The 125,763-nt window shown below is 40.3% G+C and overlaps 1 protein-coding gene across 2 annotated transcripts; it reads left to right on the top strand.

Moving 5' to 3' along the window:
- The first annotated feature begins 21,193 nt into the window (after nt 1–21,193).
- Nucleotides 21,194–116,098, top strand: FHIP2B (FHF complex subunit HOOK interacting protein 2B). Of its 2 annotated transcripts, none has more exons than XM_053717954.1 (17): nt 21,194–21,468; nt 28,014–28,092; nt 28,601–28,806; nt 32,691–32,795; nt 38,331–38,453; nt 52,274–52,393; nt 86,527–86,723; nt 86,822–86,915; nt 88,255–88,331; nt 91,123–91,312; nt 100,318–100,478; nt 102,292–102,408; nt 102,591–102,669; nt 102,762–102,905; nt 103,192–103,332; nt 113,162–113,262; nt 114,536–116,098. In XM_053717954.1, exons 1-17 carry the CDS (start codon nt 21,424–21,426, stop codon nt 114,639–114,641), a joined length of 2,085 nt encoding a protein of 694 aa, XP_053573929.1. In that variant the 5' UTR covers nt 21,194–21,423; the 3' UTR covers nt 114,642–116,098. The 2 variants fall into 2 exon arrangements, with proteins under 2 accessions (XP_053573929.1, XP_053573930.1); XM_053717955.1 differs by having other exon boundaries at nt 28,601–28,800.
- Nucleotides 116,099–125,763: the final 9,665 nt, after the last annotated feature.

Below are 125,763 nucleotides of genomic sequence, written 5' to 3' on the forward strand. Positions count from 1 at the left end.
CTCTATCCTGTGGATGTAGGGCGCGCCATATGTCGTATAACTCAAATTGTGCTATTAGTGATTGAAAGGCTGTCGATAGTGAATGAGTTGCCCTGTCCTGGCTAGAAAGAGGAGGTCCCCTTCTGTCGACTCGTATGTCCCAAACTAAGTTAAAGTCACCCCCTAATATTAGGTCGCCTTGCATGATTGTTGCTACGGATTTGAGAAGGGTTCTAAGGAATTTAACTTGTTTTGTATTTGGGGCATATATGTTGACGAGGGTAACCAGGTGAGTGTTTACCTTGCATACAGCTATGATGAAGTGTGCTTGGATGTCATACTCAACATAAATCGGGTCATAATGGACATTTTTGCCTATATAAATAGCGGTTCCCCTGGATTTCGAAGGGAATGTGGCCTCAAGGAGTATGGGGTAGTGTTTGGAAGTGCGGCGAGTGTCCTGCGTTGGAGTCCAGTGGGTCTCCTGGGTGAAGGCTATGTCAATATGGTTTTTGCGTAGTAGATTTAATAAGTGACTGCGTTTGGTGGGAGAGTTTAGTCCCTGGACATTGAGGGTTAGGAGATGTAATCCCTTCATGGCCGGACTGGGGTGTATGCTAGGGGTGGGTAGGGGAGGTAGAGAGAGGGGAGAAGGATAAGAGAGAGAGAGAAAAAAAAAAGGGGGGGGAGAAGAGGTTGGTGTCAATAATATGTAATGGATGTTGATTAAAGACACATCTGATTAGTATATGTTTTGCTTTCTGAAGAATATTTTTCGGGGAGGGGGAAACAGCGGGCCAGAGCCGCTTGGATTAAAAGAATAAGAGGGGTGAGGATAGGAGAAAGGGAAGGAAGCAGGCGTGGGAATTGAATGTAAGGAGTAACAGTGAATGTAGGGGTAAGGGGAAGGGGGGTGGGGGAAAAGGGAGGGGAGGGCGGAGCCTTAAGTGTTAAGTCGATGAAAGTGAATAAATGGGAGGGTGTTGGAGCTAGTCAGGGATATGAAGGGAAAGGGTACCGATATGGTGCAGAGCTAGTGGTGATGGAGGAGAGAGGAAGGCGGGAGACAGAGAGAGAGGGGGGCTATGATTAGGTCAAGGTAGACGGTAGATGTATATATGTAGGGTTTGGAGAATGAAGGGGTGTAAATTTAGAGAAAGAAAGAGGTAGCGGGGGCAGCAGCGCCCCCCAGTTTGAGTTGGAAAGGCATATGAGGAGGGATAGGGATGTGTGGAAATATGTGGGGCACAAAGAGCTAAGTAAGTGGGTGGCCTGTGAGGGAAGGTGTTTATATGTAGACATCTAGTGGTGTTGTTAGCAAGGTGGGTGTAAAGTGTGGGTACATTTCTGACGAAACATTTAACATATCAGGCATATCAATAACAATAGTAGGTCTTGGTGTAGGGAACCTGGAATAAGAAGGTACATAGCATTGATGGCATATGGGGTAAACTGAGTGAGGTAATCTATATTGTTCAACAAAAATAAACTTTTTTTCTTCCAAAACATAGGGTGAACTCAAAGGCAGTAACAAATCTAGGCATTTAAGGATGAGGTTCCTTTAACATCATTGTACATAAAATATATTTGGTCTCAGAGGTAGAGCCTATTAGCTTAGGTAGTATTTCAAAGTAAAAAAGAACAGAACCTGTTAACTTAGGTAGCATTTCAAAGTAAAAAACAAAACCCTTCTACAGTATCTTGTAAACAACAAACATATTGAATATAAACAGTTAGAACAAAAGTTTGAGTTAAGGGAGAGCCATGAGCTGAGGTGGAGTAAGATAAGTACCCGTGTGTGAGCTCGAGGCTTACCTGTCCAGGTGATGTCCTTGTAGGAAGTCTTGCTGGGAGAGGCCGAGGATGGGAAAGTGAAAAAGGAGTAAGATGTGTACCCGTAAGTGCACTCCCATCCTCGGTATGGACTTTCACATGAAAAACAGGTATACTTCCCTGGGGGAAAGTGTCCCTGTTAGGCCAGAGGGCAAGCTTTGGGATAAACTAGGGATGCAGGAGGTGGCATCAGGATGGTTCTGGGTCTTGGTGTATAGAAGTGGGGTTGTGGAGTTGCCACTCTGGGGCTGAAACGTTGAGGTCGCCTGTTTTCCCTTTTTTCCTGGGGGGAGGGTCAGGGGGTCCAGCAAGATCTAAAGTGGCTAGGAGTCTCATGCCTTGGTCTAGAGATGAGACTGTGTAGGAGCGGTCTTGATGTTGTACATATAGCTTCACAGGGAATCCCCACCTGTATTTAATCTTATGCTGTCTCAGAGCTAGCGTGAACTGATGAAAGGTTCTCCTCTTTGCTAGCGTATGTGGGGACAGATCAGGGAAGATCTGTAAGTTATGGTAGGGTTCTTTAAGAGGCCTGTTAGTGAAGAAGGCTCTCATAATCCTTTCTTTGGTAGTGTAGTAGTGCAAACGTACAATGACGTCAGAGCATGCAATTTTAAGCAACTTTCTAATTTACTCCTATTATCAAATTTTCTTCGTTCTCTTACTATCTTTATTTGAAAAAGAAGGCATCTAAGCTTTTTTTTTTTATTCAGAACTCTGGAAAGCACTGTTTTATTGGTGGATGAATTTATCCACCAATCAGCAAGAACAACCCAGGTTGTTCATCAAAAATGGGCCGGCATCTAAACTTACATTCTTGCATTTCAAATAAAGATACCAAGAGAATGAAGACAATTTTATAATAAGAGTAAATTAGAAAGTTGATTAAAATTGTATGCTCTATCTGAATCACAAAATACATTTTTTGGGTTCAGTGTCCCTTTAATGCTAATACACCAAACTTTCTAAAAACATCAAGTTTTCTAAAAAAATTAATGTGAATGTATGGGTCTCTGAAAAGGGAGTTACTAAAGGTAATGGGAATCTACTCTTTTAACCAAAGGGTGAGTGATGCAGATATAATGGATCAAGAAAAGGCTATACGATGAAAGCCTGAATGTCCAAATCTATGTTCAGGCCCTTAGGACGTAGACTGTCTAATTCCTTAATCCAAAAAGTCTCTCTTTGTCTGAGACATAGCAACCTATTGGAATCCCATATATTAGGTGCCACCCATTCCACAATTTTAACTTCCATATCTGAAGGGTTACTATTATGTGCCTGCGCAAAGTGGTCAGAGATACTGTGTCCAATAAAGGACTCTTTAATATTCTTAAGATGTTCATATAGTCTGTATTTTATTTTCCTTTTTGTGCGCCCTATGTAGATCAATTCACAGCTACACTTAATTTGATATATTACATATGTGCTATTGCAAGAGCACCTGTCTCATATTAAAAAATCTTGTTCCATTGAAATTTGAAAATATTTGGTTTTCTTTCCTAATGAAAGGGCAGAGGCAACAATCTTTCTTTTTACACTGAAAAAGATCAGGGTTCCCTCCCAGCCACTTGGATATGGTAGTACCCTGTATTTAGTAGGTGCCAGTGGGGTTTTAAGATCTCGATTTTGAATTCTGGTCTGCCCCAATAGATTCTTTGAGAAATGGGTCTAATTTGAGCACTTTCCAATGCCTCTTAATATGCTCTTAATCTGATGATGTTTAGTATGGAATGTAGTGATACATTTAGGATTAAGGGCAAATCCTTTATTTTTATTCTCTTTTGGTTTCACCTTTAAAAGTTTTTTTCTATTGATTAGATCTACTTTCTGTAGCACATCTTTAAAATCTTTTCTCACAATAGCCCTTAGAAATAAATCTCGTTTTTAAAACTTATTTTTAATAATCTTCCTCCTTAGTGCAATTTCTTTTCAGACATTGAAAATGCTTTAGTGGGATATTTCTCTTTCAATTGTTTAAATGTCTGCTATCGGCCCTCAAAAAATTGTTCCTATCTGTATTTTTCCTATAATTTTTAAAACAAACCTTGTTAGTAGGTTCATCCACATACAAGACTAAATCTAAAAATGTGATGGCTGTAGAGGAGGATTGCATGGTGAAATTTAAATTAAAATTATTTTTATTTATATGATTAAAAAATTCCTTAGCTCCATTTTGATCCCCACGCCAGATGATATATCATCAATATACCTATGATATTTAATGATATAATTGTGATGGGGATTATTAGACCAAATGTATCTATTTTCAAAGCAAGCCATGTAGAGGTTGGCGTATGAGGGGGCGAAGGTGGTGCCCATCGCCGTACCTCTTATCTGTTTATAAAATTGTCCTTCAAATAAAAAGTAATTATGATCTAAGATGAATTGCATCCCCTGTAACAAAAACAATACTTGGTCCTCATTCAGTGTGGAGCTGTCTAAAATGTATCTAACAGCTGACAAACCTTCTTTATGAGGGATACTGGTATATAAAGCAGACACATCACATCACATCAAGTAATCCACATATCAGTTTTTGTTCAAGTTAAATAGACACTGTAATTCTGTTTTTAGATGTACATATAGTATCAATTGTTAGTCGAGTTGTTAAAACACTGTTTTTAAGGATTACAAGTCTATCCAGTTTTCTCTTGTAAGATGTATCGAGTCCACGGATTCATCCATACTTGTGGGATATTCTACTTCCCAACAGGAAGTGGCAGAGAGAGCACCCACAGCAGAGCTGTCTATATAGCTCCTCCCTTAGCTCCGCCCCCAGTCATTCTCTCTGCCTGCTTAACTGCTAGGAAGGGCAAAGTGAGTGTGGTGACAAAAATGTTAGTTTTTATTTTCTCAAGCAAAAGTTTGTTATTTTAAAATGGTACCGGTGTGTACTATTTACTCTCTGGCAGAAAAGGGATGAAGATTTCTGCAAGGAGGATGATGATCTTAGCATTTTGTAACTAAGATCCACTGCTGTTGTCACAAGGGCTGAAGAGTACAGGAAAACTTCAGTTGGGGGAACAGTTTGCAGGCTAAACTGCATTAAGGTATGTTCAGTCTATTTTTTTCTAGACAGACTGTGTTATTTCTAGAAAAGGCTGGCAATATCCCCATGAGGGAAAGGTAAGCTGTATTCAGTAAAAGAGGAATCCAAGCTTGCATAAAGGGCTCATAGTTACTGGTGACACTGATAGGAAAAAAAGTTTTGGTTTAATTACAAATATAACATTTTTTTGAGGGACTTTAAGGGGTCTTTGTTGCTTGTTTAAGGGTTATTAACCCACATGGCTAGTTTAAGATACACTCTGTGGAGTTTCTTTTAGGCCCCATAACATTGAGTGAGGTGGGAGGGGCCTAGTTAACTTTACCTCAGAAGCATCCAGCTACTTCTCCAGAGGTTCCTGCTGTATTTGAGGGCTGTAAAGAGGTTTTTTTCCCCACAAATCATTCCTAAAGGGCAGGTAGGCGCCACAGCAGAGCTGTGGCAAGGTGCTGAACGTTATTTTACCGGTTTTGAAGTTTTTTTCAATCCGGTTTTTACATTAAGGGGTTAATTGTTTAATTGCATAGTGGTGCAAAGTTACAAAGGCTTTATGACGCTACTGTAAAAATTTTGTTTTGTTTACTGCTTTTTTACACTGTTTTGCAGAGTTTGTGCAGCTTTTTTTCTCTTAAAGGCACAGTACCGTTTTTGTTTAAAGTTTTATTTACTTTGATTAAAGTGTTTTCCAAGCTTGCTTGTTACATTACTAGCCTGTTTAACATGTCTGACACCAAGGAATATCCTTGTTCTATGTGTTTAGAAGCCATTGTTAGAATGTGTCCCACTTGCACTAATATGTCTATAAATTATAAAGAGCATATTTTAGCACTTAAAAATACTGCAATAGATGATTCTCAGTTAGAAGGAAATGAGGGTTTAGCATCTAGCTCTCCCCAAGTGTCACAACCAGTAACGCCTGCACAAGTGACGCCAAGTACCTCTAGTGCGTCTAATTCATTTACTTTACAAGACATGGCCACAGTTATGAATAAAACCCTCACAGAGGTTTTCTCTAAACTGCCTGGTTTACAAGGAAAGCGTGACAGCTCTGGGTTAAGAACAAATGCTGAGCCGTCTGACGCTTTAGTAGCCGCATCCGATATACCCTCACAATGTTCTGAAGTAGGGGTAAGGGATTTGTTATCTGAGGGAGAGATTTCTGATTCAGGAAAGACGCTTCCTCAGACAGATTCTGATATGACGGCCTTTAAATTTAAGCTTGAACACCTCCGCTTATTGCTCAAGGAGGTATTAGATACTCTAGACAATTGTGACCCTATAGTGGCCCCCAGAGAAATTGTGTAAAATGGACAGATACTTAGAGGTTCCTGTTTACACTGATGTTTTTCCAGTCCCTAAGAGGATTGTGACTATTGTTACTAAGGAGTGGGATAGACCAGGTATTCCATTCGCTCCCCCTCCTGTTTTTAACAAAATGTTTCCCATATCTGACACCATACAGGACTCGTGGCAGACTGTTCTTAAGGTGGAAGGAGCTATTTCTACTCTTGCTAAGCGTACAACTATACCTATCGAAGACAGCTTTCAAAGATCCTATGGATAAAAAATTAGAGGGTCTCCTAAAGAAAATTTTTGTTCATCAAGGTTTTCTTCTCCAACCTTTTGCATGCATTGTTCCTGTAACTACTGCAGCTGCTTTCTGGTTTGAGGCTCTAGAAGAGGCTCTCCAGGTGGATTATTATTATTATTATCGGTTATTTGTAGAGCGCCAACAGATTCCGCAGCGCTATAAACAAAAGGGGAGTACAACAAAACAATTATAGGGTAGAGGGCCCTGCCAATAGTTGCACTGTTGTAGTCAGCTCTTAAGAAGGTGATCTACAAACAGCTGGACTATTAGGCTTACATGCTAAGAGGGTTCAGGGGATTGCAGTGGAGGAGAGGAACTGGTATTAGGAAAGGTTAGTGTAGGTTGTATGCGTCCCTGAACAGTAGAGTCTTTAGGGAGCACTTGAAGCTTTTAAAACTAGGAGAGAGTCTTGTGGAGCGAGGCAGAGAGTTCCATAAGATGGGAGCCAGTCTGGAGAAGTCCTGTAAACGGGAGTGTGATGAGGTGACAAGAGAGGAGGAGAGTAGGAGGTCATGAGCAGAGCGAAGGGGATGGGAGGGAGAGTATCTGGAGATAAGGTCTGAGATGTAGGGGGGAGCAGTGCAGTTGAGGGCTTTGTATGTCAGAGTGAGAGTTTTGTGTTTGATCCTAGAGGCAAGAGGAAGCCAGTGAAGGGATTGGCAGAGAGGCGCAGCAGATGAAGAGCGACGTGTAAGGAAGATGAGTCTGGCAGAGGCATCCAATATGGATTGTAAAGGAGCTAGGTGGCAGGTGGGGAGACCAGAGAGGACAGAGTTGCAGTAATCAAGGCGGGAAAGAATGAGAGAGTGGATTAAAATCTTAGTTGTGTCTTGTGTAAGGAAGTGTCTAATTTTAGAGATGTTTTTAAGGTGGAAGCGGCAGGCTTTAGCCAATGACTGAATGTGAGGAGTGAAGGAAAGATCTGAGTCGAATGTGACCCCGAGACATCGGGCGTGCGGGGTAGGGGTAATGATGGAGTTGTCGACAGTTATAGAGATATTGGGGGTGGAGATTTTGGAAGAAGGGGGGAAAATGAGGAGCTCAGTTTTGGAGAGATTTAGCTTGAGGTAGTGAGAGGACATCCAGGAAGAGATGTGAGAAAGACAGTTAGTGACACGGGTTAGCAAGGAAGGAGATAGTTCTGGTGCAGAGAAGTAGATTTGGGTGTCATCGGCATACAAATGATATTGGAAACCGTGGGACTTAATTAGGGAACTTAGTGATGATGTATAGATTGAGAAGAGAAGGGGACCGAGGACAGAGCCTTGCGGTACTCCGACAGAAAGTGGTGACGGGGCGGAGGAGGCCCCAGAGAAGGCTACACTGAAGGTACGGTTTGACAGATAGGAAGAGAGCCACGAAAGGGCTGTGTCACAGATGCCGAAGGATTGGAGGGTTTGGAGCAGAAGAGGGTGGTCGACAGTGTCAAAGGCTGCGGACAGATCAAGGAGGATAAGCAGAGAGAAGTGGCCTTTTGATTTAGCTGTAAGTAAGTCGTTGGTGACCTGAACAATAGCTGTCTCTGTGGAGTGATAGGGACGAAATCCAGATTGCAGCGGGTCAAGAAGGGAGTTTAACGTAAGGGAATGGGATAGGCGTGCATATACTAGTTTTTCGAGAAGCAAGAGGGAGGAGGGAAATTGGGCGGTAGTTGGATGGGGAGGTAGGATCAAGGGAAGGTTTTTTGAGGATAGGTGTGACCAGCGCATGTTTCATTGATGAGGGAAATGTACCAGTGCTGAGGGAGAGGTTGAAAGTGTGTGTTAGTATAGGGGTAAGGGTAGCAGAGAGAGAGGGGAGCAGCTGTGAGGGGATAGGGTCAAGGGGACAGGTAGTGAGGTGAGAGCGTAGTATAAGTGCTGAAACTTAGTGGAGACTCTATTAGAGGATATTATGGATAGAATTAAGGCCCTTAAGTTGGCTAATACTTTCATTACAGATGCCGCTTTCTAAATGGCTAAATTAGCGGCAAAGAATTCAGGTTTTGCAATTTTAGCACGCAGGGCGTTATGGCTTAAGTCCTGGTCTGCTGATGTGTCATCAAAATCTAAATTGTTGAACATCCCTTTCAAAGGATAGACCCTATTCGGGCCTGCACTGAAAGAAATTATTTCAGACATCTCTGGAGGGAAAGGCCATGCACTCCCTCAGGATAAAACAAATAAGATGAGGACCAAACAAAATAATTTTCGTTCCTTTCGGAACTTCAAGGGTGGTCCCGCTTCAGCTTCCCCTGCAGCATAGCAAGAGGGGAATTCTGTCCAATCCAAGTCAGTCTGGAGACCTAACCAGGCTTGGAACAAAGGTAAACAGGCCAAGAAGCCTGCTGCTGCCTCTAAGACAGCATTAAGGGGTAGCCCCCGATCCGGGACCGGATCTAGTAGGGGGCAGACTCTCTCTCTTCGCTCAGGCTTGGGCAAGAGATGTTCACGATTCCTGGGCTTTAGAAATTGTGTCCCAGGGATATCTTCTGGACTTCAAAGACTCCCCCCCTGACAAAGAGAGAGGCGTTCTGACGCTGCGTAGAAGACCTACATACCATGGGAGTGATCCGCCCAGTTCCAAGAGCGGAACAAGGGATAGGTTTTTACTCCAACCTGTTTGTGGTTACCAAAAAAGAGGGAACTTTCAGACCGATCTTGGATCTCAAAATTCTAAACAAATTCCTCAGAGTACCATCTTTCAAGATGGAGACTATTCGGACTATTCTTCCTCTGATCCAGGAGGGTCAATATATGACTACCGTGGATTTAAAGGATGCGTATCTACACATCCCTATTCACAGAGATCATCATCAATTCCTCAGATTCGCCTTTCTGGACAGGCATTACCAGTTTGTGGCCCTTCCTTTCGGGTTGGCCATGGCTCCCAGAATTTTCACAAAGGTGCTAGGGTCCCTTTTGGCGGTTCTAAGACCGCGGGGTATAGCAGTGGCGCCTTATCTAGACGACATCTTAATTCAGGCGTCGACTTTCCAGCTAGCCAAGTCTCACACGGACATCGTGTTGGCTTTTCTGAGATCTCACGGGTGGAAGGTAAACATAAAAATCCCTCTCACAAGAGTTTCCTTCCTAGGGACGCTGATAGACTCGGTAGAAATGAAAATATTTCTGACGGAGGTCAGAAAATCAAAACTTTTAATCACTTGCCGAGCTCTTCATTCCATTCCTCGGCCATCAGTGGTTTAGTGTATGGAGGTAATCGGACTCATGGTAGCGGCAATGGACATAGTTCCTTATGCCCGCCTACACCTCAGACCACTGCAACTATGCATGCTCAAACAGTGGAATGGGGATTATGCAGATTTATCTCCTCAACTGCATCTGGACCAAGAGACCAGAGATTCTCTTCTCTGGTGGTTGTCTCAGGACAACCTGTCTCAGGGAATGTGTTTCCATAAGCCAGAGTGGCTCATTGTAATGACAGATGCCAGCCTGCTAGGCTAGGGTGCAGTCTGGAAATCCCTGAAAGCACAGGGCTTATGGTCTCGGGAGGAATCTCTCCTCCCGATAAACATTCTAGAACTGAGAGCGATATTCAATGCGCTTCAAGCGTGGCCTCAGCTAGCTGTGGCCAAATTCATCAGATTTCAGTCGGACAACATCACGACTGTAGCCTATATCAATCATCAAGGAGGAACACAGAGTTCTCCAGCGATGTTGGAGGTAACCAAAATAATCCGATGGGTGGAGGATCACTCTTGCCATCTCTCAGCAATCCATATCCCAGGGGTAGAGAACTGGGAGGGGGATTTCCTAAGTCGTCAGACTTTTCATCCGGGGGAGTGGGAGCTCCATCCGGAGGTATTTGCCCAGCTGACTCAGCTATGGGGCACACCAGAATTAAATCTGATGGCGTCCCGACAGAACGCCAAACTTCCTCGTTACGGGTCCAGGTCCCGGGTCCCCAGGCGGTACTGATAGATGCTCTAGCAGTGCCCTGGTCCTTCAATCTGGCTTATGTATTTCCACCGTTTCCTCTCCTCCCACGTCTGGTGGCCAGAATCAAGCAGGAGAGAGCTTCGGTGATTCTGATAGCGCCTGCGTGGCCACGCAGGACTTGGTATGCAGACCTGGTGGACATGTCATCTGTTCCACCGTGGACTCTGCCAATGAGGCAGGACCTTCTAATCCAAGGTCCGTTCAAGCATCCAAATCTAATTTCTCTGCGTCTGACTGCTTGGAGATTGAACGCCTGATTCTATCAAAGCGTGGTTTCTCTGAGTCGGTCATTGATACCCTGATTCAGGCTAGAAAGCATGTCACCAGGAAAAGCTATCATAAGATTTGGCGCAAATATCTTTGTTGGTGTGAATCCAAGGGTTAGTCATGGAGTAAGATTAGGATTCCTAGAATTTTGTCCTTTCTCCAAGAAGGATTGGAGAAGGGATCAGCTAGTTGCTTAAAGGGAATCTGCTTTGTCTATTCTTTTACACAAACGTCTGGCAGATGTTCCAGACGTTCAAGCATTTAGTCAGGCCTTGGTCAGGATCAAGCCTGTATTTAAACCTGTTGCTCCGCCATGGAGCCTAAACTTGGTTCTTAAAGTTCTTCAAGGGGTTCCGTTTGAACCTATGCATTCCATAGATATTAAGCTTCTATCTTGGAAAGTTCTGTTTTTAGTAGCTATCTCTTCGGCTCAAAGAGTTTCTGAGTTATCTGCTTTACAGTGTGACTCCCCTTATCTTGTTTTCCATGCAGATAAGGTGGTTTTACATACCAAACCTGGATTCCTTCCTAAGGTTGTTTCTAATAGGAATATCAATCAGGAAATTGTTGTTCCTTCGCTGTGTCCTAATCCTTCTTCAAAGAAGGAACGTCTGTTGCACAATCTTGATGTGGTTCATGCTTTATAATTCTACTTACAAGCAACCAAAGATTTCCGTCAAACATCTTCATTGTTTGTTGTCTATTCTGGTAAGCGGAGAGGTCAAAAGGCTACGGCTACCTCTCTTTCTTTTTGGCTGAAAAGCATCATCGGTATGGCTTATGAGACTACTGGCCAGCAGCCTCCTGAAAGAATTACTGCTCATTCTACTAGAGCAGTGGCTTCCACATGGGCTTTTAAAAATGAGGCTTCTGTGGAACAGATTTGTAAGGCGGCGACTTGGTCTTCGCTTCATACTTTTTCCAAATTCTTGCTTCTTCGGAGGCTATTTTTGGGAGAAAGGTTCTACAAGCAGTGGTGCCTTCCGTTTAAGGTACCTGTCTTGTCCCTCCCTTCATCCGTGTCCTAAAGCTTTGGTATTGGTATCCCAGAAGTATGGATGAATCCGTGGACTCGATACATCTTAAAAGAGAAAACCGAATTTATGCTTACCTAATAAATTTATTTCTCTTGTGATGTATCAAGTCCACGGCCCACCCTGTCTGTTTAAGACAGGTAGTATATTTTTATTTTAAAAACTTCAGTCACCACTGCAGCCTATAGTTTCTCCTTTTTCTTCCTAGCCTTCGGTCGAATGACTGGGGGGGCGGAGCTAAGGAAGGAGCTATATAGACAGCTCTGCTGTAGGTGCTCTCTCTGCCACTTCCTGTTGGGAAGGAGAATATCCCACAAGTATGGATGAATCAGTGGACTCGATACATCACAAGAGAAAGAAATTTATCAGGTAAGCATAAATTCTGTTTTTTTACATTTACAGCCGCATTCTCAGACACATCACCGATGCTCACTTACTCATCTGGCAAGCTCTTTGTGGATACATTAAAACACAAACCAGACATTGATTATTATTAGTTGGTGTATATATAGGTGATGTCACAATTGGTACTCCATACCCTCTTGAAAAAGCTCTGCTGTGACGGATAGAAACATGTTGAGGATTGAGAACCTTTGACCACCACAGGCTTCCGTACCTGCTGTTGCCGAGCGAGCCTTTTGAATTGAGAATTGGACACTAAAAACCGTTTGGGCTTGTGTACGCCTCAGAAGTTTTAGTTGTTCTACTATCTGGACATCGATTGTATCAGGTGTTTCTTCCCAATGCTGACCGGAGACTTGCCATCGCTTACGGACCCATGATATTGGTGACATGCTTTATTTGCACTTTCATCTTGTGAGTGTCTGTCTGTCATAGGGGTGTTTTTAACCATTAAATGTTTTATGCCACACTTGAGTCGGAGGTGCGCCTTCTTTCTTCTCTTTTCAGTACATTCTTTGAGGACTTCGTATCCTATTGCAAGAAGAGCTGCCCAGCTGATATTGCAGGATATTGCCTGGAATCGATACACAAGTATCTACTTGATGAACTTTTGGTGACTATCTAGCAGCGTTTGTTTCAAACTGATTACACACTCTGTTTGTGGTTTGAGCTTAACCACTTTAACGCAACTGTTGACTCTGCTACAACTGTCATTTTTTAGTTGATTTTTTGATCTTTTCAAATTCTGTGTACCATTTATATAGTGTAATTTATTTATATTCATAGATAAATTTGTCGATATTGATTATATTTTATTTATTTATTTAGGTTACTTTGCGCAACTGTTTCACCTTGTGTGATCTGTTTTGTAAGTTGTGTATGGAGCCTGCTCCAGTTTTAATGCACCTTCAATAAAGTACATACTTTTCACTTTTTATTTCTCTGCATTTTAGATTCTGTTTTGTATTTCAATAAACCCATAAGGTAACCAGAAGAAATTGAGAAAGCTATACTTAAAGGGCCATAATACCCAAATGTTTAAACACTTGAAAGTGATGTAATATAGCTGTAAAAAGCCGACTAGAAAATATCACCTGAACATGTAAAAAAGAAAGATATTTTACCTCAAAAGTTTCTCAGTAGCCACATCCCATTATAAAGGACTTCTAAGCAGCAAATCAGTATGTCTGTCCCGGGACAGCGGAAGGAGCGAGCTTACGTGCACGCTCATCTTATTTCCCTATTCAGTGTAAGGAAGTTTACAATGAAATATCATGAGAGAAGTGAAATCTCATGAGATCACAGTAAAAGAGTTCATGACCTCTGCACTGCTGATACTGATTGGCTGCTTTTCATTTCTTCATTTTTTTTACCTTTAGCTGGGCTGCAGCTGAGTATAACATTTTACAAGAGCTTACTCTGGTGAGCTGAGGAAATTGTGAGGTAAAATATCTTCCTTTTTTTTTTTACATAGAGATGCTCAGGTGATATTTTCCTGTCAGCTTTTTACAGCTATACTGCATCAGTTTCAAGTGATTTAGCATACGAGTATTATGTCCCTTTAAATGTTTATATATTTTAGGCCAACAAGGAGAATTGAATAATAATAATAAAACCCTATAATTTGCAAGGTGAAAGTAGCAGAGGAACAGATAACATAAAGTAGAGTCAAAATTAAATGTCATGATTCATAGAGAGCATGCATGTTTAAACAACTTTCCATTGTACTTTTATCTAATTTGCTGTGTTCTCTTGGCATACTTTATTGATGCGTAAACCTAGGTGGGCTAATAGGAACTTAGGAGCATGCATGGCTCGTTAGCAATCTTTGGCAGCAGTATTTGTACTATATATAACATCACTATGAACATTATTGCAAACACTGCTGCCAGATAGCTAGACATGGCCACATTCCTGAGCTCACCTGGAATTACTCTTTAAGGATACCAAGATAGATAAGCAAAATTGATTATATAAGTAAATTGTAAAGGTGTTTGCAAGCCAATTTAAGTTTCATTTTGACAAGACTGTACCGTTATTCCTAGCCAGGGCTGTCTCCAAAAAAAAACTAAGAACTCTGCCCTTGACCTTTTGAGTCGTCAATGTTACGCCCCAAATGACACTCATCCTTTCTTTAACTTACCCCTACCATAACTTTTACCTTAAATAAAGACACAACACTTTTATTGGTATAAAATTGTCCGCAGCTCCTTTTATTTAAATATATATATTTATTAAATAAACTTTAAATAACCATATAAAATCTCCAATAATAATAATTAAAACGTCTTCTCCAGATCAACCTTCATAGACTTTATCCAAACTGCGGTGCTAGTTCCTCCCTTAATAATACTAATATGGCCGTGAGCCCTCTGGACACAACTTACTAGCTGTTGAGCCCGTCAATCCCATCTTTACAACACCTGGCTCTAAGGGACCCCTTGCCCCTAGAAGCCCTGCAATTGCTCTCTCACCCCGTGGAGAAGCAACCAACTTCCCCCTTTTCTACTTGACCATATTTACCGACCTGTGTAAAGAACTAGCACCCCAAAGACTGGACTGATACCATCAATCCAGTCCCGCCAACCTCCTCAGCGTTTCCTTAAAATCCAAAATGAATAGCTGCAAGCCAAACTCATTGAGATGCACCCCATCTCTCAAGTAAAATTCCCCTTGACCCACTTCTTCTAAGTCATGGTGATGAGACACCGCCCCCCCCCCCCCCCCAGTTTACGGACAAAGGATCCAACCAGTTTATTTATCTTCCTCCTACTCTTATCCAACCGAACTGGATCCCATGCGGCCCTCCACACCTGCCTGGGAACAATATCCGACCACACAATCCTCATTCAAGGATACAAGTCCTGCAATCTACCCAAATCCCTCTTGATTTTCCTGACTAGTTCTTGCTGTGACATGAAACCCAAGTCGTTTCCCCCAGCATGAACCAACCAAACATCCGGATGCAGAAATTGACGGCAATATTCCAGAACCATCAACAACACCCTTTCCCACCTGAGGCCCCTGACCCCAAACCATTTTACATCCCAGTCCGCTGCAGGGAAGGCTAACAATAAACCGTCCTTCATAGAAGCCGCTTTCCTTGCCCAATAGATGAAAGAATGTCCCACCAACCATATCCTTCTCAAACCTAGGACAATGAGACGAGACACATTAGTGAACTTAAAAACAAACTCTAAACTCTCAAATCAGGACGAATATACAAACGGTACTTATTTGATCCCCACCTCCCAATACTCTTCTCAGTCTTCTCACTCAAGCCTCCTAACGCAGCCTCAGTAGCTGCCCCAATCAGGAACGAGTGGGACCCAAACTCTGCGGGTATTAAACCCAAACACATCAAAGCTTTTACCAACACTGCCCTAAACTGAAATTTGGACAGGAAAAAAACATTCAAGTGCATAAACAAAGGCCTCTTTAAGGAAGGCCCTAACCTCATGACATCATCCAAACTCCTGCACGGGCACACTTCGCCACCATTAGCAAACAATACAATTGTGCTACCTTTACCATACTGATCTGTTTTACTTCTCAGCAAAATATCCACCCTTGAACGAGAGACAGAAACGTCTTCCATCAACAAACCCCCAGGAGACACTCTACTGCTGCTTACCAATTTCGATATCCTGAAAGCCCCAAAAAAGGCCAATACAAAAACTGCCCGAAAAAGGCTGATCTCAAAATGCGACACACACTTCGGGTAAAACCTGCCAAATACGGACCAGCATTGAAAAAGTTATGGGCCGCCTACCATCCGGTATCCCTACCTTCTTTTTCATACCTTTCAGAATCTGGCGAACACAAAAAAAAAATTGTCACATCCTGCAAACCTAATAACTTAAGTCTAAACACCAGAGCAGCCATTTTTTTCTCCACCGCTGATGCAGACAAACCTAAGGAGCTCAAATGCCACAACCATTCCAACAGAGGAGGACATAAATCATCAACCAATTCACACACCCCTTTACTCCGAAGCCAACCTTCCCAATCGCATAATACTTTAGCGTACAAAGCCCACGTACCTGGGGCCAAAGAGTCTTTTACCATTCCAGCCAGTCCTCCGTTCCAAGCCTCCAGAGGTGAACCGGACACTGAAGTCCCACTGCATCGGCCTCTGGCTCCAAGTCTAGAAACCGCTGCCACTGGAAACGAGACAGAGAATCACTATGGAATTACATACTCCAGGAATATGTTTGGCCCTAACAATCACATTTATGCGCAAACATTTCAGAACCAACAGCCTAAGCAATCTCAGGACAGGCAGAGGATGCTGACAGTCGATTTAAAGCCGCCACCACCCCCATGTTGACGGTACAGAACAGGACAGATTTGTTCACTAACTCCTTTTCCCAAAGAAACAATGCCACCACAATCAGGAATAATTCCAAGAATACTAGATTCCGGACAAGATCACTCCCCTCCCATGAGTCCGGCCATGCGGCCGAGCATCAATGGCATTGAAAATAAGCCCCAAACCCGCAAGAACCTGAGGCATCGGTGAACAAACCTATTTCCTCATTAGACAGCCTCGCCTCCTGGAACAAAGCAGCCCCGTTGAACTCCCTCAGAAACCTACCCCAAACTTTTAGATCATCCTTAAGCTCCCTAGTCAACCTCACGAAATGGTGGGGGCGCACCACCCCAGCGAAGGACAATCTCCTACAAAAACCCTCCCAATGGGAATAATCTTGCAAGCGAAGTTCAGTTTCCCAATTAGGGACTGTAATTCCCTCAACGTCACTTTCGTGGAAGTCAGGAAACATTCAATAATACTCAATATGCCGGCAATCTTATCGAGACGGAGCCTGCACTCCATTTTTTCTGAGTCAATGACAATACCCAAAAAACTGAGGGCCGTCACTGGCCCCTCAGACTTTTCCATCGCAATAGGTACCCCAAATTCGTCCGCCATATGATAAAAACTATCACGCAACCTCCTACATCTCTCGGACCCAGCTGGGCCTACGAATAAAAAATCGTTAAGGTAGTGCACTACTGAGTGGCAACCTGACAAAACTTGGACAACCCACTCTAAAAATGTGCTAAAGCACTCGAACAGGGAACATGCTATGGAACACCCCATAGGGAGGCAAAGATCAACATAATACGACCCTTCAAAGAAGCAACCCAACAGGTGATGGGACTTAAAGTTCACGGGCAAAAGGCGGAAGGCCGTCTCAATATCAATTTTTGCCAACAAGGCAAAAGCCCCCGCCTCCTTAACCAATCTAATGGCCTGATCGAAAGATGTGTACGATACAGACACCATTTCCTCCGGGATCCCATCATTTACTGAACGACCCTTAGGGAACGATAAATGATGGATCATCCTAAACTTGCCAGGATCCTTTTTGGGAACAACCCCTAAAGGAGAAAGCTTCAAGTTAGGAACAGGAGGGGCCCCAAAAGGACCAGCCATCCTGCCTAGGGCCACCTCCTTTTTTTATCTTTTCTCTCACCACCCCAGGAAATTGCTTAGCAGACTTCAAATTCCCCTTAAATTACTCAACCCCACCCTCAGAAGGAATCAAAAACCCGAACTCAAACCCATGCAAAAGCAGGATTGCCTTCTCTCTACAACCCCTTCTCCTAGCGTACTTGGCGAGCCACCGTTCCATCGCCCTTACTCTCACCGGGGACACCCCCTTTTACAAAGGAGGCAACATTAACACCTGTCTTGCCCCTACGAAAGCATTTAGCGTAAGGGTGGGAACCTCCACACCCAGAGCATTCATGCCGGAATTTACATGTGGCTTTATATGTGGCTCTCCACTTACACACCTTCTCGTTAAACAAAAACCTTTTTTACCCGACGCCCCACCAGAAGTTTGGCCGCCGGCGCTTGCTCGAAAGGGCTGGGAGGACCTAAGAGGAATCATCATCTTAAGCCATAATCCCATGTCCCGATTGTCCCACTTCATCTCAGGCTTAGCTGCTAACCTTTGACTGAACTGTTCATCATAAGCCCACCAGGCCATGCCCCCATATGTCCTCTGGGACGCCGCTATCTCATCCAGAGAGCAAAAAAGCGCAGCCCCTTGCTCAGGAAACTTCCCAGAAAACACACTGGCGTATATCACAAACGCTTGAAACCAATTTGTAAAAGTTTTCGGAAGTTTCCTGTAACGTTTCTTCCTCTCCTCCTCCTCCTTTTTCACAGAATCTTTTAGAATCCTCAGGAACTTCAAAAGATTGTTCCAAAGGAAGGAAAAAAGTTCTAAAAATTCCCGTTTGCAAATTTTTTGGACAAGTGCATGCCCAAAGGACCAATGGAGCAAAGGCACGATCTGGCCATGGCAGTGTCGGCCACTTTAATCTCCGGCCCAACGACAGTTTTCGCGGCGGTCTCCACCGCTGACACGACCACGCCAACCCCATGTTCACTCCCAGTTTGCCCAAGAGAAACAGCTAAGGGGGGACTCTTCTCTTGCGGTGAGGCTCCATTCGCCGTTCCACTATTTACAACCCCGCCACCTTGAACCTTAGCTACCGCCCCTGTAAGGGGGACAACAGACCTAGCATTGTCAAATTTATCTAGCAACTCCCGTAAGCTGTTAACTAAAATCTGAGACATAGGGTCCTCATTCACACCAGCACTACAAACAGCACTGACCCCACTTCCCACAATGTTAAAACAGTTCTTACCCGTCCATGAATCCACTGCCTGCTGACCCCGAGCCATGACCTCCATGTTCTCCGACTGGCTAGGATTCCTAAGCCTTCTGGTTCTGGAGCATCCAGCAGTCGACCAGCCACAACTCTTCCCGCCGATCCCAGCTGCTGTGGCTGCGGTGTAGAATTCTGCAAAACAGGGACACATGAACCCTTTCCCATCCCAGCAAAACCTTCCCTAAGATCCTCATTCAGGTTGGATACTCCAACCGTGGCAGAACCTCTACCTCTCTTAGGTACAGTAGCCCCAGCACCGCCCTGCCATACCCCCTCTGGCCCATTCCTCCTGCGAGATCTGTCCTTAGCAGGACCCACCGCTACTCGTGACCTACTGGGGTGTTCCCCAGAAAAATTAATATTCCCAGCCCCACCACCCCCTGTGTACCCCATGGCCAGTTCACCCCGGCAACAACCTAGGGCCGTACATACCCTTGCCCCCCAACTTCCAGTCCTTGAACGCTCCCTGTGGGAAGCGCCGTCATCCGGATCCAGACGTATGGACTCTGTCCAAGAGTCTTGCAGGCCAAAGAAGTCGCCTTCCCGACCGTCGATTTCTTCTTCTTGTACTTGGGGCCCCAGAGGTTCCTCAGGCCGTGACGCAGGGACCTTTAAATCTGAAAAAGATAAACCCACACGAGGGACCCCCAAAAGCCCACCCACCCCATGGGAGAAAAAAGGAGGCTTAAACTGAACTGCGGGGCCCAAATCTGAAACTGAGGAGAGGAAATCCCTAGACCCCCAGGACAAACCAATCTACAGGCAGGCCTGTCTTTTTTAGGGGTAGGGGGGATATATTCCTTGTCTGATGGGTCTAAATATAGGGACATATCCCCCAACTCATCCTCCCTGTACACCTCCTCAATCTCCCCTTCCTCAACCAAAACACATTCCAAATCACCATCAACCACCCCCAAAGATCCCCTGTGCTACCAGTTCCAATAATTACAGGCCCCTCTGGGCCGTGAAACTGTTCCAGAGACCTCTGCTGTATTACTCCACCCCTCTGACACTCTGGCCCAGCCGGACCGTGAATCAAGGCCTGCACCACAATCTTACCCCTCAGAGCTGGAACAGGTGCAGCCTCCACCTCCGGATCCCTGCTGTCTTCCTGAAAACTCTGCTCCACCTCAGCCACTTGACTAGAACCAGGCACCGGACAGCAGCTCCTCCTTCTGCCTGCACTCACACTCTTTCTCCTCTGCCCACCGGATCCTCCATTGGCCGCAGGACTCAAACGATGAGGCGGCCGGGATCTCCTCACAGGGCGACCTTTTGTAGGAGCCACCTCTACTTCCCCCCTTTTTCATCAAACAGGGAGCGGACCTTCTCCGCTATCCAGGAAGGGTCTCTACCGCCAGCTGCCTCCCGCAATTGCACCAGAAGTTCCTCAAAATCTGCCATAATGAGACTGTGCAGGAAGAAACACGCAGCTCCACCAGCAGAGGAGATTTCTGTAACAGTTACCTCACAAATTTCTGCCTGTTTCTTCCCGCTCAGCCTCCCTATATAGCGGCACCTTTGGCTCCTCCCTCTTCCACCGGAACAGCCAATCCAGGGGCTCTTTCCTCCCATAGGTCAAAAGCCCCTCCAGCACCGCTTCACGTGCTTCAAGGGCTGTCCCTTCCATTTACATGTAATTTACAAACTGTTTTTGCAGGGTCTTCCATAAATGACATTGCTACCCAAACAATAAGTAATTACAACATTAAAGGGATGATGTTTATGGACTGAAATAACGTGAACTCTATGGGTTTTATAGGTTCTTCAAGATTATACAGCAGATTCTGGGCTAAAAGAGAGTAGATGTCTCTATAAAAACACTAGACTCATTTACAATACACACTTCTTCAGTGATCATTTGTGAAAGTGCCAGAGGTATTACTGTACAGAGCTCTTTCTACTGCTCTTCAGAATGATATGTGGTTCTGTTAATTATTCTCATATTAGCTTTGATGAAACCACATGTATGCTCGCAGCCCATAGGGAACAATACACTAGTAATACAGTAAGAGCACATATTTTGGAAGGCTGTGGAAAGCTCAAGTGACAGAGGTGTCTTTGGTGCTTACAAAATGTCAACAACTAAAAGACTACCAGCCTAAGCACATTAGTGTTCAAACTAATAAATTGCTGCGATCATAGGGACTTTTGAGTCCCTAAAATAATAAGAATAAAAATACTACAAATAAAATATATAATCTAATCTTTGACAAGTTCACACTTTCTAAAAGACATTATAAATCAGTTATCAGTGGCAACCGTAATATCATTCATGTAAAATAACGTTTACAAAAATGTAAAATAATTAGAACTCCCTAATAGCCCCAAGCACCACCAGGTTGTCAGGGCGGCTTTGCTGGGTTATGTACAATGGGCGGAGCGGGAGAGGGCGGTCCGGGAAGAACACCCAGGAAACACCGAGGGCCCGATGAGGCCTCACAGTCCAGGTGGCAATAGCTTATTTGCAAAGAGAACGTACTTCAAGTATTGGGAAGCAGTGCCCTAAAGTACCTCAGACGGGCATACACGGAGGCACCCGGACACCTACCAGACCCGGCCGTAAGCGTTTAGTAGTCACCCTGTGAAACCGTACGGAGGCCGCCCGCAGGCGGGTCTGGCTTCTGCTATTCAGATATGTTGAGTCGCCTGGGAAGTTTCCTGCAGCAGGCCTTAGAGTCGGTGAGTGTCTTGGGCACGGAATCAGGCTAAGAGAGAAGAGCAGCCCCTGTCACTGCATGGTCTATTTGAACGCTTCATGTTATGTCTTAATTGGCAGCGGTATTACCAGTGCATGTGTATTTACAACGAGGGAAGTTTAACACACAAGTTAAAACTGAAATAAGGAGGTTTGACACATTTTATAGTTTAAGATAACAATATACTGAGCGGTAGAATTCATTTTCATCCCAAGTACAGTAGTTATGCAACACACAATATTTGCTTTTGATCCATCCATACTTCAGCAAATAAATATCAGTTATGTATTTTGCATAAAGTACTTGTTATGGTAGTGGTACTATATTTAGTGCCTCCTGAGTCCCCCTCTACTACTTATTCATTTTTTCCTTCTCAGAAGTATGTAGGGACAGTCATGGAATTGAATCTCACTAGGAGCTATATATATATATATATATATATATATATATATATATATATATATATATATATATATATATATATATATATATATAAATTCTTTCACATGCACCCTGATGAGCATACATTTATAAGCAGTGTGCAAATGGGTTCTTGCTCGGACAGAATGCCGAAGCACATTTGCCTGTCAGATATATGTCCGAGAGACTATGTTCCGAATTTAGCCGAGGGCAGATGCGCTCCATAGTGCTCTGTTCTAATCGGAGCTTCGGGCGCCACAACCGCCTCTGGGAACCTAACCATGGGCCCCACCCCGCAGATCTTGTGGTTCTCTGGGTACAACTGTATCTATCCATCTATCTATCTCGTAGCCGGACTGTTATCCTACGACCACTTGTCTGTCAGAATATTATCCGTCACACAAATGTCAGTCGGACAAATATCCATTGGATAACAGTCCGGCCACGGTGCAAATGCATATTGCATGTGTTGATATCAAAACTAGTGATTTACAAGCAAGATTTTGCAAAATAAGCAGAATTCAAAATATTTCACATTTATGTCCCTTTCAATGCACACTCCCAAAGATGTTTGTCTAGACTAGAGCGCTGGTTTTCAAACCTGTCCTCAGGCCTCGCCAACAGTCAAGGTTTTCAGGATTACTTTGGAAGAGAGCAGGCTAGTAACCATGTTTACTAATCAGTTGATTACTTCACCTGTGCACCTGTTCCACTATAATGAAAACCTGGCCTGTTGGGGGTACTTGAGGACCGCGCTCGAGAAACGCTGGTCTTCTAGAGAGACTGAAATGCACAGAGAGCTTGAATCATATATTGACAATTTATTATGCACACAGTTACCAAAGTGCATGAGGTATTTCTCAGAACTACTTAGAAGACTCTGAAATGTGTTGCATTGTTTTAAACAGTTTGGGCAGTACAGCCCCTTATGGGCTTAAAAGAACAGTTTACCCCAAAAACTTCCTGTCCTTTAATTTGTTCACAATTATAGATTTTTCCCCTTGGAGTGTATTAAATTGTTTACAAATAGCTCCTTAGCCTTTATATTGGCATTCTATACCTAGCTGTAGGCTATTGAGAAAATATGTAAACACAGCTAGCGGAAGACTTTACACCCACAGTGGGAGGTGTAAGAGATAAACTCTAAAATGTTAATTTTCAGTTGTTCTTTCTAAGTATTGTGCAGACAGAGATAAGAAAGGCACGCATCTGCCAGCAAACCAAGCCTATTTTGATGGGCCGTGGTTTCAAAGAGCAAATCCAGCTATTTCTTTTGCAAAAAGAAGCATCAATTAGCAATTTCTCATACATTTTATAGACTGCAGCTGGTATAACACGTCATGGGGTAAAACAATTTTACAGTGAACTGTCCCTTTAAGTGTTCCAGCCTTGTTTTCGCAAAAAATAAATAAATAATAGCTTAGGGGAGAAAAAGTAACTTAAAAAATGCATCATGCATAAAAAGATAACATCTTTACATAAACCAGAGATGTCATGGCAGTGGTGCTCTATTATTAATATATAACATCCATGAGCATTTAAGATTTTCAGATTTAAAGGGGACATAAAGTCAAAATTAAAGGGATATGAAACCCACATTTTTCCTTTCATGATTCAGATAGAGCAGACAACTTTCTAATTTACTCCTATTATCAAATTTTCTTGGCATCTTTATTTGAAAAGCAGGAATGTAAGCTTAGTTGCCAGCCCATTTTTTGTTTAGTACATGGGCAGCACTTGCTTATTGGTGGCTAAATGTAGACACCAATAAGCAAGCGTTACCCAGGTGCTGAGCCATCAGCAAGCGCTAAGCAGGTGCTGAACCGAAAATGGGCCGGCTCCTAAGCCTTATATTCCTGCTTTTTCAAATAAAGATACTAAGAGAACGAAGACAAACTGATAATAGGAGTAAATTAGAAAGTTGCTTAAAATTGCATGCTCTATCTGAATCATGAAAGAAAAAAAAAATTGGTTTCATACTCCTTGAAGCTTTCATGATTTAGTTAGATTATACAGTTTGAGACTTTCCAATTTACTTCTATTATCAAATTGTGCCCATTATTTTTATATACACACTTTCTGAGGCACCAGCTTCTACTGAGCATGTGCACAAGTTTACAGTGTATACTAGTATTTGATTGAGTGATGGCTGTCACATGATACAGGGGGATGGCAAATGGGGAAAAGATAAATTTGTCAGAAAAAAAATGACTGCTTATTTCAAATTCAGAGTGTTATTGCATTGTCTTTTCATTAGGCACTTGTTAATTATGCAATGCTACTGTATTTAGTAGTCCTTTAACAGAACAAAACGAACGTGGACATTTCTAACTAATTGATAGGTCAATTAGTGTTAATAGGTAGGATAACTTCCCAAAGTAGATTTTCATGTGGAGTAATCACGCATTACAAGTTTGATCAACTTCAAAATGAATCAAATTAAAGGGCCATAAGAGTAAAACAAATTACATGCTAAAATTTGTAATTTTATGACTATTGTCTTTACACTAAAATTGAAGTGCCACTCAACAGCAGTGCTCTGCGGCAAAAGTTTCACACCTGAGTCTTGCAACTAGCTCTGCAGATTGGATCAGCAGTGTTTAGGCCCAGCAGTGCTCCACTTGTCATGAGCAGCACTTCTACTGTGTGTTTAACCCCTTTGTGGGGGTTAAACACAAAGTAGTGTAGGGTTGATAGTCTTAAAGGGACAGTCTACTTGAAAATGTTTATTGTTTAAAAAGATAGGTAATCCCTTTATTACCCATTCCCTAGTTTTGCATAAGAAACACGGTTATATTAATACACTTTTTACCTCTGTAATTACCTTGTTTCCAAGCCTCTGCAGGCTGCCCCCTTATCTCAGTTATTTTTGACAGACTTGCATTTTAGCCAATCATTGCTGACTCATAAATAACTCCATGTAAGTGAGCACAATGCTATCTATATGACACACATGAACTAGCACTGTCTAGATGTGAAAAACTGTCAAAATGCATATTATTATTATTTTTTTTAACATAAAGAAAGTTAAAGTAAATAAAATGTGTGTGTATATATATATATATATATATATATATATATATATATATATATATATATATATATATATATTGCAGAAATGCTTCTAATCACATTTGAAATGCACTACTGTACACCAGGATTCCTGAACACTGTCAGACAGCTGTCAGTACATGACACAAAAGTAATAATATATAAATATGCACACAGCTGAATATTATGACTAACTATATACTTAAAGGGACAGTATAAACTAATTTTCATATAACTGCATGTAATAGACACTACTATAAAGAATAAGATGCACAGATACTGATATAAAAATCCAGTATAAAACTGTTTAAAAACGTACTTAGAAGCTCTCAGTTTAGCTTTGTTGAAAAGGTAGCTGGAAAGCCCCCTGCAAGTGGGAAATTCAACACCCCCCCCCCCTTCTTTTGCATATGAAAAGACCCTTTACACAAACAGGAGCAAGCTGGAGTAGGTAGCTGACGGTATGCTAATTCAATTTTGGGGCTTGGTTAGGAGTCTGAAAATCAGAGCAATATTATTTAAAAATAAGCAAATCTATACATTTTAAAAAAACAAAAAACTTTATGGGCTATATAAATAGATAATTTACCAAACATTTATGCAAAGAAAAAAATAGTGTATAATGTCCCTTTAAAGGGACATAAATGTTTAATAATAATGTTAGAGAATTTTATTAGTGCACTATTGCTTGCATATAACTGTGTTTAACCCCTGCTTAAAAGTCAGCTTTGGAACTGCAGTGCACTACTGGGAGCTAGCTGCTCACATATGTACATATTCTTTTCAACAAAGGATACCAAGAGAACAAAGTATTTTTGATGACAGAAGTTAATGTAAAAGTGTCTTAAAATTACATGCTCTGTTTGAATCATTCAAGTTTAATTTTAATTTTCATGTCCCTTTAACAGTGAAAATTCTTCCAAATCCATGCCAAATAAGAAAAAAGTAAACAATTTAAAATATTACGAAATATATATATAGTATATCACATAAATCTTTATGTAATGGCAGGTAGTAATTCAAAACTAACAATTAAATGTATAATATCAAGCAGATTGCACTGCTAATTAATTTAGTATAGTTATAAATGAGATCCCAATTATGGGCTAGATTACAAGTGGAACGCTAATTTATCGCACGCCCGCAAACCGCAAATTTGCCTGTTTCTGGGCGTGCGATAAATAACCAGCCATTACAAGGTTATTGCTACCGTGACTTCGAAGTAGCAATTTGCACTTATAAAATTAACCAGAGATCAGATCTCTGGTTAATTTTATAAATGTTCACCAAATTCCCCCCAAATCAATTGTGATATACATTATAAAAAAAATAAAGATAGTAGCATCTTTATTTTTTAATAAAATAACTGCAAACAGCAGTTTTTGGGGTCTAAAGGGAGCGGGTGTGGGGTGGTCTTTGGGAACTGTGTGTTCCCATTAAATATATATGTATATGTTTATATATATATATATGTGTGTGTATATACACATTGTAACACATACATATATATGTATATAATCATTTACATATATAGTTACAATTTGTTGCCATTGCTGTGCTTCTTACCCCCTTCGATGCACAAGGTTCTCAGCCGTCTCTGACGGCATGAGAACGAGGCTCCCTTTAGAGCCTGTGGAAGCAATTCTTTCTAGCAATGCGAACGTGAGCTTGCATTCTCTTTGCGCTTAAAGGGACATTAAACCCCAATTTTTTCTTTCATGATCCAGATAGAAAATACAATTTTAAACAACATTCCAATTTACTTCTATTATCTTATTTGCTTCATTCTTTAGATATCCTTTGTTGAAGAAATAGAAATGCACATGGGTGAGCCAATCACACGAGGCATCTATGTGCAGCCACCAATCAGCAGCTACTGAGCCTATCTAGATATGCTTTTCAGAAAAGTATATCAAGGGAATGAAGCAAATTAGATAATAGAAGTACATTGGAATGTTGTTTAAAATTATATTTTCTATCTGAATCATGAAAGAATTTTTTTTGGTTTAATGTCCCTTTAACTATTTAGATCATTCTACATTCCAAATGAACTGAAAGTTGTAGAGCACATTAACACATTACAAGGCATTGCAACTAATAAATGTATTTACGAGAACAGTAATGTGTATCATGTCAGAATGTTTTATGCTTTTGTTCTATTTAGGATACTATGATTAAAGGGACATGAAACCAAATTTTTGCAATTTTCGAATTTGCTTCATTCTCTTGTTATCCTTAGTTGAAAAGAATACCTAGGTACGCTCAGAAGCAGCAATGTATTACTGAGAGCTAGCTGATGATTTTTGGCTGCTCATAAAATTCCTCTTGTCATTGGTTCACTTTGGTGTTTTCAGCTAGCTCCCAGTTCTGCATGGCTGCTCCTTCAGTAAAGGATACCAAGAAAATGAAGCAAATTTGAAAATAGAGGTAAATTGGAAAGTTGTTTAAAATCACATGTTCTATCTATATCATGAAAGAAAAAAATGGTTTCATGTCCCTTTAACCCATTGAGTGCTAAGCATTTTCCCACCTGGGTGCAGCTGATTTAAGTTTTTTTTTTTTTTTTTTTTTTTGAAATATATATATTTTTAACTTTTTTTTTTTTTCAGATCCCCAAGACTTACACTGTTAGAAAGGATCTTGGGGGTCTGTAGATGCTTTGATGCCTGAGGTACAATCTTCTAAGCAGCATGTTCCCTTTCCCTATACTTGTCATTGTCATTTTTAAATAAAGTTGTGCGGTGACGTCATCACGTCATTCTGCGTGATGTCACCGTGCAAAACGTGAAGCCCTGGTGATGCCTGTCACTATACAGACCCGATCGCCGGGGTAGGAGTGGGTGGGAGCCCCCAGATCTCCCTCAAGGTGGGAGAGTGCTAGCGACGGCTCTGAGCCTGTCGTTAGCACCTGAGTGGGAAACTCTGTGACGGCTCAGAGCCGTCGTTAGCACTGAAAGGGTTAAGCAGTATATGCTGTGAGCACTTTTTTTTGTGATATAATGTGACAAATGTTGGATTCATTAGGATAATGTTACCGTTGTATGTTCCCATGCTTAGCGTGAGCCGACTCAGGACTTGTTGCAATCCTTCGTTCAGCACTGGAGAGGAGTCACTCAGTACTACCTTGAGAATACTGGTAAGAAATTTGATCTCTAACCTCTGAATTCTGTTAATTTACTTATGTCAATGAGAAAAAGATTTTGGAGTTGAGAATGGATATTTAAAGGGACAGTAAAGTCGAACTTAAACTTTTATGATTCCAATTATCTTCTTTTATCAAATTTTCTTCTTTCTGTTGGTATCTTTTATTGAAGAGTAAAACTAGGTAGGCTGATAAGCGCTCAGGAGTGTGCACTTGTCTTTAGTACTCTATGGCAGCAGTGTTTTGCAACATGATTTGTAGCTTTGCTATACCATGAGTACGAAGTAAATTGGAAAGTTGTTAAAAATTGCATTTTCTATCCGAATTATGAAAGTTTAATTTTGACTTTACTGTCCCTTTAATACAAATAATAATTAACAATGTGTGAAATAATAATTTAAAGATAGAAAAAGAAAAGGATACTCTCGGTTGAATAGTATTTTTTTATGCTAGCCATTAAAAGATCTGTGAAAACAATAATGACTATACTTGTCTTCTTCAGATGAGTCTCGACCTGCCCGTGATACAGAAATCCCATGGCGGCTACGTCAGTTAATTGATATACTCGCATTTGAAGAGAGGGAACCGGGGTCCAATGGGGACACAGGGAACTCAGGGACAGCAGGCCACACTGGGCCCTGTATGGAGTATTTACTGCAGCACAAGATACTGGAGACACTCTGTACACTGGCAAAAGCAGAGGTATCTGTATGTGTCACAGTATTACTATATGCTCTTTTAAAGGGACAGTAAATATTTTGAGCTTTTAATATAAAATATGTACTTTGTAATATACTTCATTTTGCCTCCTTTTCCTGTAATTTAAGTCGGAAAATTAAGAGGTTTAAAATTGTGACAACTTAAAGAGCATATGGCAGACATCACAAGCATAACCCAGCCACATATACATAACTAATTGGATACAGCAGAAATGATCAGATAAGGAATTGCAAAACAATGGCTATTTTGCTAACATAATGACCGTGGCTAGTTTTATTTTCTCCTGTAACAAGTCTAGATTGGCTCCTCCAAACAATGCCAATGGTGGGTGCAGTTTGCAGCTATAGAAAAACATTTGCAGCAAACATTATGTTCATTTATTGGAAAACTGCAGAAAAATCGTAATTTCATGGTGTTATTACTGTCCCTTTAAATAGGTTCTTTCTTGGCTTATTAAATGAAGCAATGGCTATTTCAAAATTCACTTTTTCCTTTTTTTTTTTTATTCTGTGGTTGTCGCTTCAAGCATTCGAGCAGTCAGACAACCTGATTATTAAAATGGCATGAAACCAAAATGTTTCTTTCATGATTCAGATAGAGCATGCAGTTTTAAACAACTTTCTAATTTACTTATCGTATCTAATTTTCTGTTCTCTTTGTATCTTTTGTTGATAAGCAAGGACGTCAGCTCAGGAGCATGCATGTGTTTGGAGAGCTACAAGGCAGCAGTTTTGCAATAATGTTACCACTTGCGAGAGCACTTGATGACAGCACTATTTCCTGCCGTGTAGTGGTCCATACACTACCTAGGTATCTCTGTAACACAGAATACCATAGGAAGGAAGCAAATTTGATAATAGAAGTACATTGGAAATTTTTTTTAAAATTGCATTCTCTGTCTGAATCACACAATCATTTTTGGGGGTTCATATAAAAGATGTTGTTTTTTTTTTTTTACTCTGCCACCTGTTCAACAGAGACAAGCACGGTTTCAGGCTGGAAACAAAATATTGTCAAGCTTAATGCAGCATAAAACTCAGTAAGAATGATCAAATATATGATTGGGTTTGCACAGGAATTTTTTTGAATAAGTAGTTCCCCAATATACTTTATTAAGAAATGTGGAACAGCATTAAAGGGACATTCCAGACAAAAATGGAATCCACATGGGTGCATTTCAGTTTTGAATAGAAGCATTTTTGTAATACAGCAATAGCTGTTTCAAATGTGTATTTAAAGGGACAGTAAACACCAGAATTTGTGTTGTTTAAAAAGATAGATAATCCCTTTATTACCCATTCCCCAGTTTTGCATAACCAACACAGTTATATTAATATTACAATAAATATACCAAATATCACAAAGAAAAAAAAAAAGTGAAATAAATGTGATAACAAAAATCATAAAAGGAAAACCAAATAAAGTTCTGAATAAAGGATATGTCTGTGTCCTCTGGATGAGTTTTTCAGCTTGTTAGCATTCCTCAGTGAGATCCCATAAAAAAGGAAACAGAAAATTGCAACATAGTGTGAATCTGTAATGGCACTTTGAGGAAGTAGTTGTTTTGTAACAAATGACTACTCACATTTGTTGGAGCTTTCCACTAAGCTCAAGGATATGCGCACTCCCACTTTATACTGATGGGAAAACAGTACACTAGGCAAAACTTGGATACAAATTTATTTTAAAATATATAAAAGCGTCACATAAGCCTTGATAACACCACAATGTAAGGGTACAAAAGCAGATATGCTGTAATAAATGCTTCAAATCGCCAAACTTGCAAAGAGGTAAATGGATCAGCAGGAGTGTGACCGCCGAAACCAAAACCTCTTTAGTAGCAAGACAGTAGCGCTAAGCCCCCAGGTGTCCTGGCTAGTGTAGAGACGTGATAAAACTCAATATAGAACAGTTCAGTTCCGACGTACGTTTCGCAGGTATGCTTTGTCAAGGAATCCTTGACAAAGCATACCTGCGAAACGTACGTCGGAACTGAACTGTTCTATATTGAGTTTTATCACGTCTCTACACTAGCCAGGACACCTGGGGGCTTAGCGCTACTGTCTTGCTACTAAAGAGGTTTTGGTTTCGGCGGTCACACTCCTGCTGATCCATTTACCTCTTTGCAAGTTTGGCGATTTGAAGCATTTATTACAGCATATCTGCTTTTGTACCCTTACATTGTGGTGTTATCAAGGCTTATGTGACGCTTTTATATATTTTAAAATAAATTTGTATCCAAGTTTTGCCTAGTGTACTGTTTTCCCATCAGTATAAAGTGGGAGTGCGCATATCCTTGAGCTTAGTGGAAAGCTCCAACAAATGTGAGTAGTCATTTGTTACAAAACAACTACTTCCTCAAAGTGCCATTACAGATTCACACTATGTTGCAATTTTCTGTTTCCTTTTTTATGGGATCTCACTGAGGAATGCTAACAAGCTGAAAAACTCATCCAGAGGACACAGACATATCCTTTATTCAGAACTTTATTTGGTTTTCCTTTTATGATTTTTGTTATCACATTTATTTCACAGTTATATTAATATACTTTTTACCTCTGTGATTACCTGGTATCTAAGCTTCTGCAAACTGCCCCCTTATTTCAGTTCTTTTGACAGACTTGCATTTTTAGCCAATCAGTGCTGACTCCTAGGAGCTTCACGTGCCTGAGCTCAATGTTATCTATATGAAACACATGAACTAACGCCCTCTTTAATGGTAAAAAACGGTCAAAATGCTTTTAGATTAGAGGCGCCCTTCAAGGTCTAAGAAATTAGCATATGAACCTCCTATGTTTAGCTTTCAACTAAGAATACCAAGAGAACAAAGCAAAATTGGTAATAAAAGTAAATTGGAAATTTGTGTAAAATAACATTCCCTATTTAAATCATGAAAGTTTTTTTTTACTTGACTGTCCCTTTTAAGTATGCACCGTGCACCAGCATTTTAAACACAGCACTTGCTCAGAGAGCCTAAGCTGCTTTTACCATCTGGTAATGACTCAATTTGTTAATTACTGACATGATACAAGCCCCACTGGTGCTCTGAGCAGCTGCAGTATTTAAAATGCTTGTGCACTGAGAATATCTAGCTGTGCTTCACATGCACGTGCAGAGAAAACTGTTAACACAAAACAGTGATAGCTTTTACCAGAAGCATTTTTGCCAATACATGTATATTGCAAATTTGTTTCTATTCAAAGATGTAATTCATCTAAGTGCATTTAAATTTTGACCAGAATATCCCTTTAACAATTTAAGCAAAGCATAATAAAGGGAAATAATTCCTTCTTAAAGGGACATGAAACCCAATTTTTTTTTCTTTCATGATTTAGAAAGAGCATGTCATTTTAAACAACTTTCTAATTTACTTCTATTATCTAATTTGCTTCATTCTCTTGATATCACTTGCTGAAAAGCATATCTAGATATGCTCAGTAGCTGCTGATTGGTTGCTGCACATAGAGGCCTTGTGTGATTGGCTCCCACATGTGCATTGCTATTTCTTCAACAAAGGATATCTAAAGAATTGAGCAAATGAGATAATAGAAGTAAATTGGAAAGTTGTTTAAAATTGCATGCCCTATCTGAATCATGAAAGTTTAATTTTGACTAGACTGTCCCTTTAAATAGTATGTCCATTATTATCCTGTATTGAAATGTAGTGGTGCAATGCCAACAGTATAGAGTGTGTGCAGCATTGTTTTTTGGATCCCTGCCCTTTTGTCAAGCTGTAGTGTCTCACTAGTGTATCAGTATATTGAATGGGCAGTGCTTTGTGTAGCATGTAAGCTTGAGTGTTTAGTGCTATCTGCATGCACTGTGTGCTATATTTCTCACAGAATTATTACATCTCTTCTCTTTGTACACAGTACCCCCCTGGTATGAGGCAGCAGGTGCTTCTATTCTACAGCCGTCTTTTATCCCAGGTGCAGCGCCCTTTGCTACATTACTTGAATGTACACCGGCCTGTACAAGTGAGTATTGGAGTCATTTGCACTGTTATGTTTGTGTGCCTATTACATTGCTTAGCGCTACTTGAATGCTAGCATCAGAGTCAGGAGGATATTATGTGTGTGTCTATACTGTAGTATATATCTGTAGTCATATATTTTATTAGAAATATACATTTGCCAAATACCTATGTTAGTGCACAGTTTTGGGTTCTTAAAGGGACATTATAGTGAAAAAACTATGTGCTCCAATTCAATAGAGCTTGTAATTTAGCACCAGCTACCCTGCAATGCTATGTGTTTAATTAACCCCCACAACAGGGTTAAATACATAGTTAACGTACCACATAGGAGCCACTGAGTACTGTTGGTCCTGAGCAAATGCAGCTGGTAAGCCAATCAGCCGCAGTAGTCATACAACCCAGCTGTGATTCAGCCCCTACTGATTTTCAGGGGTTAAACACAGTTTTACTGGGATGCTAGTGGCAAAATGATATGCTCTAACGCAGGGTTCTTCAAACTTTGTTCCCCAAGACCCAGTGCCATGATACCACATAACATCACGACCCTATTTTTATGCTTGGTCTGAAAATTTCTGAAGTAATATACAACAAGATTTGGCTAAATGTGTGCGTACTTTATTCCTGATTGTAGTCAAACTTAAAAGTATTGTAAAAAGGTAATAACACACACACTCGCATACAACACACACACACTGTCATACAACACACACACACACCACACATAATATCATACAAAACACACACACACACACCACACATATTATCATACAACCCACACACACACCACACACTCTCTCATACAACACACACACCACACACTCTCTCATACAACACACACACACCACACATACTATCATACAAAACACATACACACACACCACACATATTATCATACAACCCACACACACTATCATACAACACACACCACACACTCTCTCATACAACACACACACCACACACTCTCTCATACAACACACACACCACACACTCTCTCATACAACACACACACCACACACTCTCTCATACAACACACACATCACACACTCTCATACAACATACATACCACACACTCTCTCATACAACACACACACCACACACACTCTCATACAACACACACATCACACACTCTCTCATACAACACACACATCACACACTCTCATACAACACACACATCACACACTCTCATACAACATACATACCACACACTCTCTCATACAACACACACACCACACACACTCTCATACAACACACACATCACACACTCATACAACATACATACCACACACTCTCTCATACAACACACACACACCACACACTCTCATACAACACACACACCACACAAACTCTCATACATCACACAGACCACACAAACTCTCATATAATGCACACCACACACTCTCTTACAACACACACCACACTCTCATTTAACACACTCTCCTACAACACACACCACACACACACTGTCTGTCCTACAACACGCACTCTCTTACATTACACACACACACACAACACACACACTGTCCTACAACACACACGCACCATGCTCACTGTCCTACAACACACACGCACCATGCACACTCTCCTGCAACACACACGCACCATGCACACTCTCCTGCAACACACACGCACCATGCACACTCTCCTGCAACACACACGCACCATGCACACTCTCCTGCAACACACACGCACCATGCACACTCTCTTACAACACACACGCACCATGCACATTCTCCTACAACACATACACACAAGTCGTGACCCAGTAAACATGGTGTTGCGACCCATTAATGGGTCCCGACCCGTGGTTTGAATAACCCTGCTCTAACGAACTAGAGCGTGTCATTTTTGGACTATAATGTCTCTTTAAATTTACAGTGGAGAAAGGTATTTTTTTTTTTATGTATTTTGTGCTTTTAAGCGCTCTCTACCACCAACAAGGATATTAAACTATTTTAAATGAAAACGTCATGGACAGGGAGGTGTCATTTTCTTGCAGTTGTGCTTCAATGCAGATGGTATTGGGAGGATGCAGAGTTTAACCTAATTTTCATCAGATAATGCTCAGCATTTTCATGTTTGATTGAGATCACTTAAAGGGACAGTCTACTTGAAAATTGTTATTGTTTAAAAACATAGATAATCCCTTTATTACACATTCTCCAGTTTTGCATAACCAACCAACAGTGTTATATTAATATCATTTTTACCTCTGTGATTATCAATATTTAAGCCCCTCCATAGACTGCCCCTTATCTCAGTTTCTTTTTTTTTTTCTTCAAGCTTTTTGCATTTTTGGCAATTTGTGCTGGATCTTGTGAACCCATTATCATTCTCCACGGGAGTGAGCACAATGTTATGTATATGGCACACATGAACTAGCACTTCCTGGCTGTAGTGCAGGATTATAACAGAGATAAGGGGCGGCCTACAGGGGCATAAAAGCAGACAATCATAGAGATTATAAAGTATGAATATAACAATGTTGGTTATTCGAAACTGGGGAATGTAAAGGCTTTATCTTTTTAAACAATAAAAAACATGAAGTAATCTTTTTTTCTTTTTAAGTGTTGTCACCATAAAATCAGTGGATATAAAATATAATGATATAAATCACTTTAGCTCTACACATGCTGACAAAAAAAAATAAAACAAAAAAGCAGTGGGAGTTCTAAGATTTTTCTGCCTGAACAAATTTAAGCAGAATTGTCCAGATGTTTGGGCTTTAACTGTGTCTAAACAAATCTGGCAGTGCTACATCAAACCTATCTCAGAAGCCACTACATCTATTCACTTCAAATAATTAGGGTTTATACTGATTCACTGAAACTGTCAGATTTCATGCAGCTTTTCTTTTATTGATCCCTATACATGCACTTGAGTATCAGGATTTATACTGGGTTTTCTGATTCCATCTGTATCATCTGACAAACTGGTATGTTTTTTTTCTCCTTGACTAATGACCCTAAGTCATTTTTTTTGAAGCCCTAATGTTAAATACATGATACATAATAGTATTTCTTTCATTATTGTGGTAATATGAGAGATTCATCTACTGATGGATTATACTTTTTTGTCACTAATAGGTGGCAACTTCCCAAATGTCTTTATGTCTTTTATTCCTCCTCTGAATGGTCCTCTTTCTGCCCTCTTGAGTTTTCTTTATAACCATTTGGATTGTAGTTCTGCTTCTTCTGAAGTCTTTATTTTTTGTACAGATAAATAAAGAACATTTTGAACTCCTTTAGTATGTTGTCTTGCTACTTCTAGGGTGCAACCACCTCCAGATTTTGTCAGGGATGCCTGTACCTGGTTGAACACGATTCATACTGACCGTTGACACACAATAATATTCCTCCCGCTGCAGCTCGCCTCTGGGGGGCTGAATTCCGCTGTCGGAATTCAGCATTGCACAAGAACGCAATTTTGCACACTTGTGCAATGCTGCCCCTGTCTGCGTACACCCAATCACACGCGGGCAGAAGCTGTCAATCTCCACGGTCTGGACGAGACCGGGAGATTGATATTCGCCACCCAAGAGGTTAGGGAAGCAGCTGTCTGATGATGGCTGCTTCATAAATACGGACTGCAGGTTCTCTTGTGAGAACCTGCAGTCATACGGGGGCGAAGGCTGGAGAAGCCTTTGATAGATCGACCCCTTAACGTAGCTTGCTGATCTCACTAGGAGAGGAGTGTGCAAGATTAACAATTCACACAGGACTGAGTCTGCTATTAACAGGAACTATGTAGGTTTATTTGTAGTACATTCAGACTATACGCCAAAGTGACTTGGTAATGGTTACAATATTTTTAAAGGGACATTCAAATGCAAAACTGACATTCTCTGATTCATTAGAATATGTAATTCTTGCATTACTGACTTGACGTGCAAGCGAAATCAGGTTTATGAACACTCGTATTACAAGTTGAAAGTAAATGTGAACGCATGAGCACTATTGCGATTTATGCTAGAATGATTACTGCTACCTAAATGCTCTAGTTAACTGTTTCACAAAACAAAAAAAGGGCACAAAACACATCAAAACTACATAACAAAGTACAGTAACACTCATAATAACACCATCTAATACATTTTGTTTTTAAATTGCACAAGAAAGTTATAAGGTCTCAGGTGCACATTTATGCAAAATTCATATTTAATTAATTAAATGTTTATGTATTTACTGTAAATGTTCGTCACATAGCAGCATATGTTCTATTTATTTTAAAATAGATATTCCTATATATATCTGTATATATATGTACTGTAAAGAACATTGGAATGTGAAATATTAATATTTTCATGTCGGGTTAGCACACTTGAGAAAATGCGATTGGGCTTACGTGCGAGTAGGGTGTTAGTTTTTTCCCACTTTTCTTGTTCCATTGACTTCTATGGGGGAACATGTTAACGCTGTTGTAATATTCGAAGTTCGGCTTTTTGCATGACTAATCAATAAAAGTACAAAGCCTTACACAGTTACCTATACATATAATCAGCAATAGCATGCAATCAGCTAATAATTGTGCAAACAGATAATAGTGCACATTAACTGAAACAACAACTCCCATCAATCTAGGGCTAGGTGTAAATAATAAGCTCGGCACTATATCTCAAACACTATAAACACGCTACCATGTTCAGGAGTTCGTTGGAGTAAAGCAGCTGGTGCCGCGCACAGACCAACTAATCGATAATGAGATTCATTGACAACTATTTTCATAACCGATTATTATGGATTATATTGATTAGTTGTTTCAGCTCTAAAAGTGAGGATGTCATTAAGTGCCTATTAGATGCATTTCAGTAAGTCTAACCTATAATATTCTGTAAGGTTTAATACCTATAACTCTTGTTAGTATTTCTTCTTATTATTGCTTGCATTGCCATACGATTGCGTTTTCTTTTTTGTACTTGTATAGATGCATATATTTAATCTGTCATATAATATTGTATATGAGTTGATGCGTATTAAACTCGTCTGTATTGCACTCTATTTTTGGGTACTTGTAATGTGTATTTTAAATAAAAAAAAAAATATATATATATATATATATATATATATATTTTAAAAAAAAGAACAACAATAAGCTGTCTTTAACTTGCTTACATTTTGGAAGACCTTGAAACAATATAATATATGGTCGGTTAGGAATCGAGATCCTCAATTTGGTTTCTATACATCTGAGGATCTCCGCCCAAATAGGCAACAAGGTTCCATTTTCTCTGCACCCTCTCCAAACATAACACTTTTTTATGTGTCAGTTGCTTGGTCTGTTTGTTGGGGCTGTATAAGTGAAGATTAGAAACTACAAAACACCCATGTGAAGTTACTATGTCATTTCAAGGAATACAAAAAAATAAGATGTAACTGATTTATTGTAAGGATAAACATTGTTTTGTGTCTCTCTTTATAGATTATGCTGATAAGTATCCTTCAGTCATAAGCTACATGAGTACAATATATGATTAAATATGCAAGTAGTCAAGGCTTATCTGTATATACTGTGTATTACTCATGAAAACTATATCTTGTAGAAGCTGATCGCTCTGTCAGGAGATGAAATAGGGATCACAGCACAGAAAGAGGAACTTCATTTTTTATCTTCTGTTTGCAGCAAGCTGGAGAAAGACCCATCACTCCTTATCCATATATTAGAGGTACCATAATTTCTATGTATTCACAGCCATAAATAACTTGTCTAATTTCTTGTTACATAAGTGATATATATTTTTTTTTAAATACTTTTTTTTATTGAGGACAAGAAACAGTGACATATACATCTGGAAATGATACAGCATAAAAAACCCCATAAAAAACAATAATATCAGATTGTCATCTATACAGCAGGATGCCAACCTTTACAGAACATTATTCCAATTCTTAGTTCTCCATTCTTGAGTTTAAGGAAGGCAACCAAAGTATTCATGCCATCCAGCCTCCTATAGAAGCTGTCGGCCAGTTTCAACATATTTAGTCCTCTCTTTTTTTTTTTTAAGAAAACTAAGAACCTATATAACTCAAATCAATAAACTTTCAACTAGTCTATAACTCGACTATCAAAATTGCATGCATAGATCGTGATGCCCTTATTCAAGCCTTGTGGCGGGGGGGGGGAGGGGGAAAGAAAAAAAAAAAAAGGGGGGGGGGACAACGTCCCTCTCTCTAGACAGCAACTCCTCTCGCCTCCCCAGTGTCATCCTGTGTTTGATATAGGAATCCCCATTCACCCCTCAAAGAGGCTGCTAGCATGTATTCAGTATGAGCAAATGGAGCTAATAATTGCCTCTGTGTTTCCAGGCTCAAAGTTACGACATATGCCTGCCATTTATTTATAAAGTGTTTAAGTCTTTTGTTAGTATCCATCTTAGTGTCTAATTGCTCTATAAGCAATTGTCTATGTAGGCTATGCTTAAATGTTGTAAAGGTGGGAGCAGAGTTTACCGTCCATACTTTCAAAATTACCTTCCTTGCTATTAAAATTATAGTAGTGCGTAGGGGGCCATGTCTAGGACTTGTCTCCCTCCACTCCAAAAAGCAAATTTGTTCCATGGCAATGTGCACTTTGATTGCCATAACATAAGTAAGCCAGTAAGAAATCCTTCCCCAAAACTGTTTAACCTGTGGACACGTATAGAAATAATGGAGGAAGTCGGGGTCATGCAGCCTGCACTTATTATATTCATTCACCACATTAGGATTCCACTTAGATAATCTTCGTGGGATGATGTAATCTTTATGTAGCATTCTAGTCTGGGATTCCCTAAGGGTCATGGACAGCGTCGATAAGTGATTTTTTTTTATTTATTTACATTTTGTAGCATGTGACACATATAAATGGATATGGAAGTGTTAGGCTTAATTCATCACTTTTTCTCTTGTTAAGTGTATTCAGTCCACGGGTCATCCATTACTTATGGAATATATTCCCTTCCCAACAGGAAGTTGCAAGAGGATCACCCAAGCAGAGCTGCTATATAGCTCCTCCCCTCACATGTCATATTCAGTCATTCTCTTGCAACTCAACTAAGATAGGACGTTGTGAGAGGTCTGTGGTGTTTTTATACTTAGTTTATTTCTTCAATCAAAAGTTTGTTATTTTAAATGGCACCGGAGTGTGCTGTTTGTTCTCAGGCAGTATTTGGAAGAAGAATCTGCCTGCGTTTTCTATGATCTTAGCAGAAGTAACTAAGATCCACTGGCTGTTCTCGCACATTCTGAGGATTGGGGTAACTTTCAGAAAGGGAATAGCGTGTGGGGAATCCCGCAAACAAGGTATGTGCAGTAAATTATTTTTCTAAGGAATGGAATTGACTAAGAAAATACTGCTGATACCGATGTAATGTAAGTAAAGCCTTTTAATACAGTGAAAGCGACTGTTAACAGGCTGATTTAAATATATACAGTAAAGTAATTTTCTAAGGAATGAAATTTGACTGAGAAAATGCTATTAATACTGAAGTGATGTTATAAGCCTTAAATGTAATAGGAAGACTGGTATCAGGCTTATCAATAGAGATTCATACTCCTTAACAAAAGGATGTTTAAAACGATTTTACTGGCATGTTTAATCATTTTGTGAGGTACATTGGTGATAAAACTTATTGGGGCATAAATTTTTTCCACATGGCTGACCGGTTTTTCTGCATAGAAACCGTTAACTGAAACTCCCTATGTTGTAATATTGAGTAGGAGGGGCCTATTTTAGCGCTTTTTTGACGCAGTAAAAATTTAGGCTTAGTCTTCCTGCTTCTTCCTGCATGACCCAGGTCGTCTCCAGAGAGCTTAAGGGACTTCAAAAGTCATTTTGAGGGAGGTAATTAGTCACAGCAGACCTGTGACAGTGGTGTTTGGACTGTATTAAAAAACGTTTTTTTCTTTACTGCTTATAAAGAACCGTTTTGGGTATTAAGGGGTTAATCATCCATTTGCAAGTGGGTGCAATGCTCTGCTAATTTAATACATTTACTGTGAAAATTTTGTTGCTATAACTGATTTGGTTCATTGTTATTTCAACTGTGACAGTTTTTGGTGCTTCTTAAAGGCACAGTAGCGTTTTTCTTTATTGCTTGTAAAATTATTTACAGTGTTTTCCAAGTCTGCTAGTTTTATTGCTAGTCTGTTTAAACATGTCTGACACAGATGAATCGTTTTGTTCACTATGTTTAAAGGCCAGTGTGGAGCCCCATAGAAATATGTGTACTAAATGTATTGATTTCACTTTAAATAATAAAGGTCAGTCTTTATCTATAAAAGAATTATCACCAGACAACGAGGGGGAAGTTATGCCGACTAACTCTCCTCACGTGTCAGTACCTTCGCCTCCCGCTCAGGAGGCGCGTGATATTGTGGCGCCTAGTGCATCAGGGGCGTCCATACAAATCACTTTACAAGACATGGCTACTATTATGAATAATACCCTGACAGAAGTATTATCTAAATTGCCAGAATTAAGAGGCAAGCACGATTGCTCTGGGGTAAGAATAGAGCGCGCTGGTGCTACAAGAGCCATGTCCGATACTGCGTCACAGTTTGCAGAACATGAGGACGGAGAGCTTCATTCTGTAGGTGACGGATCTGATCCAGGGAAACCGGATTCAGAGATTTCTAATTTTAAATTTAAGCTTGAGAACCTCCGTGTATTGCTAGGGGAGGTTTTAGCGGCTCTGAATGACTGTAACACAGTTGCAATTCCAGAGAAATTATGTAGGCTGGATAGATACTATGCAGTACCGGTGTGTACTGATGTTTTTCCTATACCTAAAAGGCTTACAGAAATTATTAGCAAGGAGTGGGATAGACCTGGTGTGCCCTTTTCCCCACCTCCTATATTTAGAAAAATGTTTCCAATAGACGCCACTACACGGGACTTATGGCAGACGGTCCCTAAGGTGGAGGGAGCAGTTTCTACTTTAGCTAAGCGTACCACTATCCCGGTGGAGGATAGTTGTGCTTTTTCGGATCCAATGGATAAAAAATTGGAAAGTTACCTTAAGAAAATGTTTGTTCAACAAGGTTTTATCTTACAGCCCCTTGCATGCATTGCACCTGTCACTGCTGCTGCGGCATTCTGGTTTGAGTCTCTAGAGGAGGCCATTCACTCAGCTCCATTGGATGAAATTATGGACAAGCTTAAAGCACTTAAGCTAGCTAATGCATTTGTTTCTGATGCCATTGTACATTTAACTAAACTAATGGCTAAGAACTCCGGATTTGCCATCCAGGCGCGCAGAGCGTTATGGCTTAAATCCTGGTCAGCTGATGTAACTTCTAAATCTAAATTGCTTAATATTCCTTTCAAGGGGCAAACCTTATTCGGGCCCGGCTTGAAAGAAATTATTGCTGACATTACTGGAGGTAAGGGTCATACTCTTCCTCAGGACAGGGCCAAATCAAAGGCCAAACAGTCTAATTTTCGTGCCTTTCGAAACTTCAAGGCAGGAGCAACGTCAACTCCCTCCGCCCCAAAACAGGAAGGAACCGTTGCTCGTTACAGACAGGCCTGGGACACTAACCAGTCCTGGAACAAGGGCAAGCAGGCCAGAAAACCTGCTACTGCCCCTAAGACAGCATGAAGGGATGGCCTCCTATCCGGAAACGGATCTAGTGGGGGGCAGACTTTTTCTCTTCGCCCAGGCGTGGGCAAGAGATGTCCAGGATACCTGGGCGTTGGAAATTATATCTCAGGGATATCTTCTGGACTTCAAGGCTTCTCCTCCTCAAGGGAGATTTCACCTTTCAAGGTTATCAGAAAACCAGATAAAGAAAGAGGCATTCCTACGTTGCGTACAAGACCTCCTAGTAATGGGGGTGATCCACCCAGTTCCGCGGACGGAACAAGGACAAGGGTTTTATTCAAATCTGTTCGTGGTTCCCAAGAAAGAGGGTACCTTCAGACCAATTTTGGATCTAAAGATCTTAAACAAATTCCTAAGAGTTCCATCATTCAAAATGGAAACTATTCGGACTATCCTACCCATGATCCAAGAGGGTCAGTACATGACCACAGTGGACTTAAAGGATGCCTACCTTCACATACCGATTCACAGAGATCATCATCGGTTCCTAAGATTTGCCTTTCTAGACAGGCATTACCAATTTGTAGCTCTCCCCTTCGGGTTGGCCACGGCCCCGAGAATCTTTACAAAGGTTCTGGGCTCACTTCTGGCGGTTCTAAGACCGCAAGGTATATCGGTAGCTCCGTATCTAGACGACATCCTGATACAGGCGTCAAGCTTTCAAATTGCCAAGTCTCATACAGAGATAGTTCTGGCATTTCTGAGGTCGCATGGGTGGAAGGTGAACGTGGAAAAGAGTTCTCTATCACCACTCACAAGAGTCTCCTTCCTAGGGACTCTGATAGATTCTGTAGAAATGAAAATTTACCTGATGGAGGCCAGGTTATCAAAACTTCTAAATGCTTGCCGTGTCCTTCATTCCATTCCACGCCCGTCAGTGGCTCAGTGCATGGAAGTAATTGGCTTAATGGTAGCGGCAATGGACATAGTGCCATTTGCGCGCCTGCATCTCAGACCGCTGCAATTGTGCATGCTAGGTCAGTGGAATGGGGATTACTCAGATTTGTCCCCCCTACTAAATCTGGATCAAGAGACCAGAGATTCTCTTCTCTGGTGGCTATCTCGGGTCCATCTGTCCAAGGGTATGACCTTTCGCAGGCCAGATTGGACGATTGTAACAACAGATGCCAGCCTTCTAGGCTGGGGCGCAGTCTGGAATTCCCTGAAGGCTCAGGGATCGTGGACTCAGGAGGAGAAACTCCTCCCAATAAATATTCTGGAGTTAAGAGCAATATTCAATGCTCTTCTAGCTTGGCCTCAGTTAGCAACACTGAGGTTCATCAGATTTCAGTCGGACAACATCACGACTGTGGCTTATATCAACCATCAAGGGGGAACCAGGAGCTCCCTAGCGATGTTAGAAGTCTCAAGGATAATTCGCTGGGCAGAGTCTCACTCTTGCCACTTGTCAGCGATCCACATCCCAGGCGTGGAGAACTGGGAGGCGGACTTTCTAAGTCGTCAGACTTTTCATCCGGGGGAGTGGGAACTCCATCCGGAGATGTTTGCTCAACTGGTCCATCGTTGGGGCAAACCAGAACTGGATCTCATGGCGTCTCGCCAGAACGCCAAACTTCCTTGTTACGGATCCAGGTCCAGGGACCCGGGAGCGACGCTGATAGATGCTCTAGCAGCTCATTGGCTCTTCAACACAGCTTATGTGTTTCCACCGTTTCCTCTGCTACCTCGACTGATTGCCAAGATCAAACAGGAGAGAGCATCGGTGATTCTGATAGCGCCTGCGTGGCCACGCAGGACCTGGTATGCAGACCTAGTGGACATGTCGTCCTGTCCACCATGGACTCTACCTTTGAGGCAAGACCTTCTAATACAAGGTCCCTTCAATCATCCAAATCTAGTTTCTCTGATGCTGACTGCATGGAGATTGAACGCTTGATTCTATCAAAGCGTGGCTTCTCCGAGTCAGTTATTGATACCTTAATACAGGCACGAAAGCCTGTTACTACAAACTGGAAACTCTGTGACTGGGTGTCACTCCCGAGAAACGCGTCGCTTTACTTCTCTATATACCATAAGAGATTTGATTTTAACACACCAGCTGTAATGTGCTACATTACTGGCGATTTTATTCTGTATAATAAATGCTAGTTTTATGATTCACTAAGTCTGGTGTGTGCATCAATCTCTTCCAAGTAACCCAAAGGCTGTCCAGCCTTTCTCCCTTGTTCCAACCTCTAGGACACTATCCAGGCAAGGACTGCCTTGCAGGACATCCATCTCTCCAGGACATCACGACGGGGATTCGTATACACAGCCAGCTGGTTTGCTGTTTAGAATACCAGCCTGCCTCTAACAGGCACAAGAGAGTGCCTTCACGTTTGTGAGTATCCTGTGTCTTGTCCAGATATACATCTTGGTATCCATTGATCTACACATGTGGCGCCTCTGTTTCTGTTTTTTACAGTTGTCCATATACGAAAGCCTGTTACCAGGAAAATCTACCATAAGATATGGCGTAAATACCTGTATTGGTGTGAATCCAAGAGTTACTCATGGAGTAAGGTTAGGATTCCTAGGATATTGTCCTTTCTCCAAGAGCGTTTGGAAAAGGGCTTATCAGCTAGTTCGTTAAAGGGACAGATTTCTGCCCTGTCTATTCTTTTGCACAAGCGTCTGGCAGAAGTTCCAGACGTCCAGGCTTTTTGTCAGGCTTTGGCTAGGATTAAGCCTGTGTTTAAAACTGTTGCTCCTCCGTGGAGCTTAAACTTGGTTCTTAAAGTTCTCCAAGGAGTTCCGTTTGAACCCCTTCATTCCATTGATATTAAACTTTTATCTTGGAAAGTTCTGTTTTTGATGGCTATTTCCTCGGCTCGAAGAGTCTCAGAGTTATCTGCCTTACATTGTGATTCTCCTTATCTGATTTTCCATTCAGACAAGGTAGTTCTGCGTACTAAACCTGGGTTTTTACCTAAGGTATTTTCTAACAGGAATATCAATCAGGAGATTGTTGTTCCATCATTATGTCCTAATCCTTCTTCAAAGAAGGAACGACTTTTGCATAATCTGGATGTAGTCCGTGCCCTGAAATTCTATTTACAGGCAACTAAAGATTTTCGTCAAACTTCTTCCCTGTTTGTCGTTTACTCTGGACAGAGGAGAGGTCAAAAGGCTTCGGCAAACTCTCTCTCCTTTTGGCTTCGTAGCATAATACGTTTAGCCTATGAGACTGCTGGACAGCAGCCCCCTGAAAGAATTACAGCTCATTCCACTAGAGCTGTGGCTTCCACCTGGGCCTTTAAGAATGAGGCCTCTGTTGAACAGATTTGCAAGGCTGCAACTTGGTCTTCGCTTCACACCTTTTCAAAATTTTACAAATTTGACACTTTTGCTTCTTCGGAGGCTGTTTTTGGGAGAAAGGTTCTACAGGCAGTGGTTCCTTCCGTTTAAGTTCCTGCCTTGTCCCTCCCATCATCCGTGTACTTTAGCTTTGGTATTGGTATCCCATAAGTAATGGATGACCCGTGGACTGAATACACTTAACAAGAGAAAACATAATTTATGCTTACCTGATAAATTTATTTCTCTTGTAGTGTATTCAGTCCACGGCCCGCCCAATTTTTTTAAGGCAGTTCTAAATTTTAATCAATACTCCAGTCACCACTGCACCCTATGGTTTCTCCTTTCTCGTCTTGTTTCGGTCGAATGACTGAATATGACATGTGAGGGGAGGAGCTATATAGCAGCTCTGCTTGGGTGATCCTCTTGCAACTTTCTGTTGGGAAGGGAATATATTCCATAAGTAATGGATGACCAGTGGACTGAATACACTACAAGAGAAATAAATTTATCAGGTAAGCATAAATTATGTTTTTTCCAACATGTAAAACATTAAAGGGGTATGAAACCCAGCATTTTGTTTTTATGATTCAGATAGAGCATGTGCTTTTAAACAACTTTCTAATTTACTTCTATCATACATTTTTCTTCGTTCTCTTGGTATCTTGTTGAAAAGCAGGGACGTATGCTTAAGAGCTGGCCCATTTCTGGAGCACTATATGACAGCAGTTTTGCACAAATCCATTTGCAAGAGCAGTAGAGGGCAGCACTATTTCCTGCTCCAGACAACTACCTAGGTATCTCTTCAACACAGAATATCATGAGAACAAAGAACATTTGATAATAGAAGTAAATTGAAAACTTTTCCTTCTTAATATAAGGAGAGTCCACGGCTTCATTCTTTACTTGTGGGAAATACTAAACCTGGCCACCAGGAGGAGGCAAAGGCTTAAATTCTCCTCCCACTTCCCTCACACCCCAGTCATTCTCTGCCTTTCGTCACAGGAGGTTGGCAGAGAAATGTCAGAAGATTTCGGAGTAGTTGCTAGGAAGGGTATCTGCCTTTCGACATTGGACTGGAGTTTTAAGTCGTCTTGTCAGCCTCTCAGTGAGAGCATTGACGAAAGTTAGAGTCTCTTCTGCGAACCCTTCCTGACTCAGTTTAACAGCTCAGTGTTGACGAGTTTCACTGCCTGCTTTTCTCACTCAAGTCGATTTCAGGAGCGATGCTACAAGACTGCCACAGCGGGGATTCCGGTAAGATTGTTTCGATTTTACTCATATTGCAAACGCTAGAAGACAGGGTCACAGTGTGACTCCTTTTATCTTTATGGAATCAAGGGTTAATATCTCCTGAGGGGGATTTTTGAACAGTGGGGTTTAATCATATATCTTTATTTGATTTTGTGCTGCTTTATGTGTGAGATGTATTGGGCTCGTAGGCTGTTATGGAACGGACAGATTTTCACTTTAAGAGCCGCGCAGCTTATATTCTTGCCGCACTTTTTCCATAGCAGGAGGGCCCTGCGTTGTGCACCATGTGACCAGGAGTGGTCGCGGTTCCCATTTCTGTTTTCCGTGACCTAGTGACTACCGGAGAGGAGCGGTTTCTCTGTACCTACCTACTCTAATTTAAATTAATTATATTATTATTATAGTAATTAAAACGAAGTTGAGCGGACTACAATTTTCTCTTTTTTGGTTTCTCTGTACTGTCTGGGTCATAGGAGGTGGTGAGTGCCCCAGCCATTGGGGGTATAAGGTGCCGATTTTTGATTAAAATAAAGATCGTTTTAATTTCTGAGTTGTCTGGTTTTCGAACAAATAATGTTGTTAAATTTGATAGCACTGAGCCTTGCGCCTCTCAGGAGTCCTCGTCCCATGAGGTGCGTTCCCTATAGCCTTTTTCTCCACATGCAGCTTCCCTTTGCACTACTAATCCTCCATCTGGAGGGGGCCTTTTTACACCAGGCGTTACTGTGCAGTTTCATACGGCGGTATCTGCGGCCTTTATTGCTTTACCTCGCACTGCTAAGCAAAAGGTTAAATTGTGCACTCCTGCCCAGGGGGCATCATGTAGTTTGTCGGTTATACCCAATCATTTATCTGAGGATGCGGTTCTCTCTGAGGCTTCAGAGTTTGAACCTTCTGGGTCGGGGGCTGCTGCCTCTACTCCTCCGAAGGTGGAGGATCCAGATTTTAGATTTAGAGTAGATCGTCTACGCTTTCCACTAAAGAAAATTTTGATTGTATTAGACGTTCCTAGGACCAAACAGCCATTTGACCTCTGAGTCCTAAATCTGATGGCAAACTCGGTTAAGGGCGAGTGGGGCAGGATGAAGTTCCTCTTCCACTTCGTCTAATTTTAACTCTTCCGGTTCTGGGCTCCATTGGAGGGTTGGTTCTTCTTTTCCCATCCCTACTTGGCTGACTTTATTTGTACACTTGCCAATTGTCTTTCTGTCCCGTTTGAGGACAGTTAGTCGTTTTTAGAGCTGCTGGATATATGGATAGAATCTCTTTTATGAATATATTTTATCTAGGGATATTTATTTTTGATGGTGGCGTCTGTTGCCACAGTTGATGGAGCGGCTACTTATGGGGCGTCTTCTTCTCGATCAAGGTGGTGATTACAGCCTTAGAGCCTATAATTCTTTTATCTGTGATACAACTCATCTTCCTGACCCTAAGCTAGGGCTTCAGGTTTTTTCCGTTCAGAGCCGCTCTGACAGATATGACTTCTGAGTCTCCTTTATTTCCTCCTTACTTATTGGTTCCTTTATCTCCATGGTCAGAGTCGTTTTACCGTTTGAGGAGAGGTTGAATTGGAGGGACAAAATTATTTTTTGTTCCTTTAGTTCTGATAAAGCAATCCATGAGTTCTTGGAAGCAGTCTTAGTCCTGGTATAAGTCCAAGCAGGGTTCGTATAGGGGGCAGACTGTCGCTCCCTCATGTCTCTTGGTGCAGAGACGTGTATGAACCATAGGTTCTAAGGGTCATAGATTAGGAATAAGTCTCAGCCACCCAGGGGCGAATTCCTTCTCTAAGACCTGCATTCCAGGTAGAAGAGAGGGAAGCCTTTCTGGGGTGTGTGCGGGATTTGTCCTCCTTTGGAGTTCACTGTCCTGGTGCCCCTCGCTGGGAGGTTTGGGATCCTATTAAAACCCTACAGTGGTCCCAAGGAAGGAGAGACTTCCGTTCAATTCTGGACCTATCATGATTATTATAGTTTATACTGTCTCTTTGCTCAAATGGAGACAATTGGGTCATTTTCCCCTCGGTTCATGACTACTATAGACTGAAGAAGGCTTTCTTTCACGTTCTAATCCTCAAGGAACATTCTGGTTCCTCAGGTTTGCGTTACTGGACCAGCGCTTCCAGTTCATTGATCATTCGTTTGGTCTATCTACTGCTCCAGGAATTTTTACAGGAATTTGGAGTTTAGCAGTAGCTCCCTTCTTGGATAAGACTCGGGTTCAGGTACCATTGTTTTGTCTGGCAGAAGACCATTCGGAATCTCTCCCCTGTCTTCTTCGATCCGACGGATGGAAGATACATCGGAACAGAGTTTTCTTGTACTAGGCACCGGGTTGGATTTCCTGGGTGCTATTTTTGTCTTCATAGCCATGTGTATTTCTATCAGACCAGAGTCGTTACATGTTAGTTTCAACATGTCATGTTTTCCAGACCTCCTGGGGGCCGTCGGTCACACAGCGTATAGAGGTGTGTTGTCTCATAAGGGCAAGCATGGACTTCTTCCTTTGCCAGGTTCCACCTCAGGCCGTTGCGCATCAGTGCGGTCTGAGGCAGTGGAATGGCGATCATCGAATCTGTCATCAGATTGGTTTTGGACATCTGGTCGAGAACGTCGCTCTATTGTTGGGTTTTATCCAGATCTACTGTCCCTAGGGACATCCTTCTCCGGACCATCCTGAGATGCAGTCTATCAGGATTGGGAGATGTTTGAGGTGCCAGGAAGGCATTGGGCCTGTTGAATCAGGAGGAAAGCTTCCTTCCGATTATCTTTTGGATATTCAGGCAAATCTGCAATGCTCTGAAGGTTTGGCCCCCTTCTGGGTTCGTCCCAGTATATTGACTAAGATATGCTTCGGTGGTTCAGATCAACCATCAGGACAAACGAGAAGCTCCGTAGGATGAGAAAAGTTTTTCGAATTCCTGAGTAGGTGGAAACCCACAACTGTTCGCTGTCAATGTTCCACATTCCGGGTGTGGACAACTGGGAAGCGGATTTTCTCTGTAGACAATCCTTTCATCCCGGAGAAGGGTTTCTCGATCTGAGGTGTTTGCGGGGATTTGCATCCTTGGGGGACACAGTATATAGATAGATCTCATGATGTCCCTTCTCTTTACCAAGCTACACCAATATGGGCAGAGGTTCAGGAACCTCAGACGGAGCTAATATAGGCATTAGCAGTGCCTTGGAGGTTCAGTCTCATTTACCTTTTCCCACCGTTAACTCTCTTTCTTCGTGAAGTGGCTCACATCAAGCAGGAGCAGGCATCAGTAATACTGATTGCTCCATCGTGGCCGCAAAGGATGTGGTTTGCGGATCTGGTGGAGATGTCTTCATCTCCTCCATGGAAGTTACCTTGTTGCAGGGATATGCTGGAACAAGGTCCTTTTATTCATCAAAATCTAGATTCTCTGAAGCTGACTGCGTGGAGATTGAATGCTTAGTCCTAGCCAAGAGAGGTTTTATCTATCATAAGGAGTGGAGAGCTTACTAATTCTGGTGTCAAGAGCGTGGTTTGTCTTGGCATAGAGTTAAGGCTGCCAGGATTCTTTCTTTTCTCCAGGATGGTCTGGAGAAGGGCCTTTTCTGCCAGTTCCCTGAGGGGACGGATTTCGTCCCTGCCTGTTTAATTACACAAGAGGCTCGCTAAGCTTCCTGAGGTTCAGTCTTTTGTTTAGGCTCTGATTAGGATCAGACCTGTGTTTAGATCTAATGCTCCTCAGTGGAGTTTAAATCTTGTTCTTAAGGTTTTGCATCGGGCTCCGTTTGAGCCTATGCATGCAGTTGACATTAAGTTGTTGTCCTGGAAGGTTCTTTTTCTACTGGCAATCTGAGATTGCGGCCTTGCAATGTGAGCCTCCTTATCTGGTGTTCCATTCTTATAAGGCTGTCCTACGTACCAGCTTAGGTTTTCTTCCTAAGGTTGTGTCTGACCGCAGCATCAATCAAGAGATTGTGGTTCCTTCCTTGTGTCCCAATCCTTCTTCTTCGAAGGAACGTTTGCTTCATAATTTGGACGTGCTTCGAGCCTTGAAGTTCTATCTTCACGCTACTAAGGATTTTAGACAGACTTCTTCCTTTTGTTGTCTATTCGGGAAGGCGTAGGGGCCAGGAGGCTTCTTTGACTTCCTTATCTTTTGGGTTACGGAATGTTATCCGCTTAGCTTACAAGACAGCGGGACATAGACCTCCTCAGAGGTTTACGGCTCATTCCACTAGAGCAGTGGCTTCTTCTTTCTTCTTAGGCCTTTAAGAACAAGGCCTCTATGGATAAGATTTGTCCTCCTTACATACTTTTTCAGGCTGTGGTGCCCTCAAAATAGGGTCCGCCTCTACCCTCCCGTTTTTATTCAGTGTCCTCTAGAGCTTGGGTATAATTTTCCTACAAGTAAGGAATGAAGCTGTGGACTCTGCTAATATTACGAAGGAAAACATAAATTACCAGATAATTTCTTTTCCTTCTGTATAAGGAGAGTCCACGGCCCCCGCATGTGTACTCCGATGGGCGGACCTAAATTTTGTTTTTTCTTTTCTGGCATCACTTATACCCTGATATTTCTCCTACTGTTCCTTGTTCCCTCGGCAGAATGATTGGGGTGTGAGGGAAGTGGGAGGAGTATTTAAGCCTTTGGCTGGGGTGTCTTTGCCTCCTCCTTGTGGCCAGGTTCAGTATTTCCCACAAGTAAGGAATGAAGCCGTGGACTTTCCTTATACAGAAGGAAAGGAAATTATCTGGTAAGTATAATTTATGTTTTTAAAGTAGTTATGATCTGTCTAAATCACAAAATAAAATGTTTGGGTTTCATATCCCTTTAATATGTTGTATCTGCATTTTCTGGAGACAAAATGCATTTAGATAGATGTGTGTGGACTTTTAAAGTTTGAATGAGAGCATAAATCCTGGCCTTAATATCAGTTTTTCTCCCAGTTAATTTTCCATACTGTCAAGATGTCAACATGGCATATATACTATAGATATACAATCATAATAAATAAAAGTAGCACTTTATTGGTTGGTTATAAAGAATGTTTACTGATTAAACACAGACATGGCTTGTATTTCCTTAAAGGACCATTAAGTACAGTAGATTTGCTTAATCAACTAATTTCTTCCATTTGCCAGCCCCATGTATCATGTAACAGCCATCAGCAAATCACAGACTTGTATACATATACACTGTGAGCTCTTGCACATGCTCAGTAGGAGCTGGTGCCTCAGACAATGTGCATATAAAACATTGTGCAGTAAATTGGAAAATTGTATTTTTATTTTTTTAATTATGTGTTCTATCTGAATCGTGAAAGAAAAATGTTGAATTTAGTGTCTCTTTAAAACATTAATTATTGCAGGGAGAAAATGTAAGGGAGGTCCTCTGCTCAGCTGGAGAGGATGAAGGGAAGATGGATTCTCCAAACCACAAACCCAGACAGAATTTATTCAGGGCTCTCATGAGGCTGTGTAACTGCCAGGTAAGTAGAGGTGGTGAAAGGAAGAAGAATGAGACTGGTGGGGCTGAAAAGTGAGTAACAAAGCAGGAATTGGAGGAGGGAGTAAGAGGAAAGAGGCCGACAGTGCAATCATGTGAGTTAAAGGTTAACTTCCATCCTATATAAAAAATAGATTTATTTCTAATGGCACGATAAGTCCACGGATCATCTAATTACTATTGGGAATATCACTCCTGCCCAGCAGGAGGCGGCAAAGAGCACCACAGCAAAGCTGTTAAATATCACCTCCCTTCCCTCCAACCCCAGTCATTCTCTTTGCCTACGTTAGAGCAAGGAAGTGGTAAAGTTAGGTGTTAGTAAAAGATTCTTCAAGCAAGATTTTATTATTTTTTAAGTAGTGCAAGATTGTGCTGCTTTGTTCTAGGGTGTAGCCGTAGTCCATATCAGTCTCTTCAGTAGAGCAGTGGTGGCTTTAGAGCAATGGGAACTTGTGAGACATAAGTCTCACTGCGCCTCCCATGTAGTTTATGGTGCCCTAACTCTGAAAGCCTGAGTAAGATTACTCAGTCTTTATCTCTTTTTTCCACAGGTCCATGTGAGGGAGAGGACCTCTCAAACCTAGTGAGCTGCCTTGCTGCCTGGCAGATTTATGAGGTAAGTGCTTACTTTATTTTTTCTGGGACTAGTAAAATAAAAAGGACTCAGAAAAAGTTGGGCACTTTATTCAAAATAAGGGACACATAAATTCTCCTATATATTGGAGGGGACTTATGTAGGCAGTGTTTTATGGCAGGCACTGGGGCTGAGGAGGTTAAATAAGGCTCAATTTATTGTGGTTTCACTGCTCCTGGCGGCTTGACTTTAAAATATGCCGACCGGGAGATTCATTTTTAGACGCCCACGATGGGCGGACCTATTTGAGGCGGCAGTTTGTATTGTGCGCCACTTTTTCATTCACTTCCAGTGACCGGAGATAATTAGTTGAGATAAGATAGCAGTCTCAGTCAGCATAATGCATATTAAACAAAGGGCATGCATTTCTAGGACCGGACAGCGTTTCACTGTTCTGCAGACCGAGTTCCGGATCTTTTGCTGAGGGGATTTGTAGCCGGTGTCAGCAGGGCAGGTAGGCACCTCAGCAAAGTTAAGCTGAGGTGTAGAGGTGTTTCAACAGTACTTGTGTAGCTCTATTTAATCCTTACTACAAAAGAAAAATAAAAAAGTTACGTTTTTAAATTTAAAGAGATAGTAACGTTTTTTCTGTTTAATTTTTATTGAAAAATGTAAAACCTTTTATTTGGTAATTTGATCCATTGTGAGTCAGAATGGACCAAGAGGCCCTGCAAAATGTCACGTGTTTTGATGCCAATGTGGAATCACCAATCCCTTTCTATTCCTTATGTATTGAGAGAACTTTAAATTATAGGGATATACTTTTTTCTGAGCCAACATTGTCTAAGGCGGATGCTGTTCAGGAGTCTAATGACAATGGTCAATATATGCCGCAGCTTTCTCCTCAAGCGTCCCAACTTTTATCGCCCACACATGCAGTGCCCTGCGCTTCCTCTCTAACTCCTCCTGGAGTTACGTTACAAGACATTGCTTCTCTCATGTCCTCTACGGTTTCTGATGCGTTGTCTGCTTTTCCCATGCTGCAGGGAAAAGCGGAAGAGGAAAAATAAACATTCAGTAAGCGAGGTTACTGACGCAGTTGTTGCTATTTCAAATGCCCCCTCCCAGAAGCCTGAGGAGGGGGATACTTTGGTAGCATCTGAGGGTGAAATCTCAGTTTCTGACAGTGTAATTCCTCCTGCTGATACTGAAATTGTGTCTTTCAGGTTTAAGCTAGAACACCTCCGTCTGTTACTTAAGGAGGTTTTGGCTACACTGGACGACGGCGACACGAAATCCAGTAAGCTAAACAAATATTTTGATGTACCTTCCATGGTGGAGGTTTTTCCTGTACCAGATTGAGCTACTGAGATCATTGCTAAGGAATGGGAGAGACCGGGTATCCCTTTTTCTCCATCCCCTATATTTAAAAAGATGTTTCCCATAGCGGACTCTATCAAGGAGTCTTGGCAAACAGTACCCAAGGTGGAAGGGGCCACTCTGGCTAAGAGGACTACTATCCCCATAGAGGATAGCTGTGCTTTTAAGGATCCTATGGACAAAAAATTAGAGGGGTTACTCAAGAAGTTGTATGTACACCAGGGTTTACAATGGCAACCTGCAGTGTGCATTGCTACCGTCACTAGTACGGCGGCATACTGGTTTGATGCGTTTTTCTGATTCTATTAGGACAGACACTCCCCTTGAAGAGATCCAGGATAGAATAAAGGCCCTTAAGTTGGCCAATTCCTTTATTACGGATGCTTCCCTACAGGTTATTAAACTGGGAGCAAAAATTTCGGGCTTTGCTGTGCTAGCCCGCAGAGCTTTATGGTTAAAGTTTTGGTCTGCGGATGTGTCATCTAAGTCTAAACTTTTGGCGATTCCTTACAAGGGAAAGACCTTGTTTGAACCGGGTTTGATGGAAATAATTTCTGACATTACGGGAGGAAAGGGTAATTTTCTCCCTCAGGATAAGAGAAACAAACAAAAGGGACGTCAGAGTAATTTTCATTCCTTTCGAAAATTCAAGGGAAATCCTTCCTCTTCCAAGCAGGAGCAGCCCAAACCTTCCTGGAGACCCAATCAGTCTTAGAACAAGGGAAAACAATCCAAAAAGCCTGCTATTGAATCAAAAACAGCATGAAGGGCCTGCCCCCGATCCGGGACTGGATCTTGTAGGGGACAGACTTTACTTCTTCACTCAAGCTTGGATTTGAGATGTTCAGGATCCCTGGGCAGTGGACATCGTGTCCCAGGGATACAAACTAGAGTTCAAGAACTTTCCTCCCAGGGGGCAGGTTTCTGCTTTCAAGATTATCTGTAGACCTGACAAAAAAGAGAGGGGTTCTTACACTGTGTACGAGACCTCTCCGACCTGGGAGTGATAGTTCCGATGCAGGAGCAGGGTCTGGGGTTCTATTCCAATCTGTTCGTGGTTCCCAAAAAGGAGGGAACCTTCAGACCAATTTTAGACATCAAGAGTCTAAACAAATTTCTTAGAGTACCGTCCTTCAAGATGGAAACTATTCGTTCCATTCTTCCTTTGATCCAAGAGGGTCAATTTATGACAGCCATAGATTTAAAGGACGTGTACCTGCATGTTCCCATCCACAGGGACCATCACAAGTTTCTAAGGTTTGCATTTCTAGACAAACACTTCCAGTTCGTGGCTCTTCCATTCGGCCTTGCCACAGCTCCCAGAATTTTCTCAAAGGTTCTGGGATCCTTATTGGCGGTGCTCCGATTGCGGGGGAATTGCAGTGGCGCCTTATTTGGACGACATTCTGGTCCAGGTGCCATTCCTTTCATCAAGCAAGATCCCACACGGAAATGTTGTTGTCTTTCCTGCGATCTCACGGATGGAAGGTAAATTTGGAAAAGAGCTCCTTACTTCCAAATACAATACATAATCTTCTTGGGAACCATAATAGATTCCTTATCAATGAAGATTTTTCTGACAGAAGTCAGGAAATCAAAGATTTTCGATTCTTGCCTAGCGCTTCAGTCCTCTCCTCGGCCATCAGTGGCTCAGTGCTTGGAGGTAATCGGGCTGATGGTGGCGGCAATGGACATCATCCAGTTTGCTCGTTTCCACCTCAGACCTCTGCAGTTAAACATGCTCAGTCAATGGAACGGAGATTATGCGGATTTGTCTCCATGAATACTGCTGGAGCAGGAGACAAGGGACTCTCTTCTTTGGTGGTTGTCTCAGGATCATCTCTCCCAGGGAACTTGCTTTCGCAGACCCTCTTGGGTGATTGTGGCTCTCTAAAGGCTCAGGGAACTTGGACTCAGTCGGAGTCTGTTCTGCCCATAAACATTCTGGAGCTGAGAGCAATCTTCAATGCTCTTCTGGCCTAGCCTCGGTCCGGTTCATCAGGTTCCAGTCGGAACAACATAACTTCAGTGGCTTACATCAACCATCAGGGAGGAACACAGAGTTCCTTAGCCATGACAGAGGTAGCCAAGATAATTTGGTGGGCGGAGACCCACAATTGCTGTCTGTCGGCGATCCACATCCCAGGGGTGGACAACTGGGAGGTGGACTTCCTGAGCAGACCTTTCACCCAGGGGAGTGGGAACTCCATCCGGAAGTGTTTTCCAGCCTGATTCTCAAATGGGGTGAGCCGGAATGGGATCTCATGACATCTCGGCAGAATGCCAAGCTTCCGAGGTACGGGTCAAGGTCAAGGGACCCTCAGGCTGTACTGATAGACGCATACCTATTTCCTCTGTTCCTCTTCTTTCTCGGGTCATTGCTCGAATCAAGCAGGAGAAGGCGTCGGTGATCCTCATTGCACCGGCGTGGCCTCGCAGGATTTGGTATGCAGACCTGGTGGACATGTCATCTCTTCCACCTTGGAGACTTCCGTTGAGGAAGGACCTTCTACTTCAAGGGCCCTTCCTTCATCCAAATCTAGTTTCTCTGAAGCTGACTGCTTGGAGATTGAACGCTTAATTTTATTCAAGCGGGGATTCTTAGAATCGGTCATAGAGACCATGATTCAGGCTCATAAACCTGTGACTAGAAAAATTTACCACAAAATATGGCGTAAATAGCTATATTGGTGTGAATCCAAGGGCTACTCTTGGAGTAGAGTTAGGATTCCTAGAATTCTGTCCTTTCTCCAAGAAGGTTTGGAGTTACGGCTCATTCTGCGAGGGCTGTTTCCTCTTCCTGGGCATTCAAAAATGAAGCTTCTGTGGAACACTTTTTAAAAATTCTACAAGTTTGACACTTTTGCCTCGGCTGAGGCCGCTTTTGGGAGAAAGGTTCTTCAAGCAGTGGTGCCTTCCGTTTAGATTCCCTGTCTTGTCCCTCCCTTATCATCTGTGTACTCTAGCTTGGGTATTGATTCCCAATAGTAATTAGATGATCCGTGGACTCATCGTGTCATTAGAAAGAAAACAAAATTTATGCTTACCTGATAAATTTATTTATTTCTTGACACGATGAGTCCACGGCCCACCCTGCTTTTTAGACAGGTAGTTGGTATGTTATAAACTTCAGACACCTCTGCACCTTGTTGCTTCCTTTCTCTCCTTTACTTTGGTCGAATGACTGGGGTTGGAGGAAAGGGAGGTGATATTTAACAGCTTTGCTGTGGTGCTCTTTGCCGCCTCCTGCTGGGCAGGAGTGATATTCCCAATAGTAATTAGATGATCCGTGGACTCATCGTGTCAAGAAATAAATACATTTATCAGGTAAGCATAATTTTTTTTTTTTTTTCTTTAAATGGTTTATTAGGAAATCCCTACTCCTCCCTCTCTATCCAGTTTTATTCCTTAGTGGAGTAGAGAGAGTAGGTGAATGGAGAGTGGAGAGAGCATGATGAGAAAGAACAAGAATACCTAACCAGTAGGGATGTACATTTGGAGCCTTCGTGAGGATCTGAATACGGAAGTAAACAGCGGCTTTTGTCCATCGGATATTTTCATAGCAAGATTAATTCCTGTAAAAGATCCCTACACTAAGATCTCTGCAAATCCAGATCTTTAGAGTGGGGATCTTTTACAAGAATCCGGCTAAGAAAATATCAAAAGGACACGAGCCACTGTTTACTTCTGTATTCGGATCCTCACGAGCCAATAGGATTGTGACTTCATGAACTAAGGAAGCAAAGAAAAAGATTTACCAGCAAACATTAGCGTTTATTGTGACCGAACATGAGAGCATTACTATAAAGTAGGGCATATTGTTCTGGTGATTAAACAGAACCATAACTGCCCTTATAAAATGGATAATAAGAAAAACAGTCTTATAACAAAAGACAGTAGGCTGTAAACGTTTTCCCTCCGAAAGACTGCTTTATCAGAAGCAAAAACACTGAATCAGATAAGCGAAGCCACGGTGATGGCAATGCAGACTCTCTGCAGCATTATGAGAGGCCTACGCTTTGTAGGAGAGGACTCATAAAGGTAGGGCAGCTCCTCTCTAGAACGAAGGGATGTGATACTGATAGCTGTAGGCGCATAAGAGCTAAAGGGACGGTTTTATGTACAGATGTTATCCTAGACTATATTGTTTTGAGTGTATTACCACTGATTGGCACGATGCAGGGTCAAAGCCGATCTAGAGTAGGCTAGATAAGTAGCTTGTCATAGGAGGTGACTTTGGCAAGTCACTGATAACCCCATATGTTTCCCCCCATAGTTTCTGTCTTGCTGTCAGCGGTCGAGATCGTGAGACAGATTCTATAACTCCTTAGGATGGCGTAGAGAAATGTAGCAGCTCTACTTAGCTTTTTTAAAAATCTATATTATTATCCTTTTTCTCTACCTAAAGGGTTATTTAAATCTTATAGGAAACGCATATCGGGAGAGTTGCTTTTTACTCTTGTCACACTATAGCCATTTAGACTTGCTTATTCTTAGTCTGCTCTTATCCTTATCCTGCATATGTTGTACATAAAACTGAGCTTCTAATATCTTATTTAAGGATAATATTTTTTACTAGCAAATAAGTCACCTCACTAGTGAATAGACTACTGTAATGTGCTTTTTTTTCTCTCTCTTCTTTCTATTTTGGTCATTAACCTATTGTTAAGTTATGACAGCATGGTATAAGCTTTGTAAAAGATTTAGGCCTAGATTACTAGTGGAGCACAAAATATCACTATTGCGAGCTCAATATTTGCGCTCCACTCATAAAACCAGCGCATGCGGTAGCATTAACCAGCCACTTGTTATTTAATGTGCACCTGTAAAGTGATTTGCTTTTTACTGACTGACGTGGAGAACTTTGTTTGCTATTCACACTTTTCAAATTTGACCTTTCTATCCCTTTAACCCAATCGTCTAGCATAATCTCTTCCTTCATGTGCGGTCACAATCAATATGAGAGAAAAACATAATTTATGCTTACCTGATAAATTTATTTCTCTTGTGGTGTATCCAGTCCACGGATCATCCATTACTTGTGGGATATTCTCATTCCCAACAGGAAGTTGCAAGAGGACACCCACAGCAGAGCTGTCTATATAGCTCCTCCCCTAACTGCCATATCCAGTCATTCGACCGAAAACAAACAGAGAAAGGAGAAACCATAGGGTGCAGTGGTGACTGTAGTTTAAAAATTAAAAAATACCTGCCTTAATATGACAGGGCGGGCCGTGGACTGGATACACCACAAGAGAAATAAATTTATCAGCTAAGCATAAATTATGTTTTCTCTTGTAAGGTGTATCCAGTCCACGGATCATCCATTACTTGTGGGATACCAATACCAAACTAAAGTACACGGATGAAGGGAGGGACAAGGCAGGTACTTAAACGGAAGGTACCACTGCCTGTAAAACCTTTCTCCCAAAAATAGCCTCCGAAGAAGCAAAAGTATAAAATTTGTAGAATTTTGAAAAAGTATGAAGCGAAGACCAAGTCGCCGCATTGCAAATCTGTTCAACAGAAGCCTCATTTTTAAAGGCCCATGTGGAAGCCACAGTTCTAGTAGAATGAGCTGTAATCCTTTCTGGAGGCTGCTGGCCAGCAGTCTCATAGGCTAAGCGGATTATGCTTCTTAGCCAAAAAGAAAGAGAGGTTGCCGAAGCCTTTTGACCTCTCCTCTGTCCAGAGTAGACAACAAACAAAGCAGATGTTTGACGAAAATCTTTAGTAGCTTGTAAGTAAAACTTTAGAGCACGAACCACGTCCAGATTGTGTAATAGATGTTCCTTCTTTGAAGAAGGATTAGGACACAAAGACGGAACAACAATCTCTTGATTGATATTCTTATTAGATACCACCTTAGGTAAAAACCCAGGTTTGGTACGCAGTGTGGTTATCTATTAATTTAAAATATCTCTACTTTCTACTAAATATAATATACTAAATCTCTATGGTGGTACCTCTAAAAACCAACACAGATAAATTGTGAAATAAACTCTATGAGGGGTCCTCCATTATTTGTCAAACAGTTTATTTAGGAATCAATATATGTTAATAATAAGATAAATATTTACAGCTGTATATATATATATATATATATATATAAATCTATTTTACAGATAAACAGTCCAAAATTTAATTAATACAGGGCAACTCTTCTACACTAACCCCAATTGTGCAATACTGCTACACAGAATATTATCCCAGAAATACTTAGTCAGATTCTCTGTGTTCAACATCATCCATCTTTTAGCAGGATAAAATAGAGAGACAGAGGCTCTGGTGTTACAGTATTTTATAACCCAATTCAAAAGGGAGTGGCTTATCAAATGTCACTCAAAAAGACCATTGGGTGTGTCTTTCTAGACTACACTAGACAAAAGAACTACTTGAATAAACCAGCTATGTGAATTGCCAGTTATAAAATCTGTGAGCTATATTCCAATATCCCTGTGATAAAAATGTCACCACATTCCCTCACCTTTTCTTCTCCTATGTTGCCCCGTTTTCTAGTTATACCCACTAGTACAGAAGAACACAGTGGGAGCGAAAACCTTACAGGTGAAATTCTCCCACCATCCCTTCGGAATCATTCCCTCGGCGATATGAGCTCTTCTGTACTTTCCTAGGACTGTCAATTCCTAATCTAACTTTATACAATTCATTAGAAAAATTAATTTAAAATTATACATAGAAACACAAAATCCTATGCTAAACCCCATTAGAAACATTTATACAATGGTCTTAAATATTGGGAAAAGTTCATGTATGAGTGTGTGAGTGTGGGTACACTAGATGGGTATGCGTGTAGTAAAATCTTTATTAAGAAAGTGTGAATTGTGCTTGTAAAACAAAAGTTATAATGGTTCACTGAAGTTCTTTGTTGTCATCTTTTGGCATCTGGTCCTTGCTTTTGGCATCTGGTCCTTGCTTTTGCTTTACCAAATCTCTCTCTTTGAACCACTTTGTTTTTTCCAAGACCCTCAAAGGAATGAAAAAAAGATTAAAACCAGGCATATATTTTACTTCACACTACAACACTCCATCTGCAGTAGAAACCACATTCACAGTTATTAACTTCAAGTTGGAAAGTGCCTCTGTTATTGCATCATCCCACTCGCACCCTTACTTAACTTATGTTTCTTGATTTATATGATTATTTACCCCTTTATGCTATATATATATATATATAATTATTTTGGCCTAATGCACCATTTTACATCTCCATTGTGATACATTATACTTATTTAATTTGTCCAACGCCACCATCATAGCTTCATGGTAAGATCAGTCCTGAAGACACCTGAAAAACAACAATCTATAATATGTGTTATTGGGGAAAAACTGGAAGGAAAGGTGAGAAGCCTTCTATCTTCATTGGTTTTCTTCCTGCAAGATAAGACTTCAGACAGTTTACATAGAAATGGTATTGCATGTGGCCTCCCAAAACTAATAACAATGGAGGTATCTGTTATTGTTTTTTTAGAAAGAGAATGCATCAATTAACTATACATTCTTAATATTGGCATTTAAACTTAATAATGAAAAACACTTAAAATTATTAATTGAACTTAAAACTAAAGTACACATTACACGATACAAATGTACTGCAAACAAATATGCTTATAAACAAAAATGAATGATTTAATTTGAGCCCTCCAGCTCTGTCAGTTGCTTCTTTAGAAACCCAATTTGATCTCTCATTCTCCTGTTTTTTTGTTTGAGTTCCCAATAACTTAAGTTGGCCTTATTGTTTATCTCATTTGACCTCAGCCTCCAATTTTTATACTTATTTTCTCCTCTGTTAATATCGCCATTTAAATTCCTGTCTCTCCAGTTTTCTGTATTTGATGCTCTACTATTCTGATATCCACAAACATTCCTTCTATTACCCCTCTCTGATTCCTGCCTGTGAATATTCAGATTATTCTCCATTGACTGCTTCACTGCAGAATTTGCCTTAATGGTGTATGGGTGATAATTCCACCACTTCTCAGCTCTAGTGAGCACCATATGTAGGTTTGTGGAGTTTGGATCATACAGCTTTACAAACTCCTGACATTTTCTGGGGAGAGCTTCAAGTACCCTCTGTATGTGAGCTGGTGACCCCCAGACCATTTGGGTCTGTGGCTGGCGCAGCACACACCAAAATAAAACTCTTTTTGCTACTTCAAATGGCCCATCTAGTGGTCTCATGGTAATTTCACTAATCTCTTTTTCTAGACTAGTAAAATTGAAAAAGGTTTTAGCTATCCTGCCAGCCTGATCACATATACTTGAATTAAATCCTAATAACCTGTTGGCATAGGGGCCCATGGCATCTTGAAGCAATTCTATCCATTCCAGCATGCTCATACCTAATTTTATGGCTTTTTCAGCCCCCTTGTGAAACCAATGTGAAAAGTTATTAAAGCTGTTTGTGGGGATTGTGCCCCACCATTTCTTAAAAATGTCTTTATCTGCTACAGTCATTGGCCTAGTCTGATTTGAAAAACCTGTAGGAGCTTTCAGGTTGTTAAAATTCTCAGAAATTATGACAGGGGCAATTGGAACAGAACTTGGGTTTTTAGTGGGGCCCATTTGCATTTTATCTTGTTTTACTAATTGTTTTGGCTCTTTCCTTTGTGGCAGTAAGTTATCACTATCTGCATTGTTCCCAGAAATATCACTAATTATTTTTTCTTTTTGTTCAATTTTCATCTGTAACTCAGTAATTTTGTTTGAGTATTCGTTACTGATGTGTTCTGTTAATTTTAATTTACGTTGTAATTTACTGATCTGTATGGTGTTAGTTAAAGCAGAAAGCTTAATACAATCTCTGTCAGTCTGTGTGTTATCTAACTTTAATTTAAGGTCTTTATTTTGCTATGTAAATTCTCCAATAATGTCCGTTAATCTCTTTATAGTTGAAATCACTGCCTGCGCTATCATACATTTTCTTTTATTATTATTCATCTTTTTAAGAGTTAATACCTGTGTTAGTATATCTAAAACACTTTCACACTTGTTGTTTTTAGCTTCTGGGATGAGGAATGGACCATTATATTTATGAATGTAATTGTTAAAGTAATCACAGATTTCCTGTGAAATATATTTTTTTCCAGACATTTTGAACAGATAGCCGTTAGAACTAAAATAATAAAAAAAAATATTTATATATATATATATATATACTAGATTAGTGTGTCTCTCACAGCATAGTAGTTTTTTTTTTTTTTTTTTTAAATGTTAACACAGGATGTACAAGATACCACTGAGATGCTAATTTTACACAACAAAGGACATAGCAGTTAAGCCATGTAGAAAGGGTAGTAATTAGATCTGTTTATAAGCAGGTCAGCATTCCAGCAGAGGTGGTAATATAGTTAAATTTAGTTTTTCTAACCACTGCTCATTATTCTTTATTTTAAATCTGGGGAACAGACTATTGTGTGTCTCTCACAGCATAGTTTGTTTGCCAGACTATTTTAACTGCCCCAAATGCAAGGAATTATAATCTCTATAGGGCAATGAAAGACCAGACTAAACAGAAATTAAGCAGAACAAAATTAAAAAATTAAATATTGTTCTCTTTTAAAAGGTGTGAACCATCAATAATACTAACCTAAATAAAATAAATGAACAAAGCAAAGCAAGGAATCCTTTTTACTGATATTTTCCCAAATTGAGGAAAAATTATAAAAATATTTTAAGTACAGGAAGATGCTATAGAACTTCTAAATGCTAATTTCAACTGTAGTTTTGGTTCCAGGATCTGCTCCAAACACAGGAAATGCAAAATTTTAACTTTGTTACCCAAAACAAAGCTTAATTAAACTGTAATTTCTTAACTTTAAATTCTACACAATTTCCCATACAATTCAGAATTAAATTTATGTATAGGGCAAGCTACAGCTCTGGGTGTAACACATTCACAGAAATGAATCCTTTGTAAAAAGAAATAAATAAAAAACCTTACTGTGGCAGCTATTACATAGTACTGTAAAGCTTTTGTTTGTAAAAACATTTAGATGGGACCAACACAACACATGTCTCTAAAATTCATTAGAAAACTGATAGAAAACTGGCTCAACAATAAAAGTATCCAGTTTCCAAAAACAAGAAAAATACAAGAGTTAAAGGGACAGTCTAGTATAATCAACTTCCCAATTTACTTCCATCATCAAACTTGCTTTTTTTTCTCTTGGTATTCTAAGTTGAAGCCAAACATAGGTAGGCTCATATGCTGATTTCTAAGCCTTTTAGGGTTGCCTCTTATCACAGGCTTTTTAAATCTCTTTTCAACACAAAGAGACAGAAAGTACACATGGGCCATATAGATAACACTGTGGGGGTTATTTAAGATTTAGTAAGCTACAAACAGCAGGCCTGCTGAAACCAACCATTATGTGCTTCCCCTATGCAAATGCAAATTTATACAGACCAGAAATACAGGTTTTTTAAAGCCATGCTTTTCTTGAGAAACATACAACAGGCCTTTGAAACCAACCACTATTTGCGCTTTTTAACCCCTTAACGACCAACGACGTATGGGGTACGTCCTGCAAAAAAAAATGCAGTTAACGACCAAGGACGTACCCCATACGTCGTTGGTCTTTGAAAGCAGTGGAAGCGATCCTGATCACTTCCAACTGCTTTCATGTTATAGCAGTGATGCCTCGATATTGAGGCATCCTGCTATAACATTTTTTAGCCGTCCGATGCAGAGAGAGCCACCCTGTGGCCCTCTCTGCATCGGCCATTGATGGCCATGTTCGTTGGTGGGTGGGAGCTTACCCAGGGAGGCGGGTGGGCGGCCATCGGTGGGAAGGGGGGCGGGATCGAGCGGGGGCGCGTGTGCACGGGAGCGGGGGCGCGCGTGCACGGGAGCGGGGGCGCGCGGGTGGGAACCCTACACTATGGAACAATAATGGTACTCGGTGGGAGCACAAGGTTTTACTCGGTGGGAGTGAGGGTGGGCATTTATAAAATGTTGAGCGATCTGGCAGGGGTTGGGGGGTTGGGGGTTGAGGGAGGGCAGCTACACTACAGAAAATAGTATTTTTTAAAAAATAAATAAAAAAAAAAACATATTTGATTTCAAACTGGGCACTGGCAGACAGCTGCCAGTACCCAATATGGCGCAATAAGGCAGAGAGAGGGGGGTTAGAGAGCAGTTTGGGGGGGATCAGGGAGGTTGGGGGCTAAGGGAGGATACTACAGAACAGAATTATTATTTTAAAAAAAAACAACCCAAAAAAACCCTCTTATTTTAGTACTGGCAGACTTACTGCCAGTACTTAAGATGGCGGGGACAATTGTGGGGTGGGGGAGGGAAGAGAGCTGTTTGGGAGGGATCTGGGGGTGTGATGTGTCATGTGGGAGGTTGATACCTACACTAAAGCTAAAATTAACCCTGCAAGCTCCCTAAAAGCTCCCTAATTAACCCCTTCACTGCTGGGCATTATACACGTATGGTGCGCAGCAGCATTTAGCTGCCTTCTAATTACCAAAAAGCAAAGCCAAAGCCATATATGTCTGCTATTTCTGAACAAAGGGGATCCCAGAGAAGCTTTTACAACCATTTATGCCATAATTGCACAAGCTGTTTGTAAATAATTTTAGTGAGAAACCTAAAATTGGGAAAATTTTACGTTTTATTTTTATTTGTTCGCATTTGGCGGTGAAATGGTAGCATGAAATATACCAAAATGGGCCTAGATCAATACTTTGGGTTGTCTACTACACTACACTAAAGCTAAAATTAAAACTACAAGCTCCCTACATGCTCCCTAATTAACCCCTTCACTGCTGGGCATAATACACGTGTGGTGCGCAGCGGCATTTAGTGGCCTTCTAAATACCAAAAAGCGATGCCAAAGCCATATATGTCTGCTATTTTTGAACAAAGGGGATCCCAGAGAAACATTTACAACCATGTATGCCATAATTGCACAAGTTGTTTGTAAATAATTTCAATGAGAAACCTAAAGTTTGTGAAAACATTTGTGAAAAAGTGAACATTTTTTTTTATTTGATCGCATTTTGTAGTGAAATGGTGGCATGAAATATACCAAAATGGGCCTAGATCAATACTTTGGGATGTCTTCTAAAAAAATATATATACATGTCAAGGGATATTCAGGGATTCCAGACAGATATCAGGGTTCCAATGTAACTAGCGCTAATTTTGAAAAAAAGTGGTTTGGAAATAGCAAAGTGCTACTTGTATTTATTGCCCTATAACTTGCAAAAAAAGCAAACAACATGTAAACATTGGGTATTTCTAAACTCAGGACAAAATTTAGAAACTATTTAGCATGGGTGTTTTTTGGTGGTTGTAGATGTGTAACAGATTTTGGGGGTCAAAGTTAGAAAAACTGCGTTTTTTCCATTTTTTCCTCATATTTTATAATTTTTTTTATGGTAAATTATAAGATATGATGAAAATAATGGTATCTTTAGAAAGCCCATTTAATGGCGAGAAAAACGGTATATAATATGCGTGGGTACAGTAAATGAGTAACAGGATAATTACAGCTAAACACAAACACCGCAGAAATGTAAAAATAGCCTTGGTCCCAAACGGACAGAAAATGGAAAAGTGCTGTGGTCATTAAGGGGTTAAATAAAGTACTACATACAAAAACTTTGCTATAAAACACCAAATCTACATTTACTGCAGTTAAATTTAAAATAAATCAACATTCATTTGATTCCTGCAAAACTAAATGGCATATGGATTCGTCTACAACTTCATGGCCGCCAAAATGTGGTTATCTATTAATTTAAAATATCTCTACTTTCTACTAAATATAATATACTAAATCTCTATGGTGGTACCTCTAAAAACCAACACAGATAAATTGTGAAATAAACTCTATGAGGGGTCCTCCATTATTTGTCAAACAGTTTATTTAGGAATCAATATATGTTAATAATAAGATAAATATTTACAGCTGTATATATATATATGTGGATCGAAAGAGAATATTCTCAAAAGTACATAGGCGCACTGCTAAACAATTATGAATAATGTAATAATAATAAACAAAGTTCAAAAACCAATCAGTTGGTACAGTTTAGTTCTTTCCCAGTAAAGTTCTGGTATAGGGTAAGTGATAGCGCTTACCAGAGCCGACCTCAATCCTATGAGGTAAGTGATCAGCAATGGAGTATAGATGATCCCTTTGGAACTGTGTGCTCTCGTGGAAATCTTTTGGTATCTGTTGCTCCTTGTCAATGGAGATCCTGGACTCTCTTGTGTTTGCAAGAATGATTCTTTGGTTCTCTCTATGGTATTTGCTGAAGTACTGCAGGTTATTCCAGGAACTTGTTGATGAAATGGAAATCTTGGACTCTCAATGGATTCCTTCTTCTTTCAGAAGCCTGGATGTCCAATATTCTCAAAGATGGATAGAAAAAGAGAAAAACAACATAGAGTAGTACTGCAAAATGATATAAGCAGAAACTAAATGTATGTCCTGGTGTAGAGTAAGTATATTGCGCTTACCAGAGCAAACCTCAATCCTATGAGGTAAGTGATCAGCAAGGTGTTAAAGATGGTGTTTTTTGATGTTTCGAGCAAAACCTGGTCTCTTTTCATCAGAGGGAATGGCAATCCTGGACTCTCTAATTGGAGTAGGAACGGTCCTTTGGTTCACTCGTTGTTGATATTATACAAGAGTGTCTTGAGTAACTTATATCGGAATGAAATCCTGGGCTCTCTGTGTATTTATTCTCTCTTTTGTTATTGGGATGTCGCTTGTCCTCATGAGAGATTAGTTATAGAATACAAGAAGCAGAGACATAGACATATATGATAATAAATACTAAAAAAGTGTTGACATTAAAAACCTTTTTTGACTAGGTATGAGGTTAAAAAGCAATGGCATAGAAATACCCTGACAAACACTCTATGTTCCGGGATAAGCTGCAAATGAATGTGTTTTAGAACAGCAAAAAAATGGTTGTTCAGCTGTACTATTATGCTGCTAAAACAAAGGGTGACAGAGATAAGCAGCAGTAGGTAAATCTGTAAGATTCAACAATGGCAGATACCATATAATTCCTGATACAGTACCGGTGGTAAGTGAAAGAAATGAGGAATAAATGAATGTGGATGCCGATTCTAGCAGGACCTGTCAGCCCACTGTGTGGTAAGTAATCCTTACGCGTTTCGAAGTAATAACGATACTTCTTCTTCAGAGGAAAAAAGTGTTCTGACAGGCATCGGCATTTTCCCGGGTTAAAAAGGGACCGCAAAGTGGGCGTGAGATTCAGGCCTGCTAGGATGTACGGCTAGACGTGCGTATAACGTTTGCGTGGTTACGTGACATGCGCATGTGAATTGTAACACGACTGGTTGCTATAGCAACATTGGGACGCTAAAGCGAATGTGTATGCTGTAAAATTTGTAATGTGACGAAAAGCCAAGGATACACCAAGATATTGTAACGGTGTTCCTTGCATAGGTAATATTTCCAGGGCAAACTTAAGCGTAATAAAGAATTGTATTTAGATATTAAACTAAGATCCCAAAGTTTTCTTAGATACTCGCATTGACATTTTTGTTAGAAATGGTCATAGGGTAAGTATGCACTAGAATCAGACAATAATTATGAAATACATATAGAAAAACAATTTGCTGCTATTTAGCCTATCGTGTACTAAAGGGCCAGATATGTTTTTTGTTTAGTACTTAAATATTGGGCTTGTATGTAAAAATATGAGGGTCTGCAAGTACAATATTAGACTCGAGTCATGAGGGTTTAAGTAATCTGATTCATGATATGTTAAGATTGTCATAGGTTAATACGCAGAAAAACCAAATGCATTCTAAAAGATGTATGTAAAAAGAGAGAGATATACATAAAGAAACACAGATATCAGCTAATGAATGGTGATTGCTAGTGGTCCCAACCAGTATTGGGTTCAGGGACCCTTTGGATATGCCATTATGATTGTAATAATACTCATTTGTCTACCTAATTCAGATTTTATGACAATATGAGTGATGGAATTCTATGTATGTGTACATTTATTTGTATACCGTATAAAGATGTTTATAATTTTGTGAAGATTGATTTTTGCTGAAAATACAGACTGTTTAGAGGAAGGCTGCGAGATCTATATCCTCGTTTAGCCCCATAGGGGTCATGGTACCCATATTATGTATCCAATATGTTTCTTGTTGGCGTAATTTTAGGAACCTGTCTCCTCCTCTTTTGGGAACTGATACTTGTTCTAAAATAGTTCCTTTTAACAATGTTTGATCTTGGTTATGAATTTTTTTGAAATGTCGAGAGACACTATGTCCTTTATAGCCTGCCTCTATGTTCTTTAAATGTTCTAATAGTCGTACCTTATATGGGCGTTTCGTGCGGCCTATATATTGTAGTTTACATGGGCATTCAAGAAGGTAAACCACAAATGTACTTTTGCAGTTGGTTAAAGTATTGACTTCGCAGGTTTTGTTAGGGTATGTTTTCGAATATATTATTTTAGTGGTTTTTTTTCCTCCATAGGCATGCTCACAGCCTTTGCAATTAGCCCTATTGCACTTGAAAAATCCCTTAGTATTAGAGGTTAACCAGTTCGTTTTGGACTGTGTTGTTTTTAGTTGACTGGGCGCTAAGATTTGTTTTAAACATTTATTTTTTCTGAACGTGATTTTGGGCGCTTTGCCTATACTGTTTTTAAGAAACTTATCCTGTTCGAGTATAGGCCAATATTTTTTGAGTATTTTCTTAATTTCAGGTGCTGCTTCATTATAAGTTGTTACCATTCCTAATTTTTTGTTGTTATTCTCAGTAAATTTATGACCTTTTTCTTTATTTGTAGTGAGAAGTTGTTTTCTATCTAATTTTTGAACTTTTTTGAAAGAATTGTCTATTAGTTTTTTAGGATAGCTTTTTTCTACTAGTTTTTCTTTGAGTAATTTGGCTTCTTTAATGAAGTCTTTGTCTTTTGTACAATTTCTTTTGAGCCGCTGGAATTGTCCATATGGGATGTTTTGAATCCAGGGCTTGTAGTGGCCACTATCTGCACGAAGATATCCATTACAATCAGTGCTTTTTCGGTATAATTTAGTACATATATCAGTGTTTTCATGAAAAAGAATTAAATCTAGAAACTCTATGGACTTCTGTTCAATTTTTTATGTAAATTGGAGGTTAAAAGTATTGGTGTTTACGTGTTGAATAAATTTTGTGATGGTTGTTTCATCCCCTTCCCAAATTAATATAATATCGTCAATATATCTGCCCCACCAGATGATGTTTTTGTGAAAGGGATTATTGCAGTATATGTATGACTCTTCCCAGAGACCCATATATAGATTGGCGTAGCTGGGTGCCATGGTTGTACCCATGGCTGTTCCGCTTATCTGTAAATAATATGAACCATTGAACTCAAAATAATTTTTTTCTAACACAAACCTAATGCATTCAGTTATGAAATCTTGGTGATTAGTCTGTAATTCTGTTTTTTTAAGAATTTGTTTCATTGCTGCAATCCCACTTTCGTGGGGGATGCTGGTATATAAAGAGGAGACATCTAGTGTAATCCATTTGTAGTTTTCTCTCCATTTTATATTTGTGATTTTACTTATGGTGTCTACAGAATCCCTGAGATATGATTTTAAATTGGGAACTAAAGGTTTGAGGAAAAAGTCCACATATTCCGAAATTCTAGCTGTGAGAGAATCGATGCCAGATACTATCGGGCGACCGGGGGGGTTAGCTAGGCTTTTATGGATTTTTGGGAGGTGGTAGAAGATAGCAGTTTTGGGATATATATGTGTGAGATATTTCAGTTCATTTTGGTTAAGTAGATTGAGATGTTGCGCAGTATCAATCAGTGAGTTATATTGTTTTTGGAAGGTTGTGATAGGACTACTTTGTAATTTTTTGTAGGTTTCTGGGTCATTTAATAGTCTATTGGCCTCCTATTGGCCTCCTAAGGGATTTTTCAAGTGCAATAGGGCTAATTGCAAAGGCTGTGAGCATGCCTATGGAGGAAAAAAAACACACTAAAATAATATATTCGAAAACATACCCTAACAAAACCTGCGAAGTCAATACTTTAACCAACTGCAAAAGTACATTTGTGGTTTACCTTCTTGAATGCCCATGTAAACTACAATATATAGGCCGCACGAAACGCCCATATAAGGTACGACTATTAGAACATTTAAAGAACATAGAGGCAGGCTATAAAGGACATAGTGTCTCTCGACATTTCAAAAAAATTCATAACCAAGATCAAACATTGTTAAAAGGAACTATTTTAGAACAAGTATCAGTTCCCAAAAGAGGAGGAGACAGGTTCCTAAAATTACGCCAACAAGAAACATATTGGATACATAATATGGGTACCATGACCCCTATGGGGCTAAACGAGGATATAGATCTCGCAGCCTTCCTCTAAACAGTCTGTATTTTCAGCAAAAATCAATCTTCACAAAATTATAAACATCTTTATACGGTATACAAATAAATGTACACATACATAGAATTCCATCACTCATATTGTCATAAAATCTGAATTAGGTAGACAAATGAGTATTATTACAATCATAATGGCATATCCAAAGGGTCCCTGAACCCAATACTGGTTGGGACCACTAGCAATCACCATTCATTAGCTGATATCTGTGTTTCTTTATGTATATCTCTCTCTTTTTACATACATCTTTTAGAATGCATTTGGTTTTTCTGCGTATTAACCTATGACAATCTTAACATATCATGAATCAGATTACTTAAACCCTCATGACTCGAGTCTAATATTGTACTTGCAGACCCTCATATTTTTACATACAAGCCCAATATTTAAGTACTAAACAAAAAACATATCTGGCCCTTTAGTACACGATAGGCTAAATAGCAGCAAATTGTTTTTCTATATGTATTTCATAATTATTGTCTGATTCTAGTGCATACTTACCCTATGACCATTTCTAACAAAAATGTCAATGCGAGTATCTAAGAAAACTTTGGGATCTTAGTTTAATATCTAAATACAATTCTTTATTACGCTTAAGTTTGCCCTGGAAATATTACCTATGCAAGGAACACCGTTACAATATCTTGGTGTATCCTTGGCTTTTCGTCACATTACAAATTTTACAGCATACACATTCGCTTTAGCGTCCCAATGTTGCTATAGCAACCAGTCGTGTTACAATTCACATGCGCATGTCACGTAACCACGCAAACGTTATACGCACGTCTAGCCGTACATCCTAGCAGGCCTGAATCTCACGCCCACTTTGCGGTCCCTTTTTAACCCGGGAAAATGCCGATGCCTGTCAGAACACTTTTTTCCTCTGAAGAAGAAGTATCGTTATTACTTCGAAACGCGTAAGGATTACTTACCACACAGTGGGCTGACAGGTCCTGCTAGAATCGGCATCCACATTCATTTATTCCTCATTTCTTTCACTTACCACCGGTACTGTATCAGGAATTATATGGTATCTGCCATTGTTGAATCTTACAGATTTACCTACTGCTGCTTATCTCTGTCACCCTTTGTTTTAGCAGCATAATAGTACAGCTGAACAACCATTTTTTTGCTGTTCTAAAACACATTCATTTGCAGCTTATCCCGGAACATAGAGTGTTTGTCAGGGTATTTCTATGCCATTGCTTTTTAACCTCATACCTAGTCAAAAAAGGTTTTTAATGTCAACACTTTTTTAGTATTTATTATTTATCTGTAATAAACAGCCACTCATATTTTACGGTATCACACTATGTCTATGTCTCTGCTTCTTGTATTCTATAACTAATCTCTCATGAGGACAAGCGACATCCCAATAACAAAAGAGAGAATAAATACACAGAGAGCCCAGGATTTCATTCCGATATAAGTTACTCAAGACACTCTTGTATAATATCAACAACGAGTGAACCAAAGGACCGTTCCTACTCCAATTAGAGAGTCCAGGATTGCCATTCCCTCTGATGAAAAGAGACCAGGTTTTGCTCGAAACATCAAAAAACACCATCTTTAACACCTTGCTGATCACTTACCTCATAGGATTGAGGTTTGCTCTGGTAAGCGCAATATACTTACTCTACACCAGGACATACATTTAGTTTCTGCTTATATCATTTTGCAGTACTACTCTATGTTGTTTTTCTCTTTTTCTATCCATCTATGAGAATATTGGACATCCAGGCTTCTGAAAGAAGAAGGAATCCATTGAGAGTCCAAGATTTCCATTTCATCAACAAGTTCCTGGAATAACCTGCAGTACTTCAGCAAATACCATAGAGAGAACCAAAGAATCATTCTTGCAAACACAAGAGAGTCCAGGATCTCCATTGACAAGGAGCAACAGATACCAAAAGATTTCCACGAGAGCACACAGTTCCAAAGGGATCATCTATACTCCATTGCTGATCACTTACCTCATAGGATTGAGGTCGGCTCTGGTAAGCGCTATCACTTACCCTATACCAGAACTTTACTGGGAAAGAACTAAACTGTACCAACTGATTGGTTTTTGAACTTTGTTTATTATTATTACATTATTCATAATTGTTTAGCAGTGCGCCTATGTACTTTTGAGAATATTCTCTTTCGATCCACACTCCATTCAGTGACACGGGTACACTGACTCACACTTTAGGCTGCACGCTTAGTTCCTATACTTATCTTTACATACAAGTTTAGTTGCACTTCTGACCAACCAAGTGAGTGCAGTCTAACAATAACAAAATCACCACATCTTTAATTACTGAAATATTTTGTTTTCACAATCTATAACTTACTAGGTATTTCTCCTACCTTAGTTTTAGCGCTGGTGACCCCCCTTTCTTCCACACAACTACATCACCCAACCGGGTGAACCTTACCCTAACCAGCAGCTCAACTAATAGAATTACCAAACAGAACTCATCCATAAAAGATATGGAATCAACCAGTTTTGAGTTCGGAAATTATTTTGATCCTCAAAAGTAAAAAAACTCTCCATTAACTTGGATGAAGATAGTCAAACAGTGTTAGAACAACATATGAACCCTAGGGATATTTTTGAAAAACTAGAAAAATTAAGTAAGAAACAACTGATACATTGGCATGACAGCGTAAATCTAGAAAGGTATATTAAGTATAAATTGGTACCTAAAGGGCTCAAATTATATAAATCTTCCATTTTCGAACCTGAAGATGTAGAATATCTTACTGAATGGGACACAGCACTAGAAGAAGCTTCTTTTACACTTATCAATATAGCGATCAGATATAGAAACGATAAGGTTGGTAAATTAACATCAGAAATCAAAGATCTAAAAAAGAACTTAGAATCTTACAAAGGGGACACTTCCATTAAAGAATTAGACGAAAAGAATAAAGAAAGAATTCATAAATTTGAACAAAATATAGAACAAAAGAAAAAGAAAAAATTTCTTCGTGACTATCTAGAAATGCAAGAAATAACTAATGAAAATAAAAACGACATTAATACAGATAAAGATATGGAAGTGTGGGAGACCACCAATACCCCAGAACCCTCCACCTCAAATAGTAATTTCACCTTTCCCAAAAACACTAGAGAAAGAAAAAATAGCAAAAACATTTCTCATCCCATATTAGTCTCAAAATCATCCAATGCCAAAAACAATCCCACTAATACACAGCGCAAGAATTCTTTCAACAATCGCCAACAACGTATTTTTTCACACACCTCTATTCCTTCTCCAAGAAATGTACCCAATAGAAATCATGCCTATAAATCCAACACACATGAATTCAACAATTCTTATCCATATGACAATAGACAAAGTTTTCCAAATAAGAAAGTAACTTGGGAAAACAATGGGTATGACAATAGCCAATACAATACAACACATAACTATAAAAAACGTAATCGCCCATTTCAAAGAGGATATTATCATAATGAAAATAATCACTATGACTATCACTACAATAGAGAGAATCACTCCAATCCGGATTTTAACTATAATCTCGGATATAGACAAAGACAGAATTCATTTCACTATAGAAATAGAAATTATGAGCGAGACCATTATTATGCTAACAACAGACCCTCAACTCACAAAGACAAAAAACAACAGAACAAACAATCACATTTTTTAGAGAAAGAATGGGTAAGAAATCACCCTCCAATAAATTCTCAAAATACTACAGAGATAGAATTACATACAAACTTACAAAGAAATACACCAGATGTAAACTTAAGACCAGAATGGGCAATGGAGAACCCAAGAAAAAGAAAAGGTGTAGAAGAGGTAGAAGGGGAGGAAGACTGGTGGGAGATAGAAGAAATAGAAGAACCAAGGACCCCGAAGAGGGGCAAACAAGAGAACCATTATTAAAAATCTTCAATCTATCTACACACAGCTTTACTGATATAGAATTAAATATACTCTCCAAAGGCCTAAATTTCGCACCTGTAAAGGGACCTAATCCATTTAACTTATTCATTGATTTCAACAAATTTATTAGGAAATTGACCCTATGTAGACATTTTGAGAAACTTAAATCACAAGATAATAATGATTTCTTGAAGAATTTCTCCAATACTGATCTAGATTTACTGAATACTCTGGAAGAATTATACAATGATAATGACAATGAATCACAACTAAATACTAATATCTGTAAATATTCAAATTTAAAACCATCCTCCATTTTTTTCCCCACACAATCGAAGGGGAATGCTATCCCTACTTTCAGTGAGCTTGTACAAAAAGATCTACAAGATCTCTGTCACAACTATTCAATCAAAAAAGATAATTTAACTAAACAGGAAAAAAATGCCTTACTGTCCATTAAAGAAATGGACGACATTATCCTTAGAGGAGCAGACAAGGGAGGTGGTCTGGTAATACAGAACAGGACAGAATATCTCAAGGAGGCCAATAGACTATTAAATGACCCAGAAACCTACAAAAAATTACAAAGTAGTCCTATCACAACCTTCCAAAAACAATATAACTCACTGATTGATACTGCGCAACATCTCAATCTACTTAACCAAAATGAACTGAAATATCTCACACATATATATCCCAAAACTGCTATCTTCTACCACCTCCCAAAAATCCATAAAAGCCTAGCTAACCCCCCCGGTCGCCCGATAGTATCTGGCATCGATTCTCTCACAGCTAGAATTTCGGAATATGTGGACTTTTTCCTCAAACCTTTAGTTCCCAATTTAAAATCATATCTCAGGGATTCTGTAGACACCATAAGTAAAATCACAAATATAAAATGGAGAGAAAACTACAAATGGATTACACTAGATGTCTCCTCTTTATATACCAGCATCCCCCACGAAAGTGGGATTGCAGCAATGAAACAAATTCTTAAAAAAACAGAATTACAGACTAATCACCAAGATTTCATAACTGAATGCATTAGGTTTGTGTTAGAAAAAAATTATTTTGAGTTCAATGGTTCATATTATTTACAGATAAGCGGAACAGCCATGGGTACAACCATGGCACCCAGCTACGCCAATCTATATATGGGTCTCTGGGAAGAGTCATACATATACTGCAATAATCCCTTTCACAAAAACATCATCTGGTGGGGCAGATATATTGACGATATTATATTAATTTGGGAAGGGGATGAAACAACCATCACAAAATGTATTCAACACGTAAACACCAATACTTTTAACCTCCAATTAACATCAAAAATTGAACAGAAGTCCATAGAGTTTCTAGATTTAATTCTTTTTCATGAAAACACTGATATATGTACTAAATTATACCGAAAAAGCACTGATTGTAATGGATATCTTCGTGCAGATAGTGGCCACTACAAGCCCTGGATTCAAAACATCCCATATGGACAATTCCAGCGGCTCAAAAGAAATTGTACAAAAGACAAAGACTTCATTAAAGAAGCCAAATTACTCAAAGAAAAACTAGTAGAAAAAAGCTATCCTAAAAAACTAATAGACAATTCTTTCAAAAAAGTTCAAAAATTAGATAGAAAACAACTTCTCACTACAAATAAAGAAAAAGGTCATAAATTTACTGAGAATAACAACAAAAAATTAGGAATGGTAACAACTTATAATGAAGCAGCACCTGAAATTAAGAAAATACTCAAAAAATATTGGCCTATACTCGAACAGGATAAGTTTCTTAAAAACAGTATAGGCAAAGCGCCCAAAATCACGTTCAGAAAAAATAAATGTTTAAAACAAATCTTAGCGCCCAGTCAACTAAAAACAACACAGTCCAAAACGAACTGGTTAACCTCTAATACTAAGGGATTTTTCAAGTGCAATAGGGCTAATTGCAAAGGCTGTGAGCATGCCTATGGAGGAAAAAAACCCACTAAAATAATATATTCGAAAACATACCCTAACAAAACCTGCGAAGTCAATACTTTAACCAACTGCAAAAGTACATTTGTGGTTTACCTTCTTGAATGCCCATGTAAACTACAATATATAGGCCGCACGAAACGCCCATATAAGGTACGACTATTAGAACATTTAAAGAACATAGAGGCAGGCTATAAAGGACATAGTGTCTCTCGACATTTCAAAAAAATTCATAACCAAGATCAAACATTGTTAAAAGGAACTATTTTAGAACAAGTATCAGTTCCCAAAAGAGGAGGAGACAGGTTCCTAAAATTACGCCAACAAGAAACATATTGGATACATAATATGGGTACCATGACCCCTATGGGGCTAAACGAGGATATAGATCTCGCAGCCTTCCTCTAAACAGTCTGTATTTTCAGCAAAAATCAATCTTCACAAAATTATAAACATCTTTATACGGTATACAAATAAATGTACACATACATAGAATTCCATCACTCATATTGTCATAAAATCTGAATTAGGTAGACAAATGAGTATTATTACAATCATAATGGCATATCCAAAGGGTCCCTGAACCCAATACTGGTTGGGACCACTAGCAATCACCATTCATTAGCTGATATCTGTGTTTCTTTATGTATATCTCTCTCTTTTTACATACATCTTTTAGAATGCATTTGGTTTTTCTGCGTATTAACCTATGACAATCTTAACATATCATGAATCAGATTACTTAAACCCTCATGACTCGAGTCTAATATTGTACTTGCAGACCCTCATATTTTTACATACAAGCCCAATATTTAAGTACTAAACAAAAAACATATCTGGCCCTTTAGTACACGATAGGCTAAATAGCAGCAAATTGTTTTTCTATATGTATTTCATAATTATTGTCTGATTCTAGTGCATACTTACCCTATGACCATTTCTAACAAAAATGTCAATGCGAGTATCTAAGAAAACTTTGGGATCTTAGTTTAATATCTAAATACAATTCTTTATTACGCTTAAGTTTGCCCTGGAAATATTACCTATGCAAGGAACACCGTTACAATATCTTGGTGTATCCTTGGCTTTTCGTCACATTACAAATTTTACAGCATACACATTCGCTTTAGCGTCCCAATGTTGCTATAGCAACCAGTCGTGTTACAATTCACATGCGCATGTCACGTAACCACGCAAACGTTATACGCACGTCTAGCCGTACATCCTAGCAGGCCTGAATCTCACGCCCACTTTGCGGTCCCTTTTTAACCCGGGAAAATGCCGATGCCTGTCAGAACACTTTTTTCCTCTGAAGAAGAAGTATCGTTATTACTTCGAAACGCGTAAGGATTACTTACCACACAGTGGGCTGACAGGTCCTGCTAGAATCGGCATCCACATTCATTTATTCCTCATTTCTTTCACTTACCACCGGTACTGTATCAGGAATTATATGGTATCTGCCATTGTTGAATCTTACAGATTTACCTACTGCTGCTTATCTCTGTCACTCTTTGTTTTAGCAGCATAATAGTACAGCTGAACAACCATTTTTTTGCTGTTCTAAAACACATTTATTTGCAGCTTATCCCGGAACATAGAGTGTTTGTCAGGGTATTTCTATGCCATTGCTTTTTAACCTCATACCTAGTCAAAAAAGGTTTTTAATGTCAACACTTTTTTAGTATTTATTATTTATCTGTAATAAACAGCCACTCATATTTTACGGTATCACACTATGTCTATGTCTCTGCTTCTTGTATTCTATAACTAATCTCTCATGAGGACAAGCGACATCCCAATAACAAAAGAGAGAATAAATACACAGAGAGCCCAGGATTTCATTCCGATATAAGTTACTCAAGACACTCTTGTATAATATCAACAACGAGTGAACCAAAGGACCGTTCCTACTCCAATTAGAGAGTCCAGGATTGCCATTCCCTCTGATGAAAAGAGACCAGGTTTTGCTCGAAACATCAAAAAACACCATCTTTAACACCTTGCTGATCACTTACCTCATAGGATTGAGGTTTGCTCTGGTAAGCGCAATATACTTACTCTACACCAGGACATACATTTAGTTTCTGCTTATATCATTTTGCAGTACTACTCTATGTTGTTTTTCTCTTTTTCTATCCATCTATGAGAATATTGGACATCCAGGCTTCTGAAAGAAGAAGGAATCCATTGAGAGTCCAAGATTTCCATTTCATCAACAAGTTCCTGGAATAACCTGCAGTACTTCAGCAAATACCATAGAGAGAACCAAAGAATCATTCTTGCAAACACAAGAGAGTCCAGGATCTCCATTGACAAGGAGCAACAGATACCAAAAGATTTCCACGAGAGCACACAGTTCCAAAGGGATCATCTATACTCCATTGCTGATCACTTACCTCATAGGATTGAGGTCGGCTCTGGTAAGCGCTATCACTTACCCTATACCAGAACTTTACTGGGAAAGAACTAAACTGTACCAACTGATTGGTTTTTGAACTTTGTTTATTATTATTACATTATTCATAATTGTTTAGCAGTGCGCCTATGTACTTTTGAGAATATTCTCTTTCGATCCACACTCCATTCAGTGACACGGGTACACTGACTCACACTTTAGGCTGCACGCTTAGTTCCTATACTTATCTTTACATACAAGTTTAGTTGCACTTCTGACCAACCAAGTGAGTGCAGTCTAACAATAACAAAATCACCACATCTTTAATTACTGAAATATTTTGTTTTCACAATCTATAACTTACTAGGTATTTCTCCTACCTTAGTTTTAGCGCTGGTGACCCCCCTTTCTTCCACACGTATATATATATATATATATATATATATATATATATATATATATATATATATATATATATATATAAATCTATTTTACAGATAAACAGTCCAAAATTTAATTAATACAGGGCAACTCTTCTACACTAACCCCAATTGTGCAATACTGCTACACAGAATATTATCCCAGAAATACTTAGCCAGATTCTCTGTGTCCAACATCATCCATCTTTTAGCAGGAGCAGGATAAAATAGAGAGACAGAGGCTCTGGTGTTACAGTATTTTATAACCCAATTCAAAAGGGAGTGGCTTATCAAATGTCACTCAAAAAGACCATTGGGTGTGTCTTTCTAGACTACACTAGACAAAAGAACTACTTGAATAAACCAGCTATGTGAATTGTCAGTTATAAAATCTGTGAGCTATATTCCAATATCCCTGTGATAAAAATGTCACCACACGCAGAACTACCTTGTCTGCATGGAAGATCAGATAAGGAGAATCACATTGTAAGGCAGATAACTCGGAAACTCTATGAGCCGAGGAAATAGCTACCAAAAAAAGAACTTTCCAAGATAAAAGTTTGATATCTATGGAATGAAGAGGTTCAAACGGAACCCCCTGAAGAACTTTAAGAACCAAATTTAAGCTCCAAGGTGGAGCAACAGGTTTAAACACAGGCTTGATTCTAACTAAAGCCTGACAAAATGCCTGAACGTCTGGGACATCCGCCAGACGCTTGTGCAAAAGAATAGATAGCGCAGAAATCTGTCCCTTTAAGGAACTAGCTTACAATCCTTTCTCCAATCCTTCTTGGAGAAAAGATAATATCCTGGGAATCCTGACCTTACTCCATGAGTAGCCCTTGGATTCACACCAATAAAGATATTTACGCCATATCTTATGATAGATTTTCCTGGTGACAGGCTTTCGTGCCTGAATTAAGGTATCAATGACTGACTCGGAGAAACCACGCTTTGATAAAATCAAGCGTTCAATCTCCAGGCAGTCAGCCTCAGAGAAATTAGATTTGGATGGTTGAAAGGACCTTGAAGTAGAAGGTCCTGTCTCAGCGGCAGAGTCCATGGTGGAAAAGATGACATGTCCACTAGATCTGCATACCAAGTCCTGCGTGGCCACGCAGGCGCTATCAAGATCACAGATGCTCTCTCCTGCTTGATCTTGGCAATCAGACGAGGGAGCAGAGGAAACGGTGGAAACACATAAGCCAGGTTGAAGGACCAAGGCGCTGCTAGAGCATCTATCAGCATTGCCTAGGGGTCCCTGGACCTGGATCCGTAACAAGGAAGCTTGGCGTTCTGGCGAGACGCCATGAGATCCAGTTCTTGTTTGCCCCAACGATGAACCAATTGTGCAAACACCTCCGGATGGAGTTCCCACTCCCTCGGATGAAAAGTCTGTCGACTTAGAAAATCCGCCTCCCAGTTCTCTACACCTGGGATATGGATAGCTGATAGGTGGCAAGAGTGAATCTCTGCCCAGCGTATTATCTTTGAGACTTCTAACATCGCTAGGGAACTCCTTGTTCCCCCTTGATGGTTGATGTAAGCTACAGTCGTGATGTTGTCCGACTGAAATCTGATGAACCTCATTGTCGCTAGCTGAGGCCAAGCCTGAAGAGCATTGAATATCGCTCTTAGTTCCAGAATGTTTATTGGAAGGAGTGACTCCTCCTGAGTCCACGATCCCTGAGCCTTCAGGGAGTTCCAGACTGCACCCCAACCTAGAAGGCTGGCATCTGTCGTTACAATTGTCCAATCTGGCCTGCGAAAGGTCATACCTTTGGACAGATGGACCCGAGATAGCCACCAAAGAAGACAATCCCTTCTCTCTTGATCCAGATTTAGTAGAGGGGACAAATCTGTGTAATCCCCATTCCACTGACTGAGCATGCAGAGTTGCAGTGGTCTGAGATGTAGGCGTGCAAACGGCACTATGTCCATTGCCGCTACCATTAAGCCGATTACTTCCATGCACTGAGCCACTGAAGAGCGAGGAATAGAATAAAGAACACGGCAGAAATTCAGAAGTTTTGATAACCTGGACTCCGTCAGGTAAATTTTCATTTCTACAGAATCTATCAGAGTCCCTAGGAAGGAAACTCTTGTGAGGGGGGATAGAGAACTCTTTTCCTCGTTCACCTTCCACCCATGCGACCTCAGAAATGCCAACACTATGTCCGTATGAGACTTGGCAATTTGGAAGTTTCACGCCTGAATCAGGATGTCGTCTAAATAAGGGGCCGCTGCTATGCCCCGCGGCCTTAGGACCGCCAGAAGCGACCCCAGAACCTTCATAAAAATTCTTGGGGCTGTAGCTAACCCAAAGGGAAGAGCTACAAACTGGTAATGCCTGTCTAGGAAGGCAAACCTGAGAAACCGATGATGATCTTTGTGTATCGGAATGTGAAGGTAAGCATCCTTTAAATCCACTGTAGTCATGTATTGACCCTCCTGGATCATAGGTAGGATGGTACGAATAGTCTCCATCTTGAATGATGGAACTCTGAGGAATTTGTTTAAGATCTTTAGATCCAAAATTGGTCTGAAGGTTCCCTCTTTTTTGGGAACTACAAACAGATTTGAGTAAAATCCCTGTCCCTGTTCCTCCTTTGGAACTGGATGGATCACTCCCATAACTAGGAGGTCTTGTACACAGTGTAAGAATGCCTCTCTCTTTATCTGGTTTGCAGATAATTGTGAAAGGTGAAATCTCCCTTTTGGGGGGAAGCCTTGAAGTCCAGAAGATATCCCTGGGATATAATTTCCAACGCCCAGGGATCCTGGACATCTCTTGCCCACGCCTGGGCGAAGAGCGAAAGTCTGCCCCCTACTAGATCCGTTACCGGATAGGGGGCCGTTCCTTCATGCTGTCTTAGAGGCAGCAGCAGGCTTTTTGGCCTGCTTACCCTTGTTCCAGGTCTGGTTAGGTCTCCAGACCGTCTTGGACTGAGCAAAAGTTCCCTCTTGTTTTGCATTAGAGGAAGTTGATGCCGCACTTGCCTTGAAGTTTCGAAAGGCACGAAAATTAGACTGTTTGGCCCTTGGTTTGGACCTATCCTTAGGAAGGGCATGACCTTTTCCTCCAGTGATATCAGCAATAATCTCCTTCAAACCAGGCCCGAATAGGGTCTGCCCCTTGAAGGGAATGTTAAGCAGCTTAGACTTTGAAGTAACGTCAGCTGACCATGATTTAAGCCATAGCGCTCTACGCGCCTGGATAGCAAACCCAGAATTCTTAGCCGTTAGTTTAGTCAAATGAACAATGGCATCAGAAACAAAAGAATTGGCTAGCTTAAGTGCTCTAAGCTTGTCAAGTATGTCATCCAATGGAGTCTCTACCTGTAAAGCCTCTTCCAGAGACTCAAACCAGAACGCCGCAGCAGCAGTGACAGGAGCAATGCATGCAAGGGGCTGTAGGATAAAACCTTGTTGAATAACCATTTTCTTAAGGTAACCCTCTAACTTTTTATCCATTGGATCTAAGAAAGCACAACTGTCCTCGACAGGGATAGTAGTACGCTTTGCTAGAGTAGAAACTGCTCCCTCCACCTTAGGAACTGTCTGCCATAAGTCCCGTGTGGTGGCGTCTATTGGAAACATTTTTCTAAAAACAGGAGGGGGAGAGAACGGCACACCTGGTCTATCCCATTCCTTAGTAATAATTTCTGTAAACCTTTTAGGTATTGGAAAAACATCAGTGCACACCGGCACTGCATAGTATTTATCCAGTCTACACAATTTCTCTGGCACTGCAATTGTATCACAGTCATTCAGAGCAGCTAAAACCTCCCTGAGTAACACGCAGAGGTGTTCAAGCTTAAATTTAAATGTAGAGATATCAGAATCAGGTTGCATCATCTTCCCTGAGTCAGAAACATCACCCACAGAAAGAAGCTCTCCTTCTTCAGCTTCTGCATATTGTGAGGCAGTATCAGACATAGCTCTTAAAGCGTCAGTATGCTCTGTATTTCGTCTAACTCCAGAGCTATCTCGCTTTCCTCTAAATTCAGGTAGTCTGGCTAATACCGCTGACAGTGTGTTATCCATGACTGCCGCCATGTCTTGTAAAGTAAACGCTATGGGCGCCCTAGATGTACTTGGCGCTATTTGAGCGTGAGTCCCTTGAGCGGGAGTCAAAGGGTCTGACACGTGGGGCGAGTTAGTCGGCATAACTTCCCCCTCGTCAGATTCCTCTGGTGATAAATTTTTTAAAGACAGAATATGATCTTTATTGCTTAAAGTGAAATCAGTACATTTGGTACATATTCTAAGAGGGGGTTCCACAATGGCTTTTAAACATAATGAACAAGGAGTTTCCTCTATGTCAGACATGTTTGTACAGACTAGCAATGAGACTAGCAAGCTTGGAAAACACTTTAAATCAAGTTAACAAGCAAATATAGGAAACGGTACTGTGCCTTTAAGGGAAACAAATTTTGTCCGAATTAGAAAAACAGTGAAAAAAGGCAGTAAATCAAACGAAATTTTTACAGTGTGTATAATAAGCTAACAGAGCATTGCACCCACTTGCAAATGGATGATTAACCCCTTAGTTCAAAAAACGGATCAAAAAAACGATACAGACGTTTTTTAACAGTCACACCAAACTGCCACAGCCTTGCTGTGGGCCTACCTTCCCCAACAAACGATTTTGGAAAGCCTAAGAGCCCTTTAGAGATGTCCTATTGCATTCAGGGGACTCCTGGAGGAAGCTGGATGTCTCAGTCTGTAAAAGTTACTGCGCAAAAAAGCGCTAAATTAGGCCCCTCCCACTCATAGTAACACAGTGGAAAGCCTCAGGAAACTGTTTCTAGGCAAATTTAAGCCAGCCATGTGGAAAAAACTAGGCCCCAATAAAGTTTTATCACCAAAGTATATATAAAAACGTTTAAACATGCCAGCCAACGTTTTATATTGTAAATATAAAAGAGTATTACCTCAGAAAGTAAGCATGATACCAGTCGCTATTAAATCACTGTATTCTGGCTTACCTTACATAAATTTGGCATCAGCAGCATTTTCTAGCATTCACATCTTCTAGAAAAATCTTAACTGCACATACCTCATAGCAGGATAACCTGCACGCCATTCCCCCGCTGAAGTTATCTCTCTCTTCAGTCATGTGTGAGAACAGCAATGGATCTTAGTTACAACCTGCTAAGATCATAGAAATCACAGACAGATTCTTCTATTTTTCTGCCTGGAACAAAATAGTACAACTCCGGTACCATTTAAAAATAATAAACTTTTGATTGAAGTAAAATAACAGCTACATTTCACCACTTCTCTCTTAGTACCTACATGTTTGTTGAGAGTTGCAAGAGAATGACTGAATATGGCAGTTAGGGGAGGAGCTATATAGACAGCTCTGCTGTGGGTGTCCTCTTGCAACTTCCTGTTGGGAATGAGAATATCCCACAAGTAATGGATGATCCGTGGACTGGATACACCTTACAAGAGAAATACTGATTACAGTTGGGTTTGTTTGAACGTTTAGGATCAATGGTTGTAGATGGGTATGTGATAAGACATTTATGTAAACAAGCTTTTTAGGTTTTTTTCCCCTTTCCCAGTAACCATTTTTTAGTATCTTCTTTATTGTTGCTGTTCTGCATTTTTTTGTTTTGTTAATCTTATATGTGTAGAGGAAGATTTAGTTTTCAGAATGATGGCTGTGAGAAGAAGAAGAGCATTATTTTTTTTTTTTATTATTTAATTTTTTTGCTATTGATAGAGATTTTCTTGCAAAAAAAAAGAGGTAGGGGTTACAGTTCAGCCTCTAGAAAATGAATAATAATCAAAGGTAAAAGTTACAATGTTTTAAAGTTATGTAAAAATGTTTTATCAAACCCCTTCCCTTTTAATTATGGCATTACTAGTGGACGGTAGTATCAAAAGCATAGGGCATAAAGGGAGACGCTTAGAAAGGAATGTGAGATTGGCAGTGGTCAAGATAAAGTGAGATAATGGAATAAAGTTTGATTACAGTAGAAACCCATCACACAACCCCACCCTTAGCTGCCTAATCATTTTCCTACAGAAGAGTCGATTGACAGTGCGTGCACGGGAGGCTTTGCTGGGGGTGCTCCGTTCTGCACAGGAGGAGGGGCCAGCTCGTCTAATTGCACAGAGCGACCTGAAGCAGCTAATCACAGAGCGTATGTGTGAGCTACACAGCGGTATCCCCCTTACCACTCATCCCTGTGACATCACCGCACTGGAGGGCACAGACTGGAGGTCAGATCAGTATAAGAGACTCACTGAACATTGCTCTAGTATGTCTGTAGTACATACTTCACTCCTGCAACTTGCTGATGCACATATTTCTCTTGCAGGACTGAGCCAAGCACACAGGAGGCAGATGCAGCACTGAGAAGGTTTCTCTGCTGGGTGGAGTATTGTAACTGTTTAGTACGAGAATCAAATGAGGTAAGCGTCTGCCATTCTTTCTTGCATCCCTTCTTAAAGGGACATGAAACCCAAAAGTTTTCTTTCATGATTCAGATGGATCATACAACATTAAACACATTTCTATTTTACTTATATTATTTAATTTGCTACATTCTTTTAGTATCCTTTGTTGAAGGAGCAGTAATGCAATATTGGGAGCTAGCTGAAAGCCAATGACAAGAGGCTTATATATGTACAGCCACCAATCAGCAGCTTCTGAGCCTACCCAAGTATACTTATAAAACAAAGGATACAAAGAGAATAAAACAAATTAAATAATAGAAATACATTTGAGAATTATTTAAAATTGCATGCTTTATCTAAATCATGAAAGAAAAAAATTGGGGTTCATGTCCCTTTAATTCTAGCTTGTTATCCTTTTCTATCTTTACTGTTCATTCTAAACAGTAGGCCAGGGCTTGACTGAGGGAGACTTTCTTTGGATCTTTAGATTATCCTATATATATAATAATTTATCTATATGTTGGCTTGACAAATCCCAGAAGTAGGAATCCTAAAATTGTAACCTTGGCTCCTAAATTTTAGATTATTGCAAATATACCGATATACAACAACACTTACCTGGCCACTTAAAAAAAAAAAGTACTACTAGTTTCCCAGTTCTCTGTGAAGCTCCTAAATTTGATGTGAATTTGTCAAGCCCTGGTTTATATAAAAAACTTTTCCTGTTTGACTGGCTTAAAAGTTTGACTTAAAGGGACAGTCTAGGCCAAAATAAACTTTCATGATTCAGATAGAGCATGTAATTTTAAACAATTTTCCAATTTACTTTTATCACCAATTTTGCTTTGTTCTCTTGGTATTCTTAGTTGAAAGCTTAACCTAGGAGGGTCTTATGCTAATTTCTTAGACCTTGAAGCCCACCTCTTTCAGATTGCATTTTGACAGTTTTTCACCACTAGAGGGTGTTAGTTCACGTATTTCATATAGATAACACTGTGCTTGTGCATGTGAAGTAATCTGGGAGCCATCACTGATTGGCTAGACTGCAAGTCTGTCAAAAGAACTGAAAAAAGGGGCAGTTTGCAGAGGCTTAGATACAAAATAATCACAGAGGTTAAAAGTATATTAATATAACTGTGTTGGTTATGCAAAACTGGGCAATGGGTAATAAAGGGATTATCTATCTTTTAAAACAATAAAAAATTCTGGTGTAGACTGTCCCTTTAAATCAAGCACTGCAGTAAGCACAATTCACCAAACACTTATCCAGTCACACACAATCCTATGTTATTCTAAGACCATCACACTGCTTTCTCCATTCCTTATGTTCATTTTCTTATGCCCCATGTAACAGGTGGTTGCAGTGTCGTTAGCAGAGTCTTTAGCAGAGGGTTATCTGCGTGGGATTCTACAGCCAGAACTACTGCAGGTGTGAGTGTCAGTTTGCATAAAAGACTGGTTCTATACCCAAACACAGCACAAAATATAGGTGACATAAAGAAAAATATATCTTTTGTCATATACCAATGTAGCCTTTTAAAGATACAATTCTTCATTATCTATATAAGAAAGAAATAAGTGCACAGGTACTGTTATCTATAGAATAACATATCAGCCAATTCTTAGTGTTTGTAAAACAAATTAACATTCTTTTTACTGCAATTAAATTGTAATAGCCAAACTCCACCAACCATGTTCCTTGTTTGTAGGAGCCAATCTGGGCTTTAGTCCGCAGACAACAAGGCTAATAACTGTCATAAAGTTAGTATAATATGCTTTGTTTTGTGGTTGTTATCTGATAAAGCCAATTAGGGATAGATCTGTAGCAAGGTTAGCCTTGATAAGTCAGCAGGGTGCATTTCAAGTTCTGAGAATTAGAAATTGCTCCATTTTCAGAGCTAAATAACATGAAAATGGGTCAAAATGAGTAATCAAAATATATTTCAAATTTGTTTCTTTACGCCTAACTAAACACTTTAAATAAAAATCTCAAGGTGTTTACTGTCCCTTTAAGCCTTTGCCTTACTCACTGAAGTGATCCACAACTATTTGAACAAAATGTAACAAATTAACATTCTTTTTACTGAAATAGTTATTTAGTAGCCAAATTCCACCCACCACAATCTGAAAAAGTTTGCAGACAACAAGGCTAGCCAAGGTTATAATGTTAGTATAAAATGCATTTTTCTTTGTAGTTGTTATAAAGCCAGTCAGAGGGCTCAATTTATCAAGACGTGTGCCTGCCTATGACTGCAGGATCTCACAAGAGAACCTGCAGTCAGTATTTATCAAGCAGCGCTCATCAGATCCCTGCTTCTGAGCCTCTTCTCCACCTCTTAGGTGCAGAATTTCAAACTCGTCCGACCGGGGAGATTGACAGCGCCTGTCCAAGCGTGATTGGGTGTGCGCGGGCAGGGGGTGGTGGTGCACAAGAGCGCAAAATAGTGCTCTTGTGCAATGCTGAATTCCGAAAGGCGATCTGGATAAATTGAACCCAGAAAAAGATAAGTAGCAGAGTTAGCCTTGAGAAGTCATCAGGGTGCATTTTAAGTTCTTAGAAATAGAAAATCCTAAATATTGAAAATATATTGCAAAGTTGTTCAATTACACATAAATAAATTTTTTATATACAAATCTCAAGGTGTTTATTTTCCCTTTAATGCTGTCAAATGTTAGCTCTCCCTTTAAAGGGATACTAAACCCATTTTTTTATTTAATGAGAGAGCATGCAATTTTAAGCAACTTTCTAATTTACTCATATTATCAATTTTTCTTTGTTCTTTTGCTATCTTTATTTGAAAAGCAAGAATGTAAAGCTTACAAACCGGCCAATTTTTGGTTTAGAACCTGGGTTATGCTTGCTGATTGGTGGCTAAATGTAGCCACCAATAAGCAAGCTCTATCAAGGGTGCTGAACCTTAAATGGGCTGGCTCGTAAGCTTTACATTCCTACTTTTCAAATAAAGATAGCAAGAGAACGAAGGAAAATTGATATTAGGAGTAAATTAGAAAGTTGTTGCAAAATGCCTGCTCTATCTGAATAATTAAAGAAAAAAAATTGGGTTTCATATCCCTTTAAGATTCAGCATTCCAAAACGTTTCATTACTTTTTTTTATGGGAGGCAGCTTATCACTTGCTGGGGCTTTCAGGTTCAGCCCCATTTTTAGAGAAATGAATGAGAACTGCCCATGCAAGGTTCAGTCTGATGGTTTCACTTTGTGCCAGCAAACTACCAGGCCCATGGTGGGAATGAAATATTATTCATTTTACATATTTAAGTTCTACAGTATCTGAAAAGGATAAAACTACAGAAAATGTTAGGACATTTATTATAAATAAATAAATAAATAATGAAATAATAAAAAAATTAAAAATGGTTCCTTCTGCCATGCGTCTTCGCTGTTAAAAGGTTAAACACATAAGTAAACTTTCACATTAGGTCTGCTCCTATGCCTCCTATAAAAGGACACAGGCAGATAAACCAATTAACAGCCCCAGCATGTCTCTGTGAAAGTGATTACCAGCTGATCCATCCTATTGTGGGACATTTACCAATGTATTTTACACTTAGCAGGGCAGACGGGGTATATTGTCAAAATACTCAATAAAAAATACACTACTTAAAGGGACACTAATGTCAAAAATTAAACTTTCATGATCCAAGTAGAGCATGCATTATCAAAATGTGCACAATCTTTTTCTATGCACAGTTTCTGAGGCACAGCACTACTGAGCATGTGCAAGAGTTCAGAGTGTATATATGTTTTGTGATTGGCTGATGGTTGTCACATGATACATAGGCAGGTAAAATGGAAGAAATTTTCAAATTTGTCTAAATAAAAAAAACTTCTACTACTCTGAAATTAAGAGTTTTATTGATTTGTCTTTTTATGTATTTTTTGTTGATTATGCAACTTCTCTGTATTTAATGGTCCTTTAATTATTATGCCCCATTTAAGATTCATTACATCATATTTAATTCTAGATAGTTTCCAGTGCACTACTTTTCAATATGTATTATGTATTTACCTGAGATGTATTTATCTTATAGTGTTATAGTGTTTGTGCACACACATAAATCAGATAATTGTGCAAGGTGCAGAGATCTGTGAAGAGAGGCAATGTGCAGTAATAGAATGTATTTTTAGTACTTTAACAGTAAAATGCAAAGTGCTAGAGCTGCTTATAATAAAATTAAAATCTTACTTCCTGACTCTACAGGTCAGAGCTGGGTATCCTACGCAGCACAGCGATCCTCACAGCCCTGATCCAACGTCTCACTGCTTACCCCCTGTTACACAGACTCCTCACCATCCTGCTGGGGGAAGAGAGGGGACCGGAGAGTAAGAGTGTCAGAGGTTCACCGCTCCGCACCCAGATCATCCAAAGATGCAATCATCTGTCTGACGAGGTAAAAATAAACACTGTTACTTAAACAGAAGAATGTATCTCTATGGCGGAGAACCAAATCACTGTTGTCTCTTTTCTGTTTTTTGAATATTAACAAAGACAAATGTTTAAAGTTTCTAAAATTTACTGACAGTTTGCAAACAGTTTTCATGTTTTAATATCTATCTTTCCAACATTTGGAGTTTTGTTTGTTAAATAGTAGCACAGCGGATAGAGATGATGGCGCTTGTCAGAAAAGAAGAAACTATGGAGTATTTCCATTACATTGAATTTCTATGTAAACCTTTTCATTAAAATGTCAAAATGATGTACTAGGACATGCACTCACATTTAATAACCTCATATGAGATGTGTATAAACAGCATGTGAGTGAAGTTTAATTTTTTCCTTCTGTACACCAGAACTTCCAACATTTAAATCCAAACAGTCCTCTGATATTCCTCATTAATATAGCAAGTCCTCCATTTTATGAAAAAAATATTTCAACAACGGTGCAAATGTGAAGAGTCTAAGAATCCAGATAGTCCTAAAAATAAGAAAAGCGATATATAACTTTTCTTAAAAGAAACAATGTGCAGACACTACAATCAAAATAAGTTTTGATGTAATATGTAAGGGTTGCTTTTATACTTATAGCTGTTCAATATTAAAGGTCCATAATACCCAAATGTTTAAAGGGCCATAATACCCAAATGTTGAAACACTTGAAAGTGATGCAGCATAGCTGTAAAAAGCTGACTATAAAATATCACCTGAACATCTCTATTTAAAAAAGAAAGATATTTCTTCTACAAGATATGACGAGTCCACGGATTTCATCCTTGTGGGATTTATCCTCCTGCTAACAGGAAGTGGCAAAGAGCACCACAGTAGAGCTGTATATATAGCTCCTCCCTTCCCTCCACCCCCAGTCATTCTCTTTGCCTGTGTTAGTAATAGGAAGAGGTAAAGTGAGGTGTTAGTTTGGATTCTTCAATGAAGAAGTTTTTTATTTTAAAATGGTGCCAGTGAGTACTTTTTTTCTCAGGGAGAAATCGTCAGTCTATTACTTCCCAAACTAAGTGGAGACATCTTATTTTCTGCCCTGATGTTGATGATCTTAGTAAACATTATCTAAGATCCATGATGGTTCCCACAGCGCAGCTGAAGGTAGTGTAAGAAAAATCTTCAGTGTGGAGAACGGTGTCTTGCTACAAGCAGCATTGAGGTATGTTCAGTCTTTTGTTTCTGGGGAGACTTGATGCATCAGAACAGGCTGACATTTTTCCCTATATGGGGAGGGGTAAGCAGTATGCACTATATGTAATGAATTGGTGTACCTGGAATCCCTTTATACTGATTGCCAAAGTATGTAAATATTTCTTTGACTTATTCAAGGGCTGGACGCTGGGAGCTGCGTTTTTTTGTTTAAGGGCTGTTAAATCTCTGACCTAAAAGGGGAGAGTACAGTGTTACGATGTTTTTATATAAGAGGGCACATGGCTAAAAAAAAAAATTTCAGTCGACATGTTTGTGTTACTTGCGACCCATGCGGATCTTATTCAGATTAGAGTTACGCCCACATTGGGCGGGGCCTATTTTCGTGCGCTCAGGACGAACAGTTTCATCCGGATCGCAGAAGAGGCAGCATCTGGGGCTCCGGTGGGGCCTAAATTGTATCAGCCTTAGCCTTATCTTTAAGGCTATCTGACATCAGCTGTGTATTCCGGGGCAGGTAGGCGCCACAGTGGTGCAGGGGCCAAATTAAGTTAATAACTAACTGTTAAAATCGATATTTTATTGTATATAACATATCTCAGCAAGTGGATGCAATACTGATAGAGTATTTTGGGCACAGTAAATTAATTTTATTGCCACAAACATGTTTTTTGAACATATCAGAAAAATAGTTGTGCAGTACAGTTTTTGTTACATTATCATTTTTACCTATAATTTGAATTCAGAGCTCAATATTTTAAGTAAAGAACGACTATTGTTATTATTGCTAGTCTGTTTAACATGTCTGACACTGAGGAAGAAACTCCTTGTTCTATGTGTTTAGATGTCACTGTGGAACCCCCTCTGACTTTTTGTCCTTCGTGTACAGAGAGGGCCTTACAATGTAAAGCACAGGTTTTATGTAAAGACAATGTGTCTAAGGATGACTCTCAGTCTGAGGAGAATCAGGGTATACCGCTAACTTCTCCCCAAGCGTCACAATCTTTAACGCCCACCCAAGCAACGCTTGGTTCTTCAACCGCATCTAATTCCTTTACTCTGCAGGATATGGCTGCAGTTATGTCAACTACTCTTACAGAGGTATTATCTAAGTTGCCAGTGTTACAGGGTAAACGCAGTAGGACAGAAGTCAATGTGAATACTGAGTCCTCTGATGCTTTATTAGCTATTTCCAATGTACCCTCACAGGGATCTGATTTGGAGGTCAGGGAACTCCTGTCTGAGGGGGGACTTTCCGAGTCGGGAAGTGCGTTACCTCAGACAGACTCGGACTTCATGTCCTTTAGATTTAAGCTTGAGCAACTCCGCCTGTTACTTCGGGAGGTTTTAGCGACTCTGGATGACTGTGACCCTATTGTGGTACCACCAGAGAAATTGTGTAAAATGGACAAGTACTTAGAGGTACCTGCTTACACTGATGTTTTTCCGGTTCCTAAGAGAATCTCAGAGATTATTAAGAGGGAATGGGACAGACCGGGTATCCCGTTCTCACCCTCTCCTAATTTCAAGAAGATGTATCCCATATCTGACACCGTTCGGGACTCTTGGCAAACAGTCCCTAAGGTGGAAGGAGCTATCCTACAACTATTCCTATTGAGGACAGTTGTGCTTTTAAGGACCCTATGGGTAAGAAATTGGAGGGTCTTCTAAAGAAATTGTTTATTCATCAGTGTTTCCTCTTACAACCAACGGCCTGCATTGTACCAGTAACCACTGCTGCGGCCTTCTGGTTTGATGCTTTAGAAGAGTCTCTTAAGACTGATACTCCTTTAGAGGATATTTTAGATAGAATTAAGGCTCTTAAGCTGGCTAATTCTTTTATTACAGATGCCGCCTTTCAGATTGCAAAATTGGCGGCTAAGAATGCCGGATTTGCTATTTTAGCGCGTATAGCGTTATGGTTAAAATCTTGGTCTGCTGATGTGTCAAATTTGTCTCCTCAAATAGCTTTTGGCTATTTCTTTCAAGGGGAAAACCCTATTCGGGCCTGACATGAAAGAGATCATTTCTGACATTACGGGAGGTAAGGGTCATCTCCTACCTCAGGATAGAGCTGCTAAACTGAGGGGTAAACAAAATAATTTTCGTTCCTTTCGGAACTTTAAAGGTGTCCCCTCTTCTTCTTCTTCTGCCAAGCAGGAAGGGAATTTTGCTCAGACCAAGTCCATCTGGAGACCCAACCAGACTTGGAACAAGGCTAAACAACCCAAGAAGCCCGCTGTTGCTACCAAAACAGCATGAAGGGGCGGCTCCCGATCCGCGACCGGATCTTGTAGGGGGCAGACTCTCTCTCTTTGCCCAGGCTTGGGTAAGAGATGTTCAGGATCCTTGGACACTGGAGATCGTGTCCCAAGGGTATTCAAAAGTTCTCCCCCAAGGGGGAGGTTTCTTCTTTCACGATTGTCTGCAGACCAGACAAAAAGAGAGGCGTTCTTACGTTGTGTAAAAGACCTCTATACTATGGGAGTAATTTGTCCCGTTCCAAGACTGGAACAGGGACAAGGGTTTTACTCAAATCTTTTCGTGGTCCCCAAAAAAGAGGGCACGTTTCGACCCATTTTAGACCTAAAGAGTCTAAACAAGTTTCTCACTCCCATCCTTCAAAATGGAGACTATTCGAACAATTCTGCCATTGATCCAGGAGGGTCAATATGACTACCGTCGACTTAAAGGATGCATACCTTCATATTCCTATCCACAAAGATCATCATCAGTTCCTAAGGTTTGCCTTCCTGGACAAACATTTTCAGTTTGTGGCTCTTCCCTTCGGGTTGGCCACAGCACCCAGGATCTTCACGAAGGTTCTAGGATCCCTTCTGGCGGTTCTCAGGCCGCGGGGTATTGCAGTGGCGCCTTATCTGGACGATATCCTGATCCAGGTGTCGTCTTACCATCTGACAAAGTCTCATACAGACATGGTTCTGTCCTTTCTGAGGACTCATGGGTGGAAGGTGAATCTAGAAAAGAGTTCATTAATTCCACAGACCAAGGTTCCCTTCCTGGTAACTCTAATAGATTCCCTATCCATGAAAACTTTCTTGACAGAGGTCAGAAAGTTAAAGATTCTGAATACATGCCGAGCCCGTCAGTCCAGTCCTCGACCATCAGTGGCCCAGTGCATGGAGGTAATTGGATTATGGTGGCGGCAATGGACATCATTCCGTTTGCTCGTTTTCATCTCAGGCCATTACAGCTGAGCATGCTCAGACAGTGGAATGGAGATTATGCAAATTTGTCTCCTCAGATAGATCTGGATCAGGAGACAAGTGACTCTCTTCTTTGGTGGCTGTCTCAGGATCATCTGTCCCAAGGGACGTGTTTTCGCAGACCCTCATGGGTGATAGTGACGACGGACGCCAGCCTTCTAGGTTGGGGTGCAGTCTGGAATTCCCTGAAGGCTCAGGGTGTGTGGACTCAGACGGAGTCTCTTCTTCCAATCAATATTCTGGAATTGAGAGCAATTTTCAATGCGCTTCAGGCGTGGCCTCAGTTGGCTTCGGCCAAATTCATTCGCTTTCAGTCGGACAACATCACGACTGTGGCTTACATCAATCATCAGGGAGGAACAAGGAGTTCCTTAGCGATGACAGAAGTATCCAAGATAATTCGGTGGGCGAAGGCCCACTCTTGTTATCTGTCAGCAATCTACATCCCAGGAGTGGATAACTGTGAAGCGGACTTTTTAAGCAGACAGACGTTTCATCCGGGGGAGTGGGAACTCCATCCGGAGGTCTTTGCCACTCTGATCCTCAGATGGGGCAGACTGGAGTTGGATCTGATGGCATCTTGTCAGAATGCCAAGCTTCCAAGATACGGATCCAGGTCAAGGGATCCTCAGGCCGAACTGATAGATGCCTTGGCAGTGCCTTGGTCGTTCAACCTAGCTTATGTGTTTCCACTGTTTGCCCTCCTTCCCCGGGGGATTGCTCGGATCAAACAGGAGAGGGCTTCAGTAATTCTAATCGTGCCTGTGTGGCCTCGCAGGACTTGGTATGCCGATCTAGTGGACATGTCCTCTCTGCCACCGTGGAAGCTTCCATTGAGGCAGGACCTTCTCATTCAGGGACCCTTCCAACACCCAAATCTAGTTTCTCTGCAACTGACTGCTTGGAGATTGAACGCTTGATTTTATCTAAGCGGGGGTTCTCTGATTCGGTCATTGATACCTTGATTCAGGCACGTAAGCCTGTCACTAGAAAGATCTATCATAAGATATGGCGTAAATATCTTTTTTGGTGTGAATCCAAGGGCTACTCATTTAGTAGAGATAGGATTCCCAGGATTCTGTCTTTTCTCCAAGAAGGTTTGGAGAAAGGGTTATCAGTGAGTTCCTTAAAGGGACAAATCTCTGCTTTGTCAATTTTGCTACACAAACGTTTGGCAGATGTCCCAGACGTTCAGTCTTTTTGTCAGGCTCTAAACAGAATTAAAGGGACACTCAATCAAAATTAAACTTTCATTAATCAGATAGAGCATGACATTTTAAACAACTTTTCAATTTACTTCCATTAACAAAATGTGCACAGTCTTTTTATATTTAAACTTTTTGAGTCACCAGCTCCTACTGAGCATGTGCAAGAATAAGTGTGTATGCATTTGTGAATGGTTGATGGCTGTCACATGGTATGTGTATGCATTTGTGATTGGCTGATGGCTGTCACATGGAACAGGGGGAGTGGAAAAAGACATAACTTTTAAAATTGTCAGAAAAAAAATCTACTACTCATTTGAAGTTCAGACTAAGTGCTATAGCATTGTCTTGTTATCTTGCATTTGTTTATTATGCAAATCTACTGTGTTGACTGGTCCTTTAAGCCTGTGTTTAGACCAATTGCTCCACCATGGAATATAGTTCTTAATGTTCTTCAAGGGGTTCCGTTAGAACCCATGCATTCCACAGATATTAAGTTCTTATCTTGGAAAGTGTTATTTTTGGTTGCTATTTCTTCTGCTCGTAGAGTTTCGGAGCTTTCAGCGTTACAATGTGACTCGCCTTATCTTATCTTCCATTCTGATAAGGTGGTTTTACGTACCAAACCTGGTTTCCTTCCTAAGGTTGTTTCTAATAAGAATATTAATCAGGAAATTGTTGTTCCTTCATTATGTCCTAACCCTTCTTCTAAGAAGGAGCGTATGTTGCATAACTTGGACGTGGTTCGTGCCCTGAAGTTTTACTTGCAGGCGACTAAGGCTTTCCGTCAATCTTCTTCATTATTCATTGTCTTTTCTGGAAAGCGTAAGGGTCAGAAAGCTACGGCTACCTCTCTTTCTTTTTGGCTGAGACTGCTGGACAGCATCCTCCTGAAAGAATTATGGCTCATTCTACTAGGGCTGTGGCTTCCTCATGGGCATTTAAAAATTATGCTTCTGTTGAACAGATTTGCAAGGCTGCAACTTGGTCGTCTCTTCATACTATTTAAAAATTTTACAAATTTGATACTTTTGCTTCTTCTGAGGCTGGTTTTGGGAGAAAGGTTCTTCAAGCAGTGGTGCCTTCCGTTTAGGTCCCTGTCTTGTCCCTCCCTTTTCATCCGTGTCCTGTAGCTTAGGTATTGTATCCCACATGTAAGGATGAAATCCGTGGACTCGTCATATCTTGTAGAAGAAAAGGAAATTTATGCTTACCTGATAAATTAATTTCTTCTACGATATGACGAGTCAACGCCCCCCCCTGTCATTTTTAAGACAGGTATATATTATATTTTTGCTAAACTTTAGTCACCTCTGCACCTTTGGCTTTTCCTTTCTCTTCCTAACTTCGGTCGAATGACTGGAGGTGGAGGGAAGGGAGGAGCTATATATACAGCTCTGCTGTGGTGCTCTTTGCCACTTCCTGTTAGCAGGAGGATAAATCCCACAAGTAAGGATGAAATCCGTGGACTCGTCATATTGTAGAAGAAAAAAATTTATCAGGTAAACATAAATTTCCTTTTTACCTCAAAAGTTCCTCAGTAGCCACATCCCATTGTAAAGGACTTCTAAGCAACAAATTAGTATGTCTGTCCCGGGACAGCGGAAGGAGCGAGCTTTCGTGCACTCTCATCTTATTTCACCAATCAGGTAAAGGAAGTTTACTATGAAATCTCATGAGAGTTAAGTGAAATCTCATGAGATCACATTAAAAGAGTTCATGACCTCAGCACTGCTGATGCTGATTGGCTGCTGTTCATTTCTTCATTTTTTTTATTTTTTTTTTACCTGCAGATGAGCAGCAGCTAAGTATAACTTTTTACACAGAACGTACTCTGCTGAGCTGAGGAGATTGTGAGGTGAAATATCTTCCTTTTCTACATAGAGATGCTCAGGTGATATTTTTCCTGTCAGCTTTTTACAGTTATACTGCATAAGTTTCAAGTTATTTAGCATATGAGTATTATGTCCTTTTAAACACTTGAAAGTGATGCAGTATAGCTGTAAAAAGCTGACTAGAAAATATCACCTGAACATCTCTATGTAAAAAAGAAAGATATTTTACCTCAAAAGTTTCTCAGTAGCCACATCCCATTGTAAAGGACTTCTAAGCAACAAATTAGTATATCTGTCCCGGGACAGCGGAAGGAGCGAGCTTTCGTGCACTCTCATCTTATTTCCCTATTCAGTGTAAGGAAGTTTAGAATGAAATCTTATGAGAGTTAAGTGAAATCTCATGAGATCACAGTAAAAGAGTTCATGACCTCAGCACTGTTGATGCTGATTGGCTGCTGTTCATTTCTTCATTTATTTTTTTTTTTACCTGCAGCTGGGCTGCAGTTGAGTATAACTTTTTGCACAGAACGTATTATGCTGAGATTGTGAGGTAAAATATCTTCCTTTTTTACATAAAGATGCTCAGGTGATATTTGCCTGTCAGCTTTTTACAGTTATACTGCATCAGTTTCAAGTGATTTAGCATATGAGTATTATGTCCCTTTAAGCTCTATGCAGTAATTTTTATTTTGTTACACTCAAATTTGTATTTATTTAGAGAAACTAGAATCAGTGGGCCCTGACCCCAGCAACACAACACAAAAAGGGCTAGCGGCTTGTTGCAAGATGATCTTTGTTACTGTGACAATCACTTGACAGCTATAAGGAAATGATATGGTAGTACACTCCTTTTTCAAATGTGAGGTCTTATGGTATATTTTAGTGGTGAGGGAGTGATAAAGGCTACATTGGAGTTCACAATTCTCTAAAATATTAGCAATGTTATGACATTCACATGGTAGCTGGATGGTACAGGAACACTCATTTGAAAGAGGAAGATTGCCTTTTTTCTCCAAATAAGGGTTCCTTTTGAGTAATGTAGACCCAAGACAAGTGTTTCCCAACCTCATAATTAGTTCTGTAAGGTCATCCCTGTTACTATAGGGATCACCTAATTGCCATCTAGGCATTTTATCCCCTTATTTGAAGAGGGCCTCTCCTTTTTTAAAAGAGGGATATTTGCCTCATTTAGCGCTTCGCTAAGGATGTTAGGTTCCTTCAAAAACTGAGATGCACCCTAAAAGCCACTTACTAGACCGTTGATAGCAATTCCTGAGGCAGCCATAATGCTACCTAGAGAAGTGTGAGCCTCAGCATTTGAAAGAGGTTTATCTCCTCTCTTTCATATGAGGTATATTTTGTATGTGTGGTTTATGTGGTTAAGAGGATAGGAACATTAGGTTTATTCAATCTTTGAAGCATAATATTTATACAAAGCTGTCCATACTTCTCCGACACAGTCTCTCTGTTACTAACACAACATCAGCCTATCAGTGAGACGCAATCAGATGTCTGTTATTAATACACACCATATTCTCTCAGATAAGCCTGGCATCTCTTCGGCTCTTTGAAGAGATTCTTCAGGTCCCACAGGAGTTTGCACTGCACAATCTGGTCATCCGCAACTTGGAGACACGAATGTATCTAACTGGGGCACAAGAAGAAATCAGGGGGCACGAAGGTGATAATTGGGAATTCACAGAGTAAGTCACAATCTGTCATTGGAATCCTTGCAGCTATTTATTTATTTTTATTGTCACTTCACTCACTTTGCATGTGTGGATGATAAAGCACAGGCATGCATTTAAAGAGAGATGAAATGCAAACATATTCTTTCATGATTCAGATAGCTGAATTGTTGCTCCTGAGCATAACTAGGTATGCTTTTCAACAAAGGATACCAAGAGAACACGGCAATCTAGATAATTGAAGTCAAAATAGAAAAGTGTTTAAAATTGCATGCTCTATCTGAATCAGGAGTTTTATTGTGACTTCACTGTCCCTTTAATTATCAGGAGTTGATTTATAGCTAAGCCAGTACTAGGATCGAGGTGGATAGTGAAATCAATTTTAACTTTGGAAGTGTCTAACAAGGCAGAATATTTAAAATATTTGTGTGTGTATGTGTGTTTTTCAGGGTTTGGGCTGGGCCCCTTAGTTCCAGTAAAGGGTCATCTTAATGCTATAGGATAAAAATACATTTTAGACAATAGGGGCTTCCAACTTTTATGGCAACAGTTTGGGATAACCCTTTCCTGTTCTAGCATTACTGTGCTCAAAACTAAGGTCCATGAAGACCTGGTATGAATAATTATGTGTAGAGGAACTGAAGCGGCCTGTACAAAATCTGACCTCAACCCCACTAAATACCTTTGTGATGAATTGGAACGCCAATTGTGAGCCACATCTTCTCATCCAACATCAGTGCCTGACCTCACAAAAGCTCTTTTAGCTAAATGGGCACAAATTCCCACATTCACTCTCCAAAATCTTGTGGAAAGCCATCCCAGAATAGTGGTAGCTGTTATAGCTGCAAAAGGGGGGCGGCAATACCAATGATTTTGGATGGGATGCCCAGCATGTAATAGTCAGGTGTCCACATAGTTTTGGTCATAGATTACAAGTGGCACACTATTTAGTGCTTTTGCTTGAGTGTAAACGCTGTGTTGGGTGGCACACGTATTACAAAAAAAAGGGTTTGTGCAAGCGAAACCCGACGTGCACTAACCAAATATCGTGACCGCATTAATGTATTCTCCCAATAGAAGAAAAAACGCTTGTTTCTCACGCGCTAACCTGACAGGAGTTATGAATACTTCACATTTCAATGTTCTTCATATACAGAACAATGTAATTTTTATTGTAAATACATATTTCTATATATACCAATACCTGTATATATAGATTTTTAAAATTGCGTGCTCTTTCTGAATCTTGAAAGTTTAATTTTGACTTGCGTGTCCCTTTAACTATTAGAGGAACTATGGTATTCAGCACATTACAAATGGTCTTGAGGTGTACATTTGGGCATTATGACATTCTGGTTCTTACTGTATTATTCAATTCAATTATCCCATATTGAAAGACTTTTCTGTGTTATGTGTCCATAATGATTCCTATTTTATAGTGCTAAAACATCTATTTGATATGTTTTACTTTACAATGTGAAGTCACAGAATATCATGTTAAGGGACCTCATGGAATATCTAAAGTAGTTCAATATAAATATATATAATTTATTGCATTCATACTTTACAGCACTGTCTGTTTTACTTCAATGGTATAAGAAAGGGCCTAATGTTACTGAAAAGTGAACGTTTTGGGCCACCTTCTTGTAGTTAAGAAATCAGAACAGGTGCCTTTATGTCTCTGGGTTGCATTCCTTATCTGAGTGATTGCTGAACTTCTCTTTAAAGTTATGTACTTTCTATGACTGTGAAAAGACTTACTCTGTTAGCATTGTGTGCCACAGTTTTACATTACACAGACTACTTTTTTTTGCTTTCCTTTTGCCAGGGAACTTGAAGAGGATCCATACTTCACAGATGGATTCCCTGACACAGGACTGAGGCTGAAAGAGAAAAACACAAATTCTGAAGCAGAACCTGCAGGAAGAGAGCAAAGAGTAAGGAGGTGAGACAAAGAGAATAGGTAAGAGAGAGGGGACATAGAGTGACCAGCATGATGGAGATCTGAGTATGAATGTGATAAATGAGGGACTTGTAAAGAAGGGGTAGGAAATGGGCAGGTTTAAACTTTTTCAGCTAGTGTTGCCTGCATTGCTTGTTTATACTGTCTCACATTTCCCCTCCTAGTTTCCTCTCCCTTGTCCCTGAAGAGATGAAGTCATCAGACTCTGGTTATGACACTTACCTACAAGATGCTCTTGTGCAGGTGGGAGGCTAACACTTTGTTGTTACGAACTGTGCTGTAATTAGTGTGGTGTTGTGCCAGTGATTTATAGTAAAGCTTCCTTTTTATTGCAGTTTCAGAGCTGCTGTAACCTGGTATCACAGTGGGGATGGCCTATATCTCCACGAACCTTAACAGTGGGTCATGGTGGTCAGGAATTCTATGAAGGTCACTTCTTGGAAGTTCTATTTGACCGTCTTGGTGGAATTCTGGATCAGGTGTTGCTCTTCCCCACATTCTCGCTTTCATACACCTACCTCTCCTAATAAGTTCTCATTTTTGACAGTGTTCCCTTTAAATTAATTATAATACTTAAGCCCAATACATTTCTTTATGCTGACATTATCCATGGTTATTCTGACTGAAATCTCCAAGAAGTTGCATACCGTTCACAACTTGTCACTGATACAAGTTCACTGACACAATGCTTCTTCTGTAACCCTTATCTAGCTTTGTATCTCTCAACATAGTTCGCCTTCTAATTTTTTTTATTTTTTTTTTCAGCCCTATGAAATGAACCTGCAGGTCACCTCTCTACTTGGACGTCTTGCCCTGTTTCCCCACCCACACCTTCAGGAGTTTCTGCTGGACCCTTATATCAGCCTGGTACCAGGAGCCCGCTCGCTCTTTTCTGTGCTTGTAAGGGTAAGCACCTATTGATAAATTGGGTAGAGATGCCGAATACAGTATAGTGAGACAAAGTTATCTTAGAACATTAGTTTTGGATTCCCACAGGTATATGAATGTACGTTTGTATCTCTTTATTTGTAAAATGTGAGAGTGAAAAGCAGACGGGTTTGACGTTCCAGTAGTCAGAGAGAATGGATGAAGACCAGATTTTGAGTTATTATAAGAGACGGGTAGACAAATTTGGAATCCTGGGAGGGATCCAAACCAATGGGGTGCGCTAGAAGATGTGTAAAACAGTCAGTGCACAAACCGTCAATGAGATGATTAGATAGACAATGCCAGATGGCTCCTATGAGACGAGAAGAATGGAATGAATGCAGTTCCGTGGTGGCTGCTGTTCCGTGGTGGCAGCTCTTCTGATCCTCGGTATGGGGATTCTGTAGAATTAGAGTTGAAGAAGAGGGCGCCACATAGCGTAATAAAGTTTTGGACAGAAATACATTTGGTATTCATTTGGTAAGCATTTTTGATTCATCTAAATTTGCTTTCTGTCCAAACTTTATTACGCTATGTGGCGCCCTCTTTTTCAACTCTTATTATAAGAGACCACTGTAAAAGTGATTTGTTTGGCTACTGGTATGGACAATGTCAGATGATTTAATGGGGCGATAGTAATATTCTTACATAATAAAATGATGTATTGTGCAGAACTTCTATTTTTACATATATTTTTTTTAATTCCTTATTTGCGGCATTAGTTTACAACACTTTTGAGACAAGTTTCTCTCTTTTTACTGTAGCCCTTTCATGCAACGTATCTTAAAGAGTTATGTAACCCAAACATTTTCTTTTGTGATTCAGATAGAGCAAAACCATTTTTTTTTTAAAGTTTCCAATTTACTTCTTTATCAAATTTGCTTTGTTCCCATGATATTCTGTGTTGAAGAGATACCTAGGTAGTTGTCTGGAGCACTACATGGCAGGAAATAGTGCTCTTGCAAATGGATCACATTATTGCAAAACTGCTGCCATATAGTTTTCCAGACATGGGCTGGCTCCTAATCTTATGTCCCTGCTTTTCAACAAAAGATACCAATATCGAAGAAAAATAATAACAGAATTAAATTAGAAAGTTGTTTAAAATTGAATGCTCTCTCTGAATCATGAAAGAGAAATGTTGTGCTTTATATCCCTTTAAACGTTTATGTGACGAGTAGCAGTAATTTGTAGTAAGCGTCTTACATGGAGGAAGAATAAGCTGTTTTTTGAATATCGCAGTTATTGCACAAGGCACTTTTACAAATAATAGTAACTCACAAGCTTTTGATGTTTGCCAATCAATTTTTCTTATATTTAAGTTGTAAGATTACCAGTAAGGAATTTTATAATAGTCCTAATATGCTCTTTAACCTATTAATGATGGGCTGTACAGGATACAGTGTCCGCGTGAAGACCTTAAGGATGGCACCATCCCAGACAGAGGTTAGGCTGCTCTATTTCTGCATGCTTCAGCTAAGACAGTGCAGAAATAGCGCTATAGAGGCCACCCCAGGCAAGTGATTGCATGCCTGTCAGAAGAGCGCTTCCATTATGTGAGATATATGCTGAGATCAGCATGTATTTCATGCTGTTGCTATATGCCTGTGAGGCTATCCAGCAACAATGTAGTAACAGTCAAGTTTGACTGTTACTGTGTATACAATAACTGTGACAGCCAGTCGCAGTGATTGCATATTTAAAATGGAACCTAGATAGTGACATGTTGCAATGCATGCTGGTATCAGGCTCAGTGGGCTATCACTAGATGCCTAAGGAGTTAGCAGTCCAGTAATGCCCATAAAGTTTCCCCGTGGTCAGTGATCAAAGTGATAGACAGTCCTAATGATCATGCCATAAATGATGCACCCATGGCTCCTCCTCTTTTCCTGTCTGTACCTGTCATACAAATAGTCAAATTTTTATTTAAATAGTGTATGTTTTATTATTTTATTCTTTTTTTATTATTCATAAGTTTTATTTCTTTATAATGACACGGTGAGTTCACGGATCATCATCAATTACTGTTGGGAATATCACTCCTGGCCAGCAGGAGAAGGCAAAGAGCACCACAGCAGAGCTTTTAAGTATCACTTCCCTTCCCACAAACCCCAGTCATTCTCTTTGCCTTCAGTGCAAGGAGGATGTAACATTTTGGTGTCTGACTTCAATCAAGATCTTATTATTTTGAAAATCAGAGCAGGCTCTCTCTAATCTTTCCTCTCAAGATTGGGTCTAGCTGTACTCCACGTTAGTCTCTTCAGTAGGGCAGTGGTGGCTTTAAAGCAGTTAGGAACATGTAGGGTGGGCCTTGCTGCGTTTTCCTAACACTCTGCTGCCCTAGTACAGAAAGCCAGAATAAGTTTATTCTGATCTTCCTTTTTTTTTTCTACAGGCCTCTCATACCTAGTAAGCTGACCTCCTGCCGGACGGCTAGATGCAGAGATGCAGATACGTGCTGTTAATCTTCCAGGTTGGGAGTTTAAAAGAGGCACTTTGGGGTTCCTGCAAAGTTTTTATGAGGACATACATATATCCTAGTTAGGATATGTTTTTAGGCAGTGAGCAGGCACTTAATGTGACTTTGGCGAGATACTTTTTCCCTTTATTAGAGATGAAGGGGTTAATTGATTGTAGATGACAATCTGAGGGGCCAGTTTTTTTGCTAAGATATTCTGCTGTGTCTACCCCAGCAGAGAACTGAACTATGTCCGGTTTATCCCAAGTTTGAAGCTGTCCTAAGAGGTCTATACAGGGAGGCTGATGCCTGTTATGTTTGGATCGCTATGCGATTCTCTATACTCTCTCCTGCTTAATGGTATTGCAAGAGAAAGCTATTCGGTTGTTTAGACATTGGAGGTTGTGTGTGTATGCATTTCAGAAACGGGAGAGCGGAACTATACACGCCTTTAATCAGTGGTGCACTTTTCGGGAGGTCAAATTAGTCGGTTTTTACCGACCTTGCTTTAGGTCCTTGGCAGGCAATCTGGCTCTTAGCTAGGTTCGTATTCAGAGAGCAGGAGTATGAGCGCCATTAGTCTGTGGTACGCTGATTCCTCTCGTTAGCTATTTGACTCTGCCTCCTTCTTGTTCCGTATCGGAGCGGCGCCATGTTTGGCTGCTCCCGTAGTGAACATGTGACCCGGCTCCTTTTCCGACGTGAGAAGGGAGCGGCGGTCTTGTTTAAGAGTCTCATTGTACTTGAGACTATTCTGCTCCGTGGTTAGCAGTTGTTCATAGCTGTAGTTGGGATTGCTACAGCCAATGTCATAAAAGAACACATAATCAGCTATTTTTCAAAGCTGAGTACTTATGTATATTAAGCCTGCTGCTACATAAATATATGACTACTTTTTGTACATGTAACAGAGTGATCATGTGAATTCAGGCAGGATGCATTAATCTGTTTTTAATTTATTGTTACTATAAAATATATATATTTATATTAAATTGCTCTGTGTTTAGACTATTTTATAATCTTTTAAAGTGATAGCACTTGTATCTGTCTTTTTGTTTGAAATGGACATTAAAGATTATAGTATTTTTATTTTGAGATAGCCTCATGTCTCTAAGGGTGATGCTGTCCAGGCATTACCACAGCTTTCTCCTCAAAGTCCCAAGTCTTTTATGGTGTCACATGCAGTGCCCTGTGGTTCCTCTCAATCTCCTGGAGGAGTTGTTTGCCTGCAGAATTTGCTACCTAGGTATCTGGCGGTATCTGTGGCATCATCTGCTTTTCCTATACTATAGGAAATCGCAAGAGGAATATTTGAGAATCAGTAAGTAAGGTTTCTGTTCTGCCTATTGCCTCACAGGTGGTTTTTCCTCAGATATCTGATGAGGTTAATACGTTGGTAGCCTCTGAGGGTGAAATTTCAAATTCGGACAGTATAATTCCTTCACCTGATACTGAAGTAGTATCCTTCAGCTTTAATCTTAACACCTTCGTGTATTGTTTAAGGAGGTTTTGGCTACGATGGAATGACTCTGTTACGTTGGCGTTGTCAATCCTAAGAATCTAGTAAACTTTGTAAATACTATGATTCCTCCATGGAAGTTTTTTCTTGTCACAGGCCGTGCTAGGAGATTTTTCTCTGGAAGGGAGGAGCCTACAGCCTCTCAACCCTGAATGTGCACAATCTCGTCTGATTTCAGAAGCAAAGCAGGGTCGGGCTTGGTTAGTATTTGGAAGTCAAGCACGGTGCCTTAAGTAGTAGGGACCATTCCTGCTCTGGCTAGGAGATTTTCAATCCCTGTGGAGTATAGCTGTTCTTCCCAGGATGTGGGCTCATTTTCTAATATGACTCAGTCCTCGATCCTCAGGGAGGGTAGTTACTCCTTTACGGATCCTTGGATAAGAAGCTGGAGATTAATGGATCATTTAGAGCAATGCCTTGTCTTATTAAACTTGCTGTACTAGCTCGTTGGGCTTGGGTCTGAAATCCATATGGATTGGCTGAGAAGCCTACCTGGATAAGCTGAGAAGCCTACCTGTGGCTTGGTGGTACAGCCTAGGTTTTTTAGTTCTGCAATTGCAGTTTCAAATGCTTCCTCCAAATCCACGCTTCTGACATTTTCCTTTCAAGGATGGTCCTTGTTTGGATTTGATGTGATAGAATTATTCCTCGGACCTTAAGGGTTTAAAGGGGTTTTCTACTATTCGTCTAGAGAATAAGACTAAAGGATAGTTTTCCTTTTCTTCCTTCGGCAAGGTCAGTCTTGTCCTTTGGAGTCCATTCTCAGATTTCTCCCAGGGGCAGATTTCTCCTTCTAAGGTATCTGGATGCTGGGTATGTTGAGAGACATTCCTTGAACTGGGTTTGGGACATTCCTCTCTGAAAGTTTCGGTTCCAGTTCCAGCCTGGAAAACGAATCTAGGAATTTTCCTAAAAAAATTTCAGGTTCTGACCTTCTAAGTAGTGTTCATTCTCCTTGGTTCTAGAGGTTCTGTTCATAAGAATATAGACTTAAAGGATGTGTTTTTCTGTGCCCATGAGTCAGAAGCTTCTCAAGTTTCTGTGTTTTGCACATCCAAGAAGGATTTTAGGTCCTGGGATAGTGCAGGGGTGTTTTTCTGGACAATATTGGTTCAGGTGCCATCCATCTTTCAAGTGGACCTTTTTCTCGAGATCTGGTCCAATTTTCTTTCCCATGCATGGGAAATGGTCTGAATTACCTAGCTCCATCTACTAGGGTGGTTTACTGGGGACCTTTTGTAGATTCTCTATCTAGGAAATCAATGATTTTTCCTGTTCTCTTTTCTGTCCGGCCACCAGCATGTTGTAGTGGTCCAGTAGATAGTGGGAACTCCATCCGAAAGTGTTCTCCAGATTATCAACCAAATGGGGGATCTGATGGCGTCTCGTCAGGACTCCAAGCTCTCATAGTAAGGTTCAAGGTTGAGATACCCTCAAGCCTTTCTGATTAGATGCTCTGGCAGTTCCTTGGAACTTCAGGTTGGCATGTCTGTTTCCTCCATTTGCTCTCCTGCTGTGAGTCGTCGCACAGATCAAGCAGGAGAGAGCATCAGTGATTCTTTAGCTCCTGCGTTGCCTCGCAGATCTGGTATGCAGATCTAGTGGAAGAGTCGGATATTGAGACCATGGTTCAGACTTGCAAGCCTGTTACTAGAGGGATTTCCATAAGATATGGTGTAAATAGCTTTAATGTGAGTTTACAGGATGTTCTTGGAGTAGGTCTGGATTCCAAGTATTAGATCCTTTCCTCAGAATGGCCTTGAGAAGGGGTTATCTGTCAGTACCCTCAAGGGTCAGATTTCTGCTCTTTCCATTTGTTACGCAAGCGTCAGGCGGGCGTGCCGGAGGTACAATCTTTTGTCAGGCCCTGGTCAGAATCAGGCCTGTGTTTAAATCAATTGCTCCACCTTGGAGTCTTAACCTTATTCTTAAAGTTTTACTTAAGGCTCCAGGTTGAGCCTATGCATTTCCTAGATATTAAGTTATTATCTTGGAAGGTGTTTTTCTCCGTACCCAGTTTGGGCTTCCGCTGCTATAGCTTGGTGGTTAGCTTCGGACTAGAAGATTAATCAGGAGATTAGTTTTCTTCTTTCTATCCTAATCCTTTTTCTCATAAGGAACGTTTATTACACAACTCGTTGTGCGTACTATTAAGTTCTATTTCAGGCTTCAAGGACTTTCGTTGATCCTTTGCTTTGTTTGTTTGCTTTCTGGAAAAGTTAAGATCAGAAAGCTACTGCCATTTTTCTTCTTTCTGGTTAAGAAGTATTATTTGTTGTTTGGTATATAAGACTGCTGGATAGCAGGCTCCTGAGAGATTTACAACTCATTCCACCAGGGTGGTGTCTTTTTCTTGGGCCTCCAAGAATGAGGTCTTTGTTGAACAGATTTGTAAGGCTTCGACTTGGTCTTCCTTGTTCTCTTGTTGTAAATTCTATAAATTCGATACTTTTGCCTCGACTGAGGTTTCTTTTGGGAGAAAGGTTCTTCAGGCAGTGGTACCTTCTGTTTAATTTACCTGTCTTGCCCTCCCATATCATCTGTGTCCTCTAGCTTGGGTATTGATTCCCAACAGTAATTGATGATGATCCGTAGACTCACCATGTCATTAGAAAGAAAACAAAATGTATGCTTACCTGATAAATGTATTTATTTCTTGACACGGTGAGTCCACGGCCCTCCGTTTTTTCAGACAGGGGTTTGTTATATAAACCTCAGGCCCCTCTGCACCTTGTGTGTTATTTCCTTTCTCTCCTTTCCTTCGGTCGAATGATTGGGATTTGTGGGAAGGGAAGTGATACCTAAAGGGATACTAACTGCACATTTGTTTCTTTCATGATTCAGATAGAGCATGCAATTTTAAGCAACTTTCTAATTTACTCCTATTATCATTTTTTCTTTGTTCTCATGTTACCTTGATTTGAAAAAGCAGTAATAAAAGGTTAGGAGACGGCCCATTTTTAGTTCAGCACCTTCGTAGAGCTTGCTTATTGGTTTGCTACATTTAGCCACAAATCAGCAAGTGCTACCCATGTGCTGAACAAAAAATGGTCCGGCTCTAAAGCTTACAGTACTGCTTTTTCAAATCAAGATAGCATGAGAACAAAGAAAAATTGATAATAGGAGTAAATTAGAAAGGTGCTTAAAATCTCATGCTCTATCTGAATCATGAAAGAAAAAAATTGGGTTTAGTATCCCTTTAACAGCTCTGCTGTGGTGCTCTTTGCCTCCTCCTGCTGGCCAGGAGTGATATTCCCAACAGTAATTGATGATGATCCGTGGATTCACCGTGTCAAGAAAGTAATACATTTATCAGGTAAGCATAAATTTTGTTTTTCTGAAATGTGGTTAAAGGGGTTAAATTAAAAAGTGTCAAAATGCCTCTAGGTCAGGATTCTTTAACCTTTTTTCCCCCAAGACCCAGTGCAATATCACCACATACCTTCACAACCCTATTTTTATGCTTGGTCTGAAAGCTTCTGAAGTAATTTACAAGATAGCTGCAATTTTTGGCAACGTGACTAAAATGTGTGCGTACTTTATTCCTGATTGTAGTCAAACTTGAAAGTGTTGTAAAAGGTAATAACACATACACACCACACATTCATACAACACACACACTCTCATACAACACATACAAGTTGTAACCCAATAAACATTTTGTTGAGACCCAGTTATGGGTTGCGACTTGTGGTTTGAAGAACCGTGCTCTAGGTAATACCCAGGGGTGTCTAGTTTCTACAAATATACACTTTTGTGTAGCAGTGTTGGATTTTAGCTTTAAATCAATAATTCCATCCGTGTTGTATTTGGCCTATATTTGTTATGGATTACTTGGAAACCTAGACATATGAGTATTTCTAAAATCAGGACAACATAATGAATCTATTTGGAGCTAATTTTCTTTAGCTACACTAGTTTGTAGAAATGGTTTTTATTTTTTTAAATTGTCCCAATTTTTCAGTATGAAATGCCTATTTATTCTAATTTTCATGTACCCATTTAGGGTATTACAAGGAAGTCCTGTTTATCTGTTACAAAAAGGTATATAATATCTATGAGTGCACTTAAAGGGACATAATACTCATATGCTAAATCACTTAAAACTGATGCAGTATAACAGTAAAAAGCTGACAGGAAAATATCACCTGAGAATCTCTATGTAAAAAAGGAAGATATTTTGCCTTACAATTTCCTCAGCTCACCAGAGTAAGTTCTGTGTAAAAAGTTATACTTCAGGTGCTGTCCAGCTGCAGGTAAAAAAAAATTAGAAGAAATGAACTGCAGCCTATCAGCATCAACAGTGCTGAGGTCATGAACTCTTTTACAGTGATCTCATGAGATTTCACTTAACTCTCATGAGATTTCATAATAAACTTCCTTAAACTGAATAGGGAAATAACACGAGTGTGCACGAAGCTCACTGACTTGCCTGTCCCAGGACAGACATACTGATTTGCTGCTTAAAGTCCTTTGCAATGAGGTTTGAATGCTTAGGACATTTTGAGGTAAAATATCTTTCTTTTTTACATAGAGATGGTCAGGTGATATTTTCTAGTCAGCTTTTTACAGCTATGCTGCATCACTTTCAAGTGTTTCAACATTTGGGTATCATGGCCCTTTAACAAAAGAGTGGATAATTATGGTGAAACCAATAGAGAGCAAAAATACCAACATTGCCCGTGCCATTTAAGCGCTGAAACTGGGAACAACCTTTGTCCTTAAAATCTAAATTAAACATAAATGGGTTGGATAGAACATGAGATTTTAAACAACTTTCCAATTTACTTCTATTATCAGTTTTGCTTGGTTCTCTTGGTATCCTTTGTTAAATAGCCACAAGGCAGAACATGGTGTGATCTGAGATGTCATTGCAGAAAATGCTGCATGTCTGCAGAATGAAAGAGACACATGCAGGAACTGTTGGCACTTTTGCTTTGCTGTGCTGCTCCACATCAGGCTTTTCTCTTCAAACAGCACTGTGCTCTGGCTACACTGTGTATGGTTTCCTTAACACAGTGCAGCTGGAGCAAAGCACTGTTTGAAGAGAACAGACAAATATAAAGCAGCACTGTAAAGAGGCAGCTTATTGATTGATGACTGTCTCTCCGGGATTTTTTTTAACCTCAACTCCGAGGGCTATCCTGATCTGCAAAGCTGTGACTCCTGAACGCAACGTTCCTATGAACAATACATAGTATCAAATACTGCTGCCATAGAATGCTAACGACCGATGCATGCTACTAAGCTCCTATCAGCCCATCCAGATTCTCTTCAACAAATGATACCAAGAGAACAAAGAAAAGGTGATAATAGAAGTAAATTGGAAAGTTGTTTAAAATTCTCTATCTGAATCATGAACGTTTCATTTTTTACTTTGCTGTCCCTTTAAGGGGTTACAGTATAGGGACTTTTGTAAATGTATATGGTGACACAAATCCCATTGGCACCATTCTGTAGAGCCATGAAACAGTAAACATATACTCTAATGGGTTAGAGAATTTCCTTACTGCACTATTGCTTCCATATAACTAAGGGTTTGAGCCCTGCAAAACACTTAGGGGTCAATTAGAAAAAATTATCTTATGATTTTCAGCAGGACCATCAAAGTCTATAAGGAATTTTGTATATAAATAATTTGTTAAGTTTTTCTAGAGGATTTTGATTGACTTCATAGTTGGATTCAGAACAGCAATGCACTTCCACTCTAGAGCTGAACACAAACTCTGGTCCCTACGTACATTATGATTGACTCATGTTCAGTTCAGCTGTTTACCTGCGATAAGCAGTGCATTGCTGCTCTTTAGCTTTAATGAATCTTTGTTTTTCAGGTTGTTGCAGATCTTGCTCAGCGCTCTCTACATGTGAGTCGATTTCAGGAGACACTTTATCTGGTGAGGCGTCAGCTATTGGGAGATGCCCCTGAGGAACCGTGAGTAGAAGAGCACAGTACCTCTGGTACAAATTCAGAATCTGAGTCATGAAAAAGGCAAAGCCGTGGTTACACATGCATTTAGTGGCATAACCCACATTACTTATTTAGAAGGCTCTAGGTTGTAAACTCAGTCTGAGACAATATTATTTTAAAACAACATCAGAGCGGAGAGCCCTGGTCTTGTATACATCCAGAATCTTTCTTCACAAAGAAACAGCCACGGTTCTGCCACAGCTGCAGAACCAGGTTTATACCCAAAGTCAAACAAGCACTGTCACACCTTATTCCCAGTTTACATCCAGATTCTAGGCACTTAAAATGCCAGCGTTAAAGAGACAGTATACACCAACGTTCATATAACTGCATGTAATAGACACTACTATAAAGAATAATCTGCACAGATACTGATCTAAAAATTCAGTATAAAATCGTTCAAAAACTAATTTACAAGCTCCCAGATTAGCTCTGTTGAAAAGGTTAGCTGGAACACCCACTGAAAGTGATTGTATACCAAAAAGAGAAAACACTACCCCCCTCCCCCTTCCTCTGCATATGAAAAGACCCTTTACACAAACAGGAGCAAGCTGGAGTAGGTATACTATACATCAGTATACATGTAAAACTTTGGGGCTTGGTTAGGAGTCTGAAAATCAGCGCAATGTTATTTAAAAATAAGCAAAACTATACTTTAATTAAAAAAAAAAGCTGCATAGGCTATATAAATGGATAATCTACAAAACATTTATGCAAAGAAAAATCTAGTGTATATTGTCCCTTTAGGTACAAACAGGGAAAGGCTGGGTTTTAATAGTCCTAGTTATGTACACATGTACACATTAAATGGTTTATTATTTTACCTCTAAAAGTGCCCTTCAACTCCTGGTGCTGTCTCCCAACTGGCCCATTATTTAAAATGATTTACCCCCCACACCCCTAAAGCGGCTTTTTTTTTTTTTTTTACTTTTATTTAAATAAGCAACTAATAGTTCTCCTACAAAGAGCATTGAAAGTTTTGCACGGTCTGAGAGCAACTACTGTGCATGTGTTTGTGTACAAAGGATACAAATGATAACTAGAGAGAGTTAAATGAGAATAGAAGTGCAGAAAGAGGCTAATATTGGGTGATGGTCACCTGGTGAGTAAATGGGACAGGTGGAGGTCACACGAAAAGATTCAGATGCAAGCCTGGGTTATAGAGTACAGAGCACAGGAAACGGCAGACAACTATTGAGTTACTTGTAATACATTTTCCACATCTGTCCTTACACAGGCTGAATCACGTAACCATGTGCCGTGGAGTTGTGGTCTTAGAAGAGTTCTGCAAAGAGATGGCGGCAGCAGCCTGTGTGAGCCAACCACCACTAGCTCCAAACTGAACAAAATACTCACTGATCATGAAGGGGTGAACATTTTATGGAGATGTCTCCATAGTAGATGTGCAATAGTCATGTACCCCATGTGCCTTATGAACTGTTAAACACTATAGTACTCTGTCATGTTTGCTGCTATGTAGATACTGCTTCACTGTCCCTCTATGAGCATCCAGACCAAGGCTGCTGTATCCTTTCTGTAAATAATTTGTAAGTGGTTTTAGCAAAGGTAGGTAGCAGGTCCTAGGGTCACACTTACATCTGAGGATTCTTATGGCATTTCCTCTATCTGAAAAGCATGCATCCAATTTTACGCAGCCTTTGCATATCCCTCCTAACCAGTAAAGACAAGATACATTTTCCTTTGTAAAATGATGATGGTCCACAGTCCTCCATAACATATGGGATATATTTTTCACCACTAGGAGGAGGTCAAGAACCCATGTTATGTGCACAGCATTTCCCTAACGGGACTTCAGCCATCACTGCCCTCAGGCGTCGCAGGTATTCGTCCCTAGCCTCCCCCTGAGGGACTCAGGTATTTCCTACTGCAATCCTCTGTGGTACTCGATAACTGCACTGCATGGTCTCTCTACTGGATAGTGCTGCAGCTTCATTGACATGCCTGATAATCCAGTGGAGGGGTGCTGCATAAGTTAAGTGAGCCAGAGGCTATTTGTAGGTACTCTGACAAAAACTACAGCATAGCCAGGGGACTTAACCTGCTCCCCTCATGACAATTGTTTTTCCTCCCTATCAGTTCCCTAAAGGATCTGTCTTCATTGGGAACTCTATCAGGGAAGCTTGGTGCAAGTTTTTATTTAAAACTGAACCAAAAGTGTTTTAACTTTTTAACATGGCCACCGGCTTTGCTCCTGGCAGTAGCCCTGCCCCCTCAGTGTTCTTAGGCTTTTCTCTCTCAATATGGATCCTCTGTAGCTAGATTCTGTAATAATACAGTTAGGACCAGTTTTTAAACCTATTTCCAGTGCCTGCCAGTCCCAGGAAGGAAGTGAGTACCCATGCAGGAGCTGCCAGGGCTTACTTAAGGGATATATAATAAATATATATATATATATATATATATATATATAGGGGCTGTAGTGAGTACTACACAGAGATAATTGAAGTGTCTAAGGGAGTGTAAAAATAGTGTAGAGGTCTCTTAATACTTTAATACTAAATAATTTTTAAATACTAATTAATTAGTCAATTAAGCATTGTACTCCCACCATTGCCAGGGGATGTAAACAGATATTTTTTTTTATGCCAGTCTGCATTTTATATACTGTTGTACTTTTCATGCTTTGGAATATTATTTGCAGTATGTACATTATGCAGGTTTTTTTTGTACACTATTGGGATATTCAAATTGCTAATAGCTGTCTATGTATTTCATGTCCAGCAGCACAAATAATAATTTCTCCAACATAGGTGTGTCCGGTCCACGGCGTCATCCTTACTTGTGGGATATTCTCTTCCCCAACAGGAAATGGCAAAGAGCCCAGCAAAGCTGGTCACATGATCCCTCCTAGGCTCCGCCTACCCCAGTCATTCTCTTTGCCGTTGTACAGGCAACATCTCCACGGAGATGGCTTAGAGTTTTTTAGTGTTTAACTGTAGTTTTTATTATTCAATCAAGAGTTTGTTATTTTGAAATAGTGCTGGTATGTACTATTTACTCAGAAACAGAAAAGAGATGAAGATTTCTGTTTGTATGAGGAAAATGATTTTAGCAACCGTCACTAAAATCCATGGCTGTTCCACACAGGACTGTTGAGAGCAATTAACTTCAGTTGGGGGAACAGTGAGCAGTCTCTTGCTGCTTGAGGTATGACACATTCTAACAAGACGATGTAATGCTGGAAGCTGTCATTTTCCCTCTGGGATCCGGTAAGCCATGTTTATTACGATTGTAAATAAGGGCTTCAAAAAGGGCTTATTAAGACTGTAGACTTTTTTTGGGCTAAATCGATTGATTATTAACACATATTTAGCCTTGAGGAATCATTTTATCTGGGTATTTTGATATAATAATATCGGCAGGCACTGTTTTAGACACCTTATTCTTTAGGGGCTTTCCCAAAGCATAGGCAGAGCCTCATTTTCGCGCCGGTGTTGCGCACTTGTTTTTGAGAGGCATGGCATGCAGTCGCATGTGAGAGGAGCTCTGATACTTAGAAAAGACTTTCTGAAGGCGTCATTTGGTATCGTATTCCCCTTGGGGCTTGGTTGGGTCTCAGCAAAGCAGATACCAGGGACTGTAAAGGGGTTAAAGTTCAAAACGGCTCCGGTTCCGTTATTTTAAGGGTTAAAGCTTCCAAATTTGGTGTGCAATACTTTTAAGGCTTTAAGACACTGTGGTAAATTTTGAACAATTCCTTCATGTTTTTTCGCATTTGCAGTAATAAAGTGTGTTCAGTTTAAAATTTAAAGTGACAGTAACGGTTTTATTTTAAAACGTTTTTTGTACTTGTTATCAAGTTTATGCCTGTTTAACATGTCTGAACTACCAGATAGACTGTGTTCTGAATGTGGGGAAGCCAGAATTCCTATTCATTTAAATAAATGTGATTTATGTGACAATGACAATGATGCCCAAGATGATTCCTCAAGTGAGGGGAGTAAGCATGGTACTGCATCATTCCCTCCTTCGTCTACACGAGTCTTGCCCACTCAGGAGGCCCCTAGTACATCTAGCGCGCCAATACTCCTTACTATGCAACAATTAACGGCTGTAATGGATAATTCTGTCAAAAACATTTTAGCCAAAATGAACACTTATCAGCGTAAGCGCGACTGCTCTGTTTTAGATACTGAAGAGCATGACGACGCTGATATTAATATTTCTGAAGGGCCCCTAACTCAGTCTGATGGGGCCAGGGAGGTTTTGTCTGAGGGAGAAATTACTGATTCAGGGAACATTTCTCAACAAGCTGAACCTGATGTGATTGCATTTAAATTTAAGTTGGAACATCTCCGCATTCTGCTTAAGGAGGTATTATCCACTCTGGATGATTGTGACAAGTTGGTCATCCCAGAGAAACTATGTAAAATGGACAAGTTCCTAGAGGTGCCGGGGCTCCCAGAAGCTTTTCCTATACCCAAGCGGGTGGCGGACATTGTTAATAAAGAATGGGAAAGGCCCGGTATTCCTTTCGTCCCTCCCCCCATATTTAAAAAATTGTTTCCTATGGTCGACCCCAGAAAGGACTTATGGCAGACAGTCCCCAAGGTCGAGGGAGCGGTTTCCACTTTAAACAAACGCACCACTATACCCATAGAGGATAGTTGTGCTTTCAAAGATCCTATGGATAAAAAATTAGAAGGTTTGCTTAAAAAGATGTTTGTTCAGCAGGGTTACCTTCTACAACCAATTTCATGCATTGTCCCTGTCGCTACAGCCGCATGTTTCTGGTTCGATGAGCTGATAAAGGCGGTCGACAGTGATTCTCCTCCTTATGAGGAGATTATGGACAGAATCAATGCTCTCAAATTGGCTAATTCTTTCACCCTAGACGCCACTTTGCAATTGGCTAGGTTAGCGGCTAAGAATTCTGGGTTTGCTATTGTGGCGCGCAGAGCGCTTTGGTTGAAATCTTGGTCGGCTGATGCGTCTTCCAAGAACAAGCTTCTTAACATTCCTTTCAAGGGGAAAACGCTGTTTGGCCCTGACTTGAAAGAGATTATCTCGGATATCACTGGGGGTAAGGGCCACGCCCTTCCTCAGGATCGGCCTTTCAAGGCAAAAAATAAACCTAATTTTCGTCCCTTTCGTAGAAACGGACCAGCCCAAAGTGCTACGTCCTCTAAGCAAGAGGGTAATACTTCTCAAGCCAAGCCAGCTTGGAGACCAATGCAAGGCTGGAACAAGGGAAAGCAGGCCAAGAAACCTGCCACTGCTACCAAGACAGCATGAAATGTTGGCCCCCGATCCGGGACCGGATCTGGTGGGGGGCAGACTCTCTCTCTTCGCTCAGGCTTGGGCAAGAGATGTTCTGGATCCTTGGGCGCTAGAAATAGTCTCCCAAGGTTATCTTCTGGAATTCAAGGGACTTCCCCCAAGGGGGAGGTTCCACAGGTCTCAGTTGTCTTCAGACCACATAAAAAGACAGGCATTCTTACATTGTGTAGAAGACCTGTTAAAAATGGGAGTGATTCATCCCGTTCCATTAAGAGAACAAGGGATGGGGTTCTACTCCAATCTGTTTATAGTTCCCAAAAAAGAGGGAACGTTCAGACCAATCTTAGATCTCAAGATCTTAAACAAGTTTCTCAAGGTTCCATCGTTCAAGATGGAAACCATTCGAACTATTCTTCCTTCCATCCAGGAAGGTCAATTCATGACCACGGTGGATTTAAAGGATGCGTATCTACATATTCCTATCCACAAGGAACATCATCGGTTCCTGAGGTTCGCATTCCTGGACAAACATTACCAGTTCGTGGCGCTTCCTTTCGGATTAGCCACTGCTCCAAGGATTTTCACAAAGGTACTAGGGTCCCTTCTAGCTGTGCTAAGACCAAGGGGCATTGCTGTAGTACCTTACTTGGACGACATTCTGATTCAAGCGTCGTCCCTTCCTCAAGCAAAGGCTCACACGGACATTGTCCTGGCCTTTCTCAGATCTCACGGATGGAAAGTGAACGTGGAAAAGAGTTCTCTATCTCCGTCAACAAGGGTTCCCTTCTTGGGAACAATAATAGACTCCTTAGAAATGAGGATTTTTCTGACAGAGGCCAGAAAAACAAAACTTCTAGACTCTTGTCGGATACTCCATTCCGTTCCTCTTCCTTCCATAGCTCAGTGCATGGAAGTGATCGGGTTGATGGTAGCGGCAATGGACATAGTTCCCTTTGCACGCATTCATCTAAGACCATTACAACTGTGCATGCTCAGTCAGTGGAATGGGGACTATACAGACTTGTCTCCGAAGATACAAGTAAATCAGAGGACCAGAGACTCACTCCGTTGGTGGCTGTCCCTGGACAACCTGTCACGAGGGATGACATTCCGCAGACCAGAGTGGGTCATTGTCACGACCGACGCCAGTCTGATGGGCTGGGGCGCGGTCTGGGGATCCCTGAAAGCTCAGGGTCTTTGGTCTCGGGAAGAATCTCTTCTACCGATAAATATTCTGGAACTGAGAGCGATATTCAATGCTCTCAAGGCTTGGCCTCAGCTAGCGAGGGCCAAGTTCATACGGTTTCAATCAGACAACATGACAACTGTTGCGTACATCAACCATCAGGGGGGAACAAGGAGTTCCCTGGCGATGGAAGAAGTGACCAAAATCATTCTATGGGCGGAGTCTCACTCCTGCCACCTGTCTGCTATCCACATCCCAGGAGTGGAAAATTGGGAAGCGGATTTTCTGAGTCGTCAGACATTGCATCCGGGGGAGTGGGAACTCCATCCGGAAATCTTTGCCCAAGTCACTCAGCTGTGGGGCATTCCAGACATGGATCTGATGGCCTCTCATCAGAACTTCAAAGTTCCTTGCTACGGGTCCAGATCCAGGGATCCCAAGGCGGCTCTAGTGGATGCACTAGTAGCACCTTGGACCTTCAAACTAGCTTATGTGTTCCCGCCGTTTCCTCTCATCCCCAGGCTGGTAGCCAGGATCAATCAGGAGAGGGCGTCGGTGATCTTGATAGCTCCTGCGTGGCCACGCAGGACTTGGTACGCAGATCTGGTGAATATGTCATCGGCTCCTCCTTGGAAGCTACCTTTGAGACGAGACCTTCTTGTTCAGGGTCCGTTCGAACATCCGAATCTGGTTTCACTCCAGCTGACTGCTTGGAGATTGAACGCTTGATCTTATCGAAGCGAGGATTCTCAGATTCTGTTATCGATACTCTTGTTCAGGCCAGAAAGCCTGTAACTAGAAAGATTTACCACAAAATTTGGAAAAAATATATCTGTTGGTGTGAATCTAAAGGATTCCCTTGGGACAAGGTTAAGATTCCTAGGATTCTATCCTTCCTTCAAGAAGGATTGGAAAAAGGATTATCTGCAAGTTCCCTGAAGGGACAGATTTCTGCCTTGTCTGTGTTACTTCACAAAAAGCTGGCCGCTGTGCCAGATGTTCAAGCCTTTGTTCAGGCTCTGGTTAGAATTAAGCCTGTTTACAAACCTTTGACTCCTCCTTGGAGTCTCAATTTAGTTCTTTCAGTTCTTCAGGGGGTTCCGTTTGAACCCTTGCATTCCGTTGATATTAAGTTATTATCTTGGAAAGTTTTGTTTTTAGTTGCAATTTCTTCTGCTAGAAGAGTTTCAGAATTATCTGCTCTGCAGTGTTCTCCTCCTTATCTGGTGTTCCATGCAGATAAGGTGGTTTTACGTACTAAACCTGGTTTTCTTCCAAAAGTTGTTTCTAACAAAAACATTAACCAGGAGATTATCGTACCTTCTCTGTGTCCGAAACCAGTTTCAAAGAAGGAACGTTTGTTGCACAATTTGGATGTTGTTCGCGCTCTAAAATTCTATTTAGATGCTACAAAGGATTTTAGACAAACATCTTCCTTGTTTGTTGTTTATTCCGGTAAAAGGAGAGGTCAAAAAGCAACTTCTACCTCTCTCTCTTTTTGGATTAAAAGCATCATCAGATTGGCTTACGAGACTGCCGGACGGCAGCCTCCCGAAAGAATCACAGCTCATTCCACTAGGGCTGTGGCTTCCACATGGGCCTTCAAGAACGAGGCTTCTGTTGATCAGATATGTAGGGCAGCGACTTGGTCTTCACTGCACACTTTTACCAAATTTTACAAGTTTGATACTTTTGCTTCTTCTGAGGCTATTTTTGGGAGAAAGGTTTTGCAAGCCGTGGTGCCTTCCATTTAGGTGACCTGATTTGCTCCCTCCCTTCATCCGTGTCCTAAAGCTTTGGTATTGGTTCCCACAAGTAAGGATGACGCCGTGGACCGGACACACCTATGTTGGAGAAAACAGAATTTATGTTTACCTGATAAATTACTTTCTCCAACGGTGTGTCCGGTCCACGGCCCGCCCTGGTTTTTTTTTAATCAGGTCTGATAATTTATTTTCTTTAACTACAGTCACCACGGTACCATATGGTTTCTCCTATGCAAATATTCCTCCTTAACGTCGGTCGAATGACTGGGGTAGGCGGAGCCTAGGAGGGATCATGTGACCAGCTTTGCTGGGCTCTTTGCCATTTCCTGTTGGGGAAGAGAATATCCCACAAGTAAGGATGACGCCGTGGACCGGACACACCGTTGGAGAAAGTAATTTATCAGGTAAACATAAATTCTGTTTTTTACATAGATAGAACTCTTGTCTATGTAGATATGCAAGGCATTATATATCCTATCCTATTAGTGTACTTAAAGGACCACTCAATGCAGTAGAATTGCATAATTAACAAGTGCGTAATAAAAAGACAACGATTTAACACCTACTCAGAAAAAAATCTACTGCTTATTTGAAATTCAGACAACTTTATATTTTTCGACACCCTGTACCATGTGACGTACATCAGCCAATCACAGCCTGTAAGCTTGTGCACATGCTCGGTAGGATCTTGTTCCCCAGAAAGTGTGTATATAAAAAGAATGTGCAAAATTTAATAATGGAAGTAAAACTGCATGCTCTTTTTGAATCATAAAAGTTTATTTTAACTTGAGTGTCCCTTTAATTCTGTATAGGGCACTGGTTTTCAAACCTGTCCTCAAGCGTACCCAACAGGCCAGGTTTTCAGGATTACCTTGGATGAGAGCAGGTAAAGTAACCATGTTTACTAATCAGCTGGTTATTTCACCTGTGCTCCAGTTCAGATATCCTCAAAATGTGACCTGTTGTGGAGGCCTGAGGACAGGTTTGAAAACCGGTGCTCTAGGGATATACTTTTCATGCATTCTACTCTGCAGGTTTATTTCTTAATGCAGTTCTGCAGGATTTATCTGTATTTTAATGCAACAGTAGAGATCCTTTAGCGATAAGATCTATTGGTATCTTTTTTTATATCTAGGTTATGTGTCATTTATATCTATGCACATAGGTTGTATCATGCAGATATTAAACATTGATCATGAATATTGTCATTTACATTAGAGATCCTTTAGAGATAAAGTCTATTGGTATCTCTTTTATATCTATTGTATGGGTGATTTATATGTATGCACATCTGTTTATCATGCAGACACTAAGCATTGATCATAAATATTTTCATTTACAGTGGAGATCGTTTAGCTATAAGGTCTATTGGTAACTCTTTTATACCTATTGTATGGGTCATTTTATATGTATGCACATCATCAGACACTAAGCATTGATCATTAATAGTTTCATGGATTATGTACATTGTGTATTTACTATCTAAAGATATATATATATATATATATATATATATATATATATATATATATACTGTATATATATATACAGGTAGCCCTCAGTTTACGCCGGGGTTAGGTTCCAGAAGGAATGGTTGTAAATCGAAACCGTTGTAAATTGAAACCCAGTTTATAATGTAAGTCAATGGGAAGTGAGGGAGTTAGGTTCCAGGTCCCTTTCAAAATTGGCATAAGTAACACCTAATACATTATTTTTAAAGCTTTGCAATAAAGACTTTAAATGCTAAAAAGCATTATAAACCTAATAAAATAATCACACATTACAGACTTTACTTGCATTTTTCTGCAAACAGTTCTTTCTATGCATTCCAATCTGGACTGATTTATAGATAGGAAGATCTTGTTCCTTTGCAAGCTGCTCAATAGCTCAGGTCTGGTTAAACTGATTAATTTCAGCTTGCTTGGTTTGCATATCTTTGCTGCAACACAAGCGGACTGCTCCACCAATTGGCTATTTTAATCAATGCACTGCTTCTCAATGCTTTTCAATAGCAATAGGTTCATTAACATCCCTAAACATGTTGGTCATGATTCTCACTGGTATAATGGGAACTTTCTTCACTGTTTTTTACCCTTCATCCAAAGGGTTAATTTATGGCTAGTATAGACCTCTAGGATCTTAGCTGCACATCCCTATGCACAGGGATTACTTTCAATTCCTAAGGTTTGTATATCAGCAAAACTATACCAGTTTTCCACCCGTGTTGGATGAAATCTTGCCAGTGCTCACATTCAGGACATTTCAGTTGCTCCTTATCTAAATGTCATACTAGTGTAAGCTTATTTCCTGTTAATGGCTATTGCTCATACTCTGCAGTTTTTGTCTTCATTCAAGACCATGGTTGGAGTATTGATGTACCCTAGTGGCTCATTATATTCTGCTATAAGGGTTGCATTTACAGGAGTCATATTAGACTCAATCCTTATGCATCTTGTTCCTGACGGAAATTCATAATGTAGGATTCAGAGGGTGCGTCTCTTCCTACCTTGCACTACCTTCAGTCGATAGCTCAGTGCATGGTGGCAGTGAGACTTATGGTAGCTACTTCAGATGCAGTTTATTTGCCCCCTTTTCACTTGAGACCCCTTTAATGGCTTGCTACCTCAGTATTTAAAGAATTATTTACATTTGGCATACAGATTGCTTTGGATGTTCCGTCAGTCAATTTGTTTCTTAAAGGACACAAAGTTTGTCTTTGACCATTGGGACATCCTTCCTTCATCCGTCTTGGCTTATTATGCTGACTGACGCCAGTCTCTCTGGCTGGGGGGGCCTTCTGGGTTTCTCTAAGAGTTTCCTCTAGAGGCAAGATTACCAATCAATCTTCAGGCTCTTCCCCTGACCCCTATTGAAGAAGGAAAACTTTTCCAGTTGGAAATCATATCGGCAGTGCCCTACATAAATTATCAAGGGGACTATCTGCAGACCATTGGCCATGCAGGAAGTCTCTAAACTCTGTCTTGGGCAGAGAGGACTTTTTGCTCCCTATTGGCAATACACATACCAGGTGTGAACAATTGGGAGGTAGATCATCTCAGTGGTCTGTCAGTCCATTCAAGAGAGTGGTCACTCCATTAGAATATTTTCTATCACTCAAAGATCAAAATGGGTTTACAGGACATACATCTGATTACCTTTCATTTTAAATCACACACTTCTAAGCTATTGTGCAAGATCAAAATATTTAAAGGCTCTCCTAATAGACGCCATGGTGTGTCCATGGGACCTTCATCTAGCATACCTGTTTCCAAGTATCATACTTGAACCAAAACAGTCAACATCAGTAATATTAATTGCTCCAGCCTGACTCCACAGGACTTGGTATGCAAATATAGTGAAGATGTTTCTTGCTCTCCATGGCTTCTTCCTCTGAGACATGTTGTCTCAGAGTTCTCTTTTCAACAGGATGTCTACATTTAATGACATGGAGCTTAAACGCCTAGTTTTGAGACAATTTTCTTGGATTCGGTTATTGAATCTTTGATGCAGGCCAGAAAGCCAGTACCACAAATAATTTATTACTGGATTTGGAAGGCAATTTTTGAATGGTGTTCTTCCAGAAGGTTTTCTGGATATTCCCTTAGGATTCCTAGACTCCTTTTATTTTTCTCAGGATGGCCTTTACTAATTTCTAAAAGATTAAATTTCTGCTTTATCTGTTCTTTTTCATCGGAAGTTGGACTAAACTTCCTGAGGATCAGACTTTTGTCCATGTGTTCATTAGAATTAGGCCAATTGTGATTCCTATTTCTTCACCCTGCAATCTGAATCTACTTTTCTCTGTATGACAAGGTTCTTTGTTTGAACCAATGCATTCCATTAATATCTACTTTTACTTTGGAAAGTACTCTTACTATTAGCACTCTCGTCAGCAAGGAGAGTTTCTGAGTTATAAATCTTCTCTTGTGATCTCCATTTCTACTTATTCACAAGGAGAAGGCTTTACTTTATACTAAATATGATTTACCTCCTAAGGTAGTTTTAAAAGAAAACACCAATCAAGAAATGGTAGTTCCTTCATTGTGTTCAGATCCTGCTAACTCTTAAGTAGCAGCTCTTACATAATCTTGAGGTAGCCAACGCTTTGAAGTTCTATCTCCAAGCTACTAAAGATTTCAGACAAGCTTCTAGTTTGCTTTTTACTACTCTGGTACTCGTCAGAAAGCTACTTAGTTAGCATTGGCCTTTTGGCTCACATAAGTTATTCACAATGCTTACTTGAAGGTGAGAAAGTCCCCTCCTAGTGTATTC

This window comes from Bombina bombina, chromosome 6, assembly GCF_027579735.1.
Source record: "Bombina bombina isolate aBomBom1 chromosome 6, aBomBom1.pri, whole genome shotgun sequence".
Taxonomy (NCBI): Eukaryota; Metazoa; Chordata; class Amphibia; order Anura; family Bombinatoridae; genus Bombina; species Bombina bombina.

Excerpts from the sequence above, each read along its gene's own strand:
- FHIP2B (XM_053717954.1), top strand. The coding sequence starts at position 21,424 with ATGTTGAGTCGCCTGGGAAGTTTCCTGCAGCAGGCCTTAGAGTCG. Across the intron at positions 86,916-88,254 it reads TAGTACGAGAATCAAATGAG|GTGGTTGCAGTGTCGTTAGC; the intron begins GTAAGCGTCTGC and ends CCCATGTAACAG. Across the intron at positions 102,409-102,590 it reads AGAGAGCAAAGAGTAAGGAG|TTTCCTCTCCCTTGTCCCTG; the intron begins GTGAGACAAAGA and ends TTCCCCTCCTAG.